At 42.2% G+C, this 144,179-nt stretch overlaps 4 protein-coding genes across 5 annotated transcripts; 3 read left to right on the top strand and 1 right to left on the bottom strand.

Moving 5' to 3' along the window:
- Positions 1-44,127: 44,127 nt before the first annotated feature.
- Positions 44,128-77,791, top strand: ACSL1 (acyl-CoA synthetase long chain family member 1; the record flags this gene model as incomplete). 2 transcript variants are annotated; one of them, XM_081998766.1, is made up of 20 exons in its annotated part: positions 44,128-44,322; positions 50,768-50,882; positions 51,262-51,326; positions 52,626-52,727; positions 56,517-56,616; positions 56,780-56,958; positions 59,711-59,743; positions 59,922-59,973; positions 60,769-60,842; positions 61,848-61,925; positions 67,670-67,804; positions 69,392-69,526; positions 70,442-70,537; positions 71,512-71,584; positions 72,274-72,362; positions 75,593-75,709; positions 76,062-76,205; positions 76,684-76,785; positions 76,864-76,935; positions 77,651-77,791. In XM_081998766.1, 20 exons carry the CDS (start codon positions 44,128-44,130, stop codon positions 77,789-77,791), a joined length of 2,097 nt encoding a protein of 698 aa, XP_081854892.1. The 2 variants fall into 2 exon arrangements, with proteins under 2 accessions (XP_081854892.1, XP_081854893.1); XM_081998767.1 differs by lacking the exon at positions 52,626-52,727.
- A 3,321-nt stretch (positions 77,792-81,112) lies between these two features.
- CENPU (centromere protein U) lies at positions 81,113-93,134 on the top strand (the record flags this gene model as incomplete). The annotated part of the gene is made up of 11 exons (XM_081998902.1): positions 81,113-81,163; positions 82,116-82,269; positions 83,741-83,846; positions 84,738-84,861; positions 85,927-85,999; positions 86,945-87,062; positions 87,446-87,524; positions 89,349-89,396; positions 90,728-90,789; positions 92,095-92,251; positions 92,997-93,134. 11 exons carry the CDS (start codon positions 81,113-81,115, stop codon positions 93,132-93,134), a joined length of 1,110 nt encoding a protein of 369 aa, XP_081855028.1.
- Positions 93,135-93,807: 673 nt separating this feature from the next.
- On the bottom strand, positions 93,808-108,678 carry PRIMPOL (primase and DNA directed polymerase; the record flags this gene model as incomplete). The annotated part of the gene is made up of 12 exons (XM_081998901.1): positions 108,485-108,678; positions 108,058-108,149; positions 106,961-107,102; positions 105,276-105,423; positions 100,325-100,615; positions 98,468-98,630; positions 97,107-97,204; positions 96,602-96,688; positions 96,418-96,526; positions 95,349-95,431; positions 95,218-95,264; positions 93,808-94,110 (listed from the first exon to the last, which is right to left on the bottom strand). The coding sequence occupies exons 1-12, from the start codon at positions 108,662-108,664 to the stop codon at positions 93,808-93,810; spliced, it is 1,743 nt and encodes a 580-aa protein (XP_081855027.1). The 5' UTR covers positions 108,665-108,678.
- A 10,683-nt stretch (positions 108,679-119,361) lies between these two features.
- CASP3 (caspase 3) lies at positions 119,362-128,566 on the top strand (the record flags this gene model as incomplete). The annotated part of the gene is made up of 6 exons (XM_081998963.1): positions 119,362-119,435; positions 121,673-121,797; positions 122,295-122,423; positions 126,648-126,823; positions 127,314-127,431; positions 128,339-128,566. The coding sequence occupies 6 exons, from the start codon at positions 119,362-119,364 to the stop codon at positions 128,563-128,565; spliced, it is 849 nt and encodes a 282-aa protein (XP_081855089.1). The 3' UTR covers position 128,566.
- Between the last annotated feature and the right edge of the window lie 15,613 nt (positions 128,567-144,179).

Raw genomic sequence — 144,179 nt, 5'->3', positions numbered from 1 at the left:
ACTTGTGAATGGTTAAGTCTGATCTCAGATAACTGGTTGCGGGAAGCCCAAGCCAGTGACATTATTTTAACCTTCTACCTACATAACTTTTCCCATGACTACAGATCCCCCCGCTCTATCTACCTTGCGCACCAAGCAAAAGGCTGAGGTGTATTCCCAACAAATAAATAACGCTGGTTACCTGCAAAATGCTACCTTCCCCGACATGCTATTCTGCGGTCTTCGCTGCTTAAGAAATTGCAGCGATGACCACTTCAAATAGTTCTGCAGCCGATGGATGGGTATGCGTTGCTCCAACACGCAGTGTCACAACAGGGTTGGCAAAGACAGCCTGAAAGAGAGTATGGGCCCAAATTGCTACAGCAGTCTGGCGAAACGCTGTGGAAAAAGCAGTGTTGCAAGTCAGGCAGAGGCGAGCCGCAGGCTGGGAGCTGGGAGCGCGGAGAGGGCGAGCCTAAGCCCCAGGAAACTCCATCCTCGGGAGCCTCAGAAGTCATAAAGGTCATGAAGTCTGCCCCAAGTGTGGGAGCCTGTGCCCTGCCCCGCTCGCCCAGGGCACTGTTGACCCCGAGACAGAAACCCAGCTCAGCCTAGCTGTGCAGATTTGTTGTGATCTGCAAGGCCAGGATACACCTTAGATGCCTTTTGCTGGTCGGCATTGTAACCAAGGTGGTAGGGAATTAAAATAAAATAGGGTTAGAAAATAGGTTTGTGAATTTGTAGCAAGTTGTAACTATAAGAACATTATGCACCAGCAATGCTGCTCGAGAACCCACCTAACCCTTCCCATCTTGATTTAATTATCAAGGAGTTAAGTGTAACTTTGTGATCATGGTATTATGTTTTGTTCTAATAACAAGTAGTCAGAAAGAAGGAACACCTTGGTCAGTTCTACGGTCCGGTGGGTGGGTAATTATTCATTCTATAGTCCTGTCTTAAAACAAAGGACTGTGGGGTGAATGATTGCATATTGGACCGATAGTCCATGAAGATGTATTTAGTGTTGCCAAGTTTAAATGAACTTAGAGGGAAAGGTAATTCCGGCAGGGGGAGATCGCAACCACCGACTCAGAGACCACCCGCTCAAGAAACCCTCCGACTCAAAAGATTAAGGAAGTAAAATCCCAAGAAATTATGGTGAGCATGCGTGGTCATTTACATGGTAGGCGAGGAATACTTAACCAATCTTTGTACGGACACTTGATGAATATGTATTAATCTTGCCTATAAATGTTTGATTTTTGAACTGATTGAGCGAACACGATTTAGGAGGAACTATCCCCCATGTTCCCGGTGCCGTGAATAAAGAATGCCTGCCTTTTAACACTACATTGGTGTTATGAGGTTTATTCCCGATTTCGGTGACAGCGTGTTTAAAATACAGCCTGCGTCCATGCCGGCCTTCGTGGACCTGACCTCATCTGCTCACAGAAACTCTACAGGGGCTGATGGATGGTCATGGGAAGGGCACCTGGAATATCTTGGCTGCTGCACACACAGGCCGTAGGGATGTGGCCGTCGGGTTGCAGGGACACTTCGCAGGACGTCTGCCTGCACAGGGGTGGCTCTTGGGCATGGAACCCAAGCCTGCGCTTTAGTGGAACACCATGCCACCAAGGTGTGCTTGGACAGGTGTAGGGCATGAAGAGGTAGAGGGCCATCAGAGAGCACTCGGGAATCTGCAGTGCCATTCCCGTGGCAATGGCGCTGGTAGTGTTGGTGGAAATATAAGTTAAAATCTGTCCATTTTTTTGCACAGCACTGGAAACCAAGAGAAGATGATGTACTACCCAGGCTAAGGCAGCTGCTTGCAGAGTGTAGTTGTGCTAGTAACATTTTTTTGGGGATGATGAGAATGGGAAAAAATTGGAGAGATGGAAGTAATTTTGGCTTCTTTTTTTTTTTCTGAAACAGAGATCCCACAAATCCACACTGGCTTGCAGAAAAACACTCCTTTTTGCTTTCAGTCTATTTTAAAATTAAATTTAGTTTGAAGGAGTAGTTTGAAATGACAGGCTGAACTTTTGTATTGAAAATGTCAAAAGGAAAATAGAAAATGTAGTGGTGAGTAAATGGAGAGGTGGAGGCCTGAAACTGTTTAAATTGATGCAGATTTATGACTAGTTCTAATGAGCTGCAGGAAAAAAACTCAATGACCTGCAGATAAGGGGTTTGAAATCTCTGTGTTCCAAACCAGGAATTAAAATAGTAATTGTTCAGACAAAGTTATTTTCAATGTAAGGGCTGTTGCCTTCAAGGAATACTGCCATTCTGCTTATCCATTTTAAGGTTTCCATGCAGTCTTCTCCTTTCCTCCCACTTAGCCTGAGGGCTAAAAATACTTAAAATACTTAAAAACAAAATAGGAAGGAAATATCTCCTTACATAAAGCAGTCGAGCTGTGAAACGTTCTACCATAGGTGACTGAATTGTTGTTATCAATTACTTTAGCGCCGAGAAGGTTGCTCTTGGATCAGGTGCTAACAGGTTCTGAGCAAACAAATATTCCCACCCCAAGCAGCTCAGTCTGGGTCAACGGCTAAAGGCGTTTTGGCAGGGTAGGAGGAAACTGAGAAGCTGTAGTACAGCTTGATAGATGGTGGTCCCAACAGACCTTTTCCAAAGGTCTTTCTGAAAGACCTTCTTGGTGTAGCAGTGCGTTAAGAGAGCACTGAGACGCAAGCAAGTAGGAACATAGGGAAGCATCTCAGGAAGGCAGTGGCTAAGTGTGGATGTCAGTAGTTGGGAGAGCCTTTTTGGTCTGCACTGCGGGGGGAGAATGGCAGGTTTAGGACCAGGGTGAGGGGAGGGGATGGGAGCAGGTGTGAGCTACATCCATCACTCAGGTGGGACGGGGTCACCAGTGCAAGTGAGGAGTTTGAGAAAAGATCAGTGTAAGCGGGAGCAAAGGCTTTTAAGAACGTGAGGGAGCAGCCGGTCCTGTACCAAAGAGGGGCTGGGAGTGAGCCCAGGAGCATGATACCCAGTTGATATACTGGGCCCCAGCACAAGAGGGGCAGGTAGGGTTTGAGGTTCCTTTCAGGACTGCTTGCTTGCCCAAGGAAGAACCTTGCAGAAGAGCCGAGTTTGTAGCTAGTGGTTCCCCTCTGGATTATTTTTAGGGAAGCCCTGATGCTTGCTCTGAAAGGATGCTGAGGTATTTTGTTCAGGGATCTGAATGCTCTTTTTCCTCTCTTGTTTATGGAATAAGCTCTGGCTGACAGATGTTTTTTGTTTGACTGGTTTTTGAGGGGGTGGTGGGATTGTTGGGAATTTTTTTTGTTTTGTTCTGTTGTAGTAGTGGTGGCATTTGTTGTCCTAGGCTGGAAGCAAGATCAGCCCCTGTGAAGATGAAAAAATTCTGATCTGGTGACATGGGAGGATAAAAGGAGAGTTGTGGGGAAATTAATATGGTTAAATTTTCTTGGATGAAATCAGCAACATCTTGTGCAAAGAGAACTGGTGGAAAGGTGTAATGTTAGAGGCAGGGGCCAAACTGGGGGAGACAACGTCTCTGGAAGAGGAAAGAACACTGCTGTGCTGAGGAAGACCATCCTTGCTATAGGATTTCTCTCAGAGATGATCTGTAGCATCAATCCAGGTGACAGGTATTGATGAACTAGTAGGACTGGGCTACATGGAGAGAAGCTGAAATGGGAGGGACGGGGAAAAGAATCAAACATAGAAGAGGATACAGAATGGTGAGAAATAGCACATGCTAATGGATAAGAGAAGGTGAAGCCAAGAAGAAAGGGTCAAAGTGTAATCATTGCTTGCAAACCAGATCTCACAGAATGAAGGAGTATCTCAGGAAAAACTTAGGGTGCTGGTGGCCAAAGAGCAGCTATACATTAGATGAAGAATTGGAGATGAACTGTTTGCAAAGGACATCTTAATCCAACACCCTTCTTTTGAATGGAAGAAAAATGGGCTGTGAATTGAATGAAGTTGTGATGATGATACAAAACATACAACTGAGGGATGGGGTGGTTCCTTGAGCAGAAAATGGAATTGCTGTGGATGATTGTAACAAATTGAGAAGACAGAGGAAGAAATGACTTTCATCAGAAGGTGATGTCTGAGACAAATGGAAGATTCTAGGGGGCACAATTTAAAAAAAAATCTAGTTAAATCTAGTTAACTCAATTTAAAAAAAATTAACAAAACCGGATCTGGTGGTTAAGAAGATGGAGAAGTATTTGCACTTAAGCAGTAAACCATGAAGGCTTAGCTGTGCCTGCACTCTTGAAAAATGTAGCTGTCATGAGGTCAGCAGAATCCATAGTAACTGCGGCAAAGGTAAAGGTGGCAGGGAGAGATCGCGACCACCAGCTCAGTTGAAGGACTGTCCAAGTTACCCCCACACACTTTCTAGGGGCATGTGCACCAGTTTAAGTATGTATAACCAATAACATGCAATATGGTAATTATTAGCTAACAAATGTAAACTTGGGTGGGCCTTCTATTGTTTTTGCTAACCTTGTAACAGGATAAATATGTGGTGATTCCTCAGTGCGGTGTGCTAGCTTTGTGGAATACCACCTAGCACCCACATCTGCGCAAATATGCTATAAATAACATACCTCTACTCTGTGTGTATGTTGGCATGTTGCACACCATATACGATCCCACTTTTGGGACGACAAAGGCTGGTGGGAAAGAGCTAGGTGAAGTTCAGGTAAGGAACTCAGGGAGGAGATTGTACAGGGCTAGATGAGGATGATGAAGGTATTGGAGATTGCAAGCAGCAACAATACAGCAGAGACTATCCACCTCCATAAGTCTGTTCTCCTCCCTTTCTTGGGTTTGATCCAAGATGAGAAGTGTGAGAAAAAGTAGATACTGTACTGGATTTTCAGGTCAGGGTATGTTTGTCTTTCTAAGTCTAGCTGCAGTGCTTGAAGGCAGAAACCTTTAGTGTGATTGAGCATCCCTTTCTGGACTCATTTTCAGCTGAACTGGGTTGGATTTTGGCATAATTTGGGATCACTTTGGATTTTAACTGCAAACAAAACAATGGCTGGTTTCCGTTTTGACGTCATGGTCCATGGTATAGTTTTACTCACTCTTTAAGTTTTTCCTGCTCACTTGTGACTGCTAAACTAAACATATGTTTTCCCTTTGTCTCTCTGAAACCATTCTCTTATGACTGTTTGGGGAACAAAGTAAACTTGTAGATGCCAGCTGTGAGGTAAAATATACCTGTGGTGACATGACACAGAGCCCTAGTGTTGTGAACACAGACACCGACATGTTACACACAGCTTTCTTTGGAACCAAAGTAAACAAATAGGATTATGCAGTGAATTAGAATTAGTTTTGCAAGAAGACCCGTATAACCATTCCATAAACCAACTTATCAATGCAAAAACGATGCAGAGAATGATAATAACCTAGCACTCCCTTCCCCTTCTCTTTCCCAACCCCTCTTGAGATGAAATCTGATGTAATAAAATAGTATCTGCTAATACATAACAGCTCAACAACTGAATTCCTTTGTGCAAATGCTCTGCTATTGGTGTGTAATGTGATGCCAGCCTAAATATTCTTAAACACTTTTAGTAATATCCACACAGGGGAGTTGTACAGATTTATCAAATGAAACTGATTTGAAAGCTATTTTAGTCTAATTAATTTGATTTTTTTGTGCAGAAAAACTTTCAGTTTTCATGCAGTGACATGTCTGTGCCATACTATGTCAAGATGCTTTGAGAGTGGTAAGTACAAACACATGTAAGCATAAAATTAATGCCACACCCAATCAACTACAAAACCAATGAATAAATTGAGAAAGGTGATCCCTTTTGAAGACCAGAGTAAATACGTGGTATTTCTGTGGCCCCTGAGATCAGTTTATCAGACCACTGCATCACTGTTAGGTAGTACCAGTACAGTGGTCTGCGAAGGAGAACTTGGTTGTTACTTGATTTTAGAGAAGGGGAAAACTGATACTGAGCATCCTGGTCAGGAGTCCTGAGATAACCCTAGGTCTCAAGGTCGAACCCGAATTTCTGTCTCTTTATAATATGTTAAACTATTTGCTAGTATCTAAATCTGACATTAGATGCAAAGAAAGTTGACAGTTGCCCAAGGGTAGACAGACATGGGTGGAAAAATGATGTCCTGAGGAAGGAGTTGGCAGAGATACAACACACCACGTTGTTTTTCCCTCCTTTCTTCTCCCCAGGTCATCGGCACCATATATGAGTATTTTGCAGGTGATGAGGAAGGGAACGAGAATTGGCTGAATACTGTGGGCATTTATGCATGCAAAGAGCTGCACCAGACCGTGGACTCCTGTTCCTGGGATCGGGGAGCTCACTTAGCCTCAGCACCGTGAGCCTCTCTGAGGCAGCCGTGTCTGTCAGAGCCCTTCTGCCACGGCTGTTCGGTTGAATCTTGGTCCTTCCAAAGGGGAGAGCAAAACGTGCCGTTCTGCTTCACCCTCAGACCAAGCACAGTTCCGCTCTGCCCAGACTGCTGAGAAATGCCAAGCACCCAGGACCAACCATGGGCAATGGGTACAATGGGGCTGCCGGAGCAAAGTCAAATCTCTGGCTACACATAAGTAGGAAACAGCAACCGCTGGACTTGCAACACTAGACCTCAGCACTGTACTTTCGGGTAATAGTTAGACTACAGTCTTCAGCAGGCAGAAAAGCCATGACTCAGGCAACCTTAGTTAGCCGAGCTCAGAGAAAAATAAACCATGCTTTGAGGCATTGCCCTTGGGAACATTTGTAATGGCTTATTCTGCACCTTTCCAAAGGCAAGCAAGGCATTTAAATGGAATATTTATTTTTCTGAGGATATTCAGGATTAAAAAGGAGTCATGAAGCAGTAAAATAACTTCATAAACAAAATATTCCTAGCAGGTACGCAACATAATATAAAAGCACATCACCCTGTGTAACATAAAAGTTGTCAATAACTGGTCATCTTCAGAAATGTAGCATTCTCCTTGCAACAGAAAGAATCCCTCTCAACACAAACAGTGTAAACAGGTTTCATGGCAGCAGTAGGTCAGGAACAGAGGCAATTTCCCCTGCTACTCTGAGAATGTTACAATAACATGCCCACGATGCAAAAGTTCATATCTTTGGAAGTGGTCCATGCCTCATTTTATCTAGTATTAGCTGATCAATGCCATCCATTGATAAATCTGTGCCACCCTAATGCAGAGTGGATCAGGAGAGCCAGGTGGCCCATGCTAGCTGGGCTCTGCTAGACTACAGGTTGGTGTGGCCACTCCACCCTTTTCATTTGCTGTCTTGGAGCTGATGTCAGAAGAATTTGAAAAATCCACATGATGGATTTGATGACCTGCATGTAGTATAGGATGTATATGTGTAAAATCCATGGGTTCTGATGATTCTGTTTCAAGAGAGAGTGGCTTATAGATAAAACATAGCCAAATGAGAAGTGTGCTGGCGGGGTTCCATCAAGAAGTCTCCTCAAAGCCTGTAAGGTGTTCTCTATGAGATCAGGGCTGGCTGTAGGTGAGAATACCCTGCCTGGGCAGCGGCGGAAGGAGCGCTGAGGGGCTTCAGGCCGCGGAGGCATAACTTGTTCCCTGTTCAACTCTGTAAGCCTCTTCCAGAGCTACAGGAGCTGTCTTGGCCTTTCTGCAGACTCTCTACCTCCTGATGGCTGAAGGGACAAGGTGCGATCAAGCAACTGATGGCTGTAAATAGCTTGTGAGCCAAGGTAGGTAGACTTTGCCTCCCACGGCTTGCCAAGGAGATGCCCAGTAGCTGTGAATTAACTACATTTGGGGTCGTGATGGACTCTCTTCAGTTCTCACAGACACAAGGGGCTGCATGACAGCTTCAGTATTTCTGTAGTAGCTGCAAGTGATTCTAGAGACAGCTGGGCAAAACTGTTATTATGAAATTGCCTATAGGTTGCTAAGTATAGACATAGCAGAGACAAAAGGCTTCAATGCAATGCCTAAGAGTCTCTCACTCATGCTTAACCTTCTGTGACCAAAATCCCTGCCACGTTCCCTGCCATACGTGTGTATGACAATTTTCATGCCCTCCCAAGCTTGGAACAAAAATAACTTGGAGGCAAACGGTCTCTACGTGTTAATTTGAAATTATTTTCTCTACACCTGTTGGTCTAAAAGCTGTATTTCAGTCGTGTAAAGTACACCAAGAAATCTTTTAATGAGGTTAATTTTCTAGAACAAGTGTCTATTGCAACACTTGTGGGGAGGTGGGGAAAGAATGGCTTACTGAAATTCAGAGTTAAGATCCAGTTTAAATTGTAGGTGGTTCTGTGGGAGGGAGGAAGTGAGAGAGGGTGAGACTGGGCATGGGACAGGCTTGATCAGATTTGGATTCAAACCAGACAGCAGCGTTGGAGCGCCGGTGGCAGCGCCCTGGGGCAGTGACCACGACTTTCCACGCTGACGTCGGGAAGGCGTGCGCACCGGTTCAGCGCGGCTCAGACAGACCAGCGCCGCCGGACCAGTAGTGGCAGAGCGCGGGCCAGCCGAGGACACGCAGCTGCGTTTCCATCCAGGGCACCAAGAGCGGCCGACATGGAGTCTGCGGCATCCGTGCGCTCTGATGCCAGCGCGACAGCACCCGAGCAAGCCCAAAGCCTGCCGCTACGGCGTTAACTCGCCACAGCTGCTTACAGAAATTTGACTTCGCCAACCGTAGGCTGCCACCATGTGATGCAAGGTAATTTTTGATTCAGTAGCAGGAGTTGTGAAACTGGATTTATCGTTGTGAAACCGCAACAACATCTACATAGCCCGATATCTAGGTGGTGACAAGCTGGTGTTATGAAAACCTTTTGAACACTTCGCATGGAAACAAAGATGGGATCAGCGCAGAGCGAGCGTTCTTGCGGCGGCTGGGGCTGCTCCTCCACCACATCACGTCCTTGCTGGGCGCAAAGGGCGGGCGCCCGGCTACGTGCAGGCCTGGGTGGGGACGGAGGGTGCTCCTTGGGTGTCCCAGGTGAAGCAAAGCCGAATACTCCGCATCAGGGAACGTTTCACCTGCAGCCCTGGTGAGCTCCCTGTGTTACGGCCACAAGAGCAGCGCAGTTCTATAGGTCATCTGCATTTTACATAGGTGTCTGCACTGTACTGGCTGTAGGGAAGCCCAGGTGTCAGGTAGGAGTATGCGAGGTCTGCCGGCCACCGCAGATCAAGGCCGCAGTGGTGGCAGGCAGAGGACGACGCAGGCAGAGCCGCTTTGTGACGCCCGAATTTACTTTGTCTTTAGGAGCCGGGAGGCTTGAATTACACCCGATACTGGCAAAGAACTTACTTTAAAGGACGGTCATCCCCATGACCTGCCTCAGGCGAGTGAAGCGCAGCTCACCATGGCGGTGCTTCCCCGTCAAACGGCAAAGCGGCAGTATCGTTTTCAATTAAATATTGAGCGAATCTATAGAAAACGAAGTCCAAAAGCACGTGAGAGGCAGGGAGCGTGTGCGGCGCGTGGGGTGCGCTTGTGCGCCTGGGCATGCCTGTGCTGGGGGTGGGGAGGGGAGCAAGGAGCAGGAAGGAGCAGGCTCGGCTGGATGTGGATAGTGGGCTCGATTTCCAAGCTTTGCATCACGAAGCCTCTTCCAGACTGAAAACTTTCCTGTTCTTCCTGTCTAAAAGCAGATTTCATGGCAAAACAATTCCAAGACTTTGGCTGTCACCCAAACATACTTGGAGCTGTAGTATTTTAGCTGATCAGCAGGCTCCTTTAATTTTTCTGTCATGCAGGCCAAGATCTTGCTGTATAAAGGTAATCCCTGGTACAGCTTTACCACCTGAAATTGTTTTTCCTTAGGAAGGAGTGCTGCAGGAAAAATAGTGTTTGGCCTTAGTGGATCTGGGATTTCTGTGGACTGCTAATGGATAGTACAGAAACATCAATCTGTTTTTTTTTTATATATATATATATATATTTATCTCAGCTATATACGTGTGTATATAGATATGACTCCTATTAAGAGTTTAACAAACTGATAGTAAGTTCTGCCTAAAAGTAGTGGGTGACTGATATTTACACAAACTTCTGTAGGCAGGAGGTGGGGAGACCCTTTCTTGTAAAGGGTCAAGTAATTTTTTAGAATTCTTCTCTATTAAACCATAGATTGTTATACACCTTCATTGTAAGCAACAATAATGTGGGCTTGTGGGAAGAAAAGTCACATGATGGCAAACCATTTGAAATGGAGTTGCAAACCGTACTGTCGCTACTTCACTTTTTGGTCCAGTCTTCACATGTCTTGAATCGTTTTCTGTTTAAGGGCAGGATCCAGAAGCCCTTTTTCATAAAAGCAACCTGACTGCAGGCAACAGGGTTGCTCCCCGTAAACTGTATCGTCTGCAAGAGCAGGATGCACATACCCTGAAATTACAGCAAATTAGTTGGTTGGTAATGTATTAGAAAGTATATACTTTGAAATTATTCGGGTCATCATAATTTGTTTTTGGATTCACTGAGCTCAGCTCCCTTGTTCTTCATCATTAAAAGCTGGGGAGGAGACCGCGTGCTGAGCACGGCCTGGCAGGGCTGCGTACCGGGGCTGCGCCTACGCGCTGTGCGAGCTTAGACCAGAAGAGTTGCTTCTGCTACTACACCCCGACGGTGCTGGGCAGACGTTCCACACTTGCAGTGATAACAGAAAACTCCCAATCTTTTTCTTCTCTTTTTTTTTTTGCACGGGTGGTGGCAGGAGGGGAGCTGAACGTCACTAAAACAAACAATAGTATAAAAGGATCTGAAATCGCTTTATGCGTGACTTTTTCTGGATGTGGATCTTACCCCCTCGTCTAACTACACTGCTCAGAATCTCAGTCGGCTTTTGTGTCTGTTTTGCTCACCGATTATTTTGCAAGGCCTTGGGCTGTGATTGTCAATGCATGTTGCTTCCAGAACGCAATAATAATTGAAGAGTTGCAGTGCTCTGGATTACAGGCATCTACATTAGCTTGTGGTGATGACTAGTTTATTGTTTAAGTTTCTATACAGCGTCTGTCCTTTTCAACGACTGGCTGTGGGGAGACTGCTTTGCCTTCAACAGGGTGGCATTTGCCTTCAACAACAGGGTGCAAAGCAGTAAAGTTGAAACGCGTCCGTACCCAAAGTTCCTTTGGGCTGTGGGCTGTCTTCCTTATAATCCTAGGATCAGTGTATGCTTCCGACTAACGTCTCCTGATGGATTGTACCAAAATGGCTTTATCAATGACATCTGGAAGATGCAGCTTATTTTTTTCCCCTTTTTCCTTTTTTTTATTTTATCCTATCCGGCCATACCTGTCACATTCCAAAGAGGATTGCTTGTTTTCCAGTGACAGCAAGGTTCCCACCGTGCACACTGAACTGGGTGAAATTTCTGCGCTTACTTTTAACCAGTCTTGTTACTTTGCAGATTTTTGTAGACGGTGAATGTGAAGTACATGCATGGTGGTAACTTGGAGGGATTTTTACCATCTCCTGGAGGACGTGGATTTTCAGTTCACGGTCTTCTCTTTATTCGCTAGGCAATTTGTGTGTTTTCAGAAAAATAATATTTCTGTTCAAATTGAACATGACTCCTATTCTCCTTGTGAGAAAAACGGCTCAGGAAGCAGCACTGTGTGTATAAGCTAAGTTACTTAATTTTACTTCACATCCTGTGGGGCTGCATTTGGCTTCCTTCCCTCTTTCCTGACCACCCTCCCTCCATATTTTTCACATAAATCTCAAATCTGACACCTTTCTCCCAGGATCCTGTTGTTCCTGTGATAATCTCTGCTGTTCTTCCTGTGTGCAGCCTAATAACATCTCAAGCCTGTTCCAGTGGTGGTACAACTGTCCAGGGAATGTCATGTAAAGGTCTGGAGAACCTCTAATCACACAAGCGATACCCAAGTTTTTACCCAAACCTTGCACCTAGGAGTCCTTTTACTACTATTATCAGCTGGACTTTATGTGGTCTCTACTACATCTTATTGCAGCACAGTGTCATTTTTAGTGGGTCATTAAAGGAACGTGATGCTGCTTATTTAACTCAGCCTCCTTCCGTAATTTACTCTTCCTGAGACTCCAGAAGGTCTTCATGCTGACCAAGAGGTTTGTCCGTAGTGGATCAATGTAGGACGGAGGCCTTACCCTGGAAAGACACTAATTTGAACAAGTTTCCAATATATCTCAGGGTGTTCAAATGAGCTTAAATTCACTTAAAAAAAAAAAAAATCAGCACAGGTGATACCCCCCACCCCCAAGTTTACCAGAAAAATTAATTTATAAAAGGACAAAAAATAAATGTCACTACTGGAACTCCAGATTTCTATTCATCAGTTTGAAGGTAGAATAATTCCTGGAGGTCAGTACTGTTATCCTGGGGTTTTGTCGTCACAAGGGGGAATCTGAGTCTGAACTCCAAAATTTGCATCTCATCACTCAATTATCGTTAACACTTGAGAATTTTTCTGGATTTATGCCAGTGTATCTGACAGATCCTAACACTAGTTCTTATTTTTACAACTTGAAGGAGCCCCTGATCTTCTCTTCCTCATCAGGGTGCAAACAGAAAGCAGAAAAGAGAGTCCCTCCCCTCCTCAGATAAACTCTGACCTAATTTGGGCTGATCCTGGTATGGGCAAGTGCCACCAAAAGCTGCTGGGGAGCTTCAAGAGGAGGAGGACACAGAAAAGCTCTGTGTGACAGTCCAGCGTAAGTCAAAGCGTAGTCACATATTAGCTCAGCGTTGATGACATCAGCCACTCTACATTCAGCCTTAGCTACATTCCTTCAGGTGTTTTATTGTTATGGAGGGGCTTTTTGATGGAGAATGATCAGATAAAACATCAGCTTCAACACATAATTCTGCTTAAAGTAAGTAAAAATCCCCAGACCACAAAATCTTGTCCTACCAGTAGTTTCTGCCCGAGCATGGATATTGTAGACCTTTTTCTTGACAGTTAGAAGGGAGAGTCTTTTTTGTTTCCTTTTGTTATGATCACCGTACAGAAGTGAACGAGCACGTTTTGTGCTCTGGCTCCAATTATACTGTGGGAATCCTGAAAGGTTACGGAGGGCACAAAGGTCCGCGTGTCACTTTAGAAATAAGAGGTCTCAATGCTGAGGTATTAGTAAGTAGGGAAAGCCCCAGGGTTAAGTTCCTGACTTTGTCGTGCACTTCAACGTGAGACCGGCTAGCTTTGATGCTGAGTCGACAGTGTGATTCAAGTTGTGATGTCCCTACGTCGTTTCTAAGGATGTCTGCAAGAAAAGAAGTTCAGGAGTTTGTCAAGCTGTGAGCAACAAGAGAGTGAAAAAAGTCAGTGCTCTGGTTGCAACAGGAAGACTAATTTTCATTGACTCTTACCGCAATCAATTTTCAAACTGTCAAATACATTTTATACAATGAAAAGGGTCAAAGCGGACAATTGCAAAGTAAACTGGAGTACTGGCATTATTCTGCTTTGAAAATTGATTTATCACTTTTTGAGTTCTTTAAGAAAAATACTTGATATTGGGAAACGTGTAAAAGAGAATTTTCAGAGAATGGGTGGGGGTTTTTTGTTTTTTTTTTTTTAGCTAGTCCTCAAGCAGTGACTTTAGCACTAAAGGGAGTTATGAAAATACCAGCTGCAGCTGTTCGTGCGGAGTGGAACAGCACAGCCAAGTCTGGGGAAGGAGTGTTTTGCCAGGGCACTTACTAACCAGCGCAGACATGGCACGACTGCTTATTTTTCTGAGTGAAATAAACCATGCCAGCTTTTTCAAGCGTCGTCGTGTTGACACCAAGACACCAGGGACCTTCGCCAAACTGTGCTGATATGGGATTGTATCTTTTGCCACCTTTCCCTGAATTACATCAGGGAAGTTTTGCAACATAGATCTGATCTGTTTAATTCGAAATAGAAGTAAAGATCCTTGTTTTTTCAGGCTTATTCTCTAATGAGTAGGTACTGGAGTAACAGGGAACAAATATACACTTTTATCTTGCCACTTTTCGTTGAAGCCTTGGTAGTGGGCACAGAGGCAGAAACATTTTGCTGTTTTGCTCTTATTCTCGGTATTCTTGTCACCGCATGGGCAAATCGGTGCTCTTCTCTTTGCCCTTCTTTCTCAATCTGTGAAATGGAGATAACGCTGCTCTGAGATTTGAGGCGGCTGGGCAGTGCCATTGCGGGAGAAATCCCAGGGCAGTTTCAGAAACCTAAAGGAGTCAGCATCACTGTGACTTAGTTGGGACCAGTCCCGGGTTGGTCTGGGTATGTGTCAGCAGAAAAATTGATCTCAGGAGGGTGTCTGAAACATTGACTTTTCTACTAGTGCTGGTAAATGTCGTGAAATATGAGGAAAGATCTGCATTGTTAAAGGAGACGTGCTTTTGATGTAATCAAAGATGTAAGTGTGTTGTGGTTGGTTCTGTGGTAGCTGTAGATCTGGAAGGAAATTAGGAAATGTGGTTGTGAAAGAAAAAAAAAAATGATGTTGACCAGAGCACTAGGAGACAATTACCCTCTTTTCTATAGGAAAATGGGAATTGACTGTTTTCTTTAATGACTGCAAATAAGATATATTCAACTTCAAAAGGAGTTCTTGAAAGGCTGGCTCACTCGTACAAGCCTCTCCTCCGGCACGCTCCGGCTTGCCCTCTGGGCAGCCCTGTGCAGTTGTCCGTGGTTTGTTTATAGACCCACCACCTCCCATCCAAGACTTGGAGGAGATGCTGGAAAGGTAGCTGTACCTGCAGGCTTTTCCTGCACTGCGGGAAATTGTCTTTCTGCTGGAGTGGAGGCCTTTAAGCTCCCGTATTATTGCTCTCGTTCCTATCTGCTTTGAAGGGAACAGAGTGTATCTGAATGACTCCAGGTTATATGCAGATTGTATATTTTTTTCAAAATTAGCCTGGCAGCAAAAAGAGATCAGGCAAAATATCTGCAGAAAAGATTTGACTTGCTGTAAGGCTTCGCTCTAATGTGACGTGTTACCTGAAAAGTACCATCTCAGAGAGCATTATTGGAGTGACAGGAGACTGGTGTCCTCACAGGTACTTGTTTCTAGCTCTCCATTCCCCATGCAAGCCCTGAAGGGACTCCGTGCCCGAGCTTCTGCTGTGTAGCCGCTGGCTGACGTAGCTGGTATGCTCCCAGTTTCTCTCTGAATGGTGCCTGGGGTAGGAAGGGGTCATCAGAGAACTGATGCATTCAAGGAGTGAAATTACAGCTGAAAATTGTCTCCTTTCAGTTTTAAGCCATGAGGGTTTGCAGGCTGCCATTGACACAGCTGGCTGGCTGCACAGCCCCTGGGAAGTTTCTTAACATACCAGAAACTTGTGCTGACACAGGGTGGGTCAGGACTTCCTCTTCTCTCTTACCGCATCCCGTGCGCAAGAGGCTGATGATCCATCGCATCACGCAGTGGAAGCAGGTGGCTTCTCCCGGCAGCCGCTCCTGCAGATCTGTCTCCAGAAGTTAGTCCCGGAGTCACTCCCGGGTTGTACCTCTGCGCGGATCAGAGCTTGCCTTGGTGTCTCTCTGAAAAGGGAGGAGGTGTGCCCTGACGGGACGTCGGCCGCGGCACAAAGGAGAGCGGGGCTCAGGGAGCATGCCGCAAGGAGCGCCACACCGGCGCTCCCGCTGTGGCTTCTCCCCACGATGTCCTCAGGGCTTTGACTGAGGTGTGCTCGGTCCCTGCGAAGCGGAGGCCAGAGCTGCCGCTGCAGAAGCACGTCACACTGGTGTCACCCTTGCTCCCAGAAGTTTGTTGTTCAAGTTCTGATCTGAAGCGGGAAGGGAATTGGGGATCTTTTTCTCGGGTGGTTATTGTCCCATCCAGACTGCTGCTTAGAGCAGGGGGGAAAAGGGTGATGGGTTGTGTTCCTGAAGGTGTGTAAACTGTCATGGTGCTGTACTCGGGGGAAGAGCTGGACGTGGGAAGGCAGGTTAGGGTATGTTAGATGACTGGAGTTTTAGAGGGAGAGCAAGCAGGAAAACTACTGCCAGGAGAGAAGAAGGGCATGCCTTGGGAATAAAGGACAAGAGAGAGGGAATACTTGCCAAGAGAGGGATACTGGGGCAGGGAGCCCTTGGTGTAGAAATGAAATTTGTGGTCACTTATCCAACATAGCTCCTGGGAGTAAAGAAGCGAAAAACTGTCTGCTGCCTGCTCGGAGAGGTGGGTGCAGGCTCAGCAGCCAGGTGGTTTGTGCTCACAGGCATGGCGGGTCTCAGGGAAAAGCCAGACTATTTCTCTGCTGCTATCTGACCATTGGCCAAACTACATATTTAAAACAAATAATCAGTTAAGTCAGTGACCAATTTTTATAGCCTAGATTTGTGCAAGGGTCAGGTACTGCCCCATCTCCCAGAGTCCTGGTTTCTGCATTGGGTGTTATTTCTGTTCCTGTTTCAGAACTGTGATCAACACTTTAAGACACAGAGTCTGCGCACTTATTTTTCAGGTTTGCCCAAACTTTTCTGACCTTACTGCAGTGCATAGGGGTCTTCCGCTTCTTACTCTGCTCGTCCTTCTCCGATGGCGTTGAAAGCTTTCTCCCTTCCTCCCGCACTCATGTCAATTAGCTGTCTTTATCTGAGTGCTTGAAGCCTGGTCAGGGCAGTTTGGTCCCAGGATTGCTGTAGCACGACTTAGTCAGACCTCAGACCCCTGCCTTGCGCCACAGGAGCTCTCCGAAGCAAAAGGAATTCCTCCTTAAAGGCAGCTGCAGTATTTATTACGATATTACTTTCGTACCACAGAGGACAGCTCAGGACTCCTTGTTTCTTTGACACATCCTTGAACAAACATGCCAATGCATGCATAAACCTGAACAAATACTGCTTTTCTTGGACTTTCACAGGGAGCACAGATGAACACTGCCTCAAGCCCCGGCTGGGTCAGTCTGCTCTGGCGTGAAGTGCTTCCCTGCAGCATGGCTGTAAAGTGGCAAAGCTACAAAACACCACTGCGGAGAGGGGTGGTGAGTTCAGAACGTGGCTGCTCCATCCTTTCTAAAGAGGTGTCATCTCTATAAACAAACCTTTCAGCGCTAAGTTCCTCCCTCCAGCCAGGAAAGGGAGGGAATAGCCCGCCTGGAAACAAATTAACTCTAAGCACTTTTCCCCTTCCCAACTTATTAACTCATAAAATCCTTGAACTGACCCCAGAGTAGATTTTTCACCCAGAAGAGAGAGCAGGTGCCAAGGTTTCAGTGAACTTTTACCACTGTTGTTGAATTTATGCAGAAAATGGCCTGGTTATGATGGCTGCAATCAGTAGTGCAGAAACGTGAGAGCTGCCTTTGGACGTCATGGGTTTAGAGTTGGGGGCTAAATCTCTGACGGAGTTCCTGTTGCTATGTGCACCTGTGTTAAGGAGAAAGGGAGCAAGAGGTACGTAATTACCGGTTACAGTTAAAAAAGGAAAATAATTTCCAGCCCATCGTCTTTAAATCACTTTGTAAGCCTTGCAGGTTCCCAACTCTGCTGTCTGTAGACACCACCCCTGTGTGGTGTGGATGTGAGTGGGTAACCATACAAACGAATTACTAGCAATCCACACTGAATAAGATGATAAAGCTAATCCAGGGGACTAGGAGCTACTTGAATACCTTCTTTTAACATATTACTGTAGCTAACATTTTGTTTGGGTAGTCATGGAGTTTTTCCTCCTAGCTTGGCTAGGAGGTAAGAGTCAGACTACTGTGTACACAGCCATGTAAGAGGGTAGGTCAGAGTTGTGGTTGCTACCTATGGAGATTAAGGGCTTGCTTGGAGATGTAGTTATGACTGTCTACACTGTCATGCTCTCCTCTCCTGTCGTGCTCTGGCCAGTTGTGTGTGATGGACTATGTAACAGCTCTTAAAACATCTCTCCCCATCTCCTTGTGGGTATTCCCTCTTGGTTTTTATGGTTTTGCAGTGCTCTCAACTCCAAGGAATGGTGATCAAGTGCCCTGCCACTGTTGAAATGCCATAATTGGCTGAAAATCGGCCTTGCCTTTTATCTTGTCCATCGCACCCAAGCCCCAAGTGCTCTTCTTCCTGTGTGCTTGAGATTTTTGTTTTGTTTAAAGTGATAAAGACTTCATAATAAAATGCATTTTAATCCCTTAGGACCTACCATAGAAAGGAGGTCCTAAATAACTCTTAGGATCGTTGACAGTTTGCTTAAATGTAACACTGTCAGAACAGCCCTTCCTATCAGTCAGAAAGTATCTGGAGAAATCTGTCTTCAGGTCCAGCCTATATTACCCACTCCTGTCTCACTGAGGGCTTATTACTGATGCTTGTAAAGTGCTTTGATGGTAAAAGACTGTAGATGTTTGAGATACAGATATCAATATTATGCTCAGAATTCATCAATCACCTATCTGTACATGCTTTGTGCTAGCTATTTCCTAATGAAAATGGCATTTCCTGGAAAATGGTAGCATAACTGGTAGGGGAGTAGAAAAGGAATAAGGAAGCTTGCCAGTAAACCTCGTGAGTCCAGGGGTTGTTGTATAATGGAAATTGATGCTGGTTTTGGATGTGCTGACTGAATGTGACCTTCCACAAACAGACGTGAGGAACATAAGGGAGCAAAATATATTCAGATGAGCTAATATTACAGCATTTCCATCAAAATAATGCTCAGACACTCGGCCTTTCAACAGGTGATGTGTGCAAGCAGCACAGCATGCTTGTGCATGTATGAGATTTCAAAAATGAAGTTGCTGTGTAAGTGAAGCTGGGTAGGGGGTTAGAGAAGAGTAGCCTGTTACGGCAAAGGGTCACTGTGATTTCGTATGTCTTTGGAGGCTTCAGTGTGACTGAGCTTCGCTTTGGGCTCAACTTATTATGTAGAAGAGAGGATTGCTGGAAGGAACAATTATTGATCCTAATTTCTTCCAGAACTTAAAGGTTAAAGGAGAAGTTTGTCTTCATATAAATGAAGCTTACAAGCTTTCTGAGAAGAAAACTGAATGCTTTCTTGAAAGAATTGGGGAGAAGTCAAATGCAGTGACGTATAGTATTTGGCACCTGTCTATGCCTGAAGGCATTGCAAGGTGTGGGGTGCTGCAGAGGGTAGACAATGTTGGAAGAATTCCCTGGAGCCGGAGGCACCTCTGCCTTTCCCTTCCTGCAGGACGGTCGGGATAGCACTAACCAACCTCCCATCCTCTAATGGCCACAGATGATAACAAACAGCCCTCTACCCTTGCGCAGGGGCACTGGCTTGGAACTCAAAGCGAAGGCAAGTCTTTGATCATCGCTCACCCGCTGCTGTTGCCTTGCAGGTCCTCCACGCTGAGTTCTGCGCAGCCTGCTGCGAGGAGTCTCGGATCTGCCGCATTGGAGGGGAATAAAGCTAAAGCACGGTCTGAGGCACAGGGACTGTCTGAAGAGCTGCACCGTGCCGTGTTCTGCTGTGACAAGGAGACAAATGGCCACCGAAAGCTGAGCCTCTCCAGCTCCTAGTGACCGCAGAGAGGGAGCTGCGTTCTTTGCGCTTCTCAGGTCATGCTCGTGCTACGCAACGATGCTGGATAACCAGCTATTCAAAGCCATCTGGACTCGTTTGTCTATTTAAGTAGAGTGTCGGCTCTGGGCTAATCTTGCCAATTACTTAATAGTCTTATGCCACTGAGAGCACTAGCGCAGAGACGTCTCTGTAGCGCTTATTCATTCGGGTGTTTTTTACTGAGTTTATACCTACGCTTCCTTTATTTTGCTGCACCCTGTGAGGATGCATGTGAGCTGCCTGCAGGGCCTGGGCGAACTGAGTGGAAAGGCTCTGGAAGGGTCGGGGCTTTGCACCCAAGGCGTGGGGTGGAGGCTTTGTAACGAGAACGACGATTTTCCCCTGGCTTGCGGAAAGGTCCTTGGTTTTCTTTCCTTATAACCTTGCTTAACCCAGCAGCTGCTCATGAAGGCTTTAATTTCTGATTTATCTCTCTCCTGGCTCGCAGCCGTGCTCCTGAGAGCCAAACCGGGAGCGATTCCCAGTCCAGATGTGATAGTAGCTCTCTGGGGGACCCTGCTGCCCCACTGCAGAGAGAGAAGCAGAGTACACGGATGGTTTTAAATAACCTGGTGATGTTGGTCACAGAAGTCCTTGATGGCTCCAGTCTAGGATTGGATTACCCAGCAGCGCATGTGTCAGCTCAACCCTGTTACTGGTCACACACCATAGTCCCCTACAGGAGCCTCAGACAAATACTGTTTTAAACACTGCATCTTTCAACCTGGTCCAGAGTTTACCAGGGTGATACGCAGCCTGCATAAGACTGATCCTTCCTAATGCTTCAGAGTAAATGTTGATGCCAAGACTGGCCCGTTGTCCTGGCGTGGGAGACGCGGTATAACCGTGCTGCGGTAGCCGTGTAGTGGAGGAGAGGGCTCCTCCTGGAAAATGTGGTCGTGGTGTGACAACAGCAGGCAGACTGTCAATGCACAGACTCTTGCTGGAACAAAAAAACAAGGTGGCAAGTAATGATTAAGATATTAAAACAAATTTGCATCAAGTAATGGGCTTACCCTGACAGTATCTTCTTCCTATCCACAATCCAAAGGTTTTGCTGTTGCTATTGACTTTACTTGGAAAGCACTCTGGATATTATCAGGACAACTAGCCTGATGAAATTTAGGATGGATATGCCATTAGATGCCTGGTGCTTTAGTTATGATGTTAAAATACTGATAAGGTACGTAGTGACTACCTTCTGTACTGGTTTGCAGGCCTGTTCAGTCAGGGTAAGATACCAACTGCCTGCTTCTCAGTTGTGCAGAGATCTTTTGATTAAACCTCTCTCCATAATCTTTCTGAATTTCATTTGCACTATGCACTTTCAGGTACTGTACATATAAATGGTAATATTCCCCACTTTGTCGGTCCCTTGACAAACCTGGATATTGTTTGAACATTATTTTTTTCTTTCCAGTCAACCCAAGTATTCTTGTCGCTTGTGAAATTTGCAGCAAGTCTAATATTATTAAATACTTTTATTCTGCTGATAAATCTACTTCGAATGTATGCACACAAACTGTGTATGAACAGAACAGATAAAGAAAAATGAAAGTCTAAAGATAGCATCATGTTGAAAACGAATGTTTTCATAACCATCCTGAAACACATATGAGTTCTAGACTTATTTCTAATACTTGCAAACAGGAAAGAGAATTACTAATCCTGACTAATCTATTCCAAGCAAGTGCTTTTCTATGACTTGAAGGACTGAAATAAAATCCATTTGTTTGCTTGCTTTGGCAAAGAATCAGTTTTTCTGCATGGAAGGAAGCAGGATAGAAATGTGGCTCCCGGGGAAAAAAGGGGAATTTAAACAGGGCTGCAAAACCCCCCTGGTTCTCCCCACTGACTGCGTCTTCTCACTTTTGACCCTCTTCCCACTTTTCAAGAAAAAAAAGGAAGTTAATACAAGGTTTTATAAAAAAAACCCCAACACTTTCCCTAACTGAGAAGCTGGAACACTTTTGTGCCAGAAAGTTACTGAAAGAAGGAGCAAGTGTACACTGAGCGGAGTGAGGGTGTTTGAGGAAGAAGAATGAACTATCTCTTTTTTTTTTAATTGGATTTAGGTCTGGATTTGGAGTTGCTGGTTCAAAGAGGAAACGTTAAGCAAATTGGAGCTGACCTTCTTTTTAGCAGATCTTGCCATGTGGAAAGCCGGGGGAATCTTGTCCTGAATTTCAGTGGAAGTAGGGCTGAGAGAGTCAGACTCACCTGAGAGTCCCTCAGCACCAAAAGTCAAATTGTTTCTGTTGGACTGGGAGTCATTTGTAAAGAATTTCGATGCACAAAAATAATGACATAAATTTTAAAACTGGACTGTTATCTGAAAGATACAAGTCGCTTCCTAGAAATTTGAAACCATATTTTTGACCTCTCACTTTGAATTGGTTTCATGTTTTTATTTCCTAAAGATAATTAACTAATTACTTTTACACTTGTGGTCTCAGATGAGTAAAAAGCAAGACCCTGCCTCCAAAAAAAGTATCTAGAGTTCTGCTTCTCAAAATTTAAACTGCTCTTTTTCTAACCAGAGATGCTACTCAATTGCAATTTGGTGAGGAGGCCCTTTCGTATTTGCAGAGAGGTCCCTGCTTGGCAGGAGGGTGCTGCCGTTCTGCCACGGCACCGCATGCTCTATCAGTGGAAAAGCTCAGTAACGGTTCTTTCTTGAGAATTATTTTTAATATCATGAAGAGTTTGGATATTTGAATTTTTTAAATTGTCAGAGACACTTCGGTCAAACCCATTTGCTTTGGTACTGTAAGACTTTGTGGGGATCCTTTATGGATGCTGAAGGGAATTTTTTACTTGCTGGAGAACTTGCATTTTAAGACATGCACATTCTTAAGTTACCTGCACTTTTAAAATCTCATCGTACCAAGGGTAGATATGAGTGTGCAAAACCAATGCCATCTTACTCTAGATAAAAACTCACTAAGCAGCAATAGATCTTCTAGGCAGCACACTGCACCCGCTGTGAATTATTAATATCCTGATCGAGATTCTGTTAAAGCTAGGGGAAAGATTTTCATCAACTCCAGAAGCAGCTGAATGAGCCCATTAGCCGGCCCCACTGTTCACGGACGTACGTAATAAAGGACTAAAGGATCCTTTATTAAGGATAATAAAACGCTAAAGGACTGCTAAAAATTGAGTCCTGGCTTATTAGTTACTATAGTGATAAGGAGGAGACCATAACTATGTATGGCCCCTTTGGACTGGTTGAAAGAGGTCAAAGACGATCTCTGCATTTCCCTCCCTGGCTTTGTATTTGAATGTCACAATTCTTGCCAAATTAACCTGTCAGAAACGTCCTCCTGGTTCACCACCCTTCGCTACGGTAGGCGATAACAACGTTCAGGAAACACCTGCTGCCATGCTTTGGTTGGCTAGATTCTCCTGAAGCTTAGGGTGATGTAGCTGTCCCTTTGTGTCCTGAGTGACTGCACAGTGCTGCCGGACATGGAGACATTTTTGTGGCATTCTAAGCAAGCTCAGACCGCCTTCTCATGGGAGGAAAAACTCCTTCCACACGGGGCAAAGCCATGCCCTCCCCTGCTTTCTGGGAACGTGATAAAGGTCCTTCCATCCCTGTGAAAGCAAGATCTCTGATAAGTCAGCATAGTTTGGGACTGTGGCTGCTCCGGGGTTTATGGCCCGGGCTTTGAAAGGGTTTTTTTTCTGTGCTTAGTGGGATAGATAACAGTCGAGAGGAAGTTGCATTCGACAAACCTGTGAAGGCAAAAAGATGAATTTGAGTGTACCGAAGGAGAACGAATGAACTCGTGTTTTTACAAAGCTAAAAGACACCTTTCGGCTTCAGCACCTCCCACCGACGGTTCAAGATGAGCCTGTGCCCAGTAAAGAGGCACTTGCTACCGGGTGCACCTGGTGTAACGTTGCTCCTTTCCAAAGCGGGTAGAGAACACGGGGATGCTGCGTGCTCACCCGCAGGGCGCCCTGCAGCCCCGGCCGAGGAGCCCAGAAGCCAGCGGAAGGCGGAGCGGAGCCGTGCTGTTACAGAGGATAAAGCAGCTGCCATGTGGGGAAAAATATTATCCCACTTTCTGGGAAGGTTGCTAGCTCTTGGAATTTTTTTTTCCTTTATTTTTTTTTGTTAATGGCTCATTTTACGTTTCTGAATTTTCCAATTTGTTGCCAGCTAATGTCCAAATTGTTATCGAAATGTTACCTCTGCTTTATATCGCCTGTTAGGGTGCGTTAGTCAAAGAGAGTAGAGGGAAGTTTGCATTTGCGCTCTTGTAATGTGAAAGAGCCTACACAAGCTGCACATTCGCAATTTATTATTTTTTTTTAGTGCCAAAACCTGAAGGGGAAGTATAGGATGCTGAACTTTTTTCTGCATTTGAGATTTGCTAAGCAATTGTGAAGTTTGTGGTTTCACTCTAAGATGCCGTGGGTTTAATGAAAAGAGCAGCACCTGTATTTAACGTTGTAGGTGTGCAGTTAATGACCTAAGCACAAAAACAAGTAAGCAAAAACTTCCTTGTCTGGGCTTATTAGATAATTTTCAGCTTGTCATTAACTCAGTCAAGCCAAACAGATATCTCTTGCATTCCTCAATGATTTGTGCCAAATCATATGTTTCAACCCTCAGTAATTTCAGCTGGAGGTCTGTTTTAATCTTGCTCTTTTTTTGTGTTTTAAAAAGTATTCAGTGCTCCACACCAATACTCCTCCTGGGTCCTCATTCTCCACGGTCACTTCAGACAAATAAAAGCTACAGGAGGGAAAAAAAAAACAAACCTGCCCTAAATGTGTGGGTTTTTGAAGTTCTGTAAGCAAATCCTCATCTAGTGGAAACTGCGTATGTAGCTACAGTGGTACCCGCTGCCACGCAGGTGAGTTGGGAATGCGAAGGCAGTTGTCGTTCCCGGGCCACCGGCCACCTCCATGACCTTGTGACCGGCACCAGAACCCCAGGCAGCGCTGGCTGCTATTGCAGGGAGCGTAGATTAAGTGTGCTCTTTCACATTGGTTGGCTGTATCATTTCTCTTTAAGCACCTTTGTAATACTGATTACCTTCAAAATGCAAATAATGAGTGGGGGGTCAAAGAGGAAAAGAAATTGTAAAATGTTTATGTATCTTGAAGTAAAATAATTGCTTTTCGTTTAGCTAATCTAAACTGAAGTTTGGCTTAATCAACTTAAGTAATTTTAATTTAACATTAAACTTTAAGTCTGAACTTAAAATTGGTTTTCACCTGTTGTATTGATCTTTTAATTTCTTAGCTCCTAACTCCGTTTCTCTCTACAGCTAAGGAGAATATATATGCACTGCCATGCTGTCTTTGCCTTGTGGAAAAAAAAAGCCATTATCTAAATCGTGACCCAACCGCTGCGGTGTTTTGCCTATATACCAAAATTCAGGCTAGTCACTTGTTTTCAAAGGTGCTATATGGTTTTGTTGAGAACATGTCCTAGCCACTGGGCAGCAGTGATTGTACTGGGTTGGCTGGTGGCATCCAGCACTCACTAAGCCCGATCGAGAGGCTCTAGTTGCGTTTCCTTAATTGACATCTTGCAGTCTGCAAGAGGCGACCACCATGATCCTTATTGATGCCTACCACAAAAAGGCTCAGGTATCATAAAGGCAATGAAAAAAATAGTCCGTGAGAGCCTGGTTAGGGTTTTGAGGTGCTCGTGTGTTGCTCCAGGCAGAAGCTGGCTGGCGTTGGTCTGCCTGGTCTGCTGGCAGACTGGCAGCCAGCAGAAACCTATGTGGTCTGTAACATGCTGTAAGTGCCATCACACTTCATTTTAGGGTCTCCCCTTAATCTGAGTGATCGCTTCATCAGGAAGTGATTAAAGCTTCAGAAATACGTAAGAGATATAGTAACATAAAATTTCTATTACCACAAAGAGGTTAAGCAACCTTGCAATAGGATCTGCCACTGTTTCATAGCAGAGAATATAAGGAACTTAATGTAGTTATTTTTGAGATAGAAAAAATTATGAGGTTTTGTGTCTAGTAAAAGTTTGTTGCTGTTAGATATTTCTAATCAGAGATTTTTGAAAATCAGTTTTCTAAAGTACCAATATGTAGGCGTCCATGAACATTACATAAAAATAAAGCTAAGCGCTTCAAATAATAACGTTTAATATCATTAAGCAGTTTGTTAGATGAAGTAGTACTCAAATATTCCTCCAGGCCCATGTCTATATAAAAAATAGGAATTTCATTACCAGGATGCATAGTAAAAGGTATCTTTCCAAAGATAAATGCCTACCCATCACTTTAAACAGTGTTGGATGTAGCTGACTCTAGAAGGTTTGCATCTTAAAATATAAGAAGACAAAATAGAGAATAAATTTAGACTATTAAAATATCCCCAGGCATGTTCATGAGCCCCTCTGACAAGACAAGAAGTTACACATCGTCTCTTCACTGAGTGACTCCTCAGTAGTGACAGCTGATGTGTAACCTCCTGTCTTGTGTAGGAGAAAGGAAGCAACCCAAGGAGCCTCGTGTGCACCTCTGGGCAGGAGCTTGACCACTGGCTAGGGGAGGACAGCTTGCAAGGAGCTACAGGTGTCATATATCTGGACTTCTGTAAGGCCTTTGACACAGTCCCCCACAAGATACTTCTCCCTAAATTGGAGAAATAAGGATTTGATGGGTGGGCTGTTAGGTGGATGAGGAATTGGTTGGATGGTTGACTCCAGAGGGTAGTGGTCAATGGCTCAACGTCCAGATGGAAATTGGTGATGAGTGGTGTCCCTCAGGGGTCTGTATTGGGACCAGCGCTCTTTAATATCTACATCAATGACATACTAGGATTGAGCGCATCCTCAGCAAGTTTGCAGATGACACCAAGCTGAGTGGTGTGGTTGACATGCCTGAGGGATGGGATGCCATCCATAGGGACCTGGACCAGCTTGAGGAATGGGCCCCTGTGAACCTCATGAGGTTCAACAAGGCCAAGTACAGGGTCCTGCACCTGGCTTGGGGGAACCCCAAGTATCAGTACAGGCTGGGGGATGAAGGAATTGAGAGCAGCCCTGCTGAGAAGGACTTGGGGATGCTGGTGGATGAAAAGCTGCTGGTGGATGAGCTGGCAGTATGCGCATGCAGCCCAGAAGGCCAACCGTATCCTGGGCTGCATTGAAAGCAGTGTGGCCAGCAGGTCGAGGGAGGTGACTCTGTCCCTTTACTCCGCTCTGGTGAGACCCCACCTGGAGTCCTGCATCCAGCTCTGGGGCCCCCAACATAAGAAGGACATGGACCTGTTGGAGATGGTCCACAGGCAGGCCAGAAAAATAATCAGAGGGCTGGAGCACCTCTTCTAGGATGACAGGCTGAGAGAGTTGGGGTTGTTCAGCCTGGAGAAGAGAAGCCTCTAGGGAGACCTTATTGCAGCCTTCCAGTACTTAAAGGGGGCTTATAAGAAAGATGGGAACAGACTTTTTAGCAGGGCCTGTTGCCATTGGACAAGGAATAATGGTTTTAAACTAAAAGAGGGAAGATTCAGACTAGATCTAAGGAAGAAATTTTTCCCAGTGAGGGTTGTGAAACACTGGCACAGGTTGCCCAGAGAGGTGGTAGATGCCCCATCCCTGGCAACATTCCAGGTCAGGCTGGACGGGGCTCTGAGCAACCTGATCTAGTTGAAGACGTCTCTGCTCATTGCAGGGGGGTTGGACATTTAAAGGTCCCTTCCAACCCAAACTGTTCTATGATTCTATGAATCTATGAATCTATGAATCTATGAATCTATGAATCTATGAATCTATGATTCTATGATTCTATGATTCTATGATTCTATGACAAATGTACTCCTGTGTGTGACAGAGGGTCCTGCATGTCATACCAGGGATTCCTTTGCTCCAGCTGGGCTGTGGTGCTGTGTGAGGCAATGGAGGGTGACACTGATGGCAGGTCATGGATGGAGTTGGAGAAGTTCAGAGGTATGATAAAGTGAGGTCTCCGTTGTGGGTGATTGGGGTGGTAGGTGTGGTAAGCATGGCAGTGGGCCGGGGAAGCACCAGTTCAAAAGTGATGGCTTGACCAGCTCGTGCTGTTGAGGAATGGGATAGGGAAACTTCATTTCCAAGAACTACTCAGTGTCCCAACTCTAAAGCTTGTTTGGGTCCATACACGATGGCAAAGTGCATGCTAGTCAGTGCTCACTGGCAGGGAAACAGTGCCAATACCTTGTAGCTATTTGGTTCCTGATAGCATAGACATGGCCAAACAATGCTTATTTTTCATTTATTAACACCATTTTACCAAGGAGAAGCATATGTAGTCTGCTTTTCACGTCTATTTCCTATAAACCCAAGTTTGCATGAGAAGGTTTGTTATTCACAAAGCAGACCTATTTGTTTTCCTGTGCAGCAACAACTCTGTGAATCACCCCATCCATCACAGTGCGAAGGGTGGAATCGTTTCCACCCATTTCCAGAGACAATACAGCTGATTTATGATGAATGGCCTTGACAAGTTCTCCTTTTAATCCCTGGATTGGCTTTTATCCCAAATGAAGATGTAGTTTACTGACGTACCTTGTTGTGGAATACTTTAATGGGGTGTATGTTGGCCACGCTGATCTTATCCACGTCCTACAAGCCTTTTATTAAAAATATTCCCAGGACTTGTCTTCCCCACAATGTTAACCTGTGTTTTGGCTCTAGCTCTCACCCTGTCTAAACACAGCCTTCCACTGAAGCGTGCAGCCTCAGTTTTGTAGCCAAGAAGGAGCATTAACTAAAGCCTGAGCTACTCCAGCTGCCAACCTGAGCTCCCTGCACTTAGTCCTCCTTTCCCACAGGAGCCAAGCACTGGAATGGGGCTTGCCACACGTGGGAATTGCAAGTTTTTTTCCAGAAGCCTGTGCTTCAACGTCTTTTTGTGTTTGGTGGCTACATGGGTGGCTCACATGGGTGTCTCCTGTGGATTTTCTCCCTCTGTTGAAGTTAGGCAGCTGATAACCTCCAATGCCTGCTTGCCCATCATCTTGGACTGGCATCTGCAGGCTTGCCTTGTTTGGTGCTTGATGTGCTCAGGGAGATGAGATGTGGGGGCTATCCTTTCAAAAGCAGATCTCTTTTTACACACATGGTTTAAGCATTGTGACATAGGTGTTATATGAAAATGGCAGAATTGATGACATATTCCAGTAGGCAGATATGGTTCATTGAGGCTTTTCTGAATGCTAGGCACTACTTTAAAATCAGAGCATCAAAATCACTACGTACGAGCTCTTTGGCTTTTGGACAGGGCTTGATCCTCATTAATTCTTCCTGTGTTCCCTTTCTGACCCCTGTAGGCACTAACATTGAGCTGGAGGAGCCCAAATGAATCCTTGGAGTGGTGGAGCATGCTTTTTAGCTGGCAGGTTTGGGAAGGTGAGCATGCTTGACCTGAGATAGCCTTTAAAAGCAGATGTTCCTTGCCATGACATCTGGCCTGCTGCCGGGGCTGAACTTGTGCTTCTGCACCAATACTTGTTAGAAATAGTTGCAAGGAGGTGTGGGTATGTGAAGAATGTGAAAACGTGCTGTGCATTTGGAGGTCATTGCTGGCGAGGGACACTCAATATACTGTAGCCTGGCACTATTTGGGGGTGCTGCTGGTAGGTTTCGTATTAATCTTGTGCTGGTGAACTGTAAACTCTACCAAGTAAAGTAACTTCTTTTGTCAGCCAGAAAAGATTGTGCTCGGGATATGCTCCAGCAGAAGAGATGGTATTTTATTTTTTGACACAGACACTTTGTTTCTTAGTTGGAGTTAAAACATAAGAAATATTTAACTTCTGAGATTTCTTGCTCTGATTATCTCCGTGTAATATTTTACTTAATATTCAGTTAAGCAGATGGAACATTATTGTCAGTTTATATATTTCTGTAATATACCTTTGTATATTGCAGTTTCTGTTGTCAAGTAGGTCTTAGAAGTAAAGCATGTAAACTTTATCTTTTTTGTGTGATGCCTTTGACCCTCAAAACGATAGATATACAGAGGAATGGTGATTGGGGAAAATTTTTTACAAGAGGAAAAGTGAACAAGTTGGCCTGTGTGTATTGCGCTGGCAGAAACAACCAGCAGAAGGTCCTTCTTATGTTTGTGGTTTTACTTAAATGACTCTCAAATTTGAAAAGATTTATGCTGATCGTTTGGGTGAAGCAAGTAGTAAACTTGCTAGTAAGCTTGTGCACTGTGTACATATACAGCTTGGAGGAGGGAGAGTGGGGAAATGCAGCCTGTGTACCAAAGCTCAGAGAAAGAAAAAGGACTGGTGGCAAATGAACTGCCCTTAGCACAATTTAATCTGTTGTTGGTTTATGCTGGCTTTGCCAGTCCCATGTTATTGCATAGGTACTTCATCATTTGAGGAGATAACATTTCCATTAGCCCGACATAAGCAAGCTGAATCAGGTATGGCCAGGTTGTCTTCTTTTTACTGGAGAGAATACTATTTCCATAGGGCTCCTCTATCTGCTTCATATCTTCTGGGGTTCAAACTGACACCAGTGGGAAGGGCAGCTCCTATGTGCTGAGTCTGAACTGAATGGGGGCTTTGCCAGTTCATACAGCTGCTGTTCGTCAGAAGATCCCAAACCATAAGCTACATATTTATCTTCACGGGGGTAGGGGCAGGAGAAGGAGAAATTTGATAATAGACAGTAACAGAAATTGGGAGGAATAGTAGGTCCAGCTGAAAAATCCTTCCTGTATTTAAAAAAACCCACAAAATCCTCAAAACTCAACAAGGGTCATTACATGTTTAAAAACATGTATTTGCTATTTCAGTTGGCTTTCTAGTTTTGTTTCTATTTTTTACTGAAAAATTTCTCTATATATTTGTGTATGTTTATATCTCTCACTCTTTTCCAGTATGCAAGAGATGTTTTGCAATTTTTTTTTTTCTTCTGTGCTTTTATACAGAGGATTTTGTAAACATTTTATTTTCCTGGTTAGGTGTCTTGATGTTCAGAAGACCTGTATGTCATGGAAGTCAATACATTCATGACTTCCTTATTTCTGTCTTTTGAAGCTGAAGAACTATTTAAGGTGACATAATGAGTGTGACTGAAGCATGGTTTAGGGTGGCTCTGTGCAGACCTTTATCCAGAGCACTGCCAGTACAGCTCATTTGTGACATCTGTATGTTTGAGTTTGTGTTCATTCCTGTGTAAGACAGATAGATGACTGCGGTCATTAGGAATCCCCCTAAATATATTTTTCTCTCTGACTTCGGACAGTTTCCTACTTCTGGGAGGCTCTTACCTTTGGGATATTTGCTGTTGTTCCCAATATGATGTGTTGTTTCTTATATAAAAATACACCCATATAATGACATAGACCTGGAAAAAAATGGCAGTGAAATAATGTTGTCCTCAACAAACCAGTTCATCTGTTGCAAGCCTACGATAACAATGTGATCTGAGGGATGGAACACCTCTCCTATGAAGAAAGGCTGAGAGAGTTGGTGTTGTTCAGCCTGGAGGAGAGAAGGCCTCAGGGAGACCTTGTTGCAGCCTTTCAATACTTCAAGGGGGCTTATAAGAAAGATGAGGACAGACTTTTTAGCAGGGCCTGTTGCAACAGGACAAGGGGTAAAGGCTTTAAACTAAAACAGGGTAGATTCAGACTAGATCTAAGGAAGAAATTTTTCACCATGAGGGTGGTGAAACCCTGGCACAGGTTGCCCCGAGAGGTGGTAGGTACCCCATCCCTGGCAACATTCCAGGTCAGGTTGGATGGGGCTCTGAGCAACCTGATCCAGTTGGAAGATGTCCCTGCTGATTGCAGGGGGATTGGACTAGATGATCTTTAAAGGTCCCTTCCAACCCAAACTATGCTATGATTCTATGAATACCCCAAGTGACTTGCAACCAGACACATGCCATATTTTTCTGTGAGAGTGGGCCACACTGGTGCCATGGTCAGTGCCCTGGGGACACCTGTAGACCTTAATGGCGCTGTGCAGCCATTGGGACCGCACCCATGACCCTGCCCAATGGCCCAGGGGCTCCACTTAAGCTCAGGCCTGGGCTAATGCCATACCCAGCCCTGTCTCCATCTCCCAGATTCCTGATTTGTTTCTCCTGGCTGGAGCCTGGAGGGACATTGCAGGTAGCTTGTCTCCAGCCCTGTCTCCTGGATGGGCCCTGGAGATGTGCCCCAGCCTTGTCTCCGGTCCTGGTGCTGGCTCCTGCTGTTCCCCACTGGGTCTCTGCATGGACCCCAGCCCTGACTCGTCACTTCAACTTGCCCAGGGCTGTTGGCAAAACCACTTGGTGTCACCTGCCCGGGTGCCCTGGCACAGCTCCTGGTGAAGAGCATTGCCTCCGCTCCAGTTGCCGTCAACTCCTTGCTCACTCCCTGCTATGGAGTGACCCCACTCCCCGCTATGGAGTGACCCCACTCCCCCTTCCGACTCCCTGGCATTTCCTATCAGACCTTACATTCCCTTTCGCAAGTGTATGAAACAGTTACAAATGCAAAACGAACATTATTCCATTTCCCTCTAGGAAGAGGGTTGACAAGACATAAGTAACTATGCCTGCTCCACGGACCCTGTAGCTCATGTTTTTTAATTGCAATATATGCTAGACATTTTGAAGTGCTTATTTACATAACATTTCTTTGTTTTTCTTCTCTTGAGATTCCATGCAAGTGTTAGCAGATGCAGATGCAGTATGGTAGAAGGCTAGGCAGTCTGTTTTGTATAAAAATGATACACTTGGGACGGTTCTCAAATGGTACCCTTGGGATAACCCGATTCAGCAGAGTGATGTCCATGCCCTGCAAATCAAAATAAAAAGAACACAGCTAAGAGGGTTTTTTCTGGCAGATGCTTAATTTACTTTGTGAGTGATAGCCAATACATGTATATAAGAACAGTACTTTGGTATCAGTATTATTGGGAAAAGCAAATGCTGATGCTGAAAATTCTATAATATGCATACATAGCTGAAATGGAAATCCTTTGTTTTGTGTAATCTATTTACAGGATAATTTCCCTATTAACATAATGGTCCTGGAGAGAAGAGGGGTCCAAGATTTGTTGGTTTGATTTTTTAAGGTTCACCTTCTCCAAGCTCAACCACTGTGTGCAGGCAGTGAAGCAGAGAGGATCTTTCCCCTCTACTTGGCACTGGTAAGGCCACACCTGGAGCACTGTGCCCAGTCTGGGCTCCCCAGTACAAGATAGACATGGACATACTGGACAGAGTCCAGTGAAGGGCCATGAGTATGGTAAAGAGACTGGATCTTTTGATTGTTCAGCCTCAACAAGGGAAAGCTTGAGTGTAGGGGGGATCTTGCTGGTGTTTACAAATACCTTTTTTGAGGGGAAAGAAGGTGGAGGCAGACTCTTCTCAACAGTGTCCAGTGAAGGGACAGGAACCAGTGGACACAGACTGGAATATGGGGAATTCCCTTTAAGCAAGAAAGCCAGAATCTCATTTTGGATCTCTTTATTCACTTATTTGGTTTATCTGATGTACTTAATGAGAGCTGATTTCCCTAGCGAAATGTGTTTAGAGCCTGTATGCCCTGTACACCGATAAAAAGAGTTGGTGACATCTCAAATATAATTAAAAATGCTTATGTACTTGTTAAAGGGCCCTAGCCCATGGTGATCGACAGGAGCCAATTTCCTGTGTATGGCAGTCCAATATTGTCATTGTAGATTTTGTTTATATACGGCTCCTACTTCCCTGTTGTCTATGTATGTTTTTCTATGTAGTTTGGTTGAGACTGTGTCCCTCTCTTTTCTGATCAGCTGTAAAAAGCCAATTTCAGAGAGTAATGTAATCCCTTGGGTGTATAATCTGCTGAGTGTCAAGTAGGAGTAGAGGGGTGATACCTAGCATTAGTGAGATACCTATTTAAATATTGCGTAGCTGGGAGTTTTGCAATTTCATGTTGACGACAGGATTCACGAAAAGGTATGTAGCAGAGAGACTTTTTAGAAACCCTCTTTCCAGTGAGAGACAAGAGAAAATCAGTTCACTGAATTTTCTCTGAGAGGGCTAAAACATGTTGTTTATGGTCTCTAGAAACCCAAATATAGAGAAAGATGTGATAATGAAGGATTAACTAGCATAGTAGATAAAATCATTATGAGTTCTGGTGGTTGGCAGATGGAACTTAGATGCATTCGGGACAAAACATGAAGTCACCAGTGCCTGAGATGGTGTTATTTCTACATCACTTGATTCCTTTATCCAAAACCCTGGATGTAATGCAAAAATCACTTGGCAGAGTCTGGCTGTGTCTACATGTGGTGCAACAGGAACACACCAGCAGAGCCCAACTGCGGCAGAGCAGCTGATGTCCATGCTGCCTGTGCTTCTGGGCTTTATTGGGACTAGCTTTAGTTGTGCTATGACTCCATGTCCATTAGCAGCTGCAGTCAATCAGATGCACCCCTGGATTACATGCTTCCATTTCCTGAGAAAGGAATTTATTTTGCATTTCTAAGCCCCTCCACTCTGTGAACCCAAGTGCTCTTAAGTGGGAACTATCAGCAGCTTCACAAGTGTACTCCTCCGTTGTGCTAAACAGTGAAGACAGGCTCATGCTAAAAACTCTATTTTGCAGGAAGTCCTATGCCTGGTATACCCCACTATAAACTGAAGCTTCAGGAAACAGTGGTTGCCTTTATGCAAAATAAAAGTACCTCCAATAACTTACAAAAGATTATAAATATGTGTGCATAGTCTTAACTCATGTACAGACTTAAAATAACCCAAATAATACCCATGAAACACCGGAAAACGGTGACAACACGGAGCGTGCAACATAGTGGGCCTTTGAGATGTAGGCTGATGATTTACAGGTCGAACGGACCGGTGAAGCTCACGGCCAGACCAAAGCCAGCCGAGGTAACCCTCAGAGGTCGCTGACATGGCCCCAAAGCACCTCTGCCGTGCCAGGCCGCACCTCAAACCCGCAGCCCCCTCACAAAGCTTAGTGGCGGTGAAGAGATGACTCCCCAGAGTGCAACAAGGTCAGTCGTCCTCTTCCAAAGCTTTCCTGCTGGAACCTACGTCCTTTCAGCCTATTTATGCCGGATGCGGATGTCTTTTGCAAAGCCGTATGAAAAACTTCCCCTGCAAGCTGCTACCTCAGATCGGTAAGGTGTAAAGCCATGCAGGCTGCGGTGCCTGTGCCCTCCTCGCTCGCCTAGGCCTTCCCTGTAAGGTGTGCCCGCCCGTACCCTTCCGTACTTCCATCGCCCTCACCGGGGTTATGTCTGAATGACTGTGGCACCGCAGACCGGCAGCCCGAGACGCCCGAGCGATGCCCGAGCGGCGGCGGGGGCAGGCTGGCCGCCAGAGGCCGGCACGAAAGCGTCCGGGCCGGGCCGGGCCGCGGGCAGGGCGGAGGGGCAGGGGCGGGGCGGGAGGCGCGGCGGCGGCGGGGCGGCCGGGGTGGGCCGGGGCCCTAGTGCCCGCGGGAGGGCGGGCGGTGGAGGCGGGCTCGGCACACGCACACACCGCTCGCGCCGTGCTCGGCTTAAATAGGGCGGCGCCGGGGGAAGCCGAGCGCGGTCGTGGTTGTTGTTGCAGCTGTCGGGAGGTGAGCGGGGCTTGGGGGTGCTGCCGCTGCCCGGGGGTGGGGGACGAGGCCGCGGGCCTGGCCGCGCCGAGGGACGGGTGGCGCGGCCGCCGGCGCAGGGCCGGGGGCGCTGTCAGGGACGCGCCGGCCGCATCCTGCCGGGCTGCCGCTGAGGCGAGAGGGCTCCGCCGGGGCCTGCCGCAGCCGCCCGGCTCTTCACCGCGGGGCTTGGGGGACTTGGGCGGCCTGCGCGGCCGCTGTCACCTGCGAGGCCGGGCGGTGAGGGGTGGCGGGTGGGTCCCGCCGCCGACCCCCTCAGACTGCCTCTCTGGGGCTGCGGCGTTTTCCCTTCCGCCCCGCGGTGGGGTCTGCGTCCCCTGGAGCCGGGTCAGCTCCCCCTGGTACAAAAGCCTTCAGGAAAGCGTAGCCGGCTGCCTCCGGCCTTCCCCCGGCGCTGCGGCAGCTCCGGCTGGCGGGACATTGTTCCGGCTCCATCGCTGCCCTCTACCCCGGCCCGGCCCGGGGTAAACAACTCGGGCCGCAGGGTGGTCGCGCCGGCCGGCCCCGCTGCCGCAGCAGCAGCCCCCTGCGCTGCCCGGCCGCTCAGGCCAGCGGCGGGCCGGGGAGCGCAGTGCTGCGCGTTAACATGAGGGGCTTAACGTTTGGTTGCTGGACCTTGTGTTCCAGTGGGTTGTTCTTACAAGCGTGAATGCAGCATGCGCCTGAAGCTTTTTTTTTTTCTTTTTATGCAGTTGAGAGTGCGTGTGGAAATGTAGCGTGAGGCAAGCTGGCCTAAAATGGAAGGTTGAGTGACTTTGACTTTGCAGGCCGCCTCTCTGCTGTTAGGTAGGACTTGCAGTGCCACAGCGCAGGGGTTTAGCCTGGTTACACGATGCTTTTGTTCTAGGATGCATACATTTCTCATTCCTGTTCAACAGGAACTGCAACACTTGAAGTCTTCTGAATTTCTAAAGGGCATGTCTGTGAGCTGCCTAGGGTATTAGACACCTTCCTGGACCTAGTAATGCATCTAAACATATGACTCGCTCAGGTCAGAGTCTGAGATATGATGATCAGCTCCTGTGATAGGAAAGAGTGGCATCTAAAGAAACCGCTGTCAACTCCATGGTTCTATATCTGTACCGGCACCACAGAGCTATTCCATGTGGTGTTAGCAGATTTTTTTTTTCATCCACATTGCTTTTACAGGGAACCATGCAGTCTCCTGAGCCTGCTTAGGAGTGTTTGTATTTGCCTTTGGAACGTGCTCTCAAACTCATGAACTGAGATTTCTCAGCTCAAGAGATTTGGATCAGATTTCTTGGATCAAGAAATTCTGAGTGTAAGAAGGCATTTAGTTTACTGAAAAATACCTTTTCCTCTTGCAACAATAGCAATATTAATGCAAAAAACTGTTACTGCCTGATTCTTTAAAGTCCAAGGATATCTAGCTTGCTTGTAGAATATGAAAAGGTCTGAGGATGGCTGATTGGGAAGATCTAAAGCCTGCAATTACAAGTAGCTGTTGTATGTAGTGTACTCAATTCAAGGTCTTGAGCAAACGGCCTTAGCCTATTCTGAGGACTGCGTGATTAAAATGAATTTAAAAGGCAGCTTGTAAATTCCGTAGATGCTGTTTTACAATTACAAATGAGGCAACGTGAGGTTGGAAGTAAGTCTTCGGTTCTTGAGAAGCAAAGCACTGAGTAGCCTTTTGCTTCAAGGGCAAGTACAAGGTTGGTATCAGTGGAAAAACAAAACCAGTAATTCAAAATGGAGGGAAAGGCAACTTTGACATAGTTATATGAGTAAGTGACTCTCCTGTTTCTTGAGTAAAGTCTCTGTAGCTGACTCTCCTACCTTCTTGCTCCACTAGAAATGAATACTGCATAGGTTTTTTGGAGGAGATAGAGGTTGGTTATACCTTCTCTGCCCTGGGTGGGTTGATCTCCTGTGGGGAAGAGTAAACAGTTTCTTTTCTCTTTTCCCTCCAAGAAAACAACGCTAGTGAGCAATAGAAGACAGGAGTAGGTTTTTGTGTGTTTTGTTTTTCTAACTCTTGGTAATACAGTTGATTTGAAATGGGTAGACTCAAGAAGGCTAACAGCGCAAAATTTTTCACATGTGCAGCAGAGAGGGAGGGAGAGAGAGATTCTGGCCCAAGGGGTTATATTGTTTGATAAATTTGGCTAAATTGGTAGTCCGATGAATTTGTTGCCTGACATATCCTACTTCCCTGCTGTGCTGAATTACAAGTTCAGATATATTAAATAGTTTAAGCTGTTAAACATAACCAGTGGTAACTCCCCAGAAATCCTCACAAATAGGAGAGGGGAGGTGGTTTGTGCATTGGTAAATGGTTTTGCGTGGGAGTTCACAATGACGTGTGGCTCAAGGAAGCACTGCTGTACAGCATTGACCTTTACAGGCGGTAGGCTGAACCCTGCCTGCAGATGAGGGGCTTGCATTTCTGTGGATCCCGCCTGACTCCTGAAACAAGGACACTTGATAACGCAAGGCATCTGCTCTCTCTTGCTGCCTTTCATATTGGGAGTTATTCATCTACAGAGAGTAAAATATGATAGTAAAATACTCCTTTTTGGTTAGGATTTGAATCTTAATAGTACTGGTAGTTTGTCCATCACTGACTGACAACAGCTTGCATGGTTTTATAGAGGGAAAATGTGTTTTTGTTTTTGTAGTTAGACCATTTAAGGCTTACAGAAGAAGTGCATGATGTCCCGTTTGCAGAAAAGGACTCTTTTTCTTATATATATATATGAATTACTGTTCTTAAACTCAGAACTCTGCATGTGTCTTGTTTCAAAAACTTTGCCTCTGCAGTTGGGCTGCGTTAATAGCTTGGTGAGGATAGATCAGTTTCTTAGAAAAGCTAGAAGACAATGCTTATTATCACTGACTTGGAGGAAATACAGGGATACCTTAATACCTGAGGTCAAGGGGTTGCTTGGTTTGTCATTGTCTTTCTTGTGATGCTGGTGTTGGAAGGTCAGTCTGTGAACCGGTTGCTTCTCCTAAGTACTTACTGATCTGTCCGGTCTCATAATGTTAAGGGTTATGTTTTTTAAAAAAAAAAAATCCTTCTGAATGTAAACACTATCTAGTGTGATGCAGTGTGGCTTAGTGTGCCTGACCCAGGTTGTCTTCTGCTAGACTTAAGGTGACAGAATTATGAGTAAGAAACTCATTCCTGCAGAGTCTCAGATGAGCACTTGAAGCATATGTTAACTTGATGTTGCATATTTGGCTTTCTGAATAGTAGCCTTTTCCTAGGAGGAGTAGAATAAGTTGGTGTGATCTACTCAAGCTGTTCATGCCACCAGAAAGCTGCTGGATTTGCAGCAATTTGCTTCTGTAGGGTAACTTTTATCTCAACTGTAGTCAGATTGAGGTTAAATTTAAAGTAGTGCCATGATGTACTTCCAAATCAGAGTTATAGGGATGTAATTCGAATGGATAGTAATTTAGGCTGCAAAATAGGTATTTGTAAGCATCTTCTGTGGTGTTTGAAGATGAAAAACTGGTAAGACTGTTTAGTGACAGTTCTATGTGTATAGACCTCCACCAAAGGAAACTTAAATTGATTGCTGTCTCAAAGGTTTTAGTGGGAAGTACTGGTTTTCCTTAATATACAGGGTGAGCAAGGACTGTAATTGCACAAAAGGCATTGAGCAGGTTCTCATCATGTGGTTCAGCTTCTGAACTTGAATAGACTCCAGTGATCTCATTGGTGTGCACTCAGATTACTCGTTGGACATCATTAAGAGGCAAGAATCCAGGTGTTGTTCCATTTGATTGCAAGAGGATTGCAGCCAAAAGTCTGAGGACAGGGTTGTGACTTTCCTTGTAGATGGGGACAGAGCCTTGACACATCAGTATCAGATGTAGTGGTCCTTAAAGGTTGCAGCAAGAGTCCTAACTTCAGTTGCAGCTTATGAAGTAAACCACTGTGGCCCAACTGATGGGGCTGAATCCAGCTTGTAGGCTGCTTCCCTCTGGTCCTGCCTTGTCCCAAATGCAGGAACAGAAGCTGAACCAGCAGAGACAACCTGAACCACTGCAATGATGCCCTGCAGTTGCTCAAAGCCAGACTGGGAGGCTGAAGGGTATTTGGAGGTGTGTGTGGGGGGACCTGCTGGTTCTTATCTGTGCATGGGATGGGTTCCTCACTAACAGCTTTTTAGTTACCCCCTCTTTGCTGTTGCAGGAAAGTGCTTTAAAAGGAGAGTTTATGGCTTTGAAGCCTGGCTGGGTGATCTAGGTGATTCTGGGTAAGATGAGATATTTATTTTTCTAATTGGGGGGAGGGTAGGTGGAGGAGGAGGGCAGTGGCAGGGTAGTGGAATAGACAGTTCAACAGTACTTGGTTTGTTCAGGAAAGTCCTTTGTGGCTAAGGAGAGTCTTGTCATGTCATACATGACAGGCTGTACCACAGGAGACATCTTCCTATCATATTTATGTTATACAAGGCTTAAACTGAGGATTCTCCTTCAGATCTCGATTAGTATGCTCCTTTGCTGTATCTTGAGGGTTGTTGTGGTTTCCCTGCTTGTTACAGCTTGGCTCTAGCAGAGGTGATTGCAAGACCTCAGTCAAGTTACTGCCTTGACTGCAGGGCAGAGAGAGAAAATCCTGGGAGGATTTGCATGCTTAAGGTGTAGTATTACAACAGTCCACCTTTTTCCCCAGCTGTGCTGTCTTGTTTGCTTCTGGGAGCTTAGTGCCTATCTGGTCATCCAGACAAGAGTTGATTTAGCTGGGAACTAGCATCAGAACTAACCCAGGAAAATGGTCTTTGCCATATCACCTCCCTGGTGTGACTGTACAACCAGAGTGCCTGGCCAGCATGAAGAGGGTGGTGGGAGCGTGTATCTGGGACAGGTTGGACAGACTCAAATTTAAGCTGATTGTACATGCACTCTGAGATTAGGATTATGTATTTTATTCAGACAAAAGGATTTAGCTTGTTAATAGCCAAAGCTATTTGTTGCGCCCTCTTTTATACTCAATAAAGGAGCTGGAACGTGATTCTGCACTTGCCCTTTCAAAGGATGAGTGGGGAAAGACTTAAGTCAGAGGTCTGTGGGAGCTGTGCAGCATAACCTGTAACAGTAAGAAAACAACAAACTGCAATGGCAAGTAGCTATCAGGATAACTCAAAGGTACATGGGTGGCTGATCCCGTGTTCCAGCATATCATTGTGAAAACATCGTAGTGCCATTTTGTTCATAATAGGAGATGGGTAACTTGTCTCATAGCTTTCTCCTGCTTGCAAGAGGCTGTAGAAATAACACAGCCACTTCTTTATGGCAGGCCACTGCAGTGCTAGTGTGCTTGCTGTTCGTCTAAATATTAGGATAGGGAGGAAGAGAGGCCATTGGTTCTTGGGGCTGTTTTCTTTGCAATACAGAAGCTGACGGCTGCTCTCCTGTTCTCTTCCGTTGCACTCGAACGATGTCTGGCTATGGATAGACAATGGGCAGGCTGCTGCCCGCTGTAAATAGCCCATTGTATGCCGAGAGTAGGAGCAGCAAAGAGTGGCAGAGTCCTGCCAACTTGGGTCGTTGCCTTGAGATACTGGCTCTGCTGTAAAGAATGAGTCTTGGGTGCCGCAGGGTGTGTGCGCGCATGTGTGTGAGCAGAGAGCTGGCTTTGTCTGAGCTGTACAGAACTCCTTAACCAAATTGGTATGGTGAGTCAGAAGGATGCTTTCATGGGCTGGATTTTGGGAACTGCTGTTTCTGTGGAGGTGGCCAGGACAGATAGTTATCTCTGAAGCAGTTTTGCCCTGTCATTAAAACCGCTTTCCCATATTTGTCTGGTATTGTTTCTAAATTTGCAAACAAACCACAGTCTATTAGTTGTATTGAGGAAGAAGTGCTTTTGACCTCAAACATTGTCCGTTCTGCTCCAAGTGTTTTGCTACATGTAGCAACCTGAGTATCACAGACTGGTACTTCTCTTCTCTGGGATCTTCTTCCTTTGGGTTTCCAGCTGTGACTTCCAATCACTTGCTATGGCCTATCTAGCACTGGGGCTGAGTTTGAGTCCATTCCTTGTGGCCCAGGTGCTGTCTGGATGAGAAGCAATTGCAGGACCTGAGTTTGTGAAGAGAGCATGGCTTTTTTGCTTGTCTTGAGTGAGCAGACGTAGGTGGGTCCTTCCTTGAGGAAAAGGACAGAAATCCAGATCGTAGCTCCACTGGGAGGATCTTTGTATCTCAATGTAAAGGCTCTAAACTGCTCTCTTTGATCGTAGTAAACACCCTGGATGTCTGATGTGATTGGAGCATGAGCCAAGTAAATACTGAGATGAATCAAAGAAGGCTAGGAGGCATTGAAGCCTCTGTTCTTGGAGGGGCATATTTGGATGCATATGTTAAGAATGAACTTATTTTCCCTGTTGCATCTGGCTTTGTCTTAAATGCAGAAAACAAAGAGTTGATATGACTTGGCAGATAGTGTTAAAGCTAGGAATTGCTTAGTCTTGCAGACAAACTGTCCTAACTTTGATTTTTGTGCTGATGAGGCAGAAGATGTAATAAAGGAGTCATCCATCAATATAAACCTAAGCAGTAAAATGTATCATTAAGTAACTGATAACTTGCAGTATAACTGCTCATGAAAGGTTTTATGTTACAGGCTGCTCTGCAAACAACTGGTCAAGGAAATGAAAAGTAGCGGTGTGCATCTCTCCATCTAAGCTGAAATCATAGTAGCTCCTTAACTACAATGGGACTCTTATGTGAATGAAATGATCATGTTTACTTCAGTTCTTGTTAGCAGTAATAGCACCACAGCCTTTTGAAAGAGTAATTCTCCAATTACATTGCATTCCTAAATCATATAGTGTGTGTGCGGGACGCATGATTAATGCAGAGAGGAAAGCAAGTATCTGTTGTTTTGAAAGTCAAAGGTGCCTATTGTGGGGCTTAAGGAGGAAAGAGCTAACCTTCCTCTTAGCCCTTACACACATTATAGGCCCCTTTTTCTAGCTTCATAACATGGTGTCTATGATATACCCAAAATTGACTTGTAAGCCAAGACCTCCTTGTTGGAATGACTTTTTATTCTTGCTGTTCATCTGTGTATATTAAAACTGAAGAGGTAGTTTGCATGCTTGCAATGCTAATAAGCATGATTTGATGCATGAAAAGCAACAGCATTGTTATCCCAACTACTAATTCAGTAACTGATTTTTAAATTTTTTCTATGCCAAGGGAAAATGAAGAGGTTCCTTTTTAATATATTCAGTTGTTTTCTGCTTTCCATTACTCCAGTGTGGTGTGCTGTGGATTTTGAGCACAGTCTGCTGTGTATTGCAGTGCAAATAACCAAAAGGCATTTTTGTAGTGGCCCTGTGCTGCATATCTAGGTGATGCAGCCCTGTACCCTGAGGCTATGCCATAAAAGCAAAGAAAAGTGTGGGGGAGACAGGGCAGTGCCTGCAGGCTGGGGAGCGCTCCATGTGTCTGGGACCCTTCCATCCTGACACTGCCCCCATCTGTGACCTTACTTCAGCCTGTCTTTCTCCTGCCATTGTGAAACCATGGGCCCTTTGACCTATTTTTATGGCTTTTTTGCTGTCTCTAGCAAATCCTTGTCCAAATACTAGTTAGACTTTTTGTGAACTAGACAACTCTTCTGTTGCCTGGTTGAATAACTGATTGGAGCAGTAAAGATTTCAAGGGCAGACTGTAAACTAGAGATTTTCCTGTAGAAATATGAAAACTTAGACTGGTATGGTTGGTTTTAAAAGTAATAAGCATATAATTCTGCCTGTTTAAATTTCAGTGTCTCCTACACTGCCATCCTGTAGCGGGGTATTGTTACATAGTATGTTCTAGCTATTTAAAGACATATTTTTGACATTCTTTAGGTCCTTTGTTTATTGTCTGTAGGAAATGGCTGGACCTAAATTATCTGAGTAAATACACCATGGCTCTTCAGGCAAGCAGGAAAGCGCTGCTTCCCCTCCACCCCACCCGACAGCAGCCATTGCCGGCCCTCCCTGGGTGGCAGGAGGCTGAGCTGGTGACAGGCGCCCATCGGGCCGCTGCCGGCAGGGCAGGCAGGCAGCCTTCAGCGGGCGGTGGGGTGATGGGGTGCGGGTTGCCATTGGCCCTGGGCAGGCCGGCTGCCTGCTGCTTACCTCTCACCTACTGGGCAGGAGCTGGTGGGTTTGGCATGTGACAGATGTCCCAGGAGACCTTGGCTGTAGAGGAGAGCACCAGCTGAGCTGACTGCAGTCCCTTTCCCCCCACCCCCCCCCAGCTGGTTCTTGCTGTGGAATATCCATGTCAGTGGGAGCTGGCGGGGAGCAACCTCTTGCGGCTCTTCCTTCTGTGTGAACGTGACAAATCAAATGTGCTTCCTGTGCTTGATTATATTGCTGTGTGCTGCTGCCCTGGGCCTCCTTGGAGGCTGTTTTAGTCTGCCGCATGACCAGAGATAAATTGCTGGCATGGTGCTGGGAGAAATAGGAAGCTTGCTTAGCGTAAAGAAGCTATGGGAGGATATTGGCTGTGAAGGCAGCTTGCTGTAGTGAGCTTTGATTGAAGGGGAAAGTAGAAAAGAGGGAGTGAGTTTATTGTACTGGACTATGATGAAAAAATGCTGCTTCTCTTACGTTACTGTAGGATTAGGATGCTTGCTGTTAGGTTAATGCATGCAAGTCAGTATCTTATATGCCTGCCCTCCTGCTCCCTGACTTCCCTGTTTGACACTTACTGTTTAAACAGCCTTATAGTACAGCTACTCTTCAACTAACTCTTTAGCATTTGTGAAATGCTGTCCTTCAGAAAAAGGCTAAAGATTTGTTAAAATGCAGTGTCTGTTAAAAGCAATATTAAAACCCTGGAGAAACTGCCTCCTGTCAGCCCAAAGTGTTCTGAGTAAAACTAGTAATTGCTTGCTTACTTAATGGCAGCACAGAATTCTAAAGGTATTGCCTGCCATTGATAGTGGGAAGCTAGCAGGACAAAGCATACATTGCTCTCCTACAACAACAGTGAATCGTAAGGGGATTTCAAATCTTTCTTTATAACTTCCTTTCCTATTGACAGATTCCAGCATCAGTTTGAACGCACTGAACTGCAATGCAAGCACATGAGTTGTTTAGACACCTACGCATGCCAGAACTTGGAGATGTCAGACAGTATGTGCGCACCCTTCCGACAAATACGCTGATGGGCTTTGGTGCTTTCGCAGCTCTCACGACCTACTGGTATGCAACAAGACCAAAAGCACTAAAACCACCATGTGATTTAGCAATGCAGTCCGTGGAAGTAGAGGTAAGTGTCACTTGATGGATGCTGTTTGCTGAATTTTGAAGCTTGAAGGCATCTCTGAGACCAAACACTCGCTTACATGAGTGTTTCTAAACTTGTAGTGTGGAAGGAAATACGTTTCAGAGCATATTGGGTTTTTTCTGAAATATGGCTTGAACCCTGGTTTCTGGCTTTCTGAATCTGAAAACCAATTTGAGGGTTGAGGTCATCGTAGTGGTAACTAGCATGGGAGAAGGACTTTGGCCTGAGAAAACTGAGCTTCTGCTCTGACTGGTGGTAGGAAACTTGTCAATGTTGGAATTGGCACAGTGTAGTTTTCAATTCCTGGCCACATGTTTACATGATGACCTATTAAATTAGGTCTTGGGGTCAGAGTATGTATGCTAGTATATACTGATTAGGCTAATAATTTTCTCTTCTAATATTTAGCTTATAATAGCTGACAGATGAGACTTTGTATTGGGTTACAGGCATGAAGAACATACTAACTGTCCTCAGATGATCTGTGGAAAGATATATTAGTCCTGCCAAGAGATCTCAGCCATAGAGCAAACTGAAATTAAAGCAACCACCTGCTGAACTCTGGATATGCTAGCTTAGCTTTTGTCTTGTGCTTTTTAGAGGCAGACAGTTGCTGTTAGGTGGTGTTTTTTTAATAGTGAAGTCAAATATGGAAAGTTTGACTGGGAGGAACCGTTGCTTAGAAGCAAATATAGATGACTGATTACATGGCTAGGGTTTCCTGAGCAGCAGTTATACCAATTCCCCTGTTTGCTACAGAGTCAAGGTTTTACCACTTATTTTACTGTTTCAGGAGTGCCCCTGTATTTCTTCAGGGCAGACAAGGTGTTTCCTCCTTTTGAAGGAAGGAGACAGCTTTGAAAGGGTGTGATCTTCAAGGGAGATAATGGCAAAATGTAGGATTGTAAGGCTGACAGTTTCTTGCATTACTCTTGGTAGTCAAACTACCACTATAGACTTTTTTTATGTATACTTGCAACTCCCTTTACAGCCCATTCTTTTGTGTGGCTAAACTGCATCTAGTTGTCCTGTATCAAATGCAACTAACATGACCTCTTGTGTTTAAGAGTACGTGTGACTACAAACTGATGTAAAGAAATGTGGCAGAGTAGGTAAACTTTCATGAACTTCAGCAAAGCAAACTCCTGTCATAGCCTCAAATCAGTCACTTTCTTTGCAATATTTCATGATACTGACATTGAAGAATGAAGCATTAGTTGGCCCCTTCATTCAAAAGTTTAGTTAGCAGCATTTATTTCCTAATCTTCTTCCCAGTATGGTATACAGTAGGCTTACTGGCATGTCATGTTACTATAGCAAGTAATGGTCTGCTGTTAAGCACACAAAGGGGAAACAAAAATATGTTCCAGCAATGTGATAATTGCCAAAAATACCTCTTTTCAAGGAATACATGTTGAGTAATGATCCAGAGGTTAGATCTTGCTTCTGCTGGTGAGCTTTCCCAATCCTGAAAGCAGCCTGACAGTGGGTAGTGTAGTGTTGTAGAGCAGCCTGTTTGGTGTCTGGAATAAACTAGCTGTGAAAGCTTTTGAGCTGTGGAGGACCCCACTAGTCAGTATAGACTTCAGCAAATCTGGGGGGCTTTGCATTGGAAGATGGTAAAACTGTGGCTCTTAACTGGCCATAAAAACAGTGATAAATGTTTATTTGCTTGAGGCTCTTGACAGCAGTCTCAGTTCATTGCCTTTACCTCTTCAAGCTGAATTGTTCATCACTGCTGGATTCCATGATTGAATCATTGTTTGGTATTATGAGACTCACCTAAACAACTTAATGCATCATTGATCCATATTGTACTAATTAACATCAGATCTCTGATCAGAGCAAGATAGGTATAACAGCATTATTTTTCATTGCCTCTTCAGAAAATACATTTTAATAGGAAGACTAAACAGTAGTAATTAAGTGAAAAACATATGAGTGTGTTAGCATGTCTTGATAATAAGAGCTCAAACTTTGAGAATGTGTTGAAATGAGCAAGATCTATCTAGTTTTGTTTACTGAGACATCAGATATAGCCCTTAATGTTGTGAACTGTACCAAACTAATCAAATGAGAATGTATGCTTTGAAGCAAGTTTCAAGTGTCTGTTAGAAATAGTACTTATTAACAGTAACAAGAGTGTAATATAGTGCTTGGGATTCAGTTTCTTGCTACATTTTGCTTAGAATTTCACTTCACTTACTGCATTCTGATACATGTGTTTCACTTCCGTAGAAAAAAAAATATCAAATACTGCTCTCAAATTATGTCTTAACATTTTTTTTTTTTTCTGGCTAAGCAATGCAATATTAAAAGGTCTAGGGAGTAAGCAATGTACTTCAAAAAAGACATGGCAGAAGGCAATTCCTATTCTCTGCTGTTTTCATATCTGGTCTACCTGTTCATCAATGATAATTCTGAACTGTAAATAAGCTTCTGCTTAATTCTTACTTGTGACTTATTTCCTTGGCCTCTAAAAAAGTTAAATGAAGTCAGTGACTGGAGTAGGGTTTCTACATGTTCTGCTAATCTCCATAACTTTATATGGGAGAAAAAAGATCCTATTTACTGCTGTTCCAGGTCACTCCCCATCTCTGGAAAGCTTTGATTTGGTATGCCAGCACCCAGTGACCCATTTTAACCATCACTGAGTGAGCATAAAGATTGCACGCTTAGTTGAGTGTCAGTACAAAGAGTTACTGAAAGTATCAGCTCTTCTAGAGCAGATGCCACAATTAAAAGATGTGGAGCGTGATCTTTATGCATACTACAGTTACATTTCACTGAAAGAAACTTGTCTTCAAAGCTCCCAAACTGATCTTTCTTCAGGGGAACTTCTCAGAGGTATATGTGAAGATCTTTCAGGATCCACTTGAATCCCTTGTCTGTAGGAAGAGAGACAGGATTAATGAAGAGTATAAAGAAAGTCCTATTAGTGTGGGACTGCATTGCTGAGACTCATGCTGTACTCAATCATGCACTATATTAAGAATTTCAATGCTTCAATAATGGTAGAAATAGGGCATTAGTCCATTTTTTTGCAAAACTTGTACACCCTTAATAATGCCTGTAACTAGGCACATCTAGATCTGTCTTATTCCAATTTGCTCTTCCCATTGGTGATTAGTAGCTGACAACTTTGGCTACTGATGTGAGTCCAGGTGTATGGCTGTCAAATATATTACATCTTGCTTTAAAAACCCAAATACTTCCATTTGGCTCAAATTCTGTTAAAGCATGTAGAAGGATAGCATATAAATAAACAGTAGGATGTCAGTGTTTTCTAGTAGTAAGAGTTTGGATTTCACTCTGGCTTTTAAGACAAGACATTAAAATATGGGGAGAGGTATTCAACTCATGAAAACTTTGAAACCTCCTTGCATTCTCCTGATACACTACCAGAACTCTAGCTTGTACTTGTCTAATCAAGTGATTCTTGAAAGACAAGACATGTCTTGCTATTAAGTGAACGAGTTTAGTTGTTGTGTGCTTACCTAGGGATTAGCATGCTTAAAATTATATGGCTGTCTAAAAACTCTAGCTTCTTGCTGCTCAGAATATGCATGTTGGTGACCTAAGCACTACTTGCTAGTGTACTTTCCCCCTCAGGATAATGGAAATTGGGTCCCTTGACTCCAAGGCATGGTGGAGCCAACAGTGTGTTTTGACAGTACTGCTAATCTGAAGAAGCCTGTGTCAACAAGAAGCAAACCCATGACTTGAACAAAAGCAGCATCTTATGTGACCCAAACAGGCATTGATAGAGTAATAAATGTCTTTGTAGAATGAATCTGTTTCCTTCAGCTGCTGCCATTCTGAACTGATGCCAAGGCTTTACTTGATGTCCAGCACTTGCTGTGTAATGGGTCAGCTTCTTGCAACTCCCTGAGCTCCTGCAAGGGCTGCCTTACATGAGTAATCAGCTGCTGTTCTCACACTAATAAGACTTTATTGCCTGGCTGGGCAATGGAAGAAACATGTCGATAAAACTGACAACCCTTTTGAGTGCTTACCTTTGTACTGGACAGATCTGTTAAATCCCATTCAAATAACTTGTATGAAATCAGCCAAACATTCCAGCCCTGAGATTCAGATGTTTGGTTGTAGTGACCAGTGATTTTTAGAAAAAAATTGGCTGTAAACAGAACTTTTGCTGATAGTGCACAAATATTCTGGATAAGGACCCTTTGGACAGGCTCTTAAAATTGTAGTTCTTGCTACTCTGAAGCAAAATGTAACATTGTAAAATCATAACATTGCCTAGTAGGTGAGTTCAAATGGGAGCCTAAGGTAAGGTCTAAATGATCTTCAGTATATTCAGGTGTATTTCACTGCATCTCTGAAGAATAACACTGAACTCCTAATGGCCTTCACACAAGGAGCTGGGTGTTCTTCAGCAAAACTGTTACTCTAGCGCTGTTGGAAATTCAGTTAATTTCACTTTACTTTGGGGAAAAAGAGTAAGGTAAGCAGAACCGTAAGTTGGTTATGGTTCCCTTTACTGAAAACTCATGAGAACTCATGGGGTCTCTTCAATAGTAGTCTGTTAGAGGTTTTTCCTTCTCAGAATGACAGTGCAGTGTCTCCTTAAGCAGTGTGCTGTCTGACAAGTCTTATCCTCAAACTTGGTTAGTGCCTCAGGCCCTGCAAAAATGGTGTTTTGTGGTGCTGAGTAATAGGATGTGTAAACAAAACAGGAGTAGCTCAGATGAGGAGAAAACAAATATTTCTTGACTGTTGCCAAGTAATGGCTTAAGACACGATATTTCACCTGACAGGAATTGTAGCACATCAAACACGGTGCTGATGCATTGAACTTGTTGATGTTACCTATGAATGTGCTTATAAACTACATTGTGTGATCTTCCTTGGGTTAGCTCCAGAGGTGGTAAAACTGAAAATCTAGATGCTAACCTTGGTTATCCAAGATTTGTGAAACCAGTGCACTAACGTAAGCAGTCTTGCTTTTCTTCCTAGGCAGAGACATGTACTAGTGATCTGTTAATTTTCCATAGAGTAGATGTTGGTTTGAGTGCAAGTGTGCTCTTGAATTTCTAATGTTACAAATTTTTAGAGGTAAGCCAGTCATTAACTTGTTCTGGGTCATGTTCACAGTGTAGGCTTTTGCTTACTGTCAAAGGAGTGGCAAGCAGTGCATTGCACATAGCATTTTGTGAAAACAAGTTAGACTTGTTTTAGTGTTAAAAATATTTTTTCCTCTCTGACATGCCTTTAATGTGCTAGCTCTTTTCTGTGGACACGGGCAATATGACATCTTCTGTAGATAAAACTGCATTTGGCTTATACATGAACAGATGCTCTCTGGTCTTCCAGGGTACTTTGGAAACAGGAAAATAAACCAATGGCTGGGAAGAGCCTATGATTGCATATGAATAGGTTTTTAACATTGTGGATGATGTCAGAATTCAGTCACAGATTTAGTTGGTACAGAATTTCTCTTTGAAAGAGCCAGGAGTTGACTATACCCACTGAGAGAAAGTCTTATACAATGTTTATCCAAGACCCTCTGTTTAACCAGCGAGGCTCTTCCTGCTAACAACTTGCTTGTAAGGTGTCTGTCACCATAGCAGGACTAATAAATGTGGCCCAATAATATTGCATAACTGCAATTTGTGAAACTTGATTTTAATCAGTCTCTTTCAAAAGGCTATGTTAAAACTACAAATGATTAAAGTATTGTCTTGACTTCCAGTTGTAGCCTATGTAAATGTGTACCTGCTGAAAAACAGTGATTTTAATCCTCAAGGTAGTGTGTCTTGACTGCCTCTAATTAGATTGGAGGAAGCCTTTTTTTGTAAGATGGAACTTGAAATTGGATTAAAGGACTCAAATTTTGATCAGGTGTAGAATATTTTATTTAGGAGAACACCTGTTTTAGAGTGTTGTTGGCCCTTAAAATAATTTAGGTTTTGAAACCATAGTTTGAAATGTGATTATATTTTATAATCTTAATTAGAAAAGTAGATTAGGATCTCAGCATTAATATTGTATCTAGAGAGCTCCAAGGCTGGAGTGATTCAGAAAGCTTGATGGAATTAATTATACTATATACTGCAATAATAGAGTAAAATATTTCTTAATAAAAAACCTGTGTTTAGTAAGGAGTGTCAGAGGGCATTTTGTGGTTCTCATTTGTTCTGTGCTGTCACAGGTAGCTGAGGAATAAGATTTTTGCCTGACAGATTTTTAGTAATGCAGGGAGCAGTCTGACTCTTTAAACAACATCCTAGGAAACCTTGCAGATCTTTTCCCCTGGTGGTGAAAAGAACTGAAGTTCTCTTAAGCAGAATTTTCCAAGGCTCATAACAAAACTTAATGGATGAGGTATTCTTATTCCTTCAGGAAATTCCTGTTTGTTTACAACCAACAAATGTGTCTAAACCTTTCTAATTGGTTTTCTTAGGGTGGTGAGCATGCTCGAAGGTCCTCTCTTCTTAACAGCGATGAACTATTGATTTACTACTATGATGATGTGAGAACAGTTTATGATATCTTCCAAAGGGGTGTGCAAGTATCAAGTAAGTTTAACTTTAAAAATTTTTCAACAGTATGTCAGAACTAAAGGTCTGGGTTCTTTTGACGTGCAGCTGGGGTTAGGGGATGTCTGCCTAGCAATATGATAAATGTACTGGATGTGAGCTGTCTTGAAGGTAAACTTAACTGTGACCTCTTATGAAGCAGAGTTGTGTGAATAATGTCAGTGCTGTGTTCCTTAGCCTAAAGCAACCTTGTTGCCCCAATGTCTTTCCCCAGCTTCCTTCCCTGGCTCCCTTTAAAAAAAATGTGTTCTGAAGGTGTCTCTGAAGAATCTAGAGGCTTAACACTGAGTGTAGTTTGGTGTCAGGATAGAGAAGTTGGGGGTTAAATTTTGAGTAACTTTTGATTATAATTTTTTAGATAATGGTCCATGTCTAGGTGTTAGAAAACCAAACCAGCCGTATGAGTGGATCTCCTATAAAGAGGTAAGTAGTCTCTCTTAGTGCTAGATCTGCTTTTGCTTGCTGAGACCATTGATCCAATGTCCAGTAATGTGATATAACAAATACTAATTATTTATAGATGAGTTAAAGTAGTAGGAGAATATTGGTGAAAGCTTCTAGTTCCTATTAGAGTATCTTAAACGAGCAGCCTCAGATATGTGCAAGGGGGAGAAGAACAGAGTATCTCCTGTACTTATGTAGTTTAATGGTTTTATTTCAGAATTTTTTGGGGTTATCTTGGCAGCTTTTTAGCATCTCATTGCTGAATTGTTTAGAACTTGGACACTGCCTCTGCAGGGCTGCATTTTTGAAGTAGTATTCAGGGATTCAGACTCGTACTACTTTAGGTGCTTGCTTCTGGGAGGCTTGTTTTACACTAGGAAAAGTCCTATCTACAGGTGTTATTTGTGCTTCTTGACGATTTGTCTCCATAGTGCTGAATGATGGTTGTATGGGTGTTAACAGATATGCTTCTAACTAGTAGCATGGTCCTTTGTGATTGCTAAAAATATCTTTATGCAAATCTCTGCAAACAGCTGTGCACTTTTGAGTTGTTCCTGGTTTAATCAGTTATTGTCTTCAAATTTGCATAAACATTGCCTATTGCATACTGTTAAGGTCATTAAACACTTTTTGTATGTAGCAGAACTCACTTTTTCCAGGGTGATTTTGCTGGGCACTTGTTAGGTACAACCTCCTATTATTAAAGCTTTTTGGTTTGTGTCATGTGATTAATATGGATTCAGGTCATGTGCTATATGGAAAGAATTTAGGAAACTGCCTTCCTAAGCTTTGTATATAGAACTAGCTGGGTTTTGCCTTCTTATTCTCCCCCTTTTTGAAAGGGAGAAATGCTATTCCCAGAGCCACTGAATGAAGTAGGAGGATGGCGTATGTAGTGCTTGTGATTGAGCAGAAATATAATGCTGAATAATTCCAGGGTCACTTCTGGGCTTTAATACAGACACAGCAAAACAGATCTATGTATGTGAGCTTAACACCTAAATTTATGCTTAACGCTCAAGTTCAACTGGGTAAAGTGTTTCTTCTGCTGCATATGGAGTGCAAGTATAGTGGCTATGATCAGTGCAGTGTAGTGGCACTGCAATATTTTAGGTTATCAAAGTCATAGAGAACATCCAAGATAGCCTAGAAAACTTCTGTCTACTTAATACCAGTTATTGGTCTTTTTGTAAGACTTAAGGTAAAATCACGTTCTGAGGGGTGTGTATTGATGAGCTTGCTCTCAATTTTTTTGTTTTCTCTTTTTTGCCCCTCCAGGTTTCAGACAGAGCAGAGTATGTGGGCTCTGCATTACTCCACCGAGGCTTCAAACCATCTCATATTCAATATATAGGAATCTTTTCACAAAACAGACCTGAGGTAATTTAATTAACAGTGTCTATTTGTGGTCTGGCTGTTACTGAAGTGTCCCACTCTTAAATCTGTTGCTTTTTGGCAGTGTACTGAGTTTCCCAAATAAGTTCATTTGGTGCTGGGAAAGGATTTAAAAGGCTGACATTGACCCGCAAGCCATAAACATGGCATCTTTAGCTAAGAGCCAAAATTGATATTTGACACAACTGTTAGTGTCTTATATTGTTTTTTGGCTGCCAGAGCTGAATGCAGGAGGCTGGAGATCAGGAAGAAAAATCAGAATCCAGAAGAACTTTTCCCCTTTTTCCAGTTTATAGAGGAGGCCTGTTTAATGGGACGCTAGTACAGTACTTGGTGAATGTAATCACCATTTGCTTTCTCTTAAAAAGTGACATTGGATTACAACATAATTGAAAGTGGTTAGAAGTCACAAGGAGGTGTTTAAACCCTTCAAATGCAAAGAAACAATTAGTGATTAAATGTTTAGACAAACAGAAGATGGCTAAAGGTGATAGTTCTGTCTCTGCCAGAGGCCCCGGGCAAAAAGATTCTTGGAGGGAGAACTGCTGATGTAGGCAAAAATTAAGAATTAATTGCAGTTTAAGGGGGCAGAAAGACTAAAAGTGACATAATTAAAGATCACCTGACAAAACAAAATGATGTTAGGAACCTGAGACAACTATGGAATATTTAGATTGATTAACTATTGTCTATCTGTTTTAACATAGCAGTGGTTCTAGATTGCTGTTTTACTGAATATTTCATAATATTTTTAGAATGTTTATTCTCCAGACTTGTTTGTTAAATCTATTGAATAGGACTGAATTTCTCTAAACTATGTTTATGTGCTTAGTAGCCTCAGCTGGTACTTGCTGCATTAAGCTAGTTCAATCCAAACCTGTATTAAGTCAGGAGACGTGTTCTTAAGTTTTGTCAAAAATATACTGTGCCTCTTGATTAAACACTCCCAGCTGGATGCCATTATTTAGAGACATGTACAGTGTTGACAGGGTTAGAAGTTGTATCAATGTCTTGATCATGCTGGACAACAGCTTGCTGTTGGATCCCTTCTGATTTCAGTTTGTCGCTAAACTTTTCTTGCTGTCATTAAAAAGCAAGTTGTGTGACAAGTGACCTTGATCACCTTCTTCCTCTCCAACCCGTAGCACAAAAAAACCCCTAACTCTAGCCTTGCACAGACAGATAAAGAAAAAACCCAACACTTTTCCAGACTTCTATATCTGCAATAGTTTGCTGTTTTGGATTTTCCTGCTGGAATTCCAGTTCTAACAGTTATAGCTTTATTTCTGTAATAAAAGCTGGGACGCCTCCAACTAAGAAGCCATTAAATGACATAGTGTTACAGGGTCTCTAGTTCAGTCTTCTGTGCTTATAACTGGCAGTAGAAAAGGAGCCTGATGTTAGTGTTACGCCAGTTTGGGTGCAGAGTCTTTGACTGCTGGGTCAGTGGATTTTCTGAAGGAGAGCACGGTAGTGTGATTTGTCTCTCTGATCCAAGAGCAAAATGTGCTTGAGTTGCATTGCTCCAGCAGGCTTTGAGTTGGGTCAGGAATGAGCTGAAAAGACTTGTTTAAACCAGCAATTTTAAATCTGGGATTTTCCCTGCTGAAAACTGCTGGATGAGTGTTGTGACATCCCCATCATAATCACTAATCCAGACAGGAGATTATGTGAAGGGTTTTTTTTGTGTGAAATGATTCACATTTGTCAGTTCAGGGAACAACTGCTGGGGAAATACCCTAATGGGGAAAATCCTAACATGTTACTTGCTTAAATGTTCACTAAAAAAACCCCACACTTGGATTTATAAATAAAAATGTTACTTTCTCTTTTGAGTAACTGGAAAACAGATGATCTCTTCTGCAAGCAAGGAAGTTGTGTTTTGGAATGAGAAAACAGGACAGTAAAATATACACTGCCCCTTAATAGAAGACCAGAGCCATGTCAGAAAACAAGTTGAAACCTCCAGACTGCTGTCTGTATTCAGTATTAGTTGCTTGCTTGGGCTTTAAGAGAGAACTCAAATGTGAAGGTTTGATATTTGTATTTAAATACTCTTAACTGTAGAAGTTAAAATGGAAGAAAAATGTCTTGGTAGTCCAGAAAAAGATGCTGGTTGTTGTATTGAGAATGATGGTGTGCAAGAGTTGTTGGAGGCTGCAACAGGAAGCTTTCATCACTGTGTGCAGCTTCTGAAGCCTACTGCAGTAGACCCCCACCCTATTAAAAAAACTACTAAACTTCAGGCTGCTGAACAGCAATACAGCTGCCCCTTGTTAGATGTACAGGAGGATGCTATCTAGGAAGAAACATTCAGTGGACCCTTTCATGGCTAGTTATGAGAGTGCCTGTTTAGACTTAGCAGTATGGCTAATGTCTGCATGAAAGTCTAGTTCCTGTTAGCTGGCCTTGTACTAATTTTATGAGAAGTCTTTTTGGACAGGAGGTATGCAAATTACCTAATACATAAATGCTTTCAGAATTCCCTGTGTTTAAGGCTGTCTCAGTCAGCAGAGAACTTAGTCTGGGAAACTTGCCTGTAACAAACAGTTTGTAAAACTGAGATTTAGCAACTTTGTTGACATAGTCTCTGTACTAGATATTATATGGAATAACCAGCTGAATGATGTTTGAACTTGTCATCATATGGGGGTGAGAGAACTGGCTAGTGTCCTGCAAAAACACTGGAAACTGTGACAGTTTGGGGGTGGGGAAGGGAAAAAAATACCCTTGTTAATGCAATCCTTGTTGAATTGTAAGATCTGATAACGTTAAAAGTTGCGTGTCGTTTTGTTCCTGTAACTGGAACTGACTAAAGGTACTGTGTCTGGGAATTTTTGTCACTCTGAAAAACTGAAACGTTCCAGTTCCACTGGCCTCCTCTTGAGTCCAGAGGCTCCCATTTCAGCAGTTGCATGCTACCCTGTATTTTGGTGTAGCTAGTTGTTTAGAAACTATACCAAATAGCTGCTATCCAGAAAAAGAATTGTATGACTATTTTACCTCAATGGTACGTTAGATGAAATCAGGCTTGCTGTAAAGCATTATCAGCTTGCATCACGAACAGTAAGGCTGTAATGTGTAGTACTCAAACAATGCACTTGTTATCAGGCAAATCCTTCTTATTGCAGCTTGCAGGGATATAATTGCATTTTTTTTATAGAAGTCTTCATATTAGATTCTTTAAAGAATGGTTAGTCTTGAGAAATGCTGAAATTTTCTGGGGCTGGCTTTCCAAAGGACTTCTAGTTTATCTGCATATGTTGCATGACTGGCCATAAAGTGAGATGCAGATAAGGTAGAGGTAAGAATACTGTGTGTATATAAATTTAATGTGTTCAAGATATGAGCAAGTCCTTTGCTGATTGATACACCATGGTAATACAGAATATTGAAGACTTTGGCTACCCCAATAACCTAAAACCAAGAAAAAATATTCTTACTCAATCTCTTTCTGTTAATAGATAATCTAGGGAAACAGTTAATGTTAACTTTTTCAGAAGTACTTAAAATTAGTCTTAGGGGCAGAGTTGCATTTTATTGGATTAGATTCTTTCCCATAGCTCCTTATTGTTTTTTTATTTCTTCTTTCCACAGATAATGTAGTATGTCTTCAAAGTAAACAAATGATACAAAATGCCACTTATTTCTTTAGAAAGACTTGTCCAAATGAGTTCTGTCTTAACTTCATTGTTAGAATCCAAATATGAGTCTTTCCTGGAGGCCTGTTATGATAGGCAAACACAGTGACTTGCATTTGTTCTTTTTGCACAGTGGGTTATCATTGAACAGGGATGCTATGCATTCTCCATGGTGGTGGTGCCACTTTATGATACACTGGGAACTGAAGCAATTACGTACATTGTGAACAAAGGTAGGACACTTTCAGTAGTTCAGCAACTGAATGTAAGATGGCAGAGCTACTGAGGGCAGAACTACAGCCTTCTTCAGAAGAGTCTTCTGTTACCATGTTCTGAAGTATGTATGGATCTAGTTTAACCTCAACTTGTCATATTGATAATGTTGTTTTTCATCAGCTGACTTGTCATTGGTTTTCTGTGACAAACCTGACAAGGCCAAACTTCTCCTAACCAGTGTGGAAAAAGGGGAAACTCCAATACTCAATACCATTGTTATCATGGAGTCTTTTGGCATGGATCTTGTGGAACGTGGCAAAAAGTGTGGGGTGGAAATCTTCAGCATGAGAGAAATAGAGGTAAGCATGATTAACTTACTTTACTGCTTTCATCCCCTTTACTTGTGGAGGAAGAAGACACTGTCTGTTGAACAGATTTTTAGGACTGAACAAAATGTGGTGGATTAGTTTCAAAATACTTAACTATCTCTTGGGTTGAAGTTTACACACACAAAAAAAAGAAGGAAAACAAATTGCTAATAGTATTTCACAATGCTCAAAATGTAAAAATGTATGTGCCAAGATGACGGAACACAAGCGTCTTAACATAGTCCAGACCAAACATCGGATCCGAGTGTTAAGGCTTGCCCATGTGAAGTAGTAACATGATAATTATATACTGTGACTAATACTTTAGAAATACTTATTTAAAAAAGAGCCTGTCTGGGCTTTGGTCTTGTGAAAAATGGCATCATCCCCTGTACACTGAATCTACAAAATGTTTTTGGGGGAAGGAGGAAACTGACAGTAAACTGTTCCAGTTTAAGTGTATAGTAATGTAGAGGAATGAGACTCCCACGTTTTGGAAGTAGAAACCATTTTGCTTAGCTGGCTAGTGATCAAGTCTTGGTTTTGCTTCTAGTTAGTTTCTCTGCATAGATGTCTTATGCAAGTTTATTTCATAACTTCACTCATTATTTGGAGAACTCTGTCCCAGGATCAAATTGCATAAAGTAATCTTTACTGTGAGATTATGAAATCAGGCTTAGCTGCTTCCAGCTGGAGTTCAGGTGAAGGCTTGGCTCACTTGGGCTTCAGTATCTCCAAATAAGTGTGCTTGTCTTGTGCAGGTGTCAGTAACTGGTGTGAAATACTTCATTTCACTGAACTTGTTTTCACAGCAGTCTTAACTGCTATATTAACAGGGCCACCTTCTGGTAAAGAGACAAAAATACCAGCATGTCTTTTTAAAAAGATGATTATCACAGCTAACTAGCCTCAGCAGAACTGCCAGGTTAAAGTGGGGCTAGAAACATTATGCAGAGTAAGTGACTTACACAGCTCACTGGCAAAAGGGTTGGGTTAAACTTGGAAAAAGATTGGCCCAACTACAAGTTGGTCCACTAAAATCAGCTTTTTTCCTTGAGTTGAACTCCAGTTTTTGGCAGAAGATGCTTTGCACTGTATCTTCTAGCTACAGAAAAACAAAACTAGGGTGTGAATGTTGTCTTTAAGTTAGAAGTTTAGATGCTTAAGTAGTGACTTCCAGTATTACTCTGTAGCTCTTACTGAACACTACCACTTGATGTTTTGGTTAATGCAGTAACAGGTGCTCCAAGAGCCTCTTGTCTAAATGTCAGAAGTTAGGCAGAGTTAAAATGTTTTTAATAGTGTTTCAGTGAGCAGGAATAAGTTTTGTCACTTTTAAGAGGTAGAGGCTTTTGATGTCTCTCAGAAAGCAGCTATGAACTATTTAAGAGTTTAGACTAGAACAGAATTACTATTTCTAGCTTAAGTACTTGTTTTCTGGATTTCTGGCTCAAGCTTATTGCTCAGCTGTGCTTTATAGGTTAATGTGACCAGTTCCTCTATCTCCCAGATGCTGTAAGCTTGGTTTCAGATGCCCAATATCTGTATGTATGCTGTGGTTACTTTTGCTCTCCTAGAACAGAACTCCCAACATCTCTTCCTACTGAAGAGTCATTTATTCATGGCTACTCAGTTCCAAGTATGTGGGGATCTTACCTGTATACCCAGTAAATACCAGATCTTACTCAAAACAGGTGGTAAGGAAGTATTGAGTTTCTGGTGGTACCTGAAATGCAGATGCTATTGAGCAGACCCATAGTGGCAAACACTTGCATAATGGCTCTGTTTCTAAAGGGCAAACTTACAGGTATGGGAATGTTAATTGTTTCCAGACATTCCTTTTTTTTCTTACACCTCTTTGGGTAATCTACCAGGTACATCGTACTAAAGGAAGTCTAGAGGTAGTAAAGTAATGCATAATGCTATTGTGTGCTTGGAATGTAAAGGCTATGGTGAAGTTGATGTGTCTGCCCTCAGAGTGCTTCCAAAGCTATACTTAACAAAAGGTCCATTTTAATTTGCATAAATCCTTAAGCTAGTATTGTTTCTAATCTTAAATAGGCATGACAGTAACAAGTCTTGGTTTGAAACTTTAAAGCTCATAGATACTGAACATCAGCTTTCAAATCTTTCCTCTTAATCACTATATCCTTGATAGAAGGATCTCCTTGATATCCATTCCCTTCTGCCTAACTGGCATCGTTAATGGTCAGGCCTGAATAATGATAAGGAGGGAAGGAGAAGAGATTCTGGAGGAGAGAATCTTGTGCTCTTCCATATAAAATGAGTGCAAACCACCAATGACTCTTCATGGGAAAACTGTTGTCTTTCTCACAAGCAGTGATGTTGATGCAAGGTGCTTACTGAGATGAATCTTGCTTCATCTATCTAACAATTGTCAGTGGCACATGTCTTCTGCATAAGGTATAGGATTGCTTGCTGCTGTGGCTTGTCATAACACTGCTTAACTTTGAGCTTCTCTAGTAAGTGTCTTCTGGTTTACTAGCTGGAAAAAACCCAAGAGTTTTAGATTAGTTATCACTTCTGTATTTGTAGAACACGGTAGTTATTCTATATATCTCTAAAACATCCTGTAAATCCTTTGTTACCCTTAAGTTAAAATGCCTTAACAGACAGTCTAAGTAATGGAATATTATGGTGTTTGGAAATGTTTATCCAGTAAACTTAAAGCAAAAAAAGGTTATGTGCTTTTCTAAACTCTTTCCCCCTCTCCTTTCTGTAGGAGCTGGGAAGAGCACACAGGCAAAAACCTATGGTAAGTATGAAATTAGTTCAAGTGGCTTAATCTGAAGCTGGATAGCATTCTGTAGATCAACAAGCAAATCTCCCTGTTTTCCATAGCTCAGAAGTAACACTGATATTTCAGTGTTTTGTCCAGGAAAATATTTTTCCTTACTATCTTAACTGTACTAATACTTTCTTAACTTTTACAGCCTCCAAAGCCAGAAGATCTAGCAGTCATCTGTTTCACCAGTGGAACAACAGGTACATCTTATTACATTATGCAGAAATTATCCTGTATGTGCAAAATTCAGAAGTCCTCCTACTTTTTTTTTTTTAAGACTCCCCTGCTGCTGCATCTTTTTTGGCAAATAATAGCTGGGGAAGTTTTATGGTAAGGCTCCCTTTGTTCCACACCCCCCCCCCCCACCTTGATCAATGCAGGGTTGCAGTATTGGGGGGTACAGGTGTTTACATTTTTGGACTTGGAAATAAGTACTGACCCTGTATTTCCATTATAATAAGGGCTCTGCATCAGACTTGCGATTCTTCTGTAGTCTTTTTTTTGTACTGTATTAGCAACACTTGTTCCTTCGTTCTAAGCAACCTTGCTGTAAGACCAAAATGAAGACTACTGTCTAGATGTCACACACTTGACATTTGTGACTTAATACCCAACAATGGCAGGGAGCAAGAGGGCAGAGTATGATGATGAGCTATACTTTTAAAGCATGTGTGAGAACAGAAATTAGTCTGGGTTTGATAGCTGCATCTTCACAGATGCAGCTTCTCTAAGAAACATGACAATTTCTTAAGGATTTGCTTTCCTTATGAAAAGTGAGGACTTCAACACAAATTTACTGCTTAACTGTTACAAGCTATTCTTGAAAGTGTGGTTAGCAAGTTCTTTGCCTTTGTTTAATTAATATACAAATAAAGGTATTAATATCAAAGAAGAGACTGATTGATTAAAATGATATTAGACTAGTTTTACCAATGTTTAGTAACTTAAAGGATCTAAAAATTTCACTGTTACATCTTGATGTGCTTCTTCCTTAGGAAACCCCAAAGGAGCCATGATCACTCATCAAAACATAGTCAGCAATGCTTCAGCTTTTGTGAAAACTACAGAGGTAAACTGCAAAGGTTAATGTTGTGGATTTCCATAAAGGGAAGAATCTCAAGAGTAAAACCAACATTGAAATCTCACTAACTTTAGTCTTTTTTAGTAAGATCCAAGTGAAAATGTAACTTGACAGCACTCTACCCATGCTAGGTCAAAAGTCAATATTTACTGATTTCTTCTGTCAGGAACCTGCTTGGATCAGATCAAACTGTAAATCTCAATCTTGTAGATCCACATCAGGATCTTTATATTACATTCTGCCATGGACTTATAGTGCAAGCTCTATATCAGAAGGTTGGTGTAGAGGGTAACCTTTTGCGCTAAGTACGGGAGAAGCTATAATGTGTATTAACCCTCCAAAATTTTTAAAGCCCTTGCATAAATGAGCAAGCAGCATGACTCTATTGTTACTTGATACAGTGTTAACTTTTGATTTATAGTAGACTACTAAGGGTCATCTGCAGACTAGCTAAGATGATGGTTCTACATTGTAACACATACAGATGTAATTCAAAATACATTTTGCCAAGTACTCTGCATATAGAATGACTTTTAAATTACTCAGCTGGCCTCACAGTTAGATCATGTAAGGTACTCTTGAGATCAACCTTATGGTAAATTAGATAAGCAATCTGATCTAAGATGAAGGTGTGTATTTTTTTAAACCCCTAAGGGACACTACTTTAACTCTTTTGTTCCCCTTCCCTCCCAATCTCTATAATGGAACTTTCTGTGGTTTCTCTCAGAATTTGTTTTTATTCATAATCATATGAATGCTAAGCTGTTCACTGTACTCAATTCTAAATTTACAATTTCTGCAGTGTGTTTATGCATGCTAGAACATATTGCTGTTAATATTTTTAATGAAAGAAGGACAATGCAGCTTCATGACAAACAAAACTGAAGTGAGGGCTACGCTCTAGAGCTTAGATGCCAGATTTCACTGTTGTGCTTAACTTAGACAAAATAGAGAAACAAGGAGAATTAATCTTACTGACACTTTCACTTTCAGAAAATATTTATGGCTTCCTCTGATGACGTTCTGATATCATTCCTGCCCTTGGCTCATATGTTTGAGAGAATTGTTGAGGTAAGCACCTGTTTGTTGTTCTGAACTACTGAGAAGCTTGTTTATCTTGCAGAATGCATGTCTCTTGAATCCCAGCGATACACACTATTCTGTTTTGACTCTTGCACATGTGTATGAAAACTTGAGGTAAGGTTCAGGAAAACAGTATCCAGTGATTACTAGACCATTGGTTTTCACGCCAAAATATAAACATTAACCTTAGAGCTAGGGTTAATAAGAAACTGGTTTACTAGAACACATGATAATCCTTTAGCACATGCACACTGCCTAGAAATTTCCTCTGATATAATCAGTGCACTATTAAAAAGCCATGCTATTCTTTAGTCTGCAAACTTTAAAAAAATTGATTTTATAATGTGGTATCCTGCTTGCGTACACAAACTAATTTTAAGTTGGTTAAACTCACCACTGCTTCCAAGAAACTTCAATAAAAAAGGAGGGATTTTAATGCCACTTAATGACAAACTTTGAAGCCTTCTTGGACAGCTTGTTTTACCATATAGCAAAACCTGGTGCTTAATTTTTGAGGATGAGGGGACTCACGTTGTCTTAATGTCAGTCTTAATAGGGACCTCTGAGCCCATAGCTGGGGGGTATGCATTATTGAAAGGATGCAATTTCCTCAAGCTGCATATATACAGTAGAGGCACAAGTATCTAATTACCATACTTACTGAAGTTGAATTAACACTTCACCATTAAGTGAGATTGCAAATATGTATATTGAAGGTAGTCATGTCCCAGTTTTTGTATGGAAATAAACAGCCTCTATGCAAGTGTGAAAAGGCACATGGAGCCAGAAATTGTCGTGTGATTTCAGTTAGGAAACATGAGCTTTCTACCAAAAAAGCGTGTCTGTATAAAAATGTGTATGTGCATATGTGTCTGTGTATATGTATTATGAAGATTGGGAATAGACCTTAACCGAGCTGTACAAGTGCCTTTAGGCTTTCAGCATTCTTTCTCCTGGTAACCTGGATACTAGTTATACTTCAGTGTCTGTTTTAGTGATGCTTGTCTTGCATCTGAAGGTAAAAGCTCTGCTCTCGATCATGCAGTAGAAATGGGGTAGGAACTTGTGTTCTAAAGGTTAAAAAGAGAAGAAAGTCTTTGGAACTCAGTATTCCTCACTGTATGAGGTCTTTACAGTTTACCTGTTGTGGTGGGTTGACCCTGGCTGTGTTGTCCCAAAAGTGTGATCGTATATGGTGTGCAACATGCCAACATACACACAGAGTAGAGGTATGTTATTTATCCTGTTACAAGGTTAGCAAAAACAATAGAAAACCCACTCAAGTTTACATTTATTGGCTAATAATTACCATATTGCCTGTTACTCGTTACACATACTTAAATTGGTGCACATGCTCCTAGAAAGTTACCCTGTGGGGGTAACTTGGACAGTCCCTCAATTGAGCTGATGAATGCGATCTCTCCCTGCCACCTTTACCTTTGCCGCAGTTACTATGGATTCTACTGACCTCATGACAGCTACATTTTTTCAAGAGTGCAGGCACAGCTAAGCCTTCATGGTTTACTGCTTAAGTGCAAATACTTCATCTTCACCACCAGATCTGGTTTCATTAATCTTTTTTGATTGTGTTAACTCCTACCGATGTGCCCCCTAGAATCTTGCATATCCTCAGATATCCTTTTCCCCTCTTTGAAACTGAGATCTTCTTTATAGCTCTCATATATCTCGCTATTTCTTTTCCTTAACATCACATAGTTTCCTGCGGCAGTTTGTATAACTAACCTTTTAACAAAACTCAAGGCAATACAAATTATAATTATGACAGTCATGATTCCAGTTTGCAGTAAGCTTGTCAACCATCCAGTAAGGGAGAATCCCAGTACTATTATGGATTCTCACAAATGACTAAGTCACAAAACCAAATTTCCTTTACATACAGTGAGCATTAAACAAATCAAAACCACTCCCAAGACTTTTGTTTTCTCAACACTGAAACAGTTGTCCTTGTAGACATTCAACCCCTACATAAGTCCTGTTCAATTGAAGCTTGAGTTTTCTGGACAGTGTGGAGGTATACTTTCTTGATCTGGTTCTGGTGTGCTTTTCACCTGCATGTAATGTATCCAGGAATCAATGGTCTCTACTCTGCAGTGTAAGTCTCTTAATAGTACTGTATAAGGTCCTTTCCACTTCTCCTTTAGTGGTTTGTCTTTCCAGGTCCATATGTAAACAGTGTCTTCTTGTTGGAATGGGTGAACTGGTGTGTCTAACAGAAGAGAAGCCTTTTGATTTAGGTACCTATGCAGTGAAGATGTCTGCAAAAGAGAAATCATATATTCTTTAATATTGGCCTGTCCTTTTATATGCATTTTGTTTCCCTTGATGCTCAGAAGGTTCACAGGGTATGCTTTCCCATATACAATCTCAAAGGGACTTACTTTTTCCTTGACCCTAGGGGTTATTTGAATTAGCAAAAGAGGTAAGGGTAGGGTCTCTGTCCACTTAATATGTGCTTCCTGACAAAGTTTAGCAACTTCTCTTTGGAGAGTCAGATTCATCCTTTCTACTTTCCCACTGGATTGTGGCCTCCAAGGCATGTGTAACTCCTATACTTTTATGAATTAAGTGGAAATTCCTTGCGCTACTTCTGCAATAAAATGAGGCCCATTATCAGAAGAGAGACCCTCTGGAATACCAAGTCTAGGTATCATTTCTTTTAACAAAATCCTACTTGCTTCTCTAGCTTTGGTACAGCAAGGAAAAGCCTCTGGCCAAGCAGAGAAGGTATCTACCAGTAGATACTTACATCTGTTACACCTAGGTCATTCTGAAAAGTCTCTTTGCCAGTATTCACCAGGAGTTATTCCTTGTTTCACACTACTTCCTATAATCCTTTTCCCAATTTTCAGGTTACTGGCACCCAAGTTTACATTCATTGTCTAGTAATTACCACATAGCTTATTATTGGTTACACATTTAAATTGGTGCACATGCTGCTAGAAAGTCTGTGGGAGTAACTTTCATAGTCCCTTAATTGAGTTAGTGGTCGTGATCTCCCCCTGCTGCCTTTACGCTGGTTACTGTGGATTCTGCTGACCCCATGACAGCTACATTTTTCAAGAGTGCAGGAACAACTAAGTCTTCATGGTTTACTGCTTAAGTGCAAATACTTCATCTTCTTGAGCACCAGATCTGGTTTCATTAATCTTTAATTGTGTTAACTCCTATCAACCTGCCCCTGGAATCTTCCATTTGACTCATATCAGCTGGATGCCAGGTACACACCAAAGCTGCTCTATTCTCCTCAGCTGGACAGGGGAGAGAAAATATAACAAGAAGCTTATGGGTCAAGATAAGGACAGGAAGAGATCACTCACCAGTTAGTCATGGGCAAAACAGACTTGACTTGGGGAAATTGGTTTCATTTATTACCAGTCAAATCAGAGTAGGGTAATAAGATAAAAACAAATCTTGAAAACGCCTTCCCCCCACCCTTTCCTTCTTCCCGGGCTCAAGTCCACTCCTGATTTCTCTACCTCCTCCCTGCTGAGCAGCACAGGGATGGGGAATGGAGGTTGTGGTCAGTTCATTACACATTGTCTCTGCTGTTCCTTCCTTCTCAGGGGGAGGACTCCTCACACTCTTGCCCTGCCTCCAGTGCAGGTCCCTCCCATGGGAGACAGTCCTTCAGGAACTTCAACATGAGTCCTTCTCAACTTTCTACAGTTCTTCATGAACTGCTCCAGCCTGGGTCCCCTCCATGGTGTGCAGTCCTTCAGGAACAGACTGCTCCAGCATAGGTCACCTGCAGGGTCACTAGTCTTGCCAGAAAACCTGCTCCAGTGTGGGCTCCTCTCTCCATGGGTCCACAGGTCCTGCCAGGAGCCTGCTCCAGCATGACAGACTGTGTCAAAGGCCTTACAGAAGTCCAGATAGATGACGTCTGTAGCTCTTCCCTTGTCCACTGATGTTGTCACTGTCATGAAGGCCATGAGGTTGGTCAGGCAGGACTTGCCCTTGGTGAAGCCATGCTGGATGTCTCAAATCACATCCCTGGCCTCCATGTGCCTTAGCATAGCTTTTAGGAGGGATCTCTTCCATGATCTTCCCAGGCACAGAAGGGAAGCTGACAGATTGGTAGTTCCCAGGGTCCTCCTTGCTACCTTTTTCAAAAATGGGTGCAATGTTTCCCTTTTTCCAGTCTCCAGGGATTTCGTTTGACTGCTGTGACTTCTCAAATATCATTGTGAGTGGCTTGGCACTACAGCCAATTCCCTCAGGACTCAAATGCATCGCATCAGGTCCCATAGGCTTGTGTATGTTCAGGTTCCTTAGGTGGTCTCGATTCTGACCTTCTCTTACAGTGGGAGGGACTCTGCTCCTCCAGTCCCTGTCTTGCAGTCTATCCACTTGAGAGGTGTGGGAAGAGACGCTGCCAGTGAAGACTGAGGCAAAGAAGTCATTGAGTACTTCAGCCTTCTCTTCATCCCTTGCTACCAGTGGACTGATAGTGACTGATGGGCTCAGCCTTGGACAGCGGTGGGTTTGTCTTAGGGCCAATGCCAGTCGGCTATCAGACACAGGGGAAGCTTCTGGCAGCTTCTCACAGAAGCCACACCTGTAGCTCCCCTGCTACTAAAACCTTACCATGCAAACCTAATACACATACATATTTACATAAGGAGATTAAGCAAGGACCCCTTTGGTAGAAAGGAGAAAAGATTTGTTACTGTTTGAGGTAGATAAAAACATAGGGTCTGTGAGAAGCAGTCTTCAGAATCTGCTCCTGTTTGCTGATTTTTTGGCTTCTTAAGGAAGCTAGAGGTTCAGTGAACTTGACAGGTCAAATGCCTTCCTACCTAGCGAAGGCAGTTACTGCTCGCTCAATCTAGACCAATGCACTTGCAGCTTTTTAGCAGATGGTGGCAAAGCACAGGTGAAGGGGAAAAGTGACACTTCAGCAATGTCTCGTGTGCAGAAGAGATGAGAAAGGATGGCAGGGAATGAAGGAAGAGGTGTTACAAAAGAAATATAAGAAATAAAAACAAGTAGAAACACAAGAAAAGTAGGGATATTTTTAAAAAGAATAATTAAAACCAAACAAAATAGGAAGAACAGGGGTGCATAGGTGTTGGGGGGAGGAGCTTCTAGATTAACATAAAGAATATAGAACATGACAGGATTAAGTCTGCCTGCCTTGGTGTACATCTGAAGTGATGCAAAAATAATCGGTGGCTCTGCTAGAATATTCCAAAAAGCATCTTGATCACCTAACAACAAATTTGCTTGCATCAGTCTTGTGAGACAGGAAGGAAAACCAGAGTGGAAGAGAATTAAAACGAGGTAGTACAAGGCAAAACTCCCTGCTGGACCAGTGCATAGCATGTGCTGACTTTTTTTAGTATACAGCAGGGAACAAACAAAGTTCTGGTATTTTTAAGTAAGCCTGATAAATATATAAAATAGGAAAGTTCTACTTTTCAGTCTTTTGCTACCTCTGAGTTGGTGGTGTTGCCTTATTAGCCAACTATCTCTTTCTAGATAGGGGCTTTTGTGCTTTATCTCATTTTATCAAAGTCCTTGGCCTGTGCACAGCAGGCATGTCTGGCTACTTGGTTCTTCCAGTCCCATCCTATAGTCTGAGAATGCTGCAGAACTTGTCCAGAAGCTCAGAGGATTTAAGGTGGATTCTGCATAAGATTGTCATACACATCTAGCTAGAACACATAATATAGATTGTGTTTTCAGACTCTCTTACTTTTTTCTAACAGTGTGTGGTTCTGTGCCACGGAGCTCGGATAGGATTCTTTCAAGGGGATATCAGGCTACTTATGGATGACCTAAAAACACTGCAGCCAACTGTATTTCCTGTAGTACCAAGACTGTTGAACAGAATGTTTGACAAGGTAAGTCTACAGGCATACGGTTTTAAGAGACTTCATGAAGCCTGTGCTGACATGTTAGGAGAAACCGTTGTGCTCTGGGAATTTAAATCGGCATGCTAACAAATTGGTGTATCTCTTTCTAAAATAGAACTGCAAGTGCAGGGCGTAGTACTAATTGTATTAAAACACTTTCAGGCAGCAAATACTAGTGTTGAAAAGACTGACTAGGGGACTTGGTTCTCTCTAGCTTGATTAATGACTTGCATAACTTGCTCAGAGCAAAACAGTAAGTCTAGTCCATAACATGAACTTGAGGTTTAGCACCTGCATGCCACGCTTTTAGCATCTAACTCAGGGAGCGGAGTTTGCAAACCAAGGTCAGGTGTTTGCCTATGTTTGTGTGGACGCATACAAGTTTCCTACACAGCAGCCAACATGTTCTAGCAGGGAGAACTATAAACCAGCCAGTCAGGAGTGCTGGGGAGAGGGTGTGTCAGCAGCCCTAGTCTCTCCTGTGCTTGCTGCTTGCCTGCTCAGGGTCACCTGACATGGGAATTCAGAAGTAGATTCTTTCTTGAACTTAAGATTTTAAAATCATCCTTTTGCATGTGGATGACTGACTCTCCTTAGGATATAGCCAGAGGAGTTGAAGGCTAAAACAAGGCCTGTGACTGCTAAAGAAAAGAGACCTCCCTATGCTGTCTTAGCTAGGACACTGCTCTAATCATGACAGTAGAGGAACAGCAAGTATTACAAGGTTCTGTTTGGCCCCAGGAGCGAGTAGTGCAACTCAGTACATTTGGAGGGAAGAAAGTTCTAAGCTCTGCCTGTAGTGCTTAAAACTTAGCCCCTCATTCTGCTTATGCATTTTGTACTGGAATTTGAAAGAGCTAAAGCTTGGGACACTCTTCTCTTATGATGTAGTTTTGCTTGTTGACTCTGAGGTTTTCACATGTCTATGGCACTGTTTCAACCTCACCCAGCCTTGTAGTAACCTAGCATGTGAAGGTAAGTGGCAAACTGAGGGGGGCTAACGCTGAAGAGCTGCTGGGGCTTGTCTCTTTCCAAGTGAATATACTAATCTGTGGTCTGCTGTTGAGTCTGCTCTGACTTGATGAGAACAATCAGACGGAGCCTTTGAAAACTGATCTAAAAAGCAACTTTATATATGCAAGACAGATCTCTGGTATTTCTGAAAGGACCTGCATCTCCTTAGAAAACCCTGTGTTAATTTACATATTATGATGGTGTGCTCTTTAGAATATGCTGAGGATTATACTTAATTCAGCTTTTGATCAAACTGGAATAGAAAAATATCTACTTTCATTCATACTTTTTTTTAACAAAGAACCTATACGCTGGAAAAGCATCACACAGTTGGATGGGAAACAATAATTTGTTAAGTACTAATTTTGATGGACATATCCTCAACTGAGGTAGAGGTCAAAATCAAAATGCCCAAGTATTTCTTGCCAGACTTAAGATGCTTACAAATAATGGTGGTTTCACTTATTTGGTTTTCACTGTTAAGAGTCTCTGTGCATGCTTCTGTAAGAAAGGGAATGGTAGTCTGCGAGGCTTCTAACCCCAGATAATTTTTCTTAAAAGATTTTTGGACAGGCAGATAATTCATTAAAGAGGTGGATGCTGGATTTTGCTTCCAAGAGGAAAGAAGCAGAACTCAGAAGTGGCATAGTTAGAAATAACAGCTTCTGGGATAAAGTCATCTTCCGCAAAATACAGGTATGCTTGAAAGCCCCTGACTCTGAGTCTTTGTATGGTGGATATTGGAACTCTTTTAATATGTTATCTGCTCATGATTGAGAACAGAGCTCCAAATGTGCTTACTGTGTTGCAGAACAGCAGTTTGACATGTGTTTTCAATATTGGAAGCGTGAAGATATCTATCACTAGATAGCCTATCTACTTACTAGTTTATAGGCATCAGTTTGCAATTGGTGAATTTCATATGTATGGTTATAATCTGGTATGGCTTTCATGACTGATTAAAGACTACCTGGCTACTCAGAATAAAGAAAACACCCTGTCTTGTCTCCAACTTCATTTTTCAATTCCCTCTCTTCTAATAATATCAGCTAACTGTGTTAGGGAGGTTTCTCTAAAACAGTCTGGTGCTTCTCTCACCACTTTGAAAGCAAATGCTGTTCTTCTGATGGAGGAATGCGAAATGTGACTTAGTGCCACCTTTAACCCCTACTGTCTCCTCACTGTTGGTCACTAGTAAGTTATGCCTGCTATTATATCTGTCACTCACTTGCTATCGTCCTAACCTTGGTTGTACAACGTGCCCCCGTGGCTGCTTTTTATAGCATTCAGTATGTATGAGAAGCTGATAGAAGGCAGTTAAAAATAAAGCCATTACTGTAAGGCCATGACTTAAGCTCTTTGGACTTTTGGCAGAGTCTGCATTGCAGTGACACCATAGCATAGTCTTTGTAGATACTGTATGTTTGAGATGCCATTAATGAGATTAAAAACACTGCAAGACAGACAACTTGCAATAGGAGACTAAACTTTAATCTCTAACGCTTTTGGGTGGCACTGTAGGTGAATAGTGGTTGAGGGTGGTACAGGAAAAGACTTTGGAAATGTCTCTAAAATGCTTTTGGTGTCCACAGTATCTTGTGTCTGTTGTAGGCAAGTTTGGGAGGAAAAGTAAGGATGATGATCACGGGAGCAGCACCTGTATCTGCAAGTGTACTGACCTTCCTGAGAACAGCTCTTGGCTGTCAAGTAAGTTTCCTGGCCTTAATCCTAAAACATAAATCCTAAAAACATTTCTAGTGATGTGACTATATGGATAACTTTCTGGCATTCTTCTTAGAGACTACACAAGTGCATACTCCTTTCCAGAGTTTATATCTCAGTTTGCTGAGATTCCTATATTCATCCCCAAGTCTTTATTATAACTGAAGTAACCAGCTGAACTGTCTTAAGGGAAAGAATTGGGGGAGATATGTTGTAAGCAGTAATTAATGTTCTTGGATTAAGTTTCTGGGGCTTGCCTTGCTTACAGAAGTACTCATAACTGTACTGTAGAGAATCTAATCAACATTATAATACTGTAGTTGCTTTGAATACAGTATCTTACTGCTTTGATGATAAGGCTGTGGAGAATCAGATTGAACACGCTGCATTTATCTTCAGAGCCTGTTAAAAGTATATGCTTTTTGAGGTAAAAATCTATATAACAATGGCACAGGATGCAACAAATGTATTGAACTAAATTTCAAAGATAGAAAACACAAAACTACTCTAAAATGTGAGGCTTCCGTGACTTCTTGAAGCTCTTCAGTATGTGCTGGTGTAGCATAGCATTCTGCACAGAAAAGGGAAGCTTGTCTTGTATATAATAATCATAGAGCTGCGATGGGGTATTGGGATTCCATTCCTGGCTGTCTTGGACAAACCTGTCCTTAAATAATGTGAATGAAGTCATTGCTAGTGCCACTGTTTTTAGTTGCTTCCTCCTGCTATTTATAAAGAAATAAATTGTTGCTTTCTGTTTTGATCTATAGAGGTGTCAGAGTGCATGAGTAAATATTGGAACTGAAGGTGTGTGATATAGTGACAATATTTTTAGAAGACGCTGGGGATTTTGCTAAACTCAAACTGCTAGAAAAAAGCAAAATATTAATTTCACTTCAATGAAGAAACTATGTTTGAAAAACAAGAATTTTAAATAATATTTTGGTTTCATGTCCTAGTTCTATGAAGGTTATGGACAGACTGAATGCACAGCTGGATGCTCACTGTCGCTGCCTGGCGACTGGACAGCAGGTATGGTGTTTAATGGTCTGCCTGTCGGTTAAATTTTAGCATGCTGTAGAGGTCTGTGATCACACTATTTAGTCTCCAGTGCACCTATCGTGAAGCATAAGATTCTGGTTTTGTTCAAGTGAAGTAAGTAGTTGTTTGACATGACCCCTTGAAGCTTTTACGCCTAAATAGTGAGGCATGTTCAGTAATTCAAACTTTTGATAGGCCTTGTCCTTGTAAGTTGAAGTGGATTGTGGAGAGGGGAGGTCATAGTATCAACCATTGTAACTTTTACAGAATAGGGATCCACTGTTATAAACACAGTACTGGAAATTCAAATGGCATTTTTTGGTGTTGGAACAAACAGCTTGCACTTCTGTCAGCTGCTACATCTGTAGCTCCCTAACTGAAATAATACTGATAATTGAAACTCTAGTGGGGCTTTTTCTACTTAAATTATGTCCATAGTGAGGATCCTGATGATAAGAAAAAGCAAGCCTGAGTACACAGTTCAGTTTGTAACATTCTAGGGTTATCTGAGAACTTAATGTTTCAGTCCTAGCAAACTTGAGCTATTGCTCTACTGGTATTGGTGTAGTACACTACCAGAAATCGGTTTTTGATCTTTTTTTACTTTAGCATGTAACTAGCTTATTGTTTAAGAACCTGACTAAAAAGCAGTTCAGGCTATTGAATTGTTACTCTAATAGGTCATGTTGGAGCACCCATGCCATGCAGTATCATCAAGCTTGTTGATGTGCAGGAAATGAATTACTTGGCAGCCAAAGGAGAGGGTGAGGTAGGTAATTTCGAACGGTCAATATAAACCTCTTACAAAATCTTGGAAGTGGTATTTTTGTTCCTGAAATAACAAGTAACTGTCTCAGTTTAGTAAAAATGCTAAACAGCCTACTACCTAAAATCAAAGACTTCTGTCTTGTGTGCAGGCAGTGTCAGCTAAGGATTCACAAAAGCAAAACAGAAAATAGCGTATTGGAGGGGACAAAAAGCAGCTTAATGTGGGATAACAAATAACTATGTGTTTATAGTTGTATTACCAACATGCAATCTTCCAGCTGTGGGATAGCTGAGAAGCTATCTCATACTGCGTTTATCCTTTGGTAAAATGCTAGCAGAGGGCTTCCCCCCACTGCCAAGTGCTGGAGAACAGCTGATGCATGTAGCTTGTTAGCCAGCTTGTGATGTGGGAGATGAGGTAAGTTGAAGTGGTTGGAACATTAAGAGAAATGGAGATAAAATACCATGAAGGCTTGTGACAACTGCTTGCACATTATTAATTTTTTTCTGCAGCCTGCACAAATTGAACATGTATGTCTTACAAATTGCACTTTGAGGACTCAGCTTTGTATGTAATGCTACATGCTGTCTTTTAAAAATATTTTTTCCAAGTAATAACTTGGACTTTGTACATATATTGAACAGATGTCCATGTAGCAATTTATTTTCCCCAAGCTCGGAAAGCAAATTACCTGTGGTGTCTTTCATATGCTTTTGAGAGGCCTTGGGTGCAGTTGGGGGTGAGAAATAGATTTTTAAAAAAGTAGCTTAAGCAAGTAACTAATTTGTGACTGCAAACAATATATAGTCTTTATTTGTTTTGGTTGCAATTTTTATGAGACTAGAGACAAATCATGGGGCTTTAATTCCCAGAAATACTTAAGGATTTAGTTGGGCTTGGTGGTGGAAGACTGTTTGCAAGTGGAAAACAATGTCAAGATTTTTTCCTGTCTTGCATATGACCCCATGTTTAGTCTTCATCAGCAATTTTTGCTTCACTTTAAATATGTTTTTTAAAGCTTGGTCTGCTAGAGGAACTAAGTATAAATTCTCACAATGAGGAGCAGCTAAGTAGGTTTTTTTAAAACTTCTAAAAATATTTTGCTTGCACTTACTGTGGAAGTTTGCCAAGTTAGGAGTTACTTTGGACTTGAATAAATATGGTAGCTCCTTAATATATCAAGTACCACCTTAGTCTTTCAGTCCTCATTTCCTCAGTGTGAACCATGCTGAATTTAACAAGTAAGTGTTGTAGCTTACTTCACAGAACTGAAGCCCATAGCTATAGAATTGGCTGTCATTATCCCTTGCCTAAAATAGGTCTTCCTTATCACTATCTGTTCTTCAGATGGATTAAACATTCCTAGTCCTTCTTTCTGACAGTAAGCTTTCAATATTCTCTGTTCTCTCAGCCTTGCTTTCAATTTTGCCAGTTATCCATATTCATGAAAGATAAATTTGTGCATAGAATTATATGTCCTTATATGCAGACAAGGTCTTAGTGCCAGTTATCAGGATACAGATAAATGGTTTGCTGTCTCTACTGGGAAAAGATGTCACCTACAACCATCCTGTGATTGAAAGAGCCATGAAAAATGAAATATTTCATCAGTCAGCCTTTGACTTGACTGGGACATAGTTCTTGTATCCTTCCAGATAAGCTCTGTTTTATAGCAGAAATGACTTGGTTCTTAAAATAGACCTTGGTTTGGTCATGAGTTTGGTACTTGTCTCTACAAGGTCATCAGAACCCTCACTAATACTTTGGTCTCCCTCATATTGATGACACCTGCTCATTGCACTGTAGTTCACCAGCATGCTTTTATGCTGAGATAAGCACTGAAAATATTTGGGATGAGTTTTTCAAGAATAGGTCTCTGAATTATGTTAGTAATTTCCTCTAGTCTGAGAATTGATATTAGTGCCTGAAGATTCTTTTGCCAGTTCCTTGCCTGTTTTATAACTGCACTAATGCCCTAGACTAATAGTTGTCCTAGTATTTTATCAGCCCCTATTGATACTTATTACGCATTTGGCCTTAACTTAAAACTGGATTTTTCTATCCCATTCCATTAGATATGTTCTAGAGTCCTGATGCTATTGCCCAGAGCAGACCCTTCTTACTGTCTCCTGTTATCTATGCATACCAAGCCACTCCCAAGCTGATGTGATGGTTTGAATCCTTTGTTGCTCCTGTGGACTCTTCTGTAGAGCTTTCAGGGTTTTTGAACTCCTGATTCCCCAACAGTTGTGTCCAGTGGGCATCTTTATGTTTTGCTTCAATCTTGTTTATCTTGCCTATCTCTCTGTATTTCTAAGGAGGTATTTTATTGTCCTGCTGATCCTTAAATAATGAGTCCTGTCCTGTGTCCCCCATCTCCCCACTAAAAACTTACACAGCCTTGGGTGTTAATATTGAGAAGAAAATATTTAAATCTGGGATTATCTCTGGATACTTCAGGCTCTACTACATGTTTCTGATTAGTTGCTTTACTTCTATATTCTCTTACTAACAGATAATCTACTAATTGCTTTAATTTAGCTTGTAAGGTCTGGCCTGATTCTCTGGCAACATCTTCACCTATAATCTTTTTAATCTTGTTGGTTGTCTTCTCTTACCTTGTAAGAATGTTTTTTGATCCTATTAATACCCATGCATCCAGTTATATCCAGAGAAGTTGTTCTTAGTTTTTTACTTGGTACACAAATCTACACAACCTTTGATTTTTAAAGAAACTGCTTATTTCCTTTATAGGGAAGTCTTGAGTGCTTTAAGCCTTAAGGTATGAACTGCTTTATTTTTGGACAACAAAAATGCAATTGCTTGATATACAGCTTTTTCATCACTAGTTTTAGCACAATGCCCCCGATGCTTACCAAAGCCAAAATGAACACATTGCCAGGCTGAGGGGCAGTATTTCTGGATCCAGCAGAATTCCTTCACATAAAATAAAAATTTCATCTGATAAATTCAGATTGTTCAAATGACAGGTAGAAACACTGCTGCTAGACTGGAAGGGAACACATTCCAATTGCTTCTCACAATACTTTATACCAATGGAAAATGTTAGGTCTCCAAAAACCATGAGCAGAGATTTCTGTACTAACGCATAAACTTCATCTTGTCTTTTTAGTGGGAGTTATTGAGAACCATTGGAGAAAGCATTCATTGCAAATTGTGTGTGTTATCTTCCCTTCATTGTAGCATACATTAACAAATGCCTTTTTCAGGTGTGTGTGAAAGGGCCAAATGTATTTCGTGGCTATTTGAAAGATCCAGAAAAAACAGCAGAAGCTCTGGACAAAGATGGCTGGCTTCATACAGGAGATATTGGAAAATGGCTTCCAGTAAGTTAACTTATAGCTGAAATGTACTTGTGTAGTTATTAGCAGTAATTCACCAAATAGAAAATATTTGGTATTGAACACAATGAATTAGATGAAAGACAAGTAATTTTAGGAGGATATTTGCTGTTGTAGATAATACTTTAGCCCTAGGCACACAGATCTGGCAGTGCTAATCTTGAGGCTTTCCCTAGTTTAGATCAGATGGGTGCAGAGCCTGTTTTCTTCTAACATCAGTGTGACAGTACTCTGGCTCTAGCACTGTTTTACTGTACCAGTGTGGCATGCTTAAGCTGTGTGGATTGGTTTTTCACTTGAAGTGCCTCTTCTGAGTAGAAGTTATTTCTGTCAACAGAATGGTACATTGAAGATCATTGACCGGAAAAAACACATATTTAAACTAGCCCAGGGAGAGTACATAGCACCAGAGAAAATAGAAAATGTGTATCTGAGATGTGAAGCACTTGCTCAGGTGTTTGTCCATGGAGAGAGCTTGCAGGTAAGCATTCTTCAGGTAATTTTAAAAAGAATTGCAAGAGGAGACTGCAGAAAAGTGTCTTCTCCCCTCAACTTTGGGACCGAAGTCTTAAACTTTTTAACATTACACATCTTGGTTCTGAATGCACTTCCAGTGCCAGCACTTATATAATGTTTCTGGATTTAGTTTCAGTCCAGGTAGTAGAGCTAAATTAATAATGACTGTACATAACTGTGCAGGAAAATAAAAAAAAAAAACCAAAATCCAAGATTTCTACTTTTTTTGCAAGTGGAAATTGAAATGTGGGTCTTAACAAGAGTAATTCTCTGAAGTGCAAGCTTCTGAACTGCACTCCTATGTTGAAAGTAGCAGAAAGCTGCTGACGTTACAGCAGGATCAAAACTGCTGTCCAAAACCTAACACTGACTAGTAAGAGATGTGTAGGAACTGAAGTGTTGACTTTAAAAGGAAAAAAAGCTTGATGAAAATTCTGTTTTAGGCCTTCTTAGTAGCTGTTGTGGTACCTGATCCTGAGACTTTGTGCAACTGGGCCAAGAAAAAGGGATTTGAAGGATCATATGAAGAGCTATGCAAAAACAAGGTGAGTCATACCTGACTAAACAGTTGGCTGTTCTGCATCAATGTTTTCAAGCTATACAACATATTCCTGTATCCACAGGACCTCAAAAAACACATTCTGGAAGACATGTTGAGGACTGGGAAAGAATCTGGTTTGAAGTCATTTGAACAGGTAAGGTGCTAATGAGAACTGAAGACCTAATTTAAACTTCTCAATACCAATATAATATGACTGCAGAAACTGGTTTTAATTTGTATCTGGAAAACTTTTAAAGTGATGGGCTTTGTTATGAGGTTGCACCTCAAATGCTGTCTTCAGTTTTGGGCCCCTCACTACAAGAACAACACTGAGGTGCTAGAGTGTGTCCAAAGAAAGGCAACTAATCTGTTGAAGGGTCTAGAGCACAAGTCTTGTGAGGAGCGGCTGAGGGGACTGGGGTTGTTTAGCCTGGAGAAAAAGGGGGCTGAGGGGAGATGATGTTGCTCTCTACAACTACCTGAAAGGAGGCTGTAGTGAGGTGGATGTTGGTCTCTTCTCCCAAGTAACAAGCAATAGGACAAGAGGAAATGGCCTCAAGTTGCGCCAGGGGAGTCTTAGATTGGATATTAGGAAAAATTTCTTCACCGAAAGGGTTGTGAAGCATTGGAGCCAGCTGCCCAGGGAAGTGGTTGAGTCACCATCCCTGGAAGTATTTAAAAGATGTGTAGATGTGGTGCTTAGGGACATGGTTCAGTGGTGGGCTTGGCAGTGCTAGGGTTAACAGTTGGACTTTATGATCTGAAAGGTCTTTTCCCACCTAAATGATTCTATGATGTTTGGGCAATCTTTTTAATAGCCTTGCCTATTCCAATGAATGTAGCTTGGCTAGTAACTGTTTACTTTCCAGGTCAAAGACATTGTCATGCACACTGAAATGTTTTCTATTGAAAATGGCCTGCTGACACCAACACTGAAGGCGAAGAGACCAGAACTGCGAAAATATTTCCAGTCACAGATAGATGAACTGTATGCTAATGCCAAAATGTAACTGAGAATGGAGTGAGGAAAGTGGCACATGTCTGACGTCTACTGTGGGCCTTCATATCTGTAATTTGACTACAGCAAACATAGGGAAGGAAACTGTGCAATCATTAACTTGTACAAAAATGGGTACTTGCCATAGGAACATTGAAGAAATGGAACACTGCCTTACTGTCAAGTTGTGTTGCATACTGTTTTTATGGTGACCTACAATTTCCAAAAAGAGCCTTAACTATAAATGGTAACTATATGTAAGTTATTTAAGATTTCCTTGGCCAAAAATGGGACTCTCCTTCACCAAGGAGCTAAGGTTTTCTTATTGCCAGCATGTTTGCTGTCTGCAGTGTATTTTGCGGTTGTCGATTCCAAAGGATTTGGCAGGTTTGAAAATGCCTCTTAAGTATTTTGCATCCTCAGAAGGATTACTTAATCTGTTAAAAACAAACAAAACAAACCAACCACAGTAAAACTGCTGCAGTTGTATAGCTGGTATCACATCTTGCATTAGTCCTGATATTAACTGGGGCAAGGCATCTGAGTGTTGTTTTTTCTCCTTCCTGTATCTGCAGCCAGTTCTGAGATGTACTTTCATAAGGTAGAAGTCAGAACTCCACAGAAAGGAGACTGACAAATACAAGTTCCTCAGAGTAAGCCTGGACATAGTGGTTTGGCAGTGAAAGTGTGGATGCAGTTAATCCAGGAAGTGTAGCCTTTGCTACATTAACACAAGTCCAGAGTGGTGCCAGCCCTGTAAATGAACAGATCCTAACTCTGGCAAGAACACTAGAGACCTAAAACCAAAACCATTCAGGAGGCTGGGCTATGCTAACAATCAGGTAAGCATTGCACCTGTACTAGCCACTTGTTTTCCTGTAATGAACGTGTATTTAAAATGCATTTTTTAAAATGTGCCAGGTCCTCTCTAAGCAGAAGAGCTTCTGAAATAACCTCTCAGTTTTCTGTGCTTTATGTATGAGCCACCGAGTATTCTTCACTGAATAGCAAAATCGGTCAGGTAGAATGTTTTTGCCTGATGCTTTGCAGCAATTGGAAGTATTTATGTATGCCAACAGAACTGTGTGTTGGCACAGGATAGGTATTTGTTCAGGGATAAAACCTAATTCCCAGATAAATTGCAAAATAACTAGTTACCTTTTGTTTGAGAAATCAGCAGAAATAAGCCTTACTAGAGCATAAGTCTCTTGCTATCCTTTACAGAGTTGGTTTTGTGTTAGCATTCATTGCTGTGTTTTGAAAACATGGATAGATGTAAAGTACAAGCACAACAAGGTTTGCACTAAGATTTGTGTGTGATTGTAATGCACTACTCTGTAGCATAATTTCCTACCTGTGTGCAATTAAGGTACACAAATCCAAGTCAACTGTTAGAGCAGTAGTTTGTTACATTGGAATTCAAATGTTTGCTTAGTGTTGGCTATTTCTATGTTTTATAAAACCAAAACAATTTTCAAAACCAATGAAGGAAACCAAAATAAACATTTCTGCATTTCAACTCAGTGAAGTGTTTGTTTATCAAGGAAAGATGCTACTGACTAACAAGCTGAGGTGTAATTTGGTAACTGACAAGCTGTAAAACTCCACTGCTACAAATATACTACTTGATGCCGGAAAAATGCTGGTGGTTGACACTTTACTTTTGGAAGGTAACTTTCTGCTTTGGTCTGACACTTGCGTGTAAGTTTTTTGGCCAGTATCTCTAAGGGATGCTGTGGTATGTAACTTGCTCCACCTGTATTCTTAAAGAAAAATCTTTATTTTTGTCTTCAGTATGTTTTCTAACAGTTAGGTAGTGTTCTTACCATCATAAACAATTCTGGAGTGAAACCTGGAGTTTTCTTAAACTCTTATGTTGCTTTTGGGTGGTAGTGGTTGTCCTTCCTGTGTTGTCATCGCTTCCACCCCCTTATGCTGTGCATCTGGCTTTAATCAGGGGTATGGTATGAAAGATTTCATGGGCAGACTTACCAGACCAAGGTAGATGAAGCATCACCACCACGACAATGTTTAGAGCTCAATATTAATGCAGATTAATTTATTATTGTGAAATAATAATCACACTTCTGTTCCTAGCCACAGTAGCCTTTCTCCTTTTGAGGAATTTTATGTCTTCCTTATACATTTCTTTCCTACTGAAAGAACTCTAAGCTACCTGTTTGTCACTTAGTGAATACTGTATTCACGTATGTATGCTGCTTGGAAAGAGTGTGACATGTCACCACACCTCTCTTGAGGGAGGTAGCAGGATCTCAAGTTTATGTTCCTGACTCTGGAAGAGCCAAGCTCTGCTGCAGCTAGTCTGTACTGTGGCTCGTGGACTACTAAATAGGGCTAGATACTGTGGCCAGGAAACTAGAAGTATGAGGAGACCTGTTAATCCCCAAGTGGTATTTTGCTGTGTTTTAGCTTATGTGATGGAAAGGAGAGAGGGTGGGTGGTGTGGCAGCAGTGGATGATCTTTGGAAGAACACCCTTACCTGTAGATGAAGAGCTGTGGCATGAGAAGGGCCTCTCCAACTGGCAAATTTCTAAATCTCCTGTAAACTAAATGCTAGAGATGGGGCATGACAAGTTTCTGCTGCTGCCTAAGTACCTTCGTACTCCAGTTTGGTGACCCCTCAGCGCTGCAAGTGGGCAATTCCCTGCCACAAGCGCCCTCTCCTTCCTCCTGGCAGCGGCTACCTACCAGGGGCCGGCCCCACCGGGGCCTTCTCCCCCCACGGCTTGGGGTGCCGGCGGCCGGTATCGCGCCTGCGCGAGAGGGCGGGAGCTCGAGAGCGGAGCAGATCTGCCACAGCCGCCGCGGCGCCTCCGCCGCTGTCCCGCTTCCCCTTCCGGCGCCGCGCCGCCTCGTCGCACCTCCCCTTCCTCCCTCCCTCCCTCCCTTCCCGCGGGCGGTTTGGATCGCGGCGGGAAGGCGGCGCCGTGGCCGGCGGGTGGGTCCCCTCAAGGGGTCGGCCCGAGGGGCGCCGTGGACCCCGGCGGCGGCGGTTGGGGCAGGGAGGCCGGTGGGGCCGCCCGAAGCCCGGGCCGGGGGCTTGGCGTCTCCTGCGTGAGAGAAACGGCAGCAGCGGCGCGCAGGTGAGGGTGTGAGCAGCGCAGCGCCTGGTCTTGCCTTCTCCCCTTAGCGCGCGTGTCTTGCTGCTAGCTCGCGCGCGCCGCGAGGTGTGTGGCGCGTTATGCGCGTACCTTGCGCTAACAGATTTCCCTTCCTCTCCCAGGCACTGGGGCAGAGAAGGCACGTCCGTCTCGGGGACGGCTTTTCGGTAACCTCATCCTCCGCTGTACTCGGCACATACTGAGTAGCGGAATGTCCTCAAAGAAGAAAGTGAAGATAAATGCTTCCAGGAACGAACGACGGGTAAGCTTTGCTAGCTCGAGCAGAACCAGGCAGGCGAGCGGTTTGTTCTTCTTCCGTGGGCGTTGGCTCTGGAGGTGGATGCAGTGGTGGTAATGCGGGGCTTGCTTGGCACGGGTGCTGGGAGCTGTGCAGCCCCTCCTGGGGCAGGTTCGGGGTGCGAGGGGTTTTCTTTCTCTTTTTTTCCTTTTAGGAGCCGTACGTCATCCGGCAAAGTGGGCCATGGACTTAAAGTTTTAAAACAGTCTTGTAAAATTAAAGAGAGCAGCTTATAGAGGAAATAGTTGATGTGTCTATATTTGGTACCATAACAAATCTTGTGAGGCACGGCTAAGTGCTGGTAAAATTAAAAGCTCAGGAAGCCGGTGTTTTCTTGTCATAATAATACAATAAACACACACAAATCAGTGAGGCGATTCACTGCCACCCTTATGGTGTGAGTAACACTTTTACAAATATTTCATAAACTACTGCCATTCTCTTCTACCCTCCTGCCTTACAGAAGCATCTGTGTAATACTTGATTTATAAATTCCACTCTGTAAGAAGTTACACTGTAGCTTTTCAGTTTTTTAAAGTGAAAATAATTAAGTTGGACAAGGATGGAAATCTATGTAATATAGAGAGGAGTGAAGAAATATTTTGATGCCTGAAAAGAAAAAGGCCACAGATCATAGAAACCAGATATTAGACTGTTATAAGAGTTCTATGCTTGTACACTTAGTTTTATAAAATAAGACAAAACTCGCACTACAGAACATTATCAAATTGCAGAATATATCAGCTTTATACCATCATTTCTTTTAGGGGGAAAAAAACATAGCCTGAGGAAAAAACACATGCTTTGAATACTTCATATCATAGATCAGCAGTCAATATCGTCCTGGTTAAATGTATTTCCAGTCAAACGTTCTTGAAATTCATTGTCATACTTAATCTGTTATACACTCAAAAAGCTGGATGAGCTACCTATTGCTTTCATACCCATCCAGGAGCACAAAGCCAACTCCCATCCTCATCGCAAATTACTTCCACTTGAGGAACCAGATGTTTCAAGGATATTGAAGGTAGCGGAAGCAAATCAACTCGAGGAGCTTGATGATTCATTTGGTTAGTATTAGCTTGAATGTCATTTAATGTATGATTTTCATGAACAAACCGTATGGGCAAAATAGTTCAAGGCTTACCTAGGAAAAGGTATTGTTTCTTTCCCAGAGAAAGTTATGGGCAGGAGAGACAGAGGTTTTCTGTCGGTAAGGAAGCAACGAGAATAATGCTGTAATGTGTAAAAGTCAATGGAAGAATACTGGCTATTCAAGTTTTATAGTCAATGGTAGAATTTCACAAAATATAACATTGCAATTGTGTAAGGATTTATATTTAAAAAAATAAAGTTCAATATCTTAAGTTATTCTGTATTTAATTACACAAATTATGAAATTGAACTTTTGCTATTGTAAGGCTATTTGTGGCAGCAAACTTGGACCTTCGTAGCAATGTTGTTCTGCCACTTTCAAATTTTACTTAACAAAGTAACATCCTAAAAACATACTATTTGTTGAAGCAGTAAAACCACTTTCATGCTCCATATGGGACATGTGCCTCAGTACACTGGAAGAGAATCAATTTAGACAGAATAGGTGCCCCTGTGTGAAGTCCTCTGTTGTTAAATATATATAGCTCTTCTATGTCAGTGCCTGTAAGAAAAATACTTGAAAAACTGTGTAATTAAAAGTTATAGAGAAAATGCTAAGAGATGTTTCTCAGCTGTAATAGTTATTACTCCAAGAAAATTGTGGAAATATGCATGTAACTGCTAGAAACAGCATTGAAAATCAGCTATATAGAAGAATATAGCAAAAGGGCTGTTAAGGGAAAGGCTGGAAAATTAAAAGCTCTTCTTTTCCTCACTTCTGTGGTATGTATTAAAACCTGTGGTATATATATTTTGTGGTATACATACTACAAAACTGTGGTATGTATAAAAAGGATGCCTGCTAACACTCATGTAAGCCAACACTAAATTTTTGTGGCAATGTGCTTGCAAAAGAAATCCGTACTATGGAAGGCGTACTAAAACCTTAAAGTTCTCAGAGTTCTAATCTATTTGGTAGCTACTGTCAAGAATTCTACATTTACAAACATTCTACAGCAGCTGTAACTGCATTCTTATGGCATCCAATAAAGCAGCTAAAAATCTGTACTAAAAAAAAAAGATAAAATTTAGAAAGCAGTTGTTTAAATGTATAGAAGATTGATGTATACCATAGCAAAAAGACTTTAAACTGTACAAAATGTCTGCTTGCTATATACCACATGCATATGCTGAGCTTTCCTGCACCTTTGGTTTTGGTTTGTAAAGGAATAGCAGAGGGATAAGTACAGAAACTATGAAGTTTTTCACTATATATATTTTTCCCAATCCTCAAATAACACTTCTAACAAGACCTCCTTTGTGTTAGTGATCAAACCACAAGTATTCCAACTAAATGCTTAATGGCAGGCAGTGCTAGCATGTCCATGCTCTTTGCCTGAACAGATGGGAACAATTTTCATACAGCTTATTTTCTGTTCTTTACAGATCACCCTTTGCACAGTACTGCTGTGGATGCTTATGGAGAGGAACATTTGCAAAACGAGTCACTTGGTCATGTTTCAGCACCGCAAAGGGAAAACACAGAAAGGAGGTCTGGTGAAAAAAAAATAATTGCCAGCATTTAATTCAATCTTTAGATTTTTAGATTATAGGAGATAGGAAAAAGTGTTCTGTTTGTCAGGTTTCCCTAGCTGCTTATTGAACAGATGCTTTAACTTAAAATTTGCCACATGAGAAACCAAAAGAGTAAGTAAGCTTGAGGAATGTAGAAAAGAAATGGGAGACTAAATTAGTCTGTGTTCTGTAAGCAGTACATTGATGTAAGTACTTGCTGTATTTTTTTTAATATGAAAGGATTTTAAAGTACCTCTGTGAGGTATTAATTAGTTCTCTAAATGCTGGTGTCTAAAGTTAAAAGGTAGAAAAATTGCAAAATAAGTAGAAGCCGGTTAAATTACATGTAAGAAAGAAAGTAATTTTAAATATCTTTTAATGCCAGTTTTTAGTACATTTCTCATTTGTTCAATCAAATTTCATTTCAATCTGGATTGGTTCTTATTTGAATGAAATAGCAAGGCAATAATAGTGCTTGTATGAGAGTATTTTTTTGTTTTGGTTTGTTTTTTTTTTTATTTCCAACCCCACCCTCCACCAAGAAAGCCACCTCCACTCCTGCTAAAATCTCCTCAGTAATAATTCTGTCTCTGTTTTGAAGTTTCGGCTCAGTACAACATGGCTATCGCAGTGTTCAGTTAGTAATCGATTTCTAAATTGTTGTGAGGGTTGCTGTTGAGGGATAAAGATTCTGTTCCCTTTATATGCCATTTGCAACTTTTTGTGTAGTCTATTTAAGGAACACAAACCAAATGACATAGCAGTACAAAATGTTCCCCAAAACACAAGATTTTGTTCTGTATATGGTTGAAGATCATTCTTTCTTGGTGTGTAGTGGGTTTACATGTGGATGTTTTTATTTTCCTAGTAAAAAAAGGCATCGCTCAATAACGTCTGATGGCGATGTTCAAAAATTGACCAGAGCTGATCCTGAAGATGAACCCCGTAAGGAGAATACGGTACAGAAAAAGTTGCATGAGTATTGTCAGTCAATTTAATTTTAACTTACTTTATGCCATGCCTGCAATAGAGTGGGGGAGATGACGACCTTTCATTTGTTTCTTAGTACTTAACTGTATCTGAAATAGTTAACCCTCAGAGTATTCCTGTGATATGGCCAAGCAAAATGCTTAAAGCTACAGTCATGTCAACAGGGAATAGACTAACCAGGTACTCCTGGATCCTGTAGCCCATTCTCTTGCTCATTTGGGAATACGTTCTCTTCTTTCTTTACCTCTTCTTTCCTCATATCTGGAATATATGTTCTTAAAGAATGGCATACTAAATGGAATATAAATCCTTTGTACTTGTTCAGTATTGAAGTAAAACATATTTATGAGAGAATTGAATTTTTATTGATAAAATTGATTTTGAATACATATTAAAATTAAGCAAAAAACACCCAGTTTTGAATGAGTGTTTTTGCACACTTAGACCACAGTTAGTGTAAAATGCCTTTGGCCCACTTACCATCCAGGCATACAGGGGAATTTAACTACCTGCGGAGTTGAGAAAGTAGGCCTGTGATAAAAGAAGCTGTGCAGTAGCTTGTGGAAAAGTTTTTTACATATTGAAATTTACTGGAATTGTTTAAAACAGTGTTGTAAAGTTCAGTACAGAGTGTTAGTCTTTCATCAGTCAACTGCATGCACTCTTGTAGAAGTGCTGTCGGTGTCACAACGTTGTCAAAGTAGAGACAGAATTGGCACAGAATGTGGGTGAAAAGGGAGGCGAGCAGGCGCTGTTCGTCAGAGAACTCTTAATACTGGGCGATGGCTGTGCTGAACCGAGGGTCCGTATGCTCCTTAGAAGGTTTCTACGCCTGCTGCACGGCCAGTGGCTGACGTGTCAGTTGGGCAGCGGGGTCAGGCAGCTGCTGTCCCTCCGTGGCGTGAGCACTGTGCTGTGGTTCTGGCGAAACTGCCGTAAGTGAATGTTACTGATGTTTCAGGCAGGAAATGCTTTCCTGCACTCTTGTCTAATTGCCATCTCTCAGAATTTTAAATGAGTAAACCTAGGGGATTTTTTGGAAGTTAATCTGCTTTTTTATATCGCAGAAGGCCCTGAATACTACTCAATTCCAGGTGAAAAAGAAGCGGCCTTCAGAGAAGAACACGACAGATCCTTCTGGTAAAGTAAACCTTTAAAGTAAACCTGGCTGGTGTGCCACACAGCTCTGATCCCAATGGTTTGCATCCCTGGACTTGACTATTACTCCCCTGAAGGGGTAAAGCATAGGTGTGCGTTATCCCTCGCACGCAGCCTGGTCCCCTTTGGAGGGAAGCCTGGGACCGTGGATATAGAGCTGTAAGACCCTTCAGTACATCCCTTGGTCTGGAAGCCTGGAGCACCAGCTGTGGGGGCAAAACTTGGAGTGGCCCTAACTTAGAGCATAGGCACAGCTGTTCGCATAAAGACCTTTGAGCTAGGGAGCTTCAAGGCAGTGGCATTTTTCGGTAGCAGGACACTTTCTCAAGCGTCATCATGCTTCCTTTGAACGGTACCCTGTCACATTCAACTCCTAGATTTACATCTGGGAGTGTGTGAAGAAACATGGTTTAACTTTTTATGGAATTATTGGTAATACTATTGCAAGGTTTAAAGAAACATATTTTTATATAGCTTTTTTTGAAGCATATATAGTATTCATGCAAAATGTATACAAATATAACAACTCCCGATTCTTTGAGTATTGCAGGTTGCCCAAACTCAGGCTAATAGTTTTTGCAGCACAAACAGCTATATCTACAGTACACTGTGTAGTTTATGAGTTAGTTCACTAACGTGCTCCTGGACTTGCTTGAAATGATGAAGAATAAGAAATAAGTTATGTGATTGATCATCCAAATTCTAAGGTGTTTTCCAGATAAATCTATCATAGTTGCTCAGCCAAAGACAGATGGAATAATTCATATATCCCTCTTCTCAAGTTTCATATTAAAATGTTCTTAACTTTTAGATGGTTATTTTAATGGTAGGCACAGTAACTTTCTAATGGTAGGCACAGTAACTTTTCTATTATTTTAGAACGTGTACCTGAATTGTACAGTGCTTATCTTTATTCTGTTGTTTCAGTGGATAGCCCGTGTTCTGTACAAGTTTGGTGTACCGAAGAGCTGAAGAGATCTCCTAGAGATATTACAGAACTGGATGTTGTTCTGGCTGGATTTGAGAAGATAACAGCAAATTACAGGTAAATACTCTGCTTTCCGATTGCTGAATAGTCAAGTAAGCTTTAAAAACAGATGACTTGCGTTTTTGCTAATGGGCCGTCCTTTAGGGAATGCAGTATTGCATAACGATTATTAGGTTTCTGTGATACAAATATTTTTTCATGTGTATTTTGAGGTCATCTCCAGGGATTTGATATTTTTCCAAATATAAGAACAAAACATCTCAGCTGAGGTTTTTCAGTGTAAAAATTAAGGTATTGCTAGTACATGAAAGATGTGTAGTTGCCTGTGCTACTGGGTGCGTAACACTGGGTTTTATTCATTACTCAAAGGAATATTTTTGGATGAGATTTCTCCTTTACTAAACCAAATGGGTTGTGTTTTGTCCCTCTGACTTCTCCAGACAAGGCATAGAATCAAACATTGCCCGAAAAGCTATCAATGGCTTCTGTTCTGCTTTCAAGGACCAAATCACCGATCTTGTAAGTACACCATAAATAAAATCAATTTTGTGGTAGTGATTATAGAGCTATATATTACATTGTAGTCAAAATGCCTATGGCTTCATAATTACAGAATCACTAGGTTGGAAAGGACCTTCAAGATCATCAAGTCCAACCATTAATCCAGCGCCACCATGTCCCCTAAACCATGTCCTGAAGCGCCACATCCACACGTTTTTTGAACACTTCCAGAGATGGCAACTCCACCACCTCCCTGGGCAGCCTGTTCCAATGCCTGACCACTCTCTCGGTGAAGAAATTTTTCCTAATATCCAATCTAAACCTCCCCTGGCGCAACTTGAGGCCATTTCCTCTTGCCCTATCACTAGTTACTTGGGAGAAGAGACCAACACCCTCGTCGCCACAACCCCCTTTCAGGTAGTTGTAGAGAGCGATAAGGTCTCCCCTCAGCCTCCTCTTCTTCAGACTAAACAACCCCAGTTCCCTCAGCCGCTCCTCATAAGACTTGTGCTCCAGACCCCTCACCAGCTTCATTGCCCTTCTCTGGACACGCTCCAGCACCTCAAGGTCTTTCTTGTAGTGAGGGGCCCAAAACTGAACACAGGATTCAAGGTGCGGCCTCACCAGTGCCGAGTACAGGGGCACAATCACTTCCCTACTCCTGCTGGCCACACTATTCCTGATACAGGCCAGGACGCTGTTGGCCTTCTTGGCCACCTGGGCACACTGCCGGCTCATGTTCAGCCCACTGTCAACCAGCACCCCCGGGTCCCTTTCCGCCGGGCTGCTCTCCAGCCACTCCTCCCCAAGCCTGTAGCATTGCATGGGGTTGTTGTGGCCAAAGTGCAGGATCCTGCACTTGGCCTTATTAAACCTCATACAGTTGGCCTCTGCCCATCGATCCAGCCTGTCCAGATCCCTCTGCAAATTGTCCTTTACAGATTTACTGCAATTGTCCTTTACAGATTTATTTATGATACTCTAAATTTTCTAATCTCTTGTCAAGATAAATAATATGAAAACAGAGTTTCTTGTGTGCAGCTTATGATTTGCTGCCTCTGTGCTGGCTTTTGTGAGAATTGCCTTTAGGCACAACACTGCTGTCATGCAAGTATGTTGCAAAATTGTCAGCTTTTGCAGGGAAGCATCTAATAATCCTGAAGTGTTTGTCATATCTAAAGCATTATATAGTAAAACTGGTGAGCTGCGTAATTTGAATGAGCAAACAGTTATTTCAAACACTGTTTTAAAAGCTCATGGACTAGAGTTTTGAAAGATTGATGATTTAATCTTTATTTTGTGTCTCGGTGACACTTGTGTAGCCTGACTAAGGCCTCTAACGTGGTTAGTGAAAATCATCCTTTTTTAATTGACCGTTGGAACCTAACTGTAAAAAGCCTCTTAGCTTGGAAGACTAAGTTTTCTTCTCACTAATTATGACGAGTAAAATAAACTCAGAACTTTGTAGGTGTTTTGATAAATACAATGGATAAGCACTAAAACTATAGTTCTAAGTGATTCATTAAAATGAGCAAGTTTTAAAATTACTACGTTTATACATTTTATATAAAGTTACAGAAAAATTAAGCTAATTAATTACACTAATTGGTACAAGGAGTATTACTGGTGCAAGATGATTAATTTTGTGCAACAGTCTTCTGGCATGAGGGGAGAGGGAAGAATTCATACACAACTGATACAATTGTAATCTTCCTTTGAACCAGTGTTGGGTTTTTAAAGAGCTTTTCATGTTATTCTGAAGTAATTCTTGCAGCTGTGTTTTTAGGAGGAGAGAGATGAAATCAGGATCCATGGTCATGTAACTCTTCTTTTCCTCTGTAGATAGTGGAAGTCCAGGAATTAAAGAATATGAAGCAAAAAAACGCTAAGGTAAATACCTATATATCACTATATTGTACAGCATACAGAGGTGGACACTGACATTTCAAGAAGTTGACTAGAAGTAGTAAGATACTTCACAAAAAAGTATACTGTACTACAGAATCAACTGCATAAATAGAAGATAGGGAACCACCAGAGGTTTTTTTGGAAAAGATCTGAGTAAATATGGATTGCCAACTCCATAGGTATACTGCTATACTGGTGTAAAAAGAAGGAATGCACATTAGGATGTGTGGGTATCTATGTATGTGAATTACTTTTTTTTTTTTTAATAAGCACTGGTGCGGCTGCTGGAGAGCCAATTAAATATTGAGAGCTAACCTTCAAGATAGGTAGATGAGTATAAAATCTAGGAGAGAAGCAAAAATGGTGAGCTGTGAGGGCAGAATTGGATTGCTTAGTGTAAAGGAGAGAAGTCTAAGGGAGCTGCATTCCCCAAATATATGCAAAATTTTTGTTTAGAGAAAGGCAGTTCCTCTGTTCGTTCAGAGCGAGGAGTAATCGACTAAAAATGCAGCAGTGGAATGTTGGCAGGATGAGGAACTAGTGTAAGAGCAGAAAAACAGTGCGGTGGTTTCATCAGGAAGGAGGTGAATGCCCTACAGCAGAGATATTTAAGAGCAGGTTAGGCACTGTCTGCCAGAGGCTTTCTGCCCAGGTTAATGTCTCACGCAAACTTTTCGATGATAAAATAGTTTTTAATAAGTAACACCAAAGAAAGCTTATTCTGGGAGGTAGTAATTAATGTGCTAAAGTCTTGTTAATTTGAGGTGATATGGTAAACTACTCTGCATGTAAAATGAAAATTTTAATACACATCTAGCATTCCCAGCCACTCAGTTATCCTTATTTTGCTTCTTATACATTTATTTCAAATCAGATTTGTAATTGCTAAATTTAAATTCATGATTAGTTTTGGTTTTTTAAATTGCTGTATTAAAGAAATCTTAATTATGCTTAGTTGTGGTGATGATACTAAACATACATTCATATTAGTCTGCATTTTTAAATCAGAAACAAACAAAAACCTGCTAGAGTTGGTCATGTTTGAGTTCAAAATGTCACGAACTCCTTTTGTATGCTTGTAAATCCAGTGTCCCTTAGGAGAAAAGTCAGACGGACTGAGAGTTTGACATATTAAAGAGCTTTAAAGTGTTTAAAATACAAATGTAAAATATGGCAGTTTAAGGTCTGGTGTCTTGGAATCTTCCCAGAATCAGAAGCATAAAACCTCAAAGTTAAAAAGGCAATGAATTTCAGTTGTTTGCCTTTGAAGTTACAGAAACGGTTTCAAAGACTTTCCTCACTGTTTGTTTCAGATGACAGCAGACATCAAAAAGAAAAGGCAGCGACTGTTGCAACTCAGAGAAGAGCTAATTGGGTATGTTTCTAATGATGCACAATAATAGCCTGAAGAACTTAAGGAGTCTGGTATTTTGTAACTCGGAATTGAAAGTAACTTCTTCTTTTCTTTCATTTTATTTTCATGAAACTCTACTTCTGTACTGCTTTCTGGTTTTATAAAAAAAAAAGGATAACCTCTCCTTTCCGTATTTCAGTTGCCTAGATAGTCATTCTTGCAAGTTCTCTTAGCTAACTAGGTACCGGGATGGTATTTCAGACCATACGTTCATATGAAAAACGCTAATGTTACAATTGGAATCGCAAAGGGGATGAATCATAAATTTACAAAGGCAATACCAGAGGGCTTTTTTGGTTTTGAGGCAGGAGAATGTGTTTCACCTCTGCAATTTGGCAGGGGTGCCTCTTGAGTACATGGTTTGCTTCCATCTCATGTGGCCACGCAATTCCCCTTCTCTAACTTGGCATTCATCTGAAGTCTCATTTAAATACAAAACACAGAAATCACGTTCTTTGGAAGAACCATTAGACTTCCCCAAATCCAGTTGGTTACTAATGACAAGCTTTATACTGAAGCTGCACGTCACATACATGCTGGAAGTCAACTGTAAGGAACAGTGGGCTTGGAGCCACAAAGGCCAATGAAAAGCCCTTTCTCTATGGCCCCAAGAGTCTTGATTTCTTTGCAGTACTACGGGCAAAATTCACTCAACAGAATTAATTAAAGACATCATAAAACCCTCAAGATAGGTTTGAAGCCCCTCACAGATTGAAAGCTGTCTTCACATTTTTTTTTATTTGTTGTGTTTTAATGCTTTGAACATCTTACGAAAGCTTTTTAGCTGCAACACTGTTAAATGAAAATGGCTGTTGGTCTTGGGTTTTTGGAGTGCTATTTTAGTGGATTGAGCCCTCCAGTTTACCTAGGCAGAGGCATATGTAGTTTGTAGATCCCAAGTATGCTTCAGCACAAGCACTGACCACCTCAGCCTGCAAGCAGGTATGTGCAGAAGCAGAACACCAGGTACTTGGGAAACTTCACTTGAAAAACTTCAGTGCTATGTTGAGCACTGGGGAGAGAGTGGCTATGTTGTCAGACTCAAAAGAGAGATGTGGAAAAAAATTGGGGGTTTTTTGTGGATTTAGACCCATGCTCCTGTTTAAATAATATGCTAGGTGTTCTAATTAAACAGTATGTTTTATTAATCTATGTTTCGTGTTTCTGACCAACCTTTCCCTTAAGTCTTCTTCAGGGGAAATACGTTCATAGTTACTCATGCAATAAATATGCAGATATAGTCATCAAAGCCTTGATCTTTTTCAGAGCTGAACCACAACTGATACAACTACAAAGAGAATATGCTGAGGTACAGGAAAGGGAATCTTCCTTGAAGCAAGCAACTGCATTACTTACTGATTTAAAGGACCTACAGCAAGACTGTTTGGATTATAGAGAAGAAAACCCAAAAGAAAAAGTGGTAGTAAGTACATGTTTTACATGTGTTTCTGAACAGTTCTGGATCAGCCCCCCTGCCCTTTTTTTTTCTTTCCTGGACTGATGGGAATTTCTATTAATGTTCAACTTGCATTAAATAGCAAGATTTTGTTAATTGTCTTTGTGGAAGCAACTTGAGAGTCACTGCTGTAACTGTACTGTAGTATGTCACTTTTTTTTTTTTTGGTGTCATGTTAGAAACTAAAGCATTTCAGAGAGGACTCTACTACGTTGCTCTCTATGTCCAGGAATTCAAAGGACATAGAATCACAACCCTTGTCCTCAGGTCTAGCATTTTTTACAGAAACTGGAGAAAGATTAACAGTGAGAAGCAAGTAATCAATTTCTTTTGTTACTGTTGTTCAAAGGTAGGGAAAGCTCTGGTATGGACATGTCTGCTCTGTAAGGTATTTAATGCCAAGAACAGCACTTGTATTTCATGACCAGATTAACTCCTCATGTAGTCCTAGAACTCCTTCCTGTTCACTGTGGCTCATGACTGGTGTGGTATTTTCTGTGGACAATGCTATGTGCCCACCGTGTGTAAGGAAATCCTACTGTTTCAGAAGACTCTAATGTCGGCTGTTCTTCACTTTTAAAAACCACGTTGCACCATTTCAGATAGAGAAAAAATAAATACATGTATGTAAGTGAAAAAATAAATAATGTATGTAAGTGATTTTCCCAAGAGTTAAAAATGTTACCCTGTAATTTTATTTCCTTAACAACAGTATGGAATTTCCAGCCTCCCTGCTCTTCTGGTGGAGTCGCGGAGAATTCTAGGAGCAGAAAGACACTTTCAGAATATTAACAGGAAGCTGGAAGAGGCTCTGACTGTACAAAGAGGGAAGTTATCAAAGAAACATTAAGTGTTTTTTAATAGACTTTTTGACATTTATGAGGGACAATTATTAGAATGGTCAGTGCTTAAAGCTTGTTTAATCATTGTTGCTGTACTTTGCTTCAATGTTTAAAAGAAGTCAGTGATTTAATCAGAGATTGTATCTTTCTATTGTCAAATAGTCTGTGTGAGAACTTACTCAATGTCAGTAGCAATTCCAGGTAAAGTGCTAAAACTTTTCTGTGCTCTGTTAACACGTTGGGTTTTCAGCATGGGCTATTAAAGGACTGTGATCTTGAAAGCAGTATATACTTTTAAAAGAGAACAGATAGATGTGTGTTGAATTATTGATAGATGAATCTTTTTATTAAATTTGTATTTAAAAAAATAATTTCCTCCCATTTCTGGAAGTAAAGAAATCTATTTTACTTAGCTTATCCATAGAAGTTGGACATACAGCTCATGCAGCAGCGAGTGTTACAAGTGCTAACCTTGGAGCAGCACTCTTGATGAGTTTTCAGGCCCTGTGTAATCTTCCATGCTAGATCATCCAGTTGCAAGGATACCTGTTGGTTAGTCAGTTCTTTGTCTTACAGCTCTGGAAGAGCATTTTTTGAACTCCCATCACAGCACCTTTCACGGGAGGCATGCGACACACATGTTGTGTTAAAGCAGGGTTTCGCTGCTAGCCAAGTCTGTGGCTACCTGCTGCCTTTACTGCAAGTGTCCTGTTTCCTTAAGGCTTCCAAAAGAACTTCATCAGGAATTTCTTCCATGGCATAATTCAGACTATCATTTGCAGCTTCAGCTAGTTCCACATCTTCAGTAGCTTCTAGGAAATGGGCATCATTGCTTGCATTGTCCCACTCGCTGTCTGACAACAGGAAGTCTTGAGACAAGTTTTTTTCTAGAGATACTGAGCTTTTTGACAAGTCTGCCGCATTAGAATGTGGTTTTACTTTTTCTCCTGTGTTCCCCATTTCATCCATTACTGGGTCCTCTTCCTTTTAGAAACAAGAATACTATTTATTCCACATGAAAATGGTCTTCATACCTTTAACTCCTGATCTGAAAGTTTGAAACTCGTACTGTTGCATATAACGGATACTATAGAAAGATGGCCAACAGGACAGTTAAATTATAGCCATGTTAACCTGTGGAAGCCCATTTTAATAGGAATACAAATTTGCTGTTTTTCTAGCAAACTACAAGTAGTCTATTGTATACAGCTTCTTAAAATAATACAAGGTCAAAACTAATTTTAGTGTCTGTTTAAAGATACTGTCAGGATCTGAAAATGCATTTCGCTTACACTGTCTATGAAATAACACTAATAGCTATTGATGAACTGCTTAAGTAGAGCTTAATGTGCCATTCTGCAGTATGAAATTCAGAAGTGTAAAGTGTAAATTTGAAAGCTGCAAAGAGGCCAATGTGCCATTCTGCAGTATGAAATTCAGAAGTGTAAAGTGTAAATTTGAAAGCTGCAAAGAGGCCAACTCTTATTGCCTACTCAGTGGAAAAACTATTATGTTCAGGGCTTGAAATCTACGTGCAGTATCAGGTCAGTTTAAATATTCTACCCATGTGGGTAAACATAACTGCTTTAATACACTGAATTAATGAAATTAATGAAGTGGGAGTTAAGTGAACTTCAAATTTGATGGTCACTGACTTAAATTTGACTTGTGACTCAAGTGCTCCAGGAGCACCTCTATTTTAGCTGGCCCAGCATGAAGTCAAACATGCACAGCAGAGCTTAACTTGGGCAGTTTTTTCCGTTCTGCGCCTGCAGTGGTCTTGTGGTTTATGCACTGGGAACTGCTGCTCAGACCAAAACAGAAGGAAATCTTTAGTCCCAGGTGAAGTTAGGCTATTGCAGTAGCTTTGCTTTATCTGTGCTGACAGTTTTTGTGCTAGATCTGCTACTGGAGAACTTAAAAATGAATATATGGAACTACCACACCAGCACAGCTGCTCTGGGGAGCTGTTCTGTACCAGTGTAAGTACTGCATGGAGCTCAACAGACTGTGTTAGTGGGTATTTTCTGTGGCTTCCAGAGACAGCTTTACTCACAAGAATTTCAGCATACCAACAGGACAAAAACATACCTCTTTGAAAAGAAAAGGGAGACATATCCAAGGTGGTAATGGAAAACCTAAATCAAATATATGGCATTAATTAAAATTAACATTCCAAAAAGTATTAAAGTTTAATTGCTTTGAAATCACAGAATACATACTTTGTGACTTGAAGTTTTTTTCTCTGCAGACTGGATCATGACACTTTTGATACCAGACCTCTTTCTTTAGATCTACCAGAATCCTAAGAATGAAATAATTTTAGTTTTTAGTAACAGTACATAAATGAAGTGAATGCATACAGTAGGAAACTCTGACACTAAATGAACAGGTTTTGTCTGTCCCCATCTCTGGCTACTGCTTTCATACTCTGACGTGCTTATTACGTAGTGGTTTTGTACAGTCTGTTACTTTGTTCAATAAACAAGCCGGATAAAATCCCTTGTCTCAGCTTTTTCAGCTGTGCTTTAGAAACACCAAGCTTCAAGCAACTTGCTTGAGAAACACCAAGTTCCTCTCAGATAATGGCCAGGGGGTTGTTGTGGGTTTTTTTTAATACCTATGTTTCTCATAAATACATTCCTTATCTTTCAGTTATTTTAAATGTTAAGTAGAATTATTTTTAAGTTAAAATATTTCTACTAATGATATACTGCAATTCTAATGTCATCTTAAAAAACTTGACTTTTCACCAATGATTTTGCTAAAACTGTAAGAAGTCCAAGTCCTTGCAGAGCCATGAGCAAAACTCATCTTGACTGACGCGGTGGCAGGAATTACCTTTGTCATTTTCATAACATAAGAATGTAGTTTAAGATGCACTGTAAATGAATTTAAAAGGGGTCTGGTTATTTTATTACTGATTGTTCAGCTTCCTAGCTAAGAAGCATCAAAGCATAGTACCACTTAATGGCTTTAACATACTCTGACTTTTATGTTAGTGTTTTCCGGCACGTATTTTAAATAGCATGAAGATTACTTCACAGATATATTAGAAATACAAGTTCAGCTATCACAAAGTTAATTTGGCAGGGTGTGTGTGATGTTTTTTTTAAAAAAGAGAAAAGGAAGAAAAAAAAGCATTGTATCCCCACAGAGCAAGAGAGCAGAAATTGTAACAGGTGCTGATTCTATCCATAAGAGGTTTTCAGCATTTTTATAGAATAATAGTTGAGCAGGAAAATAAAGCAAGCTGTTTCAAAGTGAACAGTGAATAGTTAAAGAACATACATTATGTTGTTACTTTTGTGAGCTCTTCCAATATTTTCACACCAGCGGTAACCAGAAATATCATATACAAGTATTTCTTCCAGAGAGAAATAATTCCACCGTCGTATCCCTTGGGGAGGGAAAAAAAAAACTTTAAAAATACTGCTGTGGAATACTCATTTGTAAATAGTAAAGTGGTCTTTACCTCCTTGCACTCCATCTTTATTAACCAAAGAACGAACAAAACAATCAATTTCTGGATATGGTGAATCCTGATATCCTTCCATGGAATCTGTTAAAACAAAGACCAGAGATACATACCGTTAATGGTTTTGTCACTGTAATATGTAATTGTTACACATTACAGAGACCACAGACAAAAAATGTACATGAATGACACCAAATCCTTAAACAAAACCAGGGGTAAATCTGGTGTTAATTTCCTGTAGATCTTTAAACTGCACACACCCCCCCCCCACAAAGGTACAGAGAGAACTGGGACAAAGCATGATGGCTATGGGAGCAGGAGATGAGGGTAAGTGGCAATCAAGCACTGCAGAGCATCCTTCAGTACAGCTGTACTCTGCCTCCTGCAGAAAGCTAGCTGAAGAAAAGTTCTCCTAGAGGTTATCGAGGTGTGTAAGCCATAGTACATCTAATTTAAGAGTACTTTTTTTTTTTCCCCATACAGTAGAAAAGTTTTGAGGTACCTCTACTGCTTCTGGTAGTTCTACTGTTTAAAAAAGCAGACATTTTTCTCTCCTCCTCTGAAAAGCCAGATGACAGAATTTTTGTGTCATCCCTCACTCTGAAGAGAGAATACAAAGGAAAACGCATGATTCTTACAGCATAACACAGCATGCTGTAACATAACATGGACCTTAACAACCGGCTCTGGGTGCTCGGCTTGAGCAGCGGGGTTGGACCAGGCAAACTCCAGCTGTCCCTGCCAGCCTCCACCAGTCTGATTCTGTATGCTACTTTTCACTATCCCTGTAGCACGTTTTCGTCTCATTTTGACGTTTTCCTCTGACTCATGACAGCAGAGGGCGAGGTTTCCTCCTCCTGAACAACAAAATTTGGTTTCTGGCAAAAACCCCAGGATCCAGCCATTTAAAGACTGTTGGTCTACTGTACTACTCTTACAACAGTATTTGCTCTAGATGTAAGATTTATGTGTATATACTCTTTAAAGTTTTCAATTTATTTTTTCCTCTCTCTCTGTAATGAACTACTTTTCCTTGTGTTACTAGCTGGAAGCCAGATGATCACATAGCAGAACTTCTCATCCATATTTACGACAGACTCATCTGATACCTATGATCAGAATACACCACATGATTTATGCTACAGGGTTACTGCCATCAGATCAGGATAATGAACATGTCAGGATATAGAAATTCATGTCACAACAAATGCATGTTTTTAATAAAAATATTACGCATAATGTCATACAGATGGATGTACCATTTTAACCTCTTCTCTGTGGCAGTAATGATTAGGATTATCTTAAGATACAGTTGGTGCAGGGCAAGATATTGCAGAGGCTTAGATTAGATACAAAAGAAAACTTAAAGATTATCATGAGTACCAGTATCCAGGCTAAGGAGGTATCTCTACCAAATGGGAAATCTGGTATGCAAGTAAACATGTACAAAAATTCTTTTCATTTTTTTATCATACTTCGGAAAATATTTAGACTCTTTGTATTTAATTGACTGGAAATCTGTAATTTTTCCTTTCAGAACTATACAGAATCCGAACAAACTTAATAATGGTTACATGTCAGCATTTTGAGTGTTTATAGAGAAGTGAGGCACAACTCGGAAGCTGTACCACACGTTCTGTGTTCTGTAAACGTTTGAAGGTGTGGGGCGGAAAAAAAAGGAGTCCCAAGAATTTTTTTTCTTCACAAATAAGGAATTCTACTGGAAACGCCTATGTTATATTGTAACACTGTTAATGAAATAACTGCCCATTGATAGTAGTTATTTGTAACAACTGCAGGACAAAAATCACTAAAATATGTATTTAAAAATATTTTGAATTCCACTGGAATTAAAACAGTTACCTAATGTTGCAGATCAAAGAGGAAAGAAAATACGCTTCTTCCAAGGAAACATTCTCTTCACAGTTAGGGACAAACTTATTATCCTCTGCTATCTTCAGAATCACATTTTTTCCTGCTTTTGATGATTTATACATCCGGAAATTTCTATTCTTTGTATAAACTCCTACAGGAAAACAAATATTTCTTAACATAACAATGCTGGCTAGGATTTAAGATACTTAGTACTTGTAAATTAAACAGTTTTCCTTAGACCCAGCTCAGGGTCTAAGGAATGGACAAAAACTCTTACTGACTTCAGCTCACCTCTCACAGAAGAAATGCAACAAAGCAAGATCATGCACACATGTCATTTTTATGTTATTGAAGAATTTAAGAAACACTCAACACCTCTACATTTTTATATTTTTGATGTTACCATTGCTAGAAGTTTCCTTCAATATAAAAAACCTGGTGCTTTCACAGTAACTTTGTGAAATACAGCTGAGCATAAAAAGCTACACAATTATTTTCAACAAGCAAGTACTTCATACTCATCAAACTTCCTGGGTTTGGCGTACCAGACACCACTGTGAAGCATGTATCAGGAAAATTTAATCCCAAGCTCAAAAACAAACAACAAAAAAATGGAACAGGTATTGTAAACATTGCCTAATCTGTCTACGAATGTATTCAGGAGGTGCATGCATTATTTATGGATTTCATGAAGATAAAGTAATTAAAAGATCTCATACAAGAAGAATGTCACATCCCTTTCTATCACTGCAGCCTTGTGATGTAACTCAGTATTCCAGCTATTTCGATTTTAGCCTTCCAGTTTTGAGGTAATGTGTGTAACACAAATATTGAGGATGGGTAATTTTGGGGGACTAATATCAAATCCTTAAAAGGCGAAGTGACATAGTAAACCATTTGTTTTTCTTTTCATTTCCATTCACGAATATGCTTGAAGGGATTTTGAACAGTAGCTGCACAGTAATCCTCTGAATCAGTATGGAGAAGCCTACTAGAGGGCCAACTTCGGGATTACGTTTCAACAAATCAGATACACTGAAGAGGCCAACAATAAACATGATCCTGAATTCCGTAAGAAGAATTTTAAGGAGTGGGGGTTTTTCAGAGATGTCTGAGAATAAACATGGTAAACAGTCTTCAAGGGCATAACAGACTGCTGTACAAAAGCATGCCAAGCTATTTTCATTTCACTGAGACAGGGCAAAAAAGCAGAGAAACCAGATTCGGGGATGGAGAAGGGTGAAACTCTCAAACTTTAGTTTGACTATGGGTGTTATGCTCCTTGAGATTTTAAACATTTTAATACCATGAATAGGCTAAGCACAACTGGGGCATGAAGTGCCCAACCCAAAATTTCTATTATTCTGTCATTAAAACCTAACAACCACCATTCCAAACAAGGGAAGAAGGCTCGATTCATACACGTAGAACAATACAGAAGGCCATGCCTGTAAGACATGTTCCATAATTAAGCAACTTCTAATTCAACTGAAATGCCAAATATGCAATATATACTATTCTCTCTTAATACAAATAGGAGCACTAAGTCCTTAGGAGCAAAATTAATTAAAGAGTCTTGTGTGGCAAGAGCTTCTTCAAACTTTGGAACAAAATAATTAAATGTAGTAATATAAGAAGTTCTGTGGACCAAGAATCTGAGGCTCCTTTAAAAGACAGCATTTATGATGACAGTTTCAGCACATATTGTGTTTGGTTTAAATTCTGACTGTAGGGACAACAATAAGAACACTTGTCCTTCTTGTCTGTAATCAAAGATTAAGGAACATCTAATTTCTTAACCTTTGATGCAACCCAAAGAGGTTTAAAAGCACTTCTTGTATTTACCTAGATCCACAAAAAGTTGCTTGTCTCCTTCTTTATCATTTACTATTAGAAAGGAAAATTGTGAATTTTCTGCCTGGTGTGATGTTTCTGCATCCTTTGTTTTGTAAGCAACGGCTGGCCAGCCTTTGGAAGCATCTTTGATGGCTGTGAGGTTTGCAGGAGAACCGTCTAATCCAACTGCTTCTGCAGAACACTGGAAAACATGTCCTGCTCCTTCTTCTGGAATCACAGCAGCAGCTTTACTCTCCATTAACCTTATGGCAGGCTGCAAAATGGTTCTCACAAAGTTACCTTAAAAACAAACAAACAAACAAACAAAACCCCAAAAGCAGGTAACATCATTTATGAGTTGAGAAAGAACGTATTTCCTGTGCAAACATTTTTCAAAAGAGCCAAGATGGAAGTGGTTGGAGTTTGGGGGAGAGGGTTCCCTTCCTGAATTTTTTTAAAAAATCTTTTGGACCAGTCCAGTGCACAAATGGTTCTGGCTAGTAAATAAGAAACCCATGCTTGGCAAGAATTTTTACTAAAACATCTTTAAAATAAACAATTGTGTGTATATTAATTGTATCATGCCACAGTCTTCCCCTTTGCGATTTTACTACAGAGAACAGAGAGACTGGAGAAGCGAGTTGGCTTGGCAATTACCTCTTTAGAAATAAAGCCAACATAATGTAAGTGCATAGGCTGTCGCTACAAATTCCCAAACTGAATTCAAGGCCCCAGATAAAGGTGCAAAAATGAAATAAATATCTTTTGTATCTTTCAAAAGAATTTCACCTACCCATCACACCTGCACCATTGCAGTTATTAAAGCCTCTGACAGACAAGGTCTCCAGCTGCTCCCATGCTTGGAGCACAAATGATCTTGACTTAATGATTAACAGAAGGAAGACTTTTGCACTGAAATTTCTGTGAACTTGAATTTTCCACTAGAATGTCAGAAACTTACTGAACGAGTTGTTTGGGTCTTCATGCTAGCTTAGCCCGAACATTTCTGCATATGAACTAGACTGTTAGTAGTAAGACTTATTCCAACTTTTAATGTAGGACCACTTTGTTAACGACAGTGATATGAAAAAAATTAGTCAATGTCCTTTATGAAATGTAGTTTGATTTAATATTTCAAGTACCAATTACTGAAACTCTTAAACTCACGAATAAAGAATTCATGTAGCTTTGCTATTACACACTCTATTTTTTTTAATCCAATCACAGGTAGTTTTTAATTATTTAGCTGAATATTTTTATAGTACTTAATGACATGCATGCAATGACATTAACAAGCTCAGATTTAGGATTCTGAAGAGCTTGTGATTGTCCCTCTCACTACTGCTTTCCCTAATTTCACTTTCAGAATGATTAAAAAGGTTTACTTGCAGCTTCACGGTATATTAACTGATGTAAGAGTTTGACCAGGGCCTACTCAAACAACAAATTACTTTTACAAAAGTATTTTGGAATGATTTTTCAAACCCCCAGTATTGTAATCCAACTCTTATTGTACTCCAGGCTCTGGTAGATGGTAACCACAGACAGACAAATAAATGTAAACCATGCCCAAATTACTTGCAGGGAGAAAGAAGATAATAAATACAGATGTGAAAGAAAAACTATGAAGTGGAAGGAATGCTGGCAAGGAGGATTCTGCAGTTTTTGGTTGAAGCTTCAATGGGGAATCTGAAAGAATATGAAATATGGGTCCTCCTATGCTACATATCAGCAGAATGACTCAGTGTATCAAGTATTAATATCACCATCCTCATAATTCATTACAGGACTTGTAAGGCACACAAATAATTCCTAGTCATAGACTGCGTTTTAACCCTGTGTGTTCAAATACGCACACAGAATTTCTTAGGTTTATACCAACAGTTACTTGGATCTTCAGTTCGTGGAGAAAATGTGCTTATTTCAGAAATTATATTTACTTCATTACCATTAAAGTTAAAGTATCTTTGAAAGTCCTGGTTGACCACTTCATTTTTGTGTGTGTGTAATTAAGTAACAATCACTCTGGTGTCAGAATAGCAAGGGTTTTGTCAGTGAAAGATTATTTTGGGAGTTAGTCTTTTATCATTCACACACACCATTGTTTTCTCTCTTCCCATTTCTTCTAACTGGTCAGATGTGGTTACCAAACCCTGCATTTCATGTTGTTGATCCTTGACTGTATTTTTGTATTTTTATGTTTGGGATTTTGTCGACTGTGTAGACGAATGTAAATTCATTATCTCCACAGCTTTCCTGTGGACCTACATGATCTCCCGTGCTTTCTCATACGAGCTATGAATTCAGTCCCTGTATCTTAATTCTAACAAGTAACTAATTACAATTATTATATACTAAATGTTTTTAATCATATTTAATTTTAAGCCTATGCACTTTGTGCATGACTCCTGACATAAAATGCTTATGAAACAATATCATCCAAGATGTGATAGTTCATATTCTAGCTTATCCCACATAAACACCACTAACTCATCATAAAGTAATGTTTATTAGACAGACCACCACAATGATGAATTTGAAAAGGAAGAAAACACTTGAATGTGTCTGAAAAATATATTAACGCTTTTAAGTTTAATATTAGACAAAATCCTTCTGTTATCTCCAAGAATATATTTCATATAGATTCTGTGAAATTACTTTATGAAGTTATCTGCTTTTTCTGTTATTTACTACAGCAGAGTATTTTGCACGAAGTACAAAGCTAATATGCTTTAAGCCAGGTTTGTCAAGCAGGCTAAAATTGCTGTTATATGAAATTATTTATCATCCATGTATTACTTAAGAGTTTTATAGTGGCAGAGGAGTTAAAGACCATACTTTTGAACTAAAAATTGCAGTAATCCCACTTAAGTCTTTGCGGTTTATATCTGTTACCACAGTGTCACATAAGAAATAACTGCTCTGTGTCGCACTTGGGGCTGGCAGCCAATATTTTAAGCATTTGCTTATAACTGACAATCTGCTTAGCTTGCTGTGTCAGCTACTCGTCAAAAGGTTTAGAGACACAGATTCCACTGCTCCTAAGAATAAGAAATAGGTTTTTTAATGTTAAAAAAAGCTGAAATAAAAATAGGTTCAGAGAAATCCTATGGCCTCCGTGTTGGAGTAAGGATCTGAACTTTGGCCTGAAGTGATGCTTAGGCCACGGACCACGTGCATACATTAAAAATATTTTTGGGAAAAAAAAATTGTACATGATGCAGGCCTACAAGATCTAGCCTCTCCCTACAGTTTGCTTTCCTCCTCCAGCTGTTCATGCTGACAAGACCTTTCATAGATGATTCCTCAGAGCAACACAAAACATGTGTCAGCCCTACACAACTTTGATCCAACAGTACAGGTGTTATCCCCATGAAATAACTAGATAATTCAAAAATAAGATTTTCTCTAATGCTGTACTGGGATAGAAAGAAGCCCAGCACTGTCTCATTAATTACTAAAAGCAAAGAGACCATCCTCCCTGTGTTCTCTACAACCCCCCTGCTAGGACATACACAGTGCACAGTAAGAAGCTACTTAAAAAACACAGGAGGTATAATAAAAGAAGAAATACAGTATAAGCTTTACTCAAGATTGGAATGAGGGAAGGTGCAGAGCTAGAAAAAGAGGCAAGGGTGAGAAAGAAAAAGAGGCAAGGCTGAGAAAGAAAAAGGAAGAGCGGGCATGAAGACAGTCGGATTGTGACTGAGCAGGCAGCAGAATAAAAGCAGGAACCTAAGTGGGACCAAAATTATGAACCCAACATCCTCAACTCTGCCTATTCTACTGCCAGTGGAAACCCAGTAAAAGCACATAATTTCTTTCTCTCTGATATATGTAATTCTGCTGCTGTTGTCACAGTTCCTCCTGAACACAAATGGGAGAGCTAAATGTCACAAATCTAAACTTCATCCCTTCTAATAACCCATTAAATTATTACTGTGGTACTCTCTAACAGCATTTCTGCTTACTCCCCCTATTTGTCTGTTTGAAACAAAACGAATAAGGAACAAAAGTTACAAAATCAAACATTCAAATATTAAGAAATTACAAAACAAAGGCTGCAGGTGCAATGTTAAATAACCCAAACTTCTGCATTTGTAGGTTTGATACAGATTTTAATTCCACCACTGGGCAAGCTCTTCCATCAGTTCCTGCTTCACTCGGACAAACCTCAGCTGATATTCTGTCATGCCCTCATTGTTCAATGCATGTCTATAAGCATGCGTTTACTGCACGCCATAGAGAATGTATATATAAGAAGAAGAAATTATGAATTTCAACATTATCTCTTATTAATGCTCACCACTAGCACCCCAGTGCTTCATAAATAGTATTTTAAAAGTAAGTATGTTCAAGATACTTCCGTGAAGTGAGGAAGTATTATTCCACTTATTTTAAAAATGGAGTCAAGACAACCCTGAACTGGCAATTCTTTGTGTTGGAGTTGCCATATCCCATGAAATACCAACTTATATCAACAACTAAAACTGCTTTCAGCTTTCTCTTAATCATGTTTACAGAGAGGTGGCTTGAAACCATCTCTGTCCTGCCTTTCTGACTCTGTGCTGAGCACAAACCAACTGTATTTAGAGCCATTAATCTTAGCTTCAACTGTTAAGACTGACATTAACCTGAAATTAGGAGTCATAGTCATACTGTAGAACAGTTTTCAAGCCAAAAGCCAGTCTTGCCAGTAATTTTGTAAATAAAACATACAGGCACAAAAAAAGTTACATTTTTGAAAACACAAATGCTAATTATAGAAAAAGGAAGTAGAAGATGTGCTGAGCAATAATGAGGCTTAATGAAGTAGAAATAGGTAGTAATTTGTGCTGAAAATATATATTTGTTTCCACATAAAAGTCCATTAAAATAAATATTCAAATGTGAGATGGCACTGTACGAAGTCAAAGCCTCACATTTTATTTCTAGATGTAAGAGAAAATAACACACTTACCAACATGAATATTATCCTTAAATACAGTCTTTTGGGGTAGAAATATTAAGTGTCGACTAAATTTTTCATCCGTACTGGAATCTAAATTCAAGACGTCTTTGGCTGAACAATTTACATCATAAAGTTCTTCTAATTTTTGGCTGACAAGCTGAAATTATAAACATTAATTAGGCTATTTTCCCTAGCATTTTTAATAGTGGTATCTACAAAGCCTAACACAAATGCAGATTGTACATATTTTTTCAAGTTTTTTCCCCCCTCATTTTAAGCATACAATTAATTTAATTCAAACTAATTCATAACAAAATTTTAACCAAATTTGACATCATAGACTGTATTTCCTGACATAAGCAAGTCACTGAATATACTAACAGTGATAAGCTGAGCAGATTTTCAGGTCAAAGTCCAATTTAGTGGCTTTATCTTCTGGTTTTTTCCACCACAAAGCAGTTCACGCCCACAGTGACAATGTTTGTAATACAGGCTTACCTAGAATGAGGTAAGATAGAGGCTATCATGATATAAAGGGTTGGTATGCTAATTCACTGTTATATATAAAGGGTTGGTATGCTAATTCACTGTTATGATTTAGCTAATTCATTGCTATGACTCAATGAACATTAACTAAGCAGAAAACAGATGTCTGGCTCTAAAATAGCTCTAAAAACCTCCTAAAAGCTAAGCTTGTGATTACTCACGTTTGGACTGGGACTCAGAACCTAAGGGTCTGGAACCTTTGGATTTTAGCATCTCAGATCCCCTACACAGCAAATCCAAAGTTCTCTTCTTTACCTGAGGTATCTCTAGATTTCAGAATTGATCTGCAATGGAGTAAACCCCTCTGGATTCTGTATCAATGAAGGGTTCTTTACAAAGGAAAGACCTCAATCATCTTTTTTTCTTTCCTTTCTACCTAGGGACATGTGTCAGAAGTCTCACAAATAAATGGCCAATCACAAAGAGATTTTATTGGTACAGAAGATATTCTTCTAAAAACCTGCCTTACTTTCCACCTCTGTTATATTGAATTTGCAGTGGAGCTCATTTTCCAACCAGATTTGCACTAAAATGGAAATTTGCACTATTTAATAAAATTGATAATTAGCAAAGATATTTAGCTTTAGGTACCAAATTGCTAAGTGCAACATCACCTGATGTTCTCTACATCATCATTTAACTCAACTATAATGAACTGCCATCTGAAGACACGAAAATTAGGAGGGATTCATCTAAGTCTTGCTATATGACTGCACCAGCTGGGAAAGGAACTGAACTGAGGAATATCTGAATGGAACTTTTATTGATTCTGCTCTGAAGAATACCTAAACATTCCTTCAGTTTACAGCTTTGAAGTGGCAGAGCACATAAAACAACCTGCAAAAGGAAACTTATCATATCAGTAAACCCACAGTGAATACAAGCATTCCAACAACCATCCTTCTCTACTTTTTTCTTTCACTTAAAGAGAACTTTGCTTTAATTAAAACACTATTTTTTACTTCAATAAAAATAACCACTAGCTCTACAATTATTTTTTAATTTTACTACATAAATAATATGATAATATGAATTTCAAGATTATTCAATAATATGAATAATCAAGATAAAGTGGTAAATACTTTGGTTTCATATTAAATCAACAACAAATTTGTATTAATCTACAACATGATATTGCTCCAGTTTACCTCTATTAACTTTGCAACCATATTCTTGCCATCAGCACCAGGATTTGCTGGTTTGTAGAACTCCAAATCAAAATAAAGTTTGCAAGCATCTTTTTCAGGAATTACTTCATAGCAATGCATAAGACTTGTTTTATAACCTTTGCTAAGGAAAAACAAAAACAAACCACAACCTTTCAAGATAAACATTATACATACTTATCAGCTGCAAACAAGGATCACACAAGTCCTAAATATTCTTTTATTTTCCAGTCAACCACCCATATGAAAAAAAGTAGCAGACCTATAACGCTTTGAAAAATTTGTAACTAACTTCAGCATCAAACATCAACGAAGATATTTGTCTGGCCTAGACTTTAGCTTTGTAAAATATTCTCCTCCCCATGCCCCCCAAGTCTGACATACTGTCATCAATTAAGGAATGATGGAAACTACAGTAAAAAACTCACTAAGTTATCATTCATATGTCTTAGGCACTAAAAAAGAGATTACATAGACTTTTTTCCAAATAGATTAAAAATCAATCTAATTTCCAAATTAAGAAAAAAAGTTAAGCTTACTTTTCATATAAAAATTGACTCTTAGATTTCTTTTACATCATAACCAAATGTTTTATAGTAAAACAAAAAATGGGGAAAAGAATTCAGCGCATGATCAAATTATCAATGTTTGAAACTACATCACGCAAATACAAACCCATAAATCGGTAACTAGACATTTATATTAATGCCCCTTTAAATTGATATACGACTAATCATAGCAGTATGTTTGTGTCATGTGTTGCTATGATCCCCTGAGGAAAGCTGACAGCAAAAGCAAAACCACTGCTATTAGATTTAAGTTCAGTAGATAGGGTCCTTAATTCACAGAAATAACGCCAGTCTGCAACTCAAAAGAAAGCTGAAACTCACTATAGAATAGATTGGTTTGTTCTTAAAAGATTTTCCCCATGGCCAAGGTCAAACCTCAGGCAATGTGTTACAGCTCTGTGCTAGTCAGGGCAGCAGGCAGCTACTGGGGATAGCTATTACGAGATAATAGTATATACAGTATACTAACTGTCTTATGGCAACATATAGGGTACCTTTTCAAATACTCACGTGTAATAAAACCAAAGCTCTTTATATGTTGTCACAAGGTAAAACCTCTGTCCACTTTGTGTGTTCTTTTCCAAGGCAAATACATGAACATCCTTTTTAAATAAAAACATTGAAGCTTTTTTATTCAAAGACCCAGTTAAAGTCTTCAGAAGTTCTTATTTGACATTAATTTCTTTGGTCAAAAGCTAGTAAATACTAGAAAACTGTAAGTAGATCACATATTCTTTTTCAAGCTAAGTAGCATCTGATCTTAAGAACCTCATATATCAATTCATATGTTAGAACTAGTACTCCTTAGAGCTACCTCCAGTGTAAAAAAAAACATATCTTGCAATCTGATAGACTTCACTGTCAACCAAGCTTTTAAGTGAAGTTCAACCTTGAAAGTACCTAAAGAGTAGAGACATTCACCTAACAACGAATTTACCTCTTTGCAGTTTTTTACATAATTGAAAGCTTCAGCCTGCCGACAAAATATTTTCCAAACAGGGGATGGCAGAAAGGGTTTGGACAGTTTTGGTCTATAAACTGGAGGAAGAGGGTTTCTTTCGTAGTGAGACGCTAGTTCTTCCACTTTCTTCAGTCTTCCCTCCCATTTTCTCTTCATTTGTCCTAAAGCAATTACAAATAGTCAAATCAGCACCAATTTCTGTTTATGACTTAATTCTAATATATTCTCTACTCATCACTGCTTTTGATTCCGGTTTTGTTGAGCATACTTTATTAACTGAGAGTAGCCAGTATTCCAAATCAACACCCAACCTTGTTATGATAGTAATTTTAACATTAAATATTTCCACACAGTTTTGGAAGTAAAACATCTTCATATTAGTACTATCAAAGATAAATACAACAGAATAGACACCATAAAGGAAGGCTTAGGAAGTTTCATTTTTGTTTACAGAATGGTATTATATTCCTCCTCAAAAAGTATACAAACTGTGTTAACTAGCCAGACAACATTAGTAAGGAGTGAAAAAATACTATTATTGCTGCTTTATGGTTGGAGAGAAAAATGAGTTAATTGGTTTGTATGGGTAGTACAACACTTGAGCTCCTGAGAAAAATTAAGATTTCAGTGACTCTAGCTCTGAGCACTGTATCTCAAAGTAAAAGAACTGAAATCCAAAATGAGGGCTGCATTCTCCACTGCCGACCTCTGCTATTGATCAGTAATACTTTCACCTGCTTTAAAATCTTGTGTACTTTTTGCAATCTTAAGATAGCAATCTTTGCTCTCTTCAAGAAATAGCACACGACGCAGTAATGCTCTCTATCTTGCAACCTTTAAACTTCTAGTTATGTAAAGTAATCCCAATGCTACAAAGTAATGTAGTAAAGCATAAACACACATTAACATATGTAAAATTATTTGTAAGTTTAATTAACTTTTTTCCTGAGAAAATTCATTGCTCCCTGAAGACCTGCAAATCAGTAACGGGCATTGCTAAGAAACTGTGAAAGAGAGGAGGGGCAAGAAGTAACAGAGATGAAGGCACATCTTTTTGTTCTGCCCTGCATAACCACTTGGTTCTCATAATGAAAGGTAAAAATGAAACTGACTGTACTCAAAAAGTATTCAAACCTTTAACAAGCTGGATGCACAAGGTGAGTTTAAGTAATTAAATAGTCTTCCGGGCCCTGAAACCCAAATTTTAGATCCTCTGAATCCCCCTCCAAGTTTTCCACAGTAAAGGTTCCTGGACACCTACATTTTTGCCCACGATACATCTAAGCCTGCCTGTGTTTTGATAGTTCAGTGCCTATGTCAAGTCTAAATAACAGAATGGTTTTTTTCTCTGACAGGGGTCAAACATATTATCTCTATAGACTTGTCAATCTCTTGAACTGTGAATTTCCTCCACTCCCTTGCTTTTCATGCAATTAGTTTTTGTTTGGGGAATGAAAAGTGAAATTGTAGACAGCAATCAGCATTTCTCAGAAGTGCTAGCAGAACCCCCAGTTTCATTTTGATACTGTTGGCTCTCTTGTAAATTAACTGGGTGCAAAAGACATTCCCTACACCAGCGCTTTCCCACAAGGATGTCCACTAGAAAGAAGGGAAGCGGAGGAAAATTCTTGTAATTCTCTACGCATTTTAAACTTCCTAGTTGAATCAGGACATATTTTTGCAGAAACAGAGCTGGGAGGATATCTGAACCTGGGAGAAGGTTGATGACCCTTACTTTAAACTGAGATCTATCACTGTTCTTGCAGTGCAAATGCCCTCGGATTCTCTGCTGTCCAACATGTCAGGTCTTTCCAAGGTAACTTCAGATCCTGTATCAACTATAACTAACACAACACATCTATTTAGAGCACGTACAATCTACACTTACAGACCAGGTGTAATACAGACTAGCCTTCTGAGTTTACTGGGAGATTCTCATTTCATCTTCCTCTCTTCTGTCCCACCAGAAGTACGGGGAACACTTCTTTTTATTTTACTTGCCAGAAATAAATTTTGTCACCAACATGTTTGGACTTCATTGTTTTTGACTCAGCAGGATGATCACATGAAGACACTGTGAAAATGTATCTCCTGGGAGATGACTTCAAGAACTTGCTGTATGATTTTCCCCTTTTTATGGAAGACTACTTTTTTTAGTGATGAGGACAGTGGACATCCTGTGGTTTTATACCTTAGATGGCTGGTTGGTTTTTGGGTTTTTTTATTTAAACAAATGGACTCGCCATTTCAGAAACGGCAAATTTCTCTGTCATGCTACAGGGGAAAGACAAATGCATGATTTCATCATATGTGTCCCTACATTTTAGTAAAAAAAAGAACCCCAAACCAACAAAAAACTCCCCCAAAACATGCTCAAAAAAATCTGTAACGATTATGACTAAACACACTATCCACACCTGCTGAGAAATGAAGCTCAGACATGCAAATCAACTGCTACTCAAATTAGTGTGATTACATTGGTTTCCTGCTCTGTGTATCATGCAACATGGCTCTATAGCAGAATTCATGCTCCTCAACACTAACAAATCCATGAGATTTTCTCCCAGCTACCAATTCAGCCTTGGAAGAACATAATAACCAACCTCCTCCCTAGTGCTAAGTTTCTTAACATTAGTGAAAATTAGCTTAGCCACCCTTACATTGAGCTGAACTCTGGCATATTGACAAACTACTTATCTTCCCTCAACAATAACAAGGAGCATCAACTTTTCATCTTGTGCTCTGTCCTGGTTTCAGCCAGGATAATTTTTTTCAGAGAAGCTAGTGTGAGGATATGTTTTGGATTTGGGATGAGAAAATGTTGATAACGTGCTGATGTTTTGAGTTGTTGCTAAGCAGTCAAGGACAGTCCAGCTTCTCGTGGTGGCCTGCCAGCAAGCAGGCTGGGGGTGCACGGGAAGGTGGGAGGGGACACAGCCAGGACAACTGATCCAGGCTGACCAAAGGGATATTCCATATCATATGACATCATGCTCAGTATATAAAGTTGGGATGAAAAGAAGGAAGGGGTGGAGGGATGTTCGGAGTTCTGGCGTCTGTCTTCCCAAGAAACCATTACACGTGATGGAGCCCTGCTTCCCTGGAGATGGCTGAACCCCTGCCTGCCCATGGGGAGCAGTGAATGAATTCCTTGTTTTGCTTTGCTTGTGTGCATGGCTTTTGCTCTACCTGTTAAACTGTCTTTATCTCAAACCATGAGTTTCCGCACTTCTACTCTTCTGATTCTCTCCCCGGTCTCACCATCAGGGAGTGAGCAAGCAGCTGCGTGGTGCTTAGTTGCTGGCTGGGGTTAAACCATGACACGCTCCTAACAGGAGAGGTAGCTTCTACAATTAAGCTTTGAGTAATTTTGTGCAAAATGCAGGATGTTAGACCTGGTGATAGGACCTCAAAAAGTTGGCTAGTGCCCGTTGTGAGAAGCTGGAAAACTTGGTTTCTACTGTTAAATGTACTCTGACTCCTGCTACCGATGGTCAGTGTACAAATATGAAACTAACTGGTCTGAAAGCTGATGATGAAGCTGAAACTAGCCCTCAGCTTCAGAGAGCTGTTGTGTGAGGCTGAACAGCAAGGCAGTGGGACGCTAGCAGGCAGGTATATTCGGACTACATCTGTCAGTCGGCTGTACGATTGCCAAGCTTTCATCGCGCAGCGATGGGAGATGAAACCTGCCGTAAGTGGAAGGTCCTGCTCTGATACAGCCCAGGACATCTGTGCTTACCTAGCTCACTGCAACCTGAAAGATAGCCTCTCATTTGGTAGTCATCCCCACAAATTACTTTAAATGGCAATTATCTTTATATAAGCCACCACTCTGTCAGAAAGGTAAATTTTTTCATCACGCGGAGGAACTAAAAAGACAAGAAACGACAGGGCTTGCGTGACACAAAGTCCAACACAATAGCATTAAGCACAGCGTAAATGCGTCGCTCTTGGACAGCTTCAACAGGCTCTTCACTCAACCCCACGTTAGGGCTCGCGTGGGTAATCGAGGCGGTTGCTTGTGCTTTCCCCAGGTGACAGAGGGGCCCGGCCCAGCTCGCTGCCGCAAGCGCCGCGCTGGGAAAACGAGGACTGGCGGAGTAACGGCGCCCAGAAGGCCGTGGGGAGGGGACGGGAGGCAGGCGGCCATCCCACGCACCGCCTCAGCCATGGCGCTCGGCCCGACCTCACGCCGCCTCCCCTCAGCGCCAGGAGCCGCCGCGCAACGGCGAGAACTGCCTTCCCCGTATCCCCCGCGGCTCTTTTCCCACCGACGCCAACTCACCACCACAGCCCCCACACTGCCGCCGTTGGCGTTTGACCTACGTGCCGTTGGGGCGAGCTGCCCCGCCCCGTGCGGGGAGGAGCCAGAGGGGCTGTGAGGCGGTCGCGTAGGCCCGCGCTTCCCACTCCGCGGAGCGCCGAACCCTGGGCGAAGGGGGTAGGAACGCTGCGCCGGTGTGAGCGGGCGAGCGGGCGGCAGAGCCGGTAGGTGGCGGCGGCTGCTGGGCCGAACAAAGCGGTAGGGGGTGGGGTAGGGCTGGCTGGTGCCTGCCTGTGGCTCTCCGTCTCCGTGGGGCCTCGGTCCGGCGTGGGCGGCCACCCGCGCCTCTCCCGCAGGGGGGCCGGCTGAGGAGAACGGAAGCCTCCCCACACCTGGTCTGGGAGGGGAGCCGCGGCTTGCCCGGGATGGGCCCGGCTCAGAGCGCCGCCTTCTCGCTCCCCGGGCTGCCCGCGGGGCTCCGGGCATGGCGGCGGGGAGGCGGCTGGTCTCGGGGGGCCGGCTGTCCCCCGGGCGCGGCGGGAGGAGGCTGACCGCGCTTGCCGCCCCAGCGCTCGCCGGAGGGCCCTCAGTTACTAGTTTTCCAGAAGCTTAAAAGGCAGACAAATTGCTTGTTTCAGCCTGGTTTTGTGGAGAAGCTGCCTAAACAAAAGAAAGGGGGGGAGGGGGGTACCTTTAATTTTAAACTGCTTTCTTGTGTCCCTCCAATAGACTGTTAACTAATGGGAAACACGGGGCCGAAATCTGCATTTGGATCTACCAAAATAAAGCTTTGGAGACGGCAGGTTAAACCTCTGCAGCGCACCGGTTGCCAACAAAGAGTGTGCGGTAGCCGAGAGGTCTCGCCCCAAGCCGAGGGTCAGAGGGGCCATGGCGCGGGTGCTTACTGACCCTGCCAGGGCAGGGGGAAGCGTACCTGAGTCCTCTCTGTCCCCTGCTGGGTTGAAGGATAGCGCTGGTAATCTAGTCTTTTACCCTTCCCAACTCGTAATTCTCTCCTTTAATTCTCTGTTGCTCCTCAGCTGGTAGGTTTGAAAAATAACACACCGTGTCCTAAACATTAAGGAGCCTGACAAGGCTATTATAGGTGAATTAATAAGCAAGGGTCTCATCTACTCTCAGAATAATTTCAGGTCTTGCTGATTTTGCAGACTAACGCCGACTAACTAAAAGTCTGTTTGGTTTTGGAAGATCAGAGTGTTGGCCCAGTGTCAGGGCTTTCCAACAACCACATCCAGGCCAGAAGTAATGTGCAGGCCTGTCACAGTATTGGCATGCTTCCATCAGTGGTGGCAGTATTTAATGGGGGATGATGCCACACAGAAAACGTGATTGTGTATTTCAGATGTTTTTAGGTTTTTTGCATACAGTCAGCTTCTATATTTTACTTCTGTTATTAATTAGATAATTATTGGTTATCGTTATACATTGTAGAACGGAAACTTCTTAATTCGCATGCCTGCCTTAGTATCACGATGTGCCATGTATATATTTATGTACATAAAATACCTTCTTTGAATGCTTGACATTTTCTCTTGCAGTCATGTGATGTGGAAAACTGCCCTTTTCTAATCTTTAAGGACATATTTGACGATAGCGGTTTTTGTTTTGGACATGTATTTTAATACTGCTACAATCATTGCTTTGTAGCAGCTGGCATATACTGAACAAGTGTTGTCTCCTGTGGTTTGCATACTTCAAGATAACAGTTGGTTAGAGACAATTCAGTTATTTGTTTCCTTCCCTGTCTGAGAAGCTTTGGTATTATTTTTATCATTATATCATTAATTTCTCTTGTTGGTTCAGAATTCAAAAAAATACTACTTTAAAAACAAACCTGATGGTTCTTATGGCAGTGGTGATATATGATGATGTGAATTTATTTTCATTAGATCCAGGTAGAATAAGTAAATCCAGGTTGGAATGGAGTAAAAACAAGTTTTTAGTTATTATTTTCATATCAAAAGAAAAGCATTGGAACAACTGCATTTGTACATGGCAAAATATATTTTTGCTTTTCTTGCTATACAGGGAGACTTCGGTCATTTTTGGTAGCTTGCTGAGCATAGTTTTGGACCTTTTTGAACCACTTTATTTTTTACTATTTAGTACCTGTAAAGGTCATTGTAGCATCATCTTTATACTTGCTATCTCTGTTTCACAGGGTTTTTAAAAAACTTTTTTTTCCCCACAGATAAATACTCTAAAAGCTTCCTAAAACCTACAGAACATATTCTGCTAGATTGGAAAAATACTGTTGCTCATTTCAGCTGCTTGTTTTTTAAGTTCCCTTACAGTTGAAAGTTCATCTTACCTAAGCTTTTGGAGAAAAGGATATCAAGGAGCAGAATAAAATTTTTAAATTAAATTCTTAATTCATTGTCCTGATTCCCCCTCTCCCACCATCTGTAACAGCATGAGATCATCCTCTACAGGGAATTGTGTATTCTGCTTGACAGAATGTGACATCATTGCATTACCTAAACCAAGATGAGGCAATTCTTAAGTAGTCTGTTAGAATCAGTACTGTCCTCCAGAGAGCATTGCTGTTACCCTGACCAGTGCTTTAGAGCAGAATTCATACTGCTGATAAAAACGTGCATTTGAGTGCCTAGCAACAAAACAGGTATCTCTCTGTGGATGTCTTTTTGTTCTTTAAAGAAGTGCAGGTGACTTGGTGTGTTATTGTGCTCAGAAATTGATGGATATTAGAGGTGAGTTACAGATTCTATTCTGAAGATAAACCATGCGTATTTTAAATACCTAACATATTATACCCAGTTTTTCTTCACTATCTCTAGCTTCTGTTAAAGACTCTTAAGACAAGCTCCAGTCGTGATGCAGTAGCATGCAGTAAGCTCTTAAGGCTTCATTAAACAATTGAAATTGTAGACTGTGAGCTAGGCTTGCAAAGACTTTAGTAAGAAATATTTTTGTGATACGGTATTACAGAATGTAGTTTACAATTTTCAGAAACAAAGTACTGTAGTTCATTGTGATTGTGGGTTTTGCTAGCTGTAAGTTAGAATCATAGAATAGTTTGGGTTGGAAGGGACCTCCACAGGTCATCTAGTCCAACCCCCATGCAATGAGTAGGGACATCTTCAACTAGAGCAGGTTGCTCAAAGCCCTGTCCAACCTGACCTGGGATGTTTCCAGGGATGAGGCACCTACCACCTCTCTGGGCAACCTGTGCCAGTGTTTCACCACCCTCATGGTGAAAAACTTCTTCCTTAGATCTAGTCTGAATCTTCCCTCTTTTAGTTTAAAACCATTACCCCTTGTCCTATGGCAACAAGCCCTGCTTCTTAGCAGCCCCAAGTACTGGAAGGCCGCAGTAAGGTCTCCCCGGATCCTTCTCTTCTCCAGGCTGAACAACGCCAACTCTTTCAGCCTGTCCTCATAGGAGAGGTATTCCATCCCTCTGATCATTTTTATGGCCCTCCTCTGGACCCGCTCCAACAGGTCCATGTCTTTCCTGTGCTGAGGGCTCCAGAGCTGGATGAAGGACTCCACGTGGGGTCTCACTAGAGTGCAGCAGAGGGTTGGAATCACCTCCCTCAACCTGCTGGCCATGCTTCCTTTGATTCAGCCCAGGATACGGTTGGCGTCCTGGGCTGCGAGTGCACATTGCCGGCTCATGTCCAGCTTTTCAGCTACTTCTTCAGATTTCATTGTTTCTTTGGCATTGGATCAAGGACAGCAGTTTTAGAGTTTTAAGGTTGCAAATGGGTCAAGGAGATAAACCTTAATTAAAAGTGACTTGAATGTTGAAGATCTTTCTTATTGCTTGCAATATGCTTTAACATTTGTGTTACAGAAGCATTCAGTGGTCCCAGTCTGTTAGGTCTCCAATTTGCCTACTTAAGTCTGCTGCTGTTCACCAGTGTTATTCCCACCAGCTTACTAAAACCAGTCCCTAATGGGATGCCACAGTTTAGTTGGAACACACCTGATATGAACCCAAGGCTCCCTAATTATCCACTTACCCTCTCTAATGATCCGAAGGTCTCATCTGTTGGCTAGAGAGTTGTTACCTTTCCCTACACTTTAGCTCAGTCTTTCTCTAAGTAGTTGTTGGTAGCCCAGGCTGGCTCATATGGTAGACAGGAGGTGACCACAGCTTCTGTAGGCACATTTTTACTAGTTTACACTAGCTGGCTCATGTACTTCCAGTGCTGGCACTGCTGATCTTCACAGTGCCAGACAGCTGGGCTAAACACCGGGGCTTTTAGCTGAGGTTGAATTCCATACTGACATGCCTACACTGCTTTCAGCATGCCTGCTCGCTAGTTTCGATAAATAGAGTTGGTGTGATTCTTCAGTGGTTTTTGTTACGTGGTGTGATTCTTCAGTACTGTCGGCAGACAAAGAACAAACAAGGAATAAAGTTAACCTTTTCCCTGTCTCTCCTGTTAGTCCCAGCCACAGTGAAGTGTTTGGGTTGTGCTTCTGCACATAGCGCTTTTCCCAAAGAAAGAACAGCATGAGTTGTATTAGAATTGTGGGTCAGTCTGGTTGGATGTTTTCCTACAAAATGAAGTTTTCTTCAGAAGTGTCAGGCTGAGAGCTCAGGAAAGCTGGAAGCCAAAGCCAAGGATGATTGTGGTGGGGACAGGGTTGAAAGAGGCATAGAAATTCCTGGAAGCTGGCCCCTGCTGGAGTAGGGGAACTTCTAGCGTTCTTGTCAATGAAAGCCATTCTTTCCGCTTTCCAGGGATCAGCAGCTCTGCTTCTCAGTTACAGCTGAGTGGACACACCAATTGTCACTCTAGACTAAACACTGTTGTCAGTGCAAATGCTCCCTGCCCAATAATAAGGCATATGGTTGGATCACTGTTGTGCTGCAGGTCTTAAGTACTTGAATTACCCTTTGGAAGTGCTTGTCTTTTTTTACATAGGGAACTTTTAAGGAATTAGACTTTGAAGTTAGGATGGATGAATCCAGATCATGGTGCTAGGCAGGCAAGTTCAGCATTGTAGATGTAGTTCCTGCCCCATGTCTTTAAAGTAAATTTCTAAAATAGAAGGCAATTTCTAAAATACCAAGCTTATTTTATGCTGTTGTAATTTGGTTTTCAGGAAATTTCCTGTGTGCTGCTAACTTACATGATACAGTTCTCAAGTCTGGAATAATTTTGTGAGCAAGCAGGTTTATTAATTACATCAGTGCTCCAAGATACAAAGAAATAGTATTCACAGTAACCTTGAAGGTCTTTTGAAGTTACTGAAAATGTAAGTAAATGTCTGTTAAAAGTCAAGGAAAGAAAGAGAGTTTATATATATATATGTGTGTGTGTGTATAAAGAATATACACAGATTAGTGCTTCTGATGCATCAGTAATTGTTGTCACAGAAGCTGGATGTTCATGGTGTACTGGCTGGAGTATAGATACGAAGTTAAGACACTTAATAATACGATGATGTAAGATGGCAAATGTAGTTTGCCAACAAAGGACCTAAGCCTTAAATAAAAATCTTCATCATATCTGACCAACAAATCTTACTACTTGGTCTGGTTATTTATACATCCCTATTTACCATACCTATATCTGCTAAGTAAGTCTCTCTAAAATACTTGCCTTGTAGTGCCTTGTTTGTTTCTTGAGGTCTAAGCACTTACTTCACTTCTAAGCATTTATCACTTTGTCCTATCTGGCAATTTAACTTTATGATGCTTAATCATATGAATCCTGAGTTAAAGGTAACTTGTGGTAATGTGTTCCATGAGTACACACAGAGTATTTGAGGAGGGAGGTTTATTGCTTTTAAATTGATTTCTGGCTTGGTATCCATCATCATTTCTTGTCCTGTGTTCTGATCAAAAGTGAATGGCAGCCCACAGCATACAGTTCATTTCATTAACTATTTAAAGTTACATTGTTTTGTGTTTGTTATTTATATTGCAATTGTGTTCACATAGACCAGTTAGGATTGGATGCAGTGATGTTTCATTTGAAATTGAATGCAGAGAACTTATTTATTTCTCAAAATACTATGACGCAAAGCCTAATCTTCTGTGTTAGTCTTTGCACACATCTGATAACTTGCTTGGTTTTGGATCTCAATTTCTGTCTTACTGAGATGGAAGGATCCATATATGACCCAATATTCATAATACTAGAATGCTACTAATGCATGTAGGGGCATTACAGTGTTTTAAAGATTCTTTTCAATTTATTTGTTTCTTATGCTGCTTTTTGTAGGCACTTTCAATGATTTGGTCACAGGGATCTGCAGACTGTTTTTCCCAGAGTTATTTTAAAATGCTATAATTTAGAAAAATATTTCATGTTCTTCTTTCAAATACAAGATATGTAGGGATTACACAGAAATGCTATTTTTTGCCTAGCAATACTAATATTCCTAGGCTAAAGCTATTCTGTGTGAATAACGCCTTTTAACATTCTTGTTTTCTCTATAATTCTAAAAAAATGCTGTCTGACTGTGTAAGGCTTTAAGGAAACATGACAAAAATTAGCCAATCTGAAGATAGTATTTCATATGAAAATTAACTGTCATGTATTTCTATTTTCTTATGTTTTCAAGCTGCTAATTGAGAGCCATAATGGCAGACATTGAAGATGGACCACATTCGAGAGGAGATCTGACAGATGCAAAATCTATTCCTGGTTCCAAAGGGTAGGTGAGGTTTAAATCTGCAGTTTTAATTATTGAGGAATCTTGTGCTGTAACAGATGGTGAGAGCTGTAGAAGAAATAATGCTAAAAGGAAGAGTTTCAATTATGGTAAGTTATAGTAGTCATAAACAACTACTAGAGCTGTTGTACTGACTTTGAAAATCTCTGATGAAACAGGCCATGTGTATGTACAAGGAACTAAAAAGCAAAACAGTTGAGGTGCAGTTAGACTTGGCTTAACAGTACTGTCAAGTGGTTAGCTGTTCTTGAAAAGAGACTTCTTTGTCTCACCGCGGGCTAAATGTTCACCCTTTTCCTTGAACTGGTTTTAGAGGTCACCTGCTTGAACTGACCTGCTGTGAGGTTTTATGTGCAGAAGCACAAGTGCAAAGGGAACTTACAGGGGTGGAAGGGAAGAAACGCAGGCCCGTTCTTCCTGGTGACAGCTAGTGGTTATACTGCTGTAGCACTGTCTCTCTGGAACTTAATTTGTTTCTGAAGTAATTTTTTTTTTTTTAGTATTTCAATGGAAATTAGATTTAAGATCACTACAAACTTTTTATTTGTGGAATACAATAAGATAGTGGGCCCAAATCTTGTCACCACTTACCCATATGCTTAAATGAGAAAATCCATACCACCTTCAGCATATATGGATTGAGTGAAATTGACAGCCGTTGCACGGTCATGAGTGGTGGTGTAGTTGGTGTGCTCATTAAGGCAGAATTAGAGCTGCGTATAGAGTCTTGGCCTTTCTAGATTTTGAAGGTTTACTTGTGAAAATTCAATGGTAATGCGACTTTTGGATAGAATTCAGAATCGATTTACAATCTCGGAGCTGATCTTGCCTCCAAGTACATAGCTTTCAAAAGATAATAGTAAAAAATCCAATTGATTTCTTGTTGATGTAGTAATTGGTTTCCTTAAACTAATTATCATATTCTACTGTGCAGAGGCATTATCATTTTAGACACAGTTCTTCCTTGAGTCTTTAAATTTTAAGCTTATTACAAGTTGCATAGAAGACTACTACAAATACAAATGACTCTTAACTTGTTTTTAAATTATTTTTGTATGTGCACATTTTACTGAACTTGAAACAAAAGTTTTATTTGAGAGCATAACTATACAAAGTGCTTGGTTTTATTTTAACCTCTGGGCAAGTATAGCCTTCACTAGTCTTAAATCAGATCTACCAACTGATTTCACAAACATAACTTAGAATCATAGAATGGTTTTGGTTGGAAGGGACCTTAAGATCATCTAGTTCCAATCGCCCTGCCATGGGCAAGGACACCTTCCGCTAGACCAGGTTGTTCAAAGCCCCATCCAACCTGGCCTTGAGCACTTCCGTGGAGGGGGTATCCACAACTTCTCTGGGCAACCTATTCCAGTGTCTTACCACCCTCACAGTAAAGGATTCTTCCTAATATCTAGTATAAATCTACTCTGTTTAAAACCATTACCCCTTGTCCTATCACTACACTCCTTGATAAAGAGTCCCTCCCCATCTTGTCTGTAGGCCCCCTTTAAGTACTGGAAGGCTGCAATAAGATCTCCCCGGAGCCTTCTCTTCTCCAGGCTGAATAACCCCAACTCTCTCAGCCTTTCTTCATAGCAGAGGTGCTCCATCCCTCTGATCATTTTGGTGGCCCTCCTCTGGACCCACTCCTATCAGTCCATGTCTTTCCTGTGCTGAGGGCTCCAGAGCTGGACGCAGGACTCCAGATGAGGTCTCCCTAGAGCAGAATAGAGGGGCAGAATCACCTCCCTCGACCTGCTGGCCGCACTCCTTTGATGCAGCCCAGGATATGGTTGGCCTTCTGGGCTGCAAACGCACATTGCCAACTCATATTCAGTTTTTCATCCACCTCCAAGTTCTTCTTGGCTGGGCTGCTCTCAATCTATTCATTGCCCAGCCTGCATGCATGTTTGGGATTTCCCTGAGCCATATACAAGGCCTTGCACTTGGCCTTGTTGTACTTCGTGAGGTTTGCACAGGCCCACCTCTCTAGCCTGTCCAGTTCCCTCTGGATGGCCTCCCTTCTCTCTAGTGTATCAACCACACCACTCATCTTGGTGTCATCGGCAAACTTGCTGAGGGAACCTCTAGGGAGCAAGTAGCAAGTTATTACCAGTTATTTTAGCAAAACCAAGGAAACCTTATTTTATTATTATTTTGAAACTAGAGAAGAGAGATCAGAATTAAAACCTAAAGTTTGTCTGATTTCTATACAGGAAGAACCTACCTGCTAGCAAGTCTGTGGACTCTGGAATTCTACCGGACTACAGTTACAAAATGGATTATCCAGAGATGGGGGAATGTGTAATAATAAACAATAAGAACTTCCACAGACAGACTGGTACCACTTTCAAATTTATTTTTTTCCTTAATTTAGTTAAATTACTGTCATGTACTATTCAAAATTAAATATGCAGATGAGTTTTGATTGCAATCTAAAAATTAAGTGGTTTGAATGGCTGTGGTTCATTTCAGTGCGTTCTTCCAAATATGCACAGAAGGACCATGTTAGGGTATAGCAGTAATGGGGAGAAAAATTGATAGGCAGTACAAGTCTGTCTTGCCTTTCAGTCATGACTTCTGTTTTGCAAATTAAATCCTTTTTTATGTCTTTATATAGATAGGTAGACATAAAAATAAGGAGTAGATAAATCTACATTGTAGATATGGAGAGAGGGAGATGGTTTACATGTGCAATGTTTTTTTCTGTTAGAGTGGATCTGGAATAATGGAATAATATTCCAGACTGATACAGATATAAGTGAGAAAATAATTTGGCTCAATCAGACCATGCCATCTATATCATACAAAAATTAATACATTTCTTTTTATGTATAGGGATGTTACCTCGTTCAGGTACAGATGCCGATGCTGCAAGTGTCAGAGAAGTTTTTATGAAGTTGGGGTACAAAATAAAGATCAGCCATGATCTTTCATGTGGGGACATTTTTAAACTATTGAAAAATAGTAAGTAATAATATGTTCAGTGTATGTATTAAATCAGCCACTGTTTCCAAATACACCTCTAGCCCTCACATCTCTTCTTCCATGGTTCTTTTAGATGATATTTCACACCCACCCATGGTTTATTGCTAAGGATGACATGTACATCATAGTTTCTGTGTTTATTCATCTTTGCTGTCTCCATCTTTTGTGCCATGACTGTTGTCTCCATATCCTTTCTCATCTTCTAAAGAAGGATGGAAAAAAGGCTGAAACTTAAATGCAGACTGATTTATATTCTGACCCTGGGATCACTGAAGCTCTGTGAGTTGGAAAGAAACCTGCTTAATTGGGTAGAGGGGTCCTGTGCTATATACTTAGCGGTGTGGCCCAAGAGGTGTTCTGATCCAGAGGGGGTTCTCATCAAGGGACCAGAAGTGCAAGTGTGTGGATTGAATTAGTCTTGTAGAGAAGCAACATGTGTTTTGTTTGACTTGTGAAACAGAACACCTCTCTGTCAAGTGAGTGAGAGCTTTATGCTACTGTTTGTGTTAGTCCTGCTTTGTTGGGACTTGGCTACATCTAGATTGGTAAATTGAATGGTGCCTGGAGGTACCTGTAGCCCTGGAACACAGTCTATTCTAGTTAACTGTTGGAAGGTTCTCTGGCATGACTGTGGCTCATACCTACAGGCACTCTCCCAGATTGTTCCAGATCACACTTCAACAGTAAAAGTGTTCCAGGGATTATTCCCAACAGCCAGTTAGCCTGCAGCAATCCTGGTTTTGGTTTTGTTTTTTTTTTTAAATGTGTTTGCTACCATAGATGTAGGTTCTTAGTGCCAGTTAATGTTTATGCCAGAGAATGCTCCCAGGCATCGTTAATTTATTAGTATAGTTGCAGCCTGTCTGTTGACCATAGCTGAAAGTGGAAAGGGTTCTGTTTTATCTGTGGCCTTCAAATAGACCGTGTAAACTACAGACTGCAGCCTAACTAGAGATTCCCCAAAAAACGGCCTTTCCTGACTCTTCTAGATGCAATGCTTGTCCATAGATTGTAGAAATGCCTGAGTGTGCATCGCTTGAGGAAAAATCTAATAGTTCAGTTTCTCCAGAATAGAAATGCAGCAGTTGGCAAGCTCTAAACAGCAGACTTCAGCTTTTGGGATGGTTACACTTTTCATCTACAAACTCTTGCATCTTCTTGAGTTTCCCACTCAGAATTCCTTTTGGATCCTTTATTTCAAATCATGGTTGTATCTTGTCATGCATTTAAAAGAATCATCTTGGTCCTCAAGTACAATCCTCACAATGTCAGGCAACAAAAGACATCAGAGAGAATATATGTTCTATGCTCTTTGCCTACCACAAGATGGAAGAAAAAAATACTATATGAGCACTTGATATCAAGTCTTAAATGTACTTAAATGTCTTCAAGTACAAAATTCAGAGGCTTGAAATATCTTTCTAGACCTTGCTACAGGGCAAGAGTGAGAGAGAGAGTGGTAATGTTAGTACCTAGGTCCCTCCAGCAGCAACAACTTTCATGCTACATGCAGTTCCCATGTAAGCCAAGTAGTTGTAGCATCTCTGATAGGAAAGAGAGGTTAAGACTTCTGCTTCCTTTCCCAAAACTCAGAACTTCCCATCAGTCCGATCCCAGGTCACAATTCTGCTGACCATTACTGCATAAGCCAGGTGTACCATTCAGACTTTGAGACACTGGGAACACCTGCTTTGTCTCTTCGGTGTTCCTGGCCTAGTTCTGTGGTGATGTCTTCAAATGGGTAGGGTTGGCCTTTAATTTAGGGTTTTCTCTGTCCAACCTGAAGTAAAGTAGGCTGTCTCCTTTTGTTCAGAAATGAAAACTGGTTGGAGGTTTCTAAACATGGGCATTGGTTCTTTAAGACCTCAGTGACATAAGAAGCATCAAATGTGCAAAGATTTTAGGGAATGCAAGAAGTTCACAGAATCACAGAATCACTAGGTTGGAAAGGACCTTTAAGATCATCAAGTCCAACCATTAATCCAGAACCACCATGTCCCCTAAACCATGTCCTGAAGCGCCACATCCACACGTTTTTTGAACACTTCCAGGGATGGCGACTCCACCACCTCCCTGGGCAGCCTGTTCCAATGCCTGACCACCCTCTCAGTGAAGAAATTTTTCCTAATATCCAATCTAAACCTCCCCTGGTGCAACTTGAGGCCATTTCCTCTTGTCCTATCACTAGTTACTTGGGAGAAGAGACCAACACCCTCATCGCCACAACCCCCTTTCAGGTAGTTGTAGAGAGCGATAAGGTCTCCCCTCAGCCTCCTCTTCTCCAGACTAAACAACCCCAGTTCCCTCAGCTGCTCCTCATAAGACATGTGCTCCAGACCCCTCACCAGCTTCGTTGCCCTTCTCTGGACACGCTCCAGCACCTCAACATCCTTCTTGTAGTGAGGGGCCCAAAACTGAACACAGTATTCAAGGTGCGGCCTCACCAGTGCCAAGTACAGGGGCACAATCACTTCCCTGCTCCTGCTGGCCACACTATTCCTGATACAGGCCAGGACGCTGTTGGCCTTCTTGGCCACCTGGGCACACTGCCGGCTCATATTCAGCCGGCTGTCAACCAGCACCCCCAGGTCCCTTTCCGCCGGGCTGCTCTCCAGCCACTCCTCCCCAAGCCTGTAGCATTGCATGGGGTTGTTGTGGCCAAAGTGCAGGACCCTGCACTTGGCCTTATTAAACCTCATACAGTTGGCCTCTGCCCATTGATCCAGCCTGTCCAGATCCCTCTGCAGAGCCCTCCTACCCTCCAGCAGATCAACACTCCCACTCAGCTTGGTGTCATCTGCAAACTTACTGAGGGTGCACTCAATTCCCTCATCCAGATCATCTATAAAGATATTGAACAAGACTGGTCCCAGAACCGAGCCCTGGGGAACACCACTCGTGACCGGCCGCCAGCCGGATTTAACGCCATTCACCACAACTCTCTGGGCTCGGCCATCCAGCCAGTTCCTCACCCAGCGAAGAGTAAACCCGTCTAAGCCTCGAGCCGCCAGTTTCTCCAGGAGAATGCTGTGGGAGACGCTGTCAAAGGCTTTACTAAAGTCCAGGTAGACAACGTCCACAGCCTTTCCCTCATCCACTAGGCGGGTCACCTGGTCATAGAAGGAGATCAGGTTGGTCAAGCAGGACCTGCCTTTCATGAACCCATGCTGGCTGGGCCTGATCCTTTGGCTGTTCTGTAGATGCCCTGTGAGCACTCTCAAAACCAACCGCTCCATAATCTTCCCTGGAACAGAGGTCAGGCTGACAGGCCTGTAGTTCCCAGGATCCTCCTTCCGGCCTTTCTTGTAGACGGGTGTCACATTGGCAAGCCTCCAGTCTTCTGGGACCTCCCCTGTTAACCAGGACTGCTGATAAACGATGGAGAGTGGCTTGGCAAGCTCCTCCGCCAGCTCTCTCAGTACTCTTGGGTGGATCCCATCAGGCCCCATAGACTTGTGGGTGTCCAGGTGGCTTAGCATGTCCTTGACTGCTTCCTCCTGGATTATGAGGAGTACATTGTGCTCTCCATCCCCGTCTTCCAGCTCAGGGGGCCGAATATCCTGTGGATACCTGGAGTGGCTATTAAAGACTGAGGCAAAGAAGGCATTAAGTACCTCAGCCTTGTCCTCGTCCTTGGAGACAATGTTCCCCGCCATATCCAGTAGGGGATGGAGATTCTCCTTGCCTCTCTTTTTGTTGTTAATATATTTGTAAAAACATTTTTTATTATCCTTTACGACTGTGGCCAGACTGAGCTCTAGCTGGGCTTTTGCCTTTCTAATTTTGTCCCTGCTTGACCTAACGAGATCTTTGTACTCTTCATGAGTTGCCTTCCCCTTCTTCCAGAGGTGATAAACTCTCCTCTTTTCCCTGAGTCCCAGCAAAATCTCCCTGTTCAGCCAGGCCGGTCGCCTTCCCCGCCAGCTCTTCTTACAGCACATGGGGACCGCCTGCTCCTGCGCCTTTAAGATTTCCTTCTTGAAGACTGTCCAGCCTTCCTGGACCCCTTTGTCCTTCAGGACTGTCTCTCAAGGGACTCTCTCAACCAGTGACCTGAACAGGCCAAAGTCTGCCCTCCGGAAGTCCATGATAGCAGTTTTGCTGAGTCGTCTCCTTACTTCACTCACAACTGAGAATTCTATCATGTCATGTTAAGATCATATCATGTTAAGATCATTCTCTTTTTTTTTTTTTTCTTTCAAGTTTCTGAAGAAGATCACAGCAAGCAAAGCAGTTTTGTCTGCGTGTTGCTAAGCCATGGTGATGAAGGATTCATCTATGGTACCGATGGCCCTCTGGAACTGAAAGCACTAACAAGCCTTTTCAGAGGTGACAGGTGCAGAAGTTTAGCAGGAAAACCCAAGCTCTTTTTCATTCAGGTGATGGACAGCTGAACAATGATCATCAAATCAGCTGGATACTTAAAAATGGTTTCCCATTAATTATTAGTGCAAAAAAAGTTTTTTATTTCTAAAATTGACTTAAATGGAATTACTTTCAGAATAAGATTCTCTTCAGGTCTGAAAGTGGCACAGTCTGCCCTATTAGGTTGGCATTATTTGTAATAGCTGAGATTGCTTAATTCTATGGATTAACTAAAATCTTTCTGAACACTAGCCAATATTTTAGTTTCTGAATGCACTTTTGAACGAATATCTATCTTAAACTGTGTAGTTGATTTAAATAAATGCTAGTTACTTTTCTTCTGAGTCTAATAGAAATGTGACATATATATTCTTGTTGTTTTTGCAGTTTTTAATCAGGATACTGTTGTCTTTAAAATAGAAGAAAATCAGTATTCTGGTCATGATTGCTGCCTTTATTTCTTTATTTTTCATTTTATTTATCATTCTTCTTTCCACCAAGTAGGCTTGTAGAGGGACAGAATTAGATTCTGGTATTGAGGCGGACAGTGGATCAGAAGAAACAATGTGTCAGAAAATACCTGTAGAAGCAGACTTCCTGTATGCATATTCCACAGCTCCAGGTGAGAGACTTGCGAAGAAATTTTTGTTCCTGAAATTGTGTCTATGTATCAGCTTGTATTGATATTGTAAATGACAGCTTGCAGTTGTGTCCAGTCAGTGCGTGACTATTTCATTTGTTTTCTTTCATGGAAATACGGATTTTCTTCCCTCGATCGTTTTTTCTCTCCTGATTTGATTTCTTTTTGACGTCATTGCTATTGTCAGTTCCTACAAAAATACCCCAAACCCTGAATATACATCTTTCTCACTAGTGAACCCTCAAATGTTCATCTGCTATACATTCAGTTAAGAGTTGTGCAAATAATTAGCAGCAGCAAGTAAAACGTATTACTGGTTCTGAGAGAACAAAATAATCAGATATCTTTAGATGCATATACAGAAATGGTTGATAAACACTAGCATATTATTTGCCTATCAACTCTTATTTTCATTGCATCTTTAGGCAAAATTAGTAGTGGCAGAGCACTTAGTATGCCCGTTACATTATCAGTTAGCAGAAGTCGGTTCCAGTCTTGAATTCATGCACGTAGTCCTGAAGATAGTGACACTGAAATCCATTTTGCATCTTGGCTCCATCTGGACTGTCACCTCTCCTTCGTATATGCGTACTCTATAAAGTAGTAAGTGATTAATGGCTAAGACTTGCAGCAGAAGATAGTTTTCCTGCCTTTTGATTTTTCTACCTACTCAAAGTTTTCTTAGATTAGAAAATACGGGAAGATTAGAAGAAGTCTTTTGAGTTGGAATTTGGGGAGATTATCAAATCTAAATTTTGTTGGTTAATGGTTTTGAGTTTTTATTTTAAAACATTGATTGCTGTTGAAAACAGTGCATTGTTCCCCTAATTGCTATCCTGTCCTGTATCAGAGGCTGCTACATCTGATCAATTTGACATCTCTCCCACAGGCTATTACTCCTGGAGGAATTCAGCTGAAGGCTCCTGGTTTATTCAGTCACTGTGTAAAATGCTAAAGGAACATGCAAGGAAACTTGAACTGATGCAGATTTTAACTCGTGTAAATCGCAGAGTGGCAGAGTACGAGTCCTGCTCAACTCGGCAGGATTTTAATGCAAAGAAACAAATTCCATGCATTGTCTCTATGCTCACCAAAGAATTTTACTTCCCTTGCTAAAAGAAATTCACCTCGTAATTTTTCAGTTCATGTTTTTATCTGTAAGTTATATGCAATGTTAGTCTGGAATACCACTTTTAAATCTGAATTACTGTTCACTACTGTGTGTGGCATAATGAACTGTCTCAGATATGTCCATTATTAGAAGTAAATCATAGTATGGCTATGTTAGAAATGCAAACTTGAGTAGCTGAAGCACAGGCAAATTTGAAAGTAGTGCTCTGAGTACCTTCAAAAATTAGGAAGAGGAGACTGAAGAAAGATCAGATCACTTACCAGATCTATTTGGTGCTACATTTCACTTTGCTGAAGAGGCAGAGAAAAGAAATAGTTCTTGTAAATAGTTTGGTTTCATATCTTTGCTAATAGGAAGAAGATTCAGAATGTGATATGTTTGTTAATGATGGTAATAGGATAGTGGTGTCATCATACATTTCTTAATTCAAGTTCTTAAAGTTTAGATTATAAACTAACCTAACCTGCTTTTGCAACTTAGGGCACAAGCTGTGGAAAACAGCCATTTCATTTTTTTACAAACAATTAGGAAACATATTTAGAATACAGTCAATTTTTTCCTGATCATTTTATAACTTTTTGTATGGACTATTAGGTAAAGCAATTGTATCAACATGGTAGCTGTTTCAAAGTAAATTTTGTGTTGTGACCTTGAAGCTGAGTGACGAAGGGACCAGTCTTCCAAAATTTCTTATTCTGCAGCTCCCTAAAGGAGGGGAGCTGTTGGGGCATATTTTGGCCTATAAGAATCAGTGCAAAAGGAGGCCTACATTCTGAACAGGCTGCTTTCCTCTTTCTGGCCGTAAATAAGAGTGTGTTTGCTTTGTGCTGTGTATGTACCACAGTTAATCTGTGTGGAAACCTAGATTTGTGGTACTGGAGAAATTTCACTTCTTAACTCTAATATCAATTTGAGTTAATTATAAGACTTTTAGCTAAAATATGTTAACAAATCATAAATTTGTATTTCTTGACTGAATTTTGTGGAACTGGTTTTTACAAAATCATAAACATTTTTGTTGATGTTTCAGCTTGTGGCAGTCTTTTTAAGATCAGAGGAAGACACAGTGGTAAATGACTGTAGGGTGCTTGCAAAACAAGACTTAAAACTCTAAATTATGTAGCATAAACAATGTTAGCAAATTGTTGTTCACTTCCAGAGGCGTTGGGGTTTTTTTTAACTTAAATTAAATACTGTTTCCTAAATTATATCATGCTTTTCTATGTGTATTATTTGTTTAGGATCTGATAGCTTTTGCAAATGAGTTTTAAGTCCCTTTTTCTCAAAATGCTGCTCTCCCTTTTCTTCCCCATCTGCCTTACCACCTTGAAAAAAACACAACCCTGCTTTAAAGCATTGCATACCATATAGCCACGTAGTAAGAATAGTGATTGAGACATGGGAAATGCTGGTTCAAAAGCCATGCAGAGGAGGTGATTTTAAACATTGTAGATGAGTTCTCTGATGACTGCCTGCTGAATAGGAGGAATTTTGTCTCTCTGTTGTAGAAATGTTTTGTGAGGGAGGGATAGTCTATATTTTAACTGATGGAAACTTCAGTTCTAGGCAGATTTATTACCCATACTTCTGTTGAAAAATTAAACAGGTTCCTGTTAAACATACCTAAAAATAACATTTACAGAAACCTATATGTAGGTTTCTTCATGTAGGTGTGAATTACAACAAGCAGCTGCACAGTCTTACGTTTGTAAATGACTGATGGGACTCCTGCTAATCTGCTTCAAAGTAATTGGGAATAGGACTTTTCCTTGAATTCTTAGTTATTTTGCTGTGGAAAAAGGCCTGCCACACAGTTTTCTCTTCCCTTAGATTTAATAGATTCTGATCTTCATCCTTCTTGGTCCTTTGAAGGAAAAATGATTCTACAACTTTTCCAATAGTCTTTAAAATAGAGCAAATCAAAATCAAAGCTAAGCTACAATGAGTAACCAGTGATTTAGGAAGACATAGAGGTAGGGCTTAGGGAAAGAGGTAGTATTCCTGTCAGTCAGGACAAGACCTGCAATTCCTTTACAGTGCCAGGAAAGCTTCTGGGTATTTCTAGCTGAGGGCTAGTGTTCCAGTCAGTGTGACTTGTGGGTAGAGACAGAGCCTCTTGGAGCAGGTCCAGAGGAGGGCCACAAAAATGATCAGAGGGAAGGAACACCTCTCCTGTGAGGACAGGCTGAGAGTTGGGGTTGTTCAGCCTGGAGAAGAGAAGGCTCTGGGGAGACCTTATTGGAGCCTTCCAGTACTTAAAGGGGGCCTAGGAAGAAAGATGGGGACAGACTTTTTAGCAGGGCCTGTTGCCATAGGACAAGGGGTAACGGTTTTAAACTAAAAGAGGGAAGATTCAGACTAGATCTAAGGAAGAAGTTTTTCACCATGAGGGTGGTGAAACACTGGCACAGGTTGCCCCGAGAGGTGATAGGTGCCCCATCCCTGGAAACATCCCAGGTCAGGTTGGATGGGGCTCTGAGCAACCTGATCCAGTTGGAAGATGTCCCTACTCATTGCAGGGCATTGGACTTGATGACCTTAGGTCCCTTCCAACCCCAATTATTTTGATTCTATGATGATACCATAGTTAACAAGTTACTACGCCCTTCTTTATACATAATGCATTCCTCTTGGAAGTATAGATGGTTTCTCGTTACATTTTAAACTAAATTACATCCATATGCAATTTATGTTTTTAACTATATCTCACCTTTATTTTCTGCTAAAGCCAGGCAGTATGCATATGAAATAACTTTTAGAAATATTAACAGTATGAATAATAATGGCTAAATTACAACAGTAACAGAAAAAAACTTGTCTCCTCATATCCTATAAGGAATGCTACTCATTATGAGGAAAAACTGCCTTTCAGCTGTGTATTTCCTCTTGCTAATGACTGCAGGTGCCAGGACAGTCACAGCAGAACTTCCTGGTTTTTTTAGATAATAGGGTCAGAGAGAAACTACTGCTTCATCGCCACAGGGTGTCACTGCACAATAATCTCCAAAACACATGAATGAGTCATTTAAAACCAAAACCAAAAGCCTCCTGAATGAAGCAACCCTTTCACAACTCTCAGTGGCTGGTTGCTGTCTGTCAACTTGGGTGTTTATTACATCCTGGGACTTGCATCCTGAAGTACCTGAAAACATCGCATTGCTGCTTTCCCAAGAAAACCTCCCCATCTTTCTCATTGCATTATCAGAGTAAACCAGAATCAGCTCATTTTGAGGCAAAAAGGGTTGTCTCTGCTGTCCTAGACCTACCCAGAGAACACTTCCAACTATGGAGCATCTCCCCTTGCAGATCCCTGCCGTACCACTGATAGTCCTGCAATGTTTAATTAAAAAAACCCTCACAGCACCCCCCAAAAAAGCTTCTGCCATACCTGTGGCAGTGGTCTTTAAGCAGAAGGATGGTGCAATAGCTTGCTTTGCCCGCATCATGAAAGGCGATTACTGGGAACAGAGAGAAGAACTTGCCTTGTAAGCTCTTAAATTTTATTTTTATGTCTTAAAAATCAAATTCTGAAGTTGGGATTTTCCTGGATAATCACAAAACAAAAAATTAACACCTGACTTTTCCAACCAAATGAAACATACTGCTTTTTTTCTTGCTAGAGACCAAGATGTTCTGTCATGAGGACAGTTGCATAATTAAAGCACCTCAAAAGAAAACAAGGTGCACAGCAGCCATTTTCCAAAAGTGTTTTTGTTTAGTGTTTGCAGGCAAGCTCACCACTGCTGCTCCCAATGTCAGAGGACCAGCGGTGGTGCTTCAGCCTCTGCCTGCTGCGCACAAGACCAAAATATTTCTGCCTAGCTGAACGTGGTGAGCTTCGCAGGGACTTACCTAGTGAAATTCAATAGCATGGGGTGTGTAGAAGACCAACCTAGATGATCTAGTAGGTCCTCCTGGCTTCAAAGTGTATACAGAAGGGGGCCATGCAAAGCCATCTCACTACCTCTAATGGAGGACCAGATAACAGGTTTTCCTGCATATGCATAAAGCTATAGTAATACTATCTGAGTGGTTTGAGAGTATCTGATATCAAAGATGTGCCTATGGATGCATACTACTATCATAGTACTCCATAACCATTAAGAAAATATTGGTTCTATTTATTTAACCACAAGACCTTTAAAGAGAGCTTTGGAAACAGCCAGCACTGTGCAATTTACACTCTTCTGTATAAAAACATGATTAGTACTAAACATTAACTTAAAGGGGGATTTAAATTTGTAGGATTCTTCTTAACAGAGACAAGCATTTCCTCTTTCTCTCCCTGTCTACTTCCGGTACTAAACCCAGAACATTTTGGGTTCCCTTTTATCCCATTCAGCTAAAAGCAGCTTCCTCAAACACACAGCCCAAACCTCTTCTGCATGATGCAATGGAAAAAGGCCAGTTAAAGGCAGATGTAACCTCTGGATAGAGCGGTTCTCCTGCAGAGCCCCTTCACCCTTCTTTGCCTCCTTATCCTCAGCTGGTTCTCTATGCTCAGCCCTCCCGCCTCGCCTCGGCTGAGGCAATGAGCTTCTCGGTGAGGGCTGACCTTCAGGCGATGGAGCTGCTGCTCCTGCTGCTGCTGCAGGAGGTCCTGAGCCTGGATGTGCACTCAGGGGACCATGGCTTCCCCACCTGATGTCTGGTCCTGGTGGCCAGACTGCTGGTAAGACTGGTGACCCCACGTGTGTGGCCGCCTCCGTTCAGCTTGTCTGTTATTAAGACCTCAGGAAGGCAATAAATAACCCCAAGTGAGCTGTGGTCTCTCTGCCCTCCAGGCTTGACATTTAAAGCAGACATAGGTTGACCCAAGAGTCCATAATTATTGGTTAACCTCTTCTTGCCCAGGATAGGGTCTATATAAGATTACATGACACTATTATCATAAAAATGTCTCCTGAGATCTATGGAAGATGGGGGAAGCATCAGAAGAAGGAACCAGCTTTACAGAATCTCCAGCAGCACGCTGGGAGCTGGTACCACCTCTGCCTTATGCTTAGTAGCTGCTGCTTGCTGAAATGCTACTGAGTGAAAGCACCTAGGGGCAAAACGAAAACCAGGCTCTTCCCCTGCTTTCACTCATCCCCATATTTCATGCCTGCAAACCCCCGGGGGGCTGTATGTGACGTATAAGCCCCCCCCCAGCTGGCACCCTGCTGTAGTGGGGCTTCCTGGTCCTGCTGTAGACCAGCTCTAAGGGTGGCCCGCAGCACTCTGGGATTCTGTAGGGAAGCCCAAAGGGTGGCACTGGATTACTTTTGTAAGTCAGCCATGGAAAAAGAATGGGGTTTTGGATCGTGCTGAAATCAGTTAAAAAGCAACAGGCGGCTTAGCTGTCCAAAGTGACCTAGGTCTGTGATGATGAGAGGACAACAGACACCTAATGCTGAAACCCCAAGCAGCAGGGAGGGACAGGAGCCCTGTGAGCATCGTCACCCCGTGCCTCCGGTCCCCAGCTGGGTGCCACGAGGGCGGTATCCCCTCAGGGCCAGACGCAGGCTGGGTGAGCTGGGGTATATGGTATGCAGGCTTGACCTGCTGGGACGTGTCAAGGCAGGCACTTTTTGATCAGCTTTCCCCAAAGGTACTGTGTGGGAGGCAGTGGGGAGGGCAGGGGAAGTGAGAGGGGCAGCAGCAAGGTGGGAGACCCGAGAGAGAGGTGGCATGTCCAACTGCAGCCTTTAAATACTGCCCAGCAGCTCTGGAAACCTCTGGAGGAGAGGAGGCTTTGCAGGAGTGCATCAGCTACTCTGAGTCTTTTAACTTGGACACTGACCTTAGGAATGTAATCAGAGAGCTGATTATAAATAGTTTGTGCAGTTGTTGATGCGATTAAAATGTGCTGCGGCAGGCAGTTGGAAGCGGAGGGTTACTCCAGTGTGTGCCCGGGATGCTGTACCCTCCGTCATCTACAGCTGCACGGCGAGCGTGAAAAAGGGAAGTGGCTAAAAAAAATGCTCAGAAAATGGTCCCAGGGAGGGGGGGAAGGAGGAAGCAGCCTGGCTTACAAAACAGGGGATGAGGGACGAGGGGGAACAGGCCAGGGAGCAGAGAAAATTAAGGAGGAGGGAAGACAGTCACTGCGAGGGGTCATAGTCCAGCCATGGGGCTTAGAGCTAGAACACAAAAATGTCCTGCAAGAAAAAAGGCTAAACGAGCAAAACCCTAAAACCAGGGGAATGCCCTAAATAGCAGAAGCAAAAACCTCCAGGTAAGCCATCAGTGCTAGTTTGTGTCCACATGACAGCGTGTGATGGAGCTTGGGAGAAAGAGAGGGCAATGGAGGTGGGGAAGGAGAGGTACAAGAGGTCGGTAATCCAGCAGGTCGGGGCACCTGCTCTAGTCGAGAGCTGCGGCAGCACCGTGAGATGGGCACAAAATAGCCCCATGAACAGCCATTGTATCAGTCACACGTTTGGGCAGGAGCGGCTGCCAGAGCTGTGCTGCCCCAGCAAGTGGAAGAAAGCCCGTCCCTCCTGAAAAAGCCCCAAACCTCACAGCCTCAAAGGCTTCACAAGTGAAGGACAGGGAAGGAAACAGCAGGCAGGTCCCGTGGGGCAGAAAGAGGAGGCGTGGAGTCGGTGCCGGGCAACATAAGAGGCAGTGATATCAACCTGCCTGGGGGGTTCCGCTGTTACGATGAAGAGTTTGAAGGAGAAGCTGGAAAGATGCCAGAAACTGCGCACGATGCTGCTGTAGAGCATCATCCAAATGGGGGTGGCAGCTGGGAAGAAAGTGGAGGAGCGCTTGTCGGGCAGCAGGGCAAGGGTGGTTTTGGTGGGCAATGGGGACCAGGAAAGGACTTGGAAGCAAAGAGAAGCAGGGGATGTTAGAAAACCGTATTTGGAAGAGGTTGGTGAAGCAGCAGAGAGATGCAAGAGGAACAGGGCGATGACCAACAGTGGGCTGGGAAAGCCACCAGCACAGCCACCTCCAGGAAGCTGCCTGTGAGGAAAACCACCCACGCGAGGCCCCAGCAAAGTACTGGCGGTGGCCAAGATACGAAGCTCTTGAGCAAGAGCTGTAGCCCTATGGATGCCCTGGAAAGGCTGGGTCACGGCATCCTTCGCAGGCAAGTGTGTAGGTAAGGCGAGCTCTGCCGGCATCCCTCGTGGGCTGCTCCCACATTGGAGAGGTGCTGAGGTCCCCCCACACCGGTTCCCTGCCAGCTCACAGTGCAGGCAGATCAACAGACAGATATTGTTCAGGACAGATGGATCTGGAAGCTTCGGGTTTCTCTCTGTCCTGCCTCTGAAGACCACCTGGTTTTTAGTTTGACGGGAGAGTGGTGCTGGAGCAGGGTGGATCCATCAGTCAACAGCAGAGGGGAGGGAGTGGGGTTTGTGTCTGTGGATGAAGAAATCCCTGAGGAGAGGTGTGTCAGGACAAGAGGAGGAGCTAAGTATGGAATCCCTCGTTCACTGCTGAAAGCTGGAGGATTTGGGAGAAAAACTGCTCATCTGTGTAATTCATAGATGGGAGAATTTTGCTGAGAAGCAGCAAAAGGAATGTTATGAAGGATTAAAAGGAGTGCTCTGAGAGTTGCTACAAAGCACATTATTTTCTCCCTCTTACTTCAAAACAAAATAGTAGTTATCAGTCTTGTCCTGGTGACTGAAACACACAGAGCAACCGAAGTATGTCTTATTACTGACACCTGAGTGTATGCACAACATGACAGCAGCAACTTTCACAGATGCCAAGCTCTATAACCCCATTTTAAACCAATAAATAATTCCCATCGAGCCAGTCTTCCCAAGCTCTGGCTGGAGCTGTGTCCCTATGGCTGGACTTCAGCATCCCCTCATGTGAATTTTTAGGGCTTGGTGTTACCAGGTTGTAACATTGCTGGAGGCAGAACGTAAAGCAATCCATAACCTAAGGGGCCTATATTTTTCCTACCCAAGGTCTGAGCAGAGTGAGAAGACGAACGCTCTTTACTGCCATAAGACATAGCGATAGAGCTAGTAAAAATAATGCTTCTATGAACAGTGAAACTTCAGTCGTTGAATTTCCTGTGGCTTTATGCTTCCTGTTTATGTTCCTTTCATGCTATGGGTAGGAAGGGGTAAGCTCTCCCCAGGGCTTTTTGGGTGCTCTGCACGGTCCTGCCTGCCTTGGCTGGTGCCCATGGCCGCAGCGGGGCATGCACTGCAGCCGCCGCCGCGGCACCGCGGCTCCTCCGCGCCTCTCCTGCCCACCCTGCCCGAGGCAGCCAGCCGACGGCGGAGCCCGTCGGGACACTGAGGGCCGGGGAGAAGGGGCATTGACCAAACGTGGTCACAGATGTAGCCTCTTTTCTTTAGGAAAGCTGGCTGAAAAACAAAAGCAAAATAGAAACCTTTGCCAGAACGAACTACTCCTGTGCACATGTTCCTTCACCAGGGAGAGGGCAGCAGCGACGGCTGCCGTGGGCGATTTCCTCTTGCACCGATTACCACGGGGGTCTCCGGCGCCCCAGAGATTAACACAGTGCTGAGACCTGTGTGCAGCGGAGCGGAGTGAAAGCAGCGCAAAGAGAGCACAACCTTCTAGGATTAATTTGTTTAATGCCAGAGGCGATTTAAAAAGAAAACCAAACCTACGTTTCACAGGATCGATAATAACCCCACTAAACTAACCGCCCTTCTTCTGCTATCTAGCATTTAGGTTACAAGTACGAAGCACTGGGGAGCTTCATGGGGAGCCGATTCGCTCATTGGCGTGACTCTGAGTTTAAGCTGAAAGCCATGCCGCTTGCCATCGGACCTGCAGCTGGGTCGTGATAGGAGGGGAGTAAAGCCATGGGGGTATCAAGCTTAAGCTGGGAAACGAGATTCCAGCGCGGATGTACGCCCAGGCGCTGGCACCGAGCAACGAGGCATTTCTGTGCAAGGGCCCTGCAAAAGACGGGAGCAGAGTGTCACAGATCTCTGGGACCCAAAGGTACGAGTCGAAAAAATGTCAAAATACGGGGGCAAGCTTCCGCTGCCTCAGGCTTCTTGTTTTGACTGCGTCCTCCTGGTCCGTAACTGCAAGAGATAAGGTACCTGCGGTGGGGTTCACCATTTACCTCCTTTCTAAAACAGAGGATGGTTTGTTTTGCCAACTGGCAGAACGTTGCAGAACGCTCCCGACGCTGAGCGCAGGCGCAAGTCAACAGCCCTGCAGGTGCCGCCCATTTCCAGGCCTGCCCCTACTCCAGGGCTTGGCGGCTTGTGTCAGAGACAGCAGCAGGGCCCCGGCCAGGCTTGTGCAACTCAGCTCCCTGAGGTCCCACGGGCATTTTGGTCGGGAAACGGGAAAACAGAAACTCAGATCTAACGAGATTAAAGTAAGATCCCGAGGGGCGGGGAAAAAGTCAAGGGGAGTTTAGGTCGGGGTTTTCAACCTCGTATTGAGGCGCAGGCAGCCCTGCCAGCCCGACCGGCGTTGTGCTGGGCAGGCCTTACCGGCGTGCCCCCACGTGCTGCCGGGGTGCTGGGCAGTGCTTCGGGGCTGGCCGCCTGCCGGGGGTTTAGTTTCCAGCTGGGATTAGCTGGCTTTGGCCTGCCAAAATCAGGAGAGCCCTGTCGGGTCCGGTGGGCTGAGGGCTGCGCCTCCGCCGTTCCCAGTTTGCCGTAACCATGGGGTAACAGAGATGGCCCGTGGACAGATGGAGCCCCGCGATGATGACAGACACCCAAACGAGCCCTCCAAGCCCCGTGGCTTTTGTCCTTTAGGCGAATCCTTCGAGGCAGCAAAACAACCATCAGCTTTGCGCGCAAGCAACGGCATCTGAGTTCCGGTGGGAAGCAGGAGATGAGGAGATGAGGGGCAGCCTCGCAGTGCTTCTAGAGAGAGAGGCCATGTCTTTCACCAGAACCCCTAATAAAGTGGGAGAAAGGGACGTTTTAGGCAACTTGTCTTCTTTTGCCTTTCTCATGTCCTCAGCTCATCAGGACTACCACAACCCGGAGTCTGTGACTTAAGGAGGAAAAAAACAATCTTGATTTTTCTTGCATCTTGACCTTCCTTTTTGGTTGATATTATAGTTTAGCTGTGCTGTCAGGTCAAGGGACAGAAGACCAATGGTGAAGTTAAAGTGCTTGACATGAGTGATTGGATGGGACGATAGGCCAAGTAGTGAAGCTTTTCTTAGAACTACCTTCTGTGTCTGTACCCTTTTGCACGTGAAACTATTTAATGCAGTGGCATTTGGTTTTGGCCAAGGGGAAGATGCTGTTCAGCTGGACAGGCTGTGTCTTCTCGCTTGGAGAAGTGAGAGATGTTGCTGCTGAGAGGGCCGGCTGCTAAAAATCACATCGGTTTGGACAACCAGCCACGGCCCAGCACCTGCGGACAAGCAAGTACTTGCAGATGGGCTGAAATCTTCTTCTTAAGGAACAAGATTCCCCCGGTTGTGAAAAGAGGGGAGATAACGTGATGAAAACTTTAAATACAGAGTCAGAAAAAAGAGGGGAAGCCCGTGCAAACACCACCAGCAGATCTGCTAACAGCTTTCCTGTGAATGTTCTCTGCAACTATTCCACAAACTATTTACAACTGGTTTATGTGCATTAAGTGTTGGCTTGCCAAGCAATGAAACATTACCCTTTCTTTGAAGCTGACTGAGAGCTATTAACACCTGCTTATCAGGCTTTTACATATCTAGCCCAAGGTATAATTTTATAAGGCTTTCCAACACAGACAACTCTTGACTCTTCAGCCAGACCCACTCCACAAGTGAAACGGTGGTGCGGAAGGAAAAGAAATACAATGAAATTGTACATAATTGCTTTTTCTCCATCTCTATTACACAGACAGCAGGTGAGTCAGCGTTCCCATAGAACTACTTTACCAGGAAAGGAGGAGCTCTGCCTCAGCCTGGCAGCTGTCTGCCCTCGCCTCTGCTTTTGATACCTGCGTGCTAAAACTTTCCTGCAGGGCTGGTTGCTGCTTATCAGTGCCATAACATGCATACCTGTGGAGTACTCCTTTCTTCCTTCATTAGAAGGAGGATGTGCCACCCCACATGTCATTATTTAAAGCAAGGTGCCAATAGGCAAATAGTAACCACAAGCATCTGAGTTGTGCTTTTCAAAATAGTCCCACTAATTTAATGTACTACTGAAGTCTAGTTGGGTTCATGGGTCCAGGTGTCATGTCATGACTCACAGAGCTAAGCAAACAAGCCTTCTCCTAGCTTTAAATCCCCTAAATAGCTGCTTCTTGATGTTGTTGCTGTTTATTTCTTTGAGATACTGAAAATGCAAGTACAAATAAATTGTGCTATTGGAAAACCACTGTGCAGAGCAGCATTATTTCTCGCAGCACCATACAAGAGCAGGGTTCCTGAGAAAGCGAGACATGTTGGTACACGGCGCGGTAAAACTGAGTAAGACGAGACTGCTGTTATCTCCAGGAGCTTATTGTCCACACAGACATAAAAGACAAAGTCTGAGAGAAATAAGAGTAATGGGGAAACCTCACGGCAGGCAGGTAAGGCTGGGAAGGTAACTGAAATTTCCTGAGTCTGGGCTGGCACTGACTCCACTAGCCTACATTCAGAGACCGTCTCTCTGAAGGTCAAGGTTCATTGATCTCCTGGTTGTTTTTTAATTCGGGCATTTTAGCTCGGCCTGTTTAAAACTCCCCCGCATGGCAATGGTTTCTTATCCGCCTGCCTCTCTCTGATCTGCACTTGGGAAGTCAGCAGGTAGAGTGCAGCCTTGCATCTGCATTGCATGTCACTAATTAAAGAAGCCATTCAAAATAAAGATCCTACTCATATTCTCTATTAATAGCCAACAGTTTTCCTTCTCCCTCCCACGACCTCTTTCTTTTAAAGTGATAAAGCAACCTTGCCCAGGGTTTTGAGATCCCTTGCACTCAAATATCGACCCAGCACCTTTTCAGCTACATTACAGCAGCCTTCCCCAAGGCGGCTTCCCCATAAGTGTGCCCCATCAATACCCCAGCAGCCCCATCAGTACCCCAGCAATGATGGCAAATTCTGGGAACAGATGACCTAAAATTGAGGTCGGCTTTTACTATGCCATGAAAGGTTTCTTGTTCAGCCCCTGACACTCATTATCTGCTTGCCTCTGAAAGAGTCTCTCTTTGGTTACTATGGGCTTAGCAAACCCGAGAGCGGGGCAACGGTCAGAGCGACAGAAATGACTTGCCAAAAGAGAAGTGCAGGGTGATGCACTGCAGGAGAGATGAGTCACAGGAGAGCTGCGCTCCAGAAACAGCTCAGCAGGGCCAGCTGCTGCCTTTCAGAAAATGAACTTGCTGGACTCGATGTGCTAGCACCGAAGGTGCATCAGAGGAGCTCAGCTTCAGCTAGTTCAGTGCATTCAGAAGAAGCTGCATTTGCTCTTGCTTTGGGAGGATGGTCAGTTGGGTGTGCAGAAGCTATGGAGAAGCTCTCTGGAGATCAGTGTTGCCAGGCCAAATACATGCAGGCAGTCAGCAAATGGGACTCGTTACCCAAAAATTACTCTTCTGTTAATAATTAAACACTGATTAGGAAAGGCAAAGCTTTAAAAAGGGTGCTGACTTTGAAATGGATTTATAACTTGCAGTGACCATTTTAACTTAAGGTAGAAGATCTTTAAATCAAACGTTTATAATTGGCTCCTCTCTCTCTTTTTTTTTTTTTTTTTTTTTTTTGGAATCACGTTGGGCTGCTGCAGGGTCGGAGGAGCTGGGGAGCACACAGAGCACTGCCTGTTTTGCCAGGAGGACACCTCCTGAGCAGGACTCTGCCTCTGCTGCCCTCGAGGGCGTTGGTGAGGTGGCCACGTCCCAGCATCTCCTGCTTCTCCCCCTGAGCCGGGCAACGGTCCCTGCCGACCCCCATTGCCCATCACAGGGGCACATGGGCTCGGGCCACGGGAGGCAGGGATGGGAGGTGGGATGCTGGTTCGCCCGCGTGGCGCATCTGCCAGGTGATGCCCAGAGCAGGAATGTCCCACGGGTGGGTTGGCTCCCTCTGTCCCCCTGTCCTCCAGTTCTGGAGGGCAGGAAAACACCCCTAGCAAGGGGTGGGACCTTTCTCCCCACCAAAGCCATAGGACCTTGGCAGGATTCGCAGAGGAGCATCGTCTGCTTTAGATGGTGATTGATGGGGGAATGTGCCTGGTGAGCATTTCTGCGATGGTGTCCCTGGAAAGGCTTTTTTATATGTGAAAATCCACTACAAGCAGAAAAGGGGAAAGAGAAAAAAGTCCCTTCCCCCTCAACAAAGGGAATTGACCTGATTTTAATAATAAATAAGTTTTGAATTAAGAAATCAAAGCCTGTGTTTACACATGGTATGAAGCAAAGCTCTTAATATCTCATTATTATCCAGAAGAAAAACTATTTGTTCTGCTTTGTCAAGCCAATAGGCGATATATCACTTATCTCTATTCTACCTCAGTTTCACTGGGAAAATTGCCATAAGACCTTCCACTTCAGCAAAACGCTCTATTAAAGCAGGGCTAAGCAGGATCACTTTCAGGTAGGATCTGCTGAAGCAGCCTGGCTCCTCTCCGGGTTTCCTCTGCCAAGCTCCACTCCAGCCCTGAAATGTCAAGATGCTGTACATGTTTTTAAAGGACTGCTTTCCTCCCTAAAATTTGCTGTGAGGGCCAAGAGACGTGAGTAACTAAAACCGTCTCATGATGCTGGTGTTAAGCAAATTCCTCATTGCCTCTCTGCTCTCCTGCTAAAGAAAATGAACTGTGTACAGCAGCTGAGCTGGCAGAGCGATGGGGTGAAGTACTGCAGCCAAATAAAAGCAGTGGCAAGTAAAAGGAATAGGCACTCTAGCCCTCGACGGTGTTATCCTCTGTTGTATATATGTTGTTGGCTCAGAAGACAGGCTGTCCTCCTGGAGCACCTGCATGCAGCCAGATCAATATGATTGGGAAGGTATAAAAATTCCTTACTAGAAAAGATGTCTGTCACGAGTTATTATTTTACCTCTTGGCTCTTTCTGTCAGAATTCTCTAGGGCCCTGATAAAGCAGCACCTTAATGAGGACACTTGCCTTTACTGAATGTGTAAGAGGCTTTGAGTTGCGATGGAAAGTTTTAGTTTGACAGCTAGAGAAGTTAGTGTTCAGAGATCTGGTCTGAGCAAATAGATTTTTCCATCATGGAACAGTTTTCTGTAATTATTGATTATTACCAATAAAAACAAAGCAACACTCCCACCATCTAAATTTTTAGCAATCAGAAGGCCAACACAGCTGGAATATGAGAGCGGAGAAGTACTTTCTCATTTAAACACCCTGCTAAGCCTCTCAAGGGTAGGTGTCCCCGCTGGCATAACCCAAGTGAAGACCCACGGATGGATTTGCTCTGAAATACATTAAGGAAATTCCCTCTTCGAGCTGTGAATAGCATCGGGGTGGTGCTGCTGGCATTGAGTATTGCTGCTGCTGCTGGGTCCCTGCTGCAGCCAGCCAGGAGGCCCTCAAGCCATGATTCTGACCCCTGAGATGACATGGCCGAGCCCCACCAGGGATGGGCAGGGGTCCACATCCCATGGAAGCAGCCTAAGCAACTGTTAGAGCCACTAAAAGGTTAAGGAACCTGGGCAGAACGAAGGAAGGCAAAGAGGGTGAGCTGGGAGGCTCTCCCCATCCATGCTCCTGCGTGGCGCATGAAGACTCTTTCTGAACTCGAGAGGAACTGCTCATGTCCTTGCATTTAAGGGCATATTTGCTCACTTGGGACTTAAGTGAGTTAGTTTTCCCCCCCCAGATGGAAAGAAGAGACCCAGCTGTATCTCCAGGGCTCCAGCTACGAGGGTTTGCAGACGATTCCCGATGGCCACTGCTCTGCCTGTCCCCCTCGCCATGCCAAGGCTGGGGGCACAGCAAAAGCAACAAAGGAGCAACAAGCTTTAGTTTCTATTAATTTTAACATGAGCATAAATACTTTCAGAACACTGCAGGAACACCAAAGGCCAGGCAGTACTTTTGTTTACAACTGTATACACACAAAGTAAATCAAACAAAAAAAAACCCCTCTGACAAATAAAACTGATTTCAGAAGAGAAATTAATTACAAGTTGTTAAAGTAAAGTTTAGCCAATGTTTTTTCCATTATACTTGGGGTGATTATTTGTGTTATAGTAATATGCAAATACTTCAAATTCTTAACTATAATCAGAAATATCATGTTTTGTTTTGGAGGGTTTTTTTAATAAGAAAGGTGCCATTACTATGTAGCAGCTAAAAATATCAGTGCTACAGATTACATCAGCATCAGAATGTTTTTCGCAGGACAAATGAACACTGAAAATAAATTTCACCGTGCATCACAATTAAAAATGGGTATAGGCACTCAGGAAGATGTGAGTAACAGTATTAAAGTAAGAATTATAGGACTCTTGCAACTGATTTATTTTCTGATAAGCACTGGCTTGTAATGCAAATTACCAACATGGTTTCTGCTGGAGACCTTTCCTATTTTAATGTACCAGAAAAATCAACGGGTCAGCTGTGGGTGAGTACGTAAGCTTGTGGCCCAATTCCATGAGAAAATCCAACTGCTCCAGTTCTACAGATAAAAAGTCACGATGCCTGTGACAGTGGTTTTAGGAACCGAAATGATGTTAAGTCAGCTCTGCTTAA

The sequence above is a fragment of the Phaethon aethereus genome (genome assembly GCF_964289735.1).
Source record: "Phaethon aethereus genome assembly, chromosome: 4".
Classification (NCBI taxonomy): domain Eukaryota; kingdom Metazoa; phylum Chordata; class Aves; order Phaethontiformes; family Phaethontidae; genus Phaethon; species Phaethon aethereus.
The sequence above is the reverse complement of the archived record's forward strand: the minus strand, read 5'-3'. Positions and strand labels throughout refer to the sequence as shown.